Source organism: Aythya ferina (assembly GCF_964211825.1).
Source record: "Aythya ferina genome assembly, chromosome: Z".
NCBI lineage: Eukaryota > Metazoa > Chordata > Aves > Anseriformes > Anatidae > Aythya > Aythya ferina.
Genome location: NC_140299.1, coordinates 71883087 through 72027265, shown reverse-complemented (window position 1 = coordinate 72027265; position 144179 = coordinate 71883087). Strand labels below are relative to the sequence as shown.

Sequence of the window (144179 nt, the reverse complement as noted above, 5' to 3'; positions counted from 1 at the left end):
CAAGAGCAGCAACCAAAGTGCAAGACCAGGCTGAAAGGCTAGCACATCTTTAGCCCAGCCCAGCCATCTAAGGGGAAGATTAAAGTGCCCACCCAGCCACTCATTCTCTCTGGGGGACAAAACAGGATGAGAAATGTCATTAGTCAAAATTAGAGACAGTAGGATTGCTTACCAATTACCACCAAAGCAGGCATGACTTTTGGAAAAATAATTTAACTTACTGTCAGTTAAATTAGGTTTGTGTAGTAATAACCAAATATTGAAACACCTTTCCACCTTCCTCTCCCAGGTTCAATTTCTCTCCTTCAATTCTGACTCCTCTGCCCACCCTGAGCATGGGGTGGAGGCAGAGAGCTGTGGTCAGTACCTAGCAGCCTCTCTCTGCATCTCTTTTCCTCTTACATTTTTGATCTGCTTCAGCACTAGCTTTCCACAGGCTGCAGTGAATACCTGCTCTGGCACCTGGAGCATATCCTCATGTCTTCTTCTTCCTCGTCCTCCTCCATTTTCACCTCCTCCTTCACCCTCTCCTACTTTCTCTTCCCCTTCTCTTTCCCCTTCATCTTCTTCCCCTTCCCCCTACCTTCTCTGACCTAGGGGTTCCCTGTGCTGTTTCTCACTATTTTAGTTCCCTCCTGCTCTGCCTCTGTGGCATTTTTTGCCATTTCTTAAATTCGTTTTCATAGAGGCACCACCAGCCTTGCTGACAGGCTCACTTCTGGCCTGAGCTGGAAATGAAGATGGCATCAGACAGCCATGGGTCTCCGCCCACAGGGCAGCCCTGTAGTCACCCTATTGCCAAAACCCTGCCAGTAACATCCAATACAAACTTTCCCCTCAGACCTCACAAGACCTAATTTTTACCCTGAAGATTCCCTTTTAAAATAGGGTAAATATCTCTGAAGGGTTTGGAGGGTTTTGTTTGTTTGCCTGCTTGTTTTAAAAGGGAGGAAGGAAATAGACAAGGTAAATGCAGAGGAAATCTCTCTTTTGTGGGTTACACTAGGGGCAGATATGGCTTGCCAAGGAGTTCACCAATTACTGATGACAATCATCATCTTGTTATCACAACCTTCACAGTGGTTGGTGTCACCTCTTAGACTTCTTTGTTCCTCACAAGTACAGTTTTAGTTTTGCTCTCTCATCTCAACTGTATGGAGGTAAAGATTTACAGGCCTTAGTTGCAATAGGTGTGGACAAACTTAACTCCTTTGTTGCAAACCAGTATTTGGTACAATCAACCACAACAAAATGTTGTCCCTGAGGAATGCTGAGCTGGTTTTAACACCTTCCCAAGGCTTTTGTGGCAGGATAGAAATGAGGACCGAGTTGCAAGAACAGTCAGTATAGCAAATCACTTAGAGGTGTGCCATGCTTCTAACTTATCGTGAAAACCCTTATACCTTGGCAGGTTTCAGCTAAGCCCCCTGCTATAGGTGACAAGCCAAGCCATTGCTCCTCAGCCCTCTGTTTCTGAAAAAAAACATCCACAATTGAAAGCATAACAGGGAAACAGGCCAAAAGCTGTGGTAAGGGTGTAACCAACACTTTTTTTTTAGAGAGGGGGGTGCAAGACTAACTGGTCCTCACTCTGCAGGGCCTACAATCAAGCTAATCTTTTGGATTAGCACTACAAAGTTGGAACTCTTGATCCTTGTTTATTTTTCTAAAATAAAATTGGAACTAGGGTTTATCTTGTCCTTAACAGTACTTGCAGGTCTTTTCCAGTTCTAATGCTCATGAATTTAGAAGGGTAGTTAATCTTTAATTAAAAGAAATAATACTTGTTAAACTGTCAATTTGTGCTCTGCACTAGTGCAAGCTCAGCAGTCTCACAATAAATTAAAGTATACTAAAGCTCACAGCTGTTAACTGACATCCACACCCCGCAAAAAAAAAAAAATGAAATAAAAAAAAATCATCAGTTTCAAGTTCTCTATTAGTAAAATATTACAAGTATATAACTAGTCACTTCCTCTCCAGAATAGTAGCTATGGGAACATAGCTACTTTTTCTATCACTCTTTTAGCTAGGATCTCTGGCATTTCAGGGGGGTGATACTTTGCTGATGAGAGCAATGCAGAGTACATCGAGGCCATCAGTTGTCAATGGCCTGCACAGTGCAGCATCAATTCCTGCAAAGTGCATTGTCAGGAATCTACTTCATTACATGATCTCTTTGCAGGAAGGATTATGCTTCCCTAAATGAGTCAAGGCAGACTCTGTGATAAAAGGCTGATAGCTAATTAATCATAGAAGTATTCCAGCTGGAGTCTGGAGATTACTGGCATGCAGGACAATTTCATGGGGAGTTTATGTTGTGTATTTCTAACCAAAGTTTTTGTTTCTTGGTGGGGAGTTTCCCCTCTGGAAGGAAATGCTTTTCTCCACGGCAGCCAGAAGTGTGACTGCCATGTAGAAATAGACGTGGCAGCAAAAGGCAAGGTGAGGTACACAATACCAACGGCACAGACCTTGACACAAGGCAGTCTCTTGAGTACTCGTCCACATTCCCATCAGTTTTGTGATCATCCTGTGCTTCAAAGCTGTTCTGTAAGACTGATAAGTACAGGAAACAGATGAGCTGACAAGAAATTGCATCCCTCAGGCCATGTGATCCTGCATGCTCCTGTTTCCTCAACCCCATGAAAAGGCAGGGCCCACAGACATGGTAAGCATGGCCAAACACCATAGGGAAAAGACACTCTCTGAAGTAGGGAGGACCCAGGCTCTTTGTAAAGCACAGCTTTATGGTGTCCATGGAAGAAATCCTGTTCGTTAATTAGCTAGCCAACAAATTCTGCACAAGATGAAGCTTTTGAACAGATGCAGCTCCATAGAGTGTTCAGTGCTGTTGGCAGATCTCAGGGTGACACTGCCAGATCCTGACAGTGAAATACCTCCTGCAGTATCCGCATCAAATTTTCAGCTTCTTAATTATGCCACTTACTATGTTGAACCCTTCTTTAGTCAACTTTTTCCAGTCCCCAGAAATATTCACACACTTGCTGAGGCTGCTGGAGAATGTTGCAATTTCAAGTCAGGCGAAAAAAAAAAGTATATATTTTTATAAACTCTCTTCAGAGAAAAGTCTTTTACAACCTAGGTTGTGCACCTCAGAGCTTTCTTCACAGTCTCTTCAACCTAAAGCCATCTTCCCTCTGACAAGACATCCTAAGCTTCATATGGCACACTAGATTAGTTGTTCTGGTGGTACAGGGACAGAATACTAAAAAGCCTGAAATGTGTGCAATCCAGAGGCATTAAAAGGTATCTGCCACAAAAACAGCAATGATACAAAACTCATGGGGTTTTGGGTTTTGTCACAGGCACTGAGTTCCTACAGAAGCTTTGATCCTTCAAAAAGCTTGCTAAGGTGAAAATATCTTCTGGGCTACCTCTCACTTTATCTCAATAGAAAAATTCCCAGCTGTCTTTTGAAACTGGCAGAAATTCATTTACACAGGGGAAATAGTACGTTTCTCACTGCTTTGATGTTTGAAGTAAAAAAGCTGCCATTTTAGGGATAATTCAGGTAGCTTAAACTACAGAGAACACTAACACTGTCTACAATGCTTAACCTAGCATCATTCCAGTGGAAAGTTCCCAGAGTCATACAGCCACTGGAGCAGGACAAAATGCATTTGAGTCTTTTACTGGCACGGAAATCGATTCTATTGTGAACCAGAAGTCTGTTCTAGAAAAGTTCAATTTAAGAAAAGCCTTTTAGGGTTTACTTCCTTTTAAACTGCAATAACAAGAAAGTTCAAAATGTTCAAAAATGTTTCATGTTCAAAAAGAACTAGCACTCACTGGGTCATCAATAGCAGGTGATGGGAAAGTCAAATTAAAAAAAAAAAAAAAAAAGGAAAAAACTATCAAGAAAAAATTGGAAGAAAGAAGAAAAAAATACAAAAATATTTGATGAGCTCAGTTTCATAACATTTCTCAGAAATTAGAAAGCCTTAATGAGGCTTTATCAATTTCAGCTGGTAATTTCAGGGACAATGTCTACGTTCTAGTCATGTAAGCTTTATTCACTAATAAAATTATTGAGAGTGATCTATCTTCTCACTTGAATAATCACTCAGATAATCACTTCTGCTAGCGCAAAACAAATGTAAAAATGCACCCAAACCAAGATAGCAGCAGAGAAATGTGAAGTTGCACTAGTGAATATTGCTATAATTCGCAGTCTAAGAAAGGGAAAAATCAAGTTCTGCCTAGAGTCCTTACTGACACAAGTGGACCCTCAAAGCATCTTTATTTTCTCACATATAGAAGAGGTGTAATACATAGCTGGTTACAAATATATTATAACTCTCAGGAAATTCTTCTACTTTTGTTATTTATGCAAATGGCATTCAAATTTCTCTGTAAGCTCTTTTTTCTTTATTTCTTACAGTGGAATTTCAAAAAGTCTTTTCCCAGTCACCTATACATATCTGAACTAGACTACAGACATTTGCTAAAATTTTGTAAATCAGATCTGCTTCATGGAGCTAACCCATATTCCAGCAACATCCATCATACACAGAACTGCAACAAACTTCTTTGTTGTCACATACAAATTATTTTTATGTGTTCTCCCTGAATAGGAAAATAGTACAAAAGTGCAAAATAGCTCAATATCACAAAGAAGAAAAGTGGAACACCACCACCCAAATTGGGTCAAGTCATTTATCCTCCCATTTTACTTCAGCAAATGTTTTCACATAAAGGAAAGAGGGTCAGATAAAATGTTATTCTGATTTCCCACCATCAGTACTGTCCACAAACTCCCCTTGCCCCTATTTATAGCCTTGCAGTAAAACCCCAGATGGAACGATTTTATTGTAATCAATCATCTTCCACAATTACATCCTTAAACACTCTCCTTTAGTTGTTATTTTTGGTCTCCTCTGAATTATTGGCTAACAAGTCTGCAAGAATTATGCTTTGTGAAGTTTAGATAAGGAAATCATTTACACATGAATATAACAAATATGTTATCAATTCTGTTGTCCCTTGAATTCTCAGTCACGTAGCCAAATGGAAACTTCACAAAAGTCTATCTGCTACCCTTTTACTATAGGGAAGAGGTCCTCAGGATATTAGCATTTATTGGTTAGAACTTCATTTCAAGCACCTTCTTTCAAGTACCTTTGTAGAGCAGTCTGCTGCTTCTTGCCATCCACCCAAACACAGGAAAATTTTAGGTATACAGGTATATATATATATATATATATATAAGATTCCAGTTGTAGGGCTAGATTAAATTTCACCCTCACACCTCACAAGGCTAGCAGACAAGTGGACAGACTTGCTTAGGAGTACAGTGTCTTTCCACCTATTCCCTCCAAAGAGAATCCATTCTCTCATCTCAAGTACATGAAGGTAGAGACTCCTTCTGCCTAGCCCAGCATTTATCCAAATCTTGGCCAGCTGATGCCTTCACAGCCTGCTGAGCACAATGTGGTTTGCTGATGGAGAAGTACCCAATGCAAGTAACATCTCAAATTCTCCAGTTGCATGTGTGGGCATGGCTCATGGTCATGGGCTATGAAGTTTTGAGCTCAATGGACTCAAGAGCAGCTTGAAAGTGTTTTATTCCAGCAGATAGTATAGTTCAGTGCCTAGCAGGTACTTAACCTTGAACATGTGCATGGGAATTCAGAGGCCCCTGGTGCCAGCTTGCTAGGAAGTGCCCAGGCAGAGAAAAGGGCCCTGCAGATCCTGCATGTACTTTGTCCACCCAGAACCAAAAGAAGATGGATACTGGTTTTCCTCTTGTTCCTTTTGTGTGTAGTCATTCACTGAACAAATTTAATGTTGTCTTTCTGTCTCTCTCTGGTACTTCATTTAAATCTGTCTTTTAGCCTATCCAGCAAGAAAGAAGAGCAAAGATGGATTAGAGTTAGAACCACATTCACAGTACTAATAATGAAAACACAAATATCTTTTTTTCCCCAGAGTAAAATTCATATAATTCAGAAAGTGTCCCCACTCACCACACCATGTTCACCATGTTGCAAAGCCTGTTTTTAAAAATTTAACAAAAATAAGGAAGTAATTAAGCAAGCTAGCCAAAATTTTACTGATCTAAATTTATTACCTGATAATAAATCTAAGAATGTGCTTCTAGAAAACACCAAAACATGCGTCTAATTAAACCTGAACTAATTTATTTGAAACTTACTGCTGAACAAAGAATCTTGAAATATGACAATTTTACCCCTTTACCCCTTCAAACAAGAAAGGAATGCTGCATTCCCACAACAACGTGGCTCATCCAGAAGATGGCCACATACATGCAAAAATAATCCAGTGAGTAATTCTGAAACTAAATCCTGCCCAGTTGAATCTGATGTCAGAACTAGTATTTGTTTCAGCTTTTGTTTTGTTTTGTTTTGTTTTGTTGAATATAATAAATTCTGCTAATAAGGTCAGTTATCATTCAAGCAAGATAAAAAATTTCTGGCAAATTATTTCTCTAGTGGGAAAAAAAAATCAACTACTAATCAATGTGGAAAATAGGTTTCTTGGAAAAAGTCTGGAATAAGGTTTTTGCTTATGTATGAGCTGTAAAATCTCAGTTTTCTGAAGCTACTTTTTGTATTTATTTCAGAATACAAGATCTGATATAAAATTGAAGAATGTTTTTGTTCCATAGAAAAGGAAACTTTTGACTGACTGAAATAAATAACAACAATAACACCAAACAAATGTTCAACATCTTCAATGGTGTGAAATTTTGATGTGTGATTACTCTGTTCTGAACCAGCATACTGTTCTTAAAAGTTTGGGGTTTGCACAGAGGAAATACAGCATAACTTTATCCTATACCACATAATTTTAGATCAGTAATTTCCCCATGAGTTTGGCAAGCAGCTGAAGACAAAGTATGGAAGTTATATCAGGGCATACACAATACTGGTGCCTCACTGGTGTACTCTCCCAGCAGCATTTATATGTGACCAAAGAGAACTCTGTAGGATAAATATTTCATGAATACATTCATTTTCAACAACTTGATATAGGAAGAGATATTTTCATAACAAGGTTTAGATATACAGATACGCCTCACATGCTTTGATTCACAGAGATGCATTTCACATCCAGAGCAATGCAAAACAGTCGAAAGCTATTAGTCCTGCTTATTTGAGTTACGGTCCCTGATGGTTGTGTAATATTTTTCACAGATAACCTGCTGCAAAACCATCAAAATGTTTTGGAACAACAACCATTTTCACCTATAGAAACAAACACTTTCTACTTTTTTTAAAACACTGCCAAGTAGCAACCCAGAATTGAGAGGGTAACCTGTCATATCTGTGCCAGTCCAACAGAGATTTTAGAGAAGCAACCTAAAGATCTAAAAATAATGTGAAGTTTCATTTACCACCGCAAATGAACAGAGCCTCTAAATGCAGCATAGGAAATGGAGATGGACTTCAGTCCTAACAGATTGTAGTGGTATGGAAACTATAGATCTGGGAGGCACCTTTTGTCCAGTGACCAAATTCCTGGCTCACACTGGAGTGATGCCTGATGCTTGTGATGGATTGATGGCTTAATTTAGCTGCACCTAGTTAGGAGCATGCCCCTTCTCACAAACTAGGCTTTTCTTTTTTTTCTGCACCAAATTATGCCTGGGGGGTTTCCCTCATTGTTTGCAAATTTGAGGGATACACTGCAGGGCATAGTGACCACTCAAATCACTAAATCACTCGTATCCACTTCAGGATTTCTGGTCCAGGTTATCCAGACTCCATCTGATCCTTAGTTATAGTAAACCCTGGATTTTCACATAGTCTAATGTAATTGGACCAAATTTAAAACACAGTAATTACAGTAGAGGTCTGGCACAGACCTTGAGAAGATTGTTTAAAGATAGCTTTACATCTCCCTTGTCTCTTTTTAATCAAAGCTCCGCTGGAGCAGAAAATCTGTATTCCTAGCTGTAAGACAGGCTGTGAAGGACCACACTCTTATCTTGCAAATGTCATTACTTGGGTGGCAAAGAAAGATGCCTGTTAAATCTCACAGGCTTCAAGGGAACCAGAGAAGAAGTGTTTGGAATGACAAGCACATCCACCATTTCCTAGAGGCACAGCACTGTCATCAGAGACTGATTAGCTCCTATTCATAATATATTCCATCAGGACTTGAGGGAAAGTGTGCTTTCCAAGAGAGTATAGCACAGGAATACCACTATTTTATTCTGCCACTATAGACAGCTCAACATGCACTGAGATACTCCACCACTTCAGAAAACAAGCTGAACAAAAGGCTGAAGAAGGAAACACACCAGTAATTCTCTCTGGATGAATACATTGCCATTTTGCCTAGAAGAGGTACATGTATTCACAACACAGACTCTTCCTCTGCTGGGGTCACCCAGACCAAAGGGGCCGCAGGCCATACCAAGTGCTCTGTAGCTGGAGCTACAGGTCATCTGGCACGGTCACAGGAGGTGAGAACAGGCCGAGACACCGTGCAGTTCTCTTTCCCCAAAGCATGACGCATATGATTTGTTAATCCAGAGGCTGGGTAGCAGTTTGTGACTTACAGGTTTACTATTCTTTAATAAGAAGAAGGAAATACCAAAGATTTAAAAACTTCTTGGTCTTCACACTTACATTCCTATGCTGAAGCTGCCAAACACGGTGATGACTTCTGCAATTTAGGAATTGGGTTTGCTGGGGGAGCAGAGTGGGATTATTTGCTTCAGTCCATGAATCATAGCAAACACAGCACTGTCCTCAGGAACTGCGACCGAGCAGGGACAGAAGCGTACCTGTGAGTCAGAAGATTCAATCCCAGTCTCACTGAAGTCAGCAGAGTGTTGGCAGCGACTTCAGCATTGCCAGGATTTCACCCAGGAGGAGCAAGAGTTTGTATCACAACTGCCTCCTGCCAAACCAGCCACACTCCCTGTGCACGCCAACAGCCACCAGTTTCTTGTACTGATCCAAGACAAAGCTGTTGTTCTCCTGAGCACAATCAGCACCATGTGGTAAAACGGCCCTGTGCCACAAAGCCAATGCTGAACAGATACACGTCCCACTTGGTGGGGAGTGACACGACCTCATATTTCAATCGTAAGAGCAGAGCCTTGTCAGCACAACAACAGCAACGCACAAGGTACGGAGGAGAGGAGAATAAGGAAGAAAGCTCAGAGATTAATAGAATGGAGATGAGAACAGCCTCACAGTTAAACAGTTTACTTTTCAAAGGCAACACAAGGACAAAACGCTTTGTGCGAGGAGAAAATTAGTTTCCAAGGTGTGTGCTCTCCACAAAGAGTCAAGTTAATTATTCAAAGCAGAAGCCCATGAATTCTCACAATTTAGTCATTCTGTTCTGACACATTCAGGCCCAGTGAGCCGCTTCTTATCACTAAGACTTTGATAATTAGCTTAGACATATCAAATAAACTTTCTGGAGAATTCAGTAGTAAGCAGGTATGACATCCTAATAGGGGTTTTATTAGGCATTTCTCTGCATGGTAATGTATTAGCAATCACTGTGACATTTTCTGCTCTGAGGGGTTTTGGCCTTGCTCATTTTTTACACTTGCTGGGAAATAAATTTATTCACGGCAGAGATCTAATCCACTACACGACTCTGTTTACCCTGGTTTCTAAAGTAGCAGGTCTCTCAGAATTAATGAGAAGTGACATATACATCATAGAAGAAAACAGAGTGTCTTCAGCCTGGCATGACTGAATAGCAATGATCTCTGCTAGGTCTACAGACAGAGGAAAAGCATTCCTTACTGTCTTGGTCCTCACATCACAGCTGACATCAGCAAATGAGAACAGAAGAGATTTCTGCTTCCTCTTTCCCAAGACAAAACTCCAAAAAGACAGAAGAACTATCTACTAACCTTTACAGATATTGCTCCCTAAATTCAGAATAACACTCAATACACCTCCCACCAAAAATAAATAAATAAATAGATAGATAGATAGATAAATAAAAATTACCTATATGATGTGACTTTCAGGGCTTTACTTACTCTTCTGTCTGTGAATTACAACAAAGTTAATTTTGTACTGGTTACAGAGCAAATTATGATGAAGAACCCAGAGTCTTTTTTCAAATGACCCACAACCTGGAAGTGCACTGATGCAGAGTTTTGGCTTAGCATTTTGCAAAGTGTCTCTAACAACTGGACATAGTAGAGGGTGAATGTGCCCCACAGTTTTTGCAAAGACAGCTTTCTCTTTGGAATGGGAATTTCTCTTTGGAATTTGGAATGTCCAAAACAATACCTCTTTATTTTCTCATTTCATGAAGGAGAGATTTTCAGCAAAAGATATAGTTGACATGGCAGAATAACAATGCCCAAATATTATTGTCTACCACTTGTACATTGCCAGTGGACAATCAGGAAGGTCTCGAGCATTTTTGTCCCTTGTTATTCCTTCAGTGTAGTTATTATGAAATGAAGCATACTCATAGATCTAATACCATTTTGCCATGCAAATAATACTGCTCTCACGGAAGATTATCAGATGTACTTTTCTGAAGTTTTGACTGAAATTTCATTCATAAATTTTTATCTTGCAGAAAGGTAATCCTATGAAAGTCATTATAATGTTTTTGTCATTACAATGACAAATAGTAATCAAAGTCATTATAATGGTTTTGGTATTCATTGCAATGACACCTTTTCCTAAATTTACAACACTAATGGTATCTCTCAAGGCACTTCCATGTTAACTTTACAGAAGCTGTCCAAACTGGATGCCATATGTGTTTAACTGTGTTTTCATTAATGATTGAGTTAGTCATATTGTACTCACCTCACTCTTCGTGATAACCTTAATTGCTTTTGTGAACAGACCTATTACAGGAAACTTTACATCACATTATTGTCAGCCCCTACCATCTCATGTGTGCATTAATTTATTTCATATTCTGCTTTTTTGTTGTTTTTTTTTTTTTTTTTTTTGTCTTTCCCAGCTTCTCTCCTGTTTGCTCCATTTGTTTAGAAACTGTCCCTTCCAGATGAAGGGCAAGAAATGCGTGCTGTCCAGAGATTATAACAAGAAGTGAGACAGAATTAACAACTGCGAAGTATTTGGAAATCTCACTGTGGATAGAGACTGTCACAGAAAATATTCTTTCTCCTGTACCTTGCAAAATGGAGGATACAGGTATAGCTTCTAGTTTTGGAGTCTTTGCATTGGATAATGCCCTCAAAAATTTTGACTTTTTTCCTCCAGTATTCTGGTCCCATACCATATATAAAAAATATTTAGAATGCAATTAATTTTATTCATTAGCTACTTTTGTTAAGGTGTTGTTGCACCTCCACTCAAAAAAGAAAAAAAAAAAAAAAGGCAGCTGTTAGTTCACATAAATACTTTGGAAGTTAAGCCATGGTTGTTCTTAGAACAACCCAGAACTCCTCAAAATTGCAAGACCCTTACTCATTTCTTTCTTATACAAGCCAGATCCATAAACAAATTACTAGCAATGAATCTGCAGAAAAATATACTCTGGAAGTTGTAGTATAACAGGAAATCATGTTGATGTCTTAAGTAAGAGAAGATAAGTAATAAAATGAGTAAGGTAAGTACAGACTTGGAAATCAAAAAAAAAAAAAAGCTAAATTGCAATATATGAGAGAGAACACTGCATTTGCTTTACTAGTACTATACAAAGGCCATATTTTCCAACTTTTATGACAGGGAACAGTAGATTTCTCATGTTTTCTTCAAGGACTGGGGATGAAACCTCATTTTAATAACGGTCTTGATAGAACAATAGCTGACAACAATTAGCCTACAAAGGCCCTGAAAGTGGCAAATCTCTGCTATGCTAACTGATACAGCATTGTTTCCTTGGAAACTAGCAGTCAGGGAATACATCTGTCTTGGTCCTGCCTTTCTGTCTTGTCTGAAAGTTCCCGAGGAAAAGGGCCATCCTTTTAGTGTTAGTATATTTAGCAACTCAGGAATAATGGGCACATGATTACAATTGTGATAGCAAAATAAATAACAGCAGCGCTGTTAATCAGGTGCACAGTGCACTATTTGCATTTGTTAATGTCCGAAAATATTTAGTTCTAGAGGCATTCTTGCATCACCAAATACAAGGCGTCTCATCTTTTCTTTTTATGATTGCCTTTGTAAGATCACCTGCTCAGGACTCCTAGGTTACAAAGTGTCAATTATTCTAAAATTCCAGTACAAATAAATATGGATCACTTTGGGTCAGACTGTGTTAATCTGTTAACCAGAATCATGCTGTGATCAATCTGTTCTTCCTTTAAAACAGGACTACCTATGATTGACTACCTGAGGTCACCTTGATGCATAGAGTTATCTTAAGTGAGCAGTCCCATATTGTACAGGTTCAACAGGGCAAAGTTAAAGCAATAGTCCTGTATTTGAAAAGTGAGTGACAGAAAGTATAAAATGCTAATTAACTTGTCTATCCCTGCTGCTGACATGCCTTTGTTTAGCACTGAGTCTTAAGAAAAATATCAGACATCAGTGGGTACCCGTCCAGGTGCCCTGCACTTAAAGAAAAAAGATAATATTTTTGTAAATAATGATACTTTCAAGACAAAAAAAACAGCTTTCAAGTAGGCTGTACAGCATGGGAACAGTCATATTTATACATAAAACTAATTTTTCTAGTGGTTAGCACCAAATAATATTTATTAGATAACCTCATGCCCTATGTTAAAACTGGCAGTGGCAGTGCATTTTGGCACAGTGTGAGGCTAATGTCTGTAATTAGGGCTTAACAAGGCTACATAAAGTACTTAGTTTGTCAATTGTCATGAAAGTAGATGTACTGGCTTGATTATTTGTTCCTGTTTGTTTATGTACTTACTTATTGCCATATATTAAAGGTAATGGCGTGCCTTTCCCTCCCTTCTCCTTGTATGGTGATTAAGAATAGGATGCAAAGCCATTTTTAACACAAAGCACTGCTTCACTTTGTGGAAGGTTTGGCAGGTGTTTGCTATGAAGGTTCTGACATTGATACAATTTAGTACATTTATTTTTACATAAATACCATTAAAAGTTTATAAAGAGGCAAAAGGAGCAAGCTCTGTCTCATTAGGAGTGCAGCAAAGTACATTGGCGACATTGAACTATGGTATGTCCAGAAACTAAGTCCCCAGTCTTTCTCTGTCCTCCCTAAAATACAAAGTCTGGCTCCTCATTTCAGGTGCTTTGAGTCTCACCTCATTAAATATGTTATAGACTATGCTTTTGTATGGCATGCAGTACAGGACACCTTCTAGCAGTCTGATCCTGCAATGCACCTAGAAGTGCCCTTGGAAAGAAGGAAGTCCATAGCTAGGCCATTTACCCCAGTAGGGCAATAAAAATAATTGTCATTTCAACCTGCCTGGCCTCATACCTTTGCTAAACGAGATATTCAGTTCCTTTGCTCCTTGCTGCTATGTCCAACAAAAACATGTGTTAAGGCATGATGCCAGGGAATATCTGCCAGTCTAAAGAAAAAAGGGTTATCTGGGATAATGAACAATACTTGTAGACACACAACATATGGAGGTTGAGAAGAAAAGTGAAGGATCAGATCCATGGAGGTAGTGAAATAATAAATATCTTCAGAAATCTCACTGTACGTGATTTTCCCAAGGTAACAAAGGAAGTTCGTAGCACAGCGAGAACTGAATTTTGATTTCCCAAGTCCTGAATTATCACCCAGCCACTGAATTTTAATGATTTTTAAATGATCCTTACATAGACTAGATCCGAACCACTGACCCAAAAGTGAAAATTTCTTCATCACATTACTCCAGGGTTACCTCATGAGTGGTCTCCTGAGTCATCCTGTATCTACAAAGCTATTTAGGAAAAGCAAATTACCTGTGGATATTGCTGTACAATAAAAGCCTTCTCATCTGCACCTACAAAATTACATAGTAAAATCTATGTACTGTAACCTGGCAGGGAGAGGTTTCACTTGACCAATATATTTTCTGCTGCAGATGATACAAGGAAGCTTTCTCAACAGAGTAATTCTAACTCTGGCACTGCAGTACTTATCTATGGAAATGAGAGAATCTGTAAAAACACTCTGATCTTGGAGAGTCCAAAGAAAAGCAGAAGCTTCTCTGAAACAAAAAACAAAATTAAAAAAATAATAAAATAAAATAAAATAAATTAAAAAAGGGGGGGGGAGAGAGAGAGCAGAGAGAGCAGAAGAGTATGAAAGAACAAATAAAAAAAAATAAAAAATGTTTAAAAAAAGTTCTTATTTGAGCATTACTGTTCAAAGTAAATTACCCTGACTTATTCATAGCACAGCAAGACTGTAATATTATAAAACACTTGACTGTAATCAAAGGGCAACAGGATTAGCAGTTGTTTGTAATAATTTTATTTTACACTATAATAGTCATGACAAGTCTAGGATGTTTTTTATTCTGAGCATAAAATGAAATCTTATTACATTCTGCTACATGCTGCAAACACAGAAGAATATATTATGGATCTTGAAAAGTGCTAATAAAAATGTTCTTTATACTACAGAACTGATAAAAACAAAATAGGGAATCTAATCCTGTGTAATGAGTACACACAAAATCTCTGTTAACATTGATTGGGGTTTTGCCTGAGTAAAGACAGAAGGTTAGAGTCACAATTTGCACTTTTCAAGCAGCTGAGAGATCTGTGGTTATAGAAAATATTCACTTTTCACCTAGAAAAGACTAAGATGTAGTTTCTTCTGATGTGGTGACCAAACATCTGCTTAAAGCTCTATGTGCATCCTTTCTGTCTGTCAGCAGGTGAACTGATGAAATAAGACCTGGAATTTTCAGATATCTTGATGAGTGCTTACTTGTCATTATGTTTTCAGGAAATAATTAATCTCTTCCTGGGTTCAGGTACTGCTTCAAACAGTTCAAGGAAGTTCAAAAGCACTATCACCTTGGGAAAATAGTAGAAAACAGATATTCTGCACTATCCTTGCACAGGTTCAGCAGAAGACCTCTGCCTCCATCTTGGGGACTCCTATCTTCAGCTAGGTCACTTCCTTCAACCTGCTGGCCACCCCTCTGTTGATGCAGCCCAGGACACAGTTGGCCTTCTGGGCTGCAGGCACCCATTGCTGGCTCATGTTAAGCCTTTTGTCCACCAGAACCCACAAGTCTTTCTCTGCAGGGCTGCTCTCAATGAGTTCTTCTCCCACTCTGTGCTCATGTCTAGGATTGCCCTGACCCAGGTGCAGCACCTTGCACTTGGACCTGTTGAACCTCATGCAGTTCACATGGGCCCATTTCTCCAGCCTGTCCAGGTCCTTTTGGATGGCGTCTTTGCCTTCTTTGGTATCAACTGCACCACTCAGCTTGGTGTTGTCTGCATACTTGCTGAGGGTGCACTCAATCCCATCGTCTATGTCACTGATGTATTGTAAAGCACCAGTCCCAAGACAGACCCCTGAGGGACACCGCTCGTCACCAGTCTCCTCCTGGACATTGACCACAACTCTCTGGGCGCAGCCATCAAGCTGGTTCCTTATCTACCAGAAGGTCCACCCTTCAAATCTAAATCTTTCCAATTTAGAGATTAGGATGTCATGTGGAACTGTGTCAAAGGCTTTACAGAAGTCAAAGTAGATGACATCAGTCAGTCTTCACTTCTCAACTAATGTAGTCACACCATCACAGGCCACCAGATTGGTCAAGCATGCTTTGCCCTTGGGGAAGCCACGCTGGCCGTCTCGGATCACCTGCTTGTCTTGCCTTAACATTAACTCCTGGAGGATCTGTTCCATGATCTTGCCAGGCACAGAGGTGAGGCTCACCGGTCTGTAGTTCCCTGGGTCCTCCTTTCTACCCCTTTTAAAAATGGGAGTGATGTTTCCCTTTTTCTAGTCACTAGGGACTTCACCTGACTGCCATGATTTTTCAAAAATGATGGAGAGTGGCTTGGCGACTACATCAGCCAACTCCCTCAGGACCCTTTGATGCATGTCATCAGGGCCCTTGTTGTTGTTAGGTTGCATCAGGAGGTCCCAAATTTGCTCTTTGCTTACAGCAGGAGGGACTCTGCTCCCCAAGCCCCCACCTAGGAGTTTGGGGACTTGAGAGATGTGAGAAGCCTGACCACTAGTGAAGACCAAGGCAACGAAGTTGTTCAGTACCTCTGCCTTCTCCACATCTGTCATAACCAGTTCTCCATCTTCAGTTGTCAGAGACACTACAGTTTCCCTAGATTTTCTTTTGCAGCCAATGTACCTGTTGAACACCTTCTTGTTATTCTTTGCATCCCTCCTCAACTTTAGTTCAGTCAGTGTCTTGGCTTTCCTGATTCCATCCCTGCATATCTAGAGAGCATTTCTGTACTATTCCCAGAGCACATGTCCCCGTTTCCACTGTCTGTGCATTTCCTTCTTTTGTCTAAGTTTGACCAGCAGGTCCTTGTTCAGCCATGGAGTTTTCCTACCTTTCCTGCTTGATTTATTACATATAGAGCTCTTTTTTATTTATTTATTACATAGAGAGCTCTTGCGCTCTCAGAAAAAATCTCCAACAAAAACAAATCTCCAACCAAATGACTTTGACTACTGTGTTCATGCATTCACACACAAAGACACTATCCAGACTTCGTAAAAGACAGGAAAAAAAGATAGAATGGATTGCATCCCAATTGAGAAGGCGTTCAATCCTCAGTCAAACTGCATGCATCATGGATGAGGCAGACAAGAACAACCAAATTCAGGTAAACATCTCAGAGAAAAAATGGGAAGTGATGAAGCAGAATAATTATGTAAAATAAGTGTTTATTTACTTGAAAATGGATAAAAGCACACTGGCCAGTGAGGTGCCAGAAGTGGGTGGTATCAGCACTGAAAGGAAAGCTACAACCCATGGACAGTAAAATTGATGAAACTGAGGCTCCATGGTAGATCTATCATGTTTACTAAAGGACTTAATTTATCTATCTTCAGATCACATAATTATAGCATCGAGGTAGAAAGCACCAATCCTTCCTTCTACAATAAACATTAAAAAACTAGCAATAGGGACTTTTTGGCCTTAAGAGGAGCAGAATCTTATTAGCATGTGACAAAAACAAATGATGATGCATTTGCCCAGAGTCTCAAAGGAGTACTGAAATGCACAAAAATAGACCTGGTCCGTTAAAATTAACAACACATAACACCATTCCCTTACTGTAAGGAAACTTTACATTAACTAACGAACATTTAATTAATTAATTTTATATTAATTGTATTTATAATATTAGTTAATTGATTAATTAATAAAAAGCAAATTTGGTTTGTTACACCTAGCAAGAAAAAGAGGCAACTAACTCAGTGGGGGAGAAAAGTGAACTCTTTCCTCTGAACAGACACAACAGGAGCAAAATTAAGAGCACAATGAAGTTTTCCAGTATCTACAGCAAACAAGCCTGGGACAAGGTATCCAGCACAGGATGAGATACTCCAAGATCAGCACACAATAATGCAAGAATGAGTGTAGTTACAGATACCTGACAGCAAAAATGCTGATGCCTCACAAGAGATCAGTGGTTTATATTTTAAGGATCTGGACTTCTGTTTTAGGTTCATTGCATCCCCTATAGAGGATTTAAAGAAAAACAGATGCCAATTCCTTACAACTAGAATGCTTCCCTATTTGAATATTAGGGCTAAAACTGTGAACTGGGTAAAATGAGCCCATTGTTCCACTAAGCAGAGCGTATCTGTGTTGTGAATCAGAGTCATAGGTCCACGTACTTGTACAGCATGCAAGAAAAATAAAATCTAGAGGCAATACTTTCTTGTAGTGTAGTGTCAATAATCTAAATACAGAGAACGTGTGCTGTGCTACTTATGTGCATAACCCATGCCTAACCATCACAATCTCTGGAGGAAACACTCCATGGAAGAAATAAGTTGTGCAGTCTGCATGAAGGTTTTCTTTCTTACAGGAATACATGCATAGTGGTATACTTGTTGCTCTGTCTATGACACTCTTCACATGTAATTTCTCACCCAGAAGAGTATACTATATTTATGGAAAAGTAATAAGAAATGTGTAATACATTTGTGGATTATGTTATGATGTCCATAAATACTTTTTTTCTTCTAGCATTCTTTATACTAATTTCTTTAATTTTAGAAGATTTTTGAAATTTGAAAAAGACTGACTACAGTGCAGGAAAATATCAAGAACAGGTGCATTACCAAAACTAATTCCAATAGCACACAAGTAGTATTTTTGCACTTTTTCCACCTGCTGTAGTTAAAGTAGTGACAGCAGTCACAAAGGTACAAATTAGCAGGTGAAGTCCATAAAAGAACACTTCAGTTTGTCTAGAGGTTGTCATAGTGCACAAAACCTCTAAGGATTAAAATCCAGTCTGATGGATTAAAATTTTGTCAATACCACAGGTTATCTGGCAAGGAGAACTGGTTAGGTAAGAAACTTTTTTTTTTTTCACTAAAATAAACAGGTTTTTTTAGTTAGCAACAACCAAAATTACATTATGCAGCAAATATATATTGTTGATCACTACCACCAACACTTTTCAGTGTTCAGGTATGGAATAAAGGTTAAATTCCTTATATTTTGAGTTGTAGTTTTGTTGCCAAATGTAAATTATTTAACTATTAAACCTGTCATTATTCTTCCACTGTTCTGGTCTGATTAGTTCTTATAATATTAAACAGCAATTCATTTTATCCCTCCACATCACAAATCCAGCTGAAGGAGATAAGTGGCTGATAAAAGATCTCTGAGAACAGTTATAAATGATTCACTTTACAAGAATAATAAAGCAGCTATGCAGAGCTAAGTAAACCCTCCATACATTGCATATAACTAATTTAGTTAGAAACCTTCAGCAAATTACATTCAATAATCTTCACTGTCAACCTGCTGTCCCCCAAACTTTTAAGCAGAAACTTAACTCTGAAATGCAAATGTCTAATTAGTTTTTAATAGTGAGGTTTATTTTTACTAAACTTGGTCATCTGTCTCTATTATTTTCTCAAATTTGTATAGTTAACAAGTAATTGCCATTTCAGGAGATCTCTTTCTCTTTCTTTCTGCTTTGCATTTATGCAAACTTCAGTAGAATTGATGTTCCTCTATTGTAAGCTGAGCCCTATGCCATGCTGATGTCCTCCCAGAGCCAGCACTCTCCTTCTCTAGACGGACCCACTACAGGGACACTTTTTAGGGACTCACTGTAGGGATCCACCAACAGTCTTCTTCTCTTGGGACAGATGTGGAAAGCTTGAGGGCTGACGTGTGAGGAAAGAAGCAGGTACTAAGCCGAATCTACAGGACATCATTTACATACATATGTAAGTGAAAGTCAATGTATCATGCTTTGTTTTGATGTAAATAACTGATTGCAAGGAATAGGAACCATTGACGTAAGAATTTAGACATTTTACGGCTCTTAGATCTCAGTTGTGATGCACATTCTGTCCTGGAGGGGAAAAAAAAACAGCAACACACAACTTTGGTAATTGAACAGCAACAGTCTCTGTGTTAGGTTCTTATGCTGTGCTGAAAATAGGGCTCACATTTAATAATAATATTAGAAACACTTCTCCATACTATATGTATTATGCCTCCTTTGTGTATATAAGGAATGTGATACATCTGAAAAATTTAGAAAAAAAAAAAAAAAAAAAAGTTTCTTTTTCCCTAGGCCAGAAAATAAATGAAAACATTTTAAGTAATTTATTTCTTCCATTAAATTTGGTCTAAATAGTAAAAATATCACATCATTAATTACTGAATTGTTTTCTAACATATCAGGCAGGTGATATCTTGGCCTGTGTCCGAGTAATTACATTTAGAAGATTTGATTTTTAATGATGCAAACATTATGCATGGTACATGGCACTTCACCTCCTAAACCTAGAGTCTGAGATCAGAGAGCCACAAAGTTTTCTCTCATCTCTCCATTGCCTTCTTGTTCTGCGACTGTCAGAGTGGATTTGTCTAAAACCTGATGTCATGCTAAACAATATATAGGGGTGGCTAGCCTGGGGAGAGGGGCGGGGAACGACTGCTCAGGGTTAGGCTGGGCATCAGTCAGTGGGTGGTGAGCAATTGTACTGTGCATCACTTGTTTGTACACATTATTAGTAGTAGTACTATTATCATCATTATTGTTATTATTATTTTCCTGTCTTAATAAACTGTCTTTATCTCAACTCACAGGCTTCACTTTCCCATTTCTCTCCCCCATCCCAGAGAGGGAGTGGGGAGGGTGAGCGAACGGCTGTGTGGTGTTTAGCTGCCAGCCAGGTAAACCCACAACAGTCTTTTTGGTTTACTAAACCCAGGCTTTAGTAGCCTGGGCAGGCTACTAGAAGAGCTCTCCATGCCATGTGATTACTCAGATGCTCCTGGGGCAATCTGGAGGACCGTGATTCAGTTATTTTGGATGAATGCAAGCAAAATCCTCCAGCAGCCCTTTCCACCTGCTTCTGACAACTAGAAGAAAGGCCTTACAGTCTTTAAAACACTTAAATCCTCCTCATCAAATGCTCAGACACCACAGCAACCAGGATAGACAGGTAGACTCAGACAGTTGCATATTGTTACAGGGGAAATGTAGGAGATAGACAGGCTATGTCCCACCAAAGCTCTTGTTCTGCCCACAATAGTCTTGTTCTGCCATCAGATGTAGCTATTGCTGTGGTCACAGGAGCTGACCCAATTAAGACAGCAAAGGATTTGCAGAGAGTGCATGGAATACAAAGCACTGGACTCCGCTGTCTCTGTCCTTAAGGGAATGTTATTACAGTGTCACAAGCAGCACCTGTTTTGGCTTAGTCCCTCAATACACAATTGGAATCTGTTGAAAGGAAAAGAAAAGTAACTATTAATAGGGAAATGCATCATAATTAGTAATTGCTTGCCATGTGAGTAATTTAAATACCAAGTTGGAGCCATGAAAAATCTGTAGTAGAGTGATGATCTGACAGAGTTTAGCATAGGAATAGGTCACATGCTTGTTTTTTTCCATTAGGAAGGAAGAATTACTACCCCATTTGTTCTGAACATGCACCAAATATAAGATCACCTTCCTTTCAAACCAAGCTCGGTTAAGAGACGAACAAGATTTATCTTCCACTATGTAAAAGTGATCCTCAGCACAGTAGCCAGTTGCCACAGGGATGGCACAGAAAAGAAACTGTATGCAAAAATGAGTTGCAGGCCTGCGTCCAGTTGCATTAGCAAGATGTCCTTCTCAGAACCAGGTGTGTTTGGCACTTGCTGTCAATCTCACTGGACAAGTTGACAAGGCCAGCGAGGGTGAGTAACTGCACCACTCCCAGCAGCAATCTCTTCAGGTCTAAACAGAGCTTGTCCCACACTGACCGCTGACCTTGTGTTGTGGTTCAATCAGCAACTTCAGCTTCAAATCGTGTCAATTCAGCAGTGTCCCCAGTAACAGCACATGCTGGCCAGGGGAGATTTATCATGCTTGATTTCAAGAAGTCAAACCCCTCTCATGTCTTAAAGGCAGCCAAGTCCATAGGCAAGTCCCCAAACAGGGGCTAAGGAAGGGACAGAACCTTCCCATCTCCTTGGGTGACAGAGCAACCATGTCTGTTCCCCAGCATCTCTTCCATAGGACCTGCAGAGGCAGAACTGAAAGGTAGTTTTGAGATGCCTCATTCTTAAACATAACAAATTAAATCACCTCTCAAGTGGTCATTTCTGGAGCCCTACACTGTGTTGAGTGACAGGCCCTCCTTGCCCTATAGTCATAATTATTAACCTTTAGGATCACGTACTCAAAAAGGAATTTTTGACTGATAATATTGTTTGTAAAGAATGGGTGGGTGATGAAGCTGGATTTGCTGCTCTGAATACTGGTTGCTCAGGAAGAAAATTGGAAGTTCACTCTTAGTACTGCTTATGAGAAACTGACTTAAAGGATATTTTTACAAAGAAGTTCTGTAATTTCTAGATTCCAGAACTGGTAGCACATTTAAGCAGCCCTACTACCAGAGGGTTGTTTCCCAGCTCCAACACTTTCAGCTTTCTCAAACTGCACTCCAAAAACAAAGATAGGAGGCAAATTCAATCCAAATTCAAGGCCACTATAATAGCAAAAGAAGCTGGCTTTTAAACACTTATCTTATACAAGGATGTCTGAGAAGACATTTGTTGTCCTTATAGTCATATAGTGGTGAATGGATTGAAGAATAAACTTTCGCTCTTTGCCCTTTCAATCACTTCTCTTTTAATGCAACAATCATCATAAACACAGAGAACATTTTATGGGGGTTCCTGATATATGACATTTAATATCCCACAAACATGTTATCACAAAGGAGTTTATGGAGCAATGCATTATGTTCCTGAACTGCACTGACTTGCAAGTACACATACCAGCCCTGTTGTGAAAAGAGCAAGGCTATCATGAATTTTTGTACTACTGGCATTTAATCTGCAGTGATTTACTGAGTGAAGGCATATTTGTCAGGACACTGAGCCCACGCTCTGTTCCTTTGTTGAGTTGTCTCATGGGACCTTTCAAATCCTTTGCTCGCACATATCAATAAGAAAGGAGCAAGAAGATTAAACATCTGTCTTTACGCTTTCTCCTCTCTGGTATTCAGTTGTTTCGAAAAAGGACAAGAAAAAAAGTCTCATACAGTAGATATCTTGCAAATGAAAGGTAAGATAATGGAATTCATATGTCAGAAGAGAACAACAACGACAAAAAAAAAAAAAAAAAAACTGCTAAATATCCCTAGATGGCATTGAATTAATTTGGTAGCAAAGATCCTCAGTGCTTTGCAGAAATTGGATCTTCATTAGTGTCACACTAAAGCAGCACCACATAGAAACAAGATTATTTTTGCTTTATTGTTATTATTATTTTATTTTTTCCCACTGAAAAGGATGAACCAGACAAAGTATGACCCTTTATGGAACATTATGCCTCAATTTCTACCATGATCTTTGGTGATGTAATTCAACTTTAGGCTATGATTTTGCAGCTAGCCTTTATCTTTGCATACACACATAGACGCAAAAGAGAAAAAGATTCGTAACAACCTCCCAGAGATAAAGAACATTAAGGAACATTAACTATATGAATTTTGCACTACAGAACAGGCACTGTAAGAATAGCCCCACCCACCTGCCTACATTTCCTGCAAATACTCTTTACCAGACTAGTACTCATTCCCCGAAGTTAACTTGCATGATATTGACCGCTTGTAGAGGGATACTGAAAGAAGGGTGGATAGGAGTCATGTAAAGAAGTTCAGATACACTGACAAGACTTCCTACATTGATTTGAGGTCTCAAGGATTAGGCTTGGGTTGCTAGGCTAACTTTATAGATCTAACAGTAAAATTATTAGCTAAACTCACTGAAGTTCAACAGCAACTGGCAATGTAAGTTGATAGAGGAAAGTTAACTTTAATTTCATATTTAGACACAAATCTAACAACAGAGCTGCAACCAGATCCCTTGGTTGCAAGGAACAAATTCCAAGTACCAGATGGAAATAAAGCTCAGTGTCCCAGGGGGATTTCTATATCCCCAGTTAATGCCCATATTTTTTGACCTGGGCCTGCCTCTGTTGATGAATAGCCAATATGGTGAAGATGTGAAGTGGAGAAGTGCTAAATTTGACCTTTTATGATAATGACTTCTGGTGATAAGAACCCTGCTTCTCTTCTCTGATTATTTCCAAAGGAAATGAACAGGTTCAAAGCCTTACATTATTGAACTTTAATTAGGAGACTAGTTTGCATACATTTTAAATGTTAATCACTGTTCGGTGAGCTGGTGAACTTTGATGGGTCACAACAAGCTCACCACTGGAATAGTTTGTAGTTCTCACTGCCTATTGGCACTGATGCCAGAAGACAAATAGAATAGGACATGTGTGGACAGCATAGAATCCTCTTCAGAAATATGGGATCTTTACAGAGGTAGAGGTATGAAGCAGATTTGAATTGAACTGATTTGAAAATGACTTCTTTCTGAACTGTGCTCTGGTGTCTAGGTTTCTTCATAGGCATTATCTGCTGGCTATAATTTCAGACACTGGTTTTAAAATGGTAAGTTGCAGCAGATAAACAGCACAGAAAATATATTTGCTATGTTATGCATATAATGAGTAGCAGTACAGGTTATGCAACTCAAATTATGGAGTAAAAACTGAAGAAAATATGTATGAGAACAATAATTTATAGACAGCTTCCATTGTTCTCACCTGTTTTTATTTTTAAAAAGCAAAATAGCATTTCAAGGGATATGTTTCTACATTCTAATTCAGCCAGGCTGATGAGGAAGGACAAACACTTGAAAAGTGCTGTTACACAAAGTGCTTGAAGATAGAAATTATTTCCTTAAAGTGTTTAATCATGCTTTCCAAAACCACTTCCTCTGGTGACCTAATCACATAAATCATAGTAAAAGGTTAAAGACGAAGTTCAATTGCACCAAATTATGTGTGATGGTTTCTCTGAAATGGATTACTTTCTATTAAAGAGTGAACTCACTCCAAATAACCATGTTCTTTCTATGGCCTCTGGACTGAAAGTTCATACTTTGTCACACACCTGTATGGGTTGACTTTTTACCTCCTCAAAACTATGCTATCTGGGAAAATAACAACCACTCACACACCAACTTTGTTCTAGAAAGGAATTGCTTTAGTCCATTGCATTGCCTTAGTCCATGCAATGAAAATGTTAAGTGAGACTGATTTCTCCAGAATTTTCTTTAAACTCCACAAGTTTGACAGCAAGGGAAAACAAAGCATAGAGAGAAAACAAGAGAACACGGAGATGAGAAATGTTCCACCCCTAGACCAGAGTATTATTTTCCTCCACTCATCCCCCAGAGACGTTTTCTTTGTAAACTTATTACTCTGATGTATTATTTGGGTGGCATCATAGTTTTTACTGGGTTCAAGTTTGAAAAGCCAAGGCCACCATGTTTCCAAGAACTGGTGAAAGCCACCAAATTGTGCTGGCTGTATGGGGTACTGAAGAAATGCCAGTCCAACTGCCCTCTCTGAAAACTAATGAATTGCTCTGTCTTGGGATTAAACATGGAAAAGAAAGATGTCAATCACTTTGATGGTGCCAACACAGTAAAAAACAAATGGCACAGTAAGGCAGAGCTGTCAAAGGAGTTACACTGCCCCTACGTTTAATGGCAACAGCAACACAAGCTTGAAGAGTCTTTCACTGAAAATATCTTAAAAGATACTGGGTATGAGCCAAAGGTTTTGGCCACTGCAGACGAGGTGGCAGGCACTCAAAACTGTGGCAGAACTTGTGTAACGCAGTGGCAGAAATATATCATATAGATGCACCTTCTATAAGAACATCCCTAAGAATGACTTTATAATCTTACTATTCAAAATATAATCTCTTGATTACAGGTCCATTCAGTCCAAGAACACTTGATAGGATTCATATCCCTGAAAAAATCTCTAAGTTCAGATTCTCCTCTCATCAGCTAATCAGCAGTTTATCAGTTCAGATAAAGGTGTACGCTTTAAAGAAGGGTAGCCTTTATATGTACTCATTAAAGAAGTCCATATACCTTAATGTACACTTTGAACAACCAAGGCCAGTTTAAAACATTAAGTAATACTTTTTGACAGCAAATTTCCCTGAATTTCTACACCATGCATTACTTCACCAAATGACCCTACTCCAATCTTTCTGAAAAATCAGAATCAGATAGTTGCAAAATACAGGAAAAGAAATACTCAAAGATTAACAAAATTGTCAGGCCCAATCTTAGCTGAAATTTTCACCATCCAAACAACACAGAGGAGCTCCAGTACATGTGAAAATCAAGCCAACACACTGGCAGGCAACCAGATCTCTGCTGGTAGCCTCCTAATTACAAAGTAGTTTCAGTAGAACACTGTAATTATTAACAGTTAATTAGGACTTTATAATGTAGCTTTGATAGCACTACTTGAACTTAATTATGAAAGAGGTAATAGGCTTGTTCCCACAATAAAGAAAGTAAATACATCATTACAGGGGAAATCATATTAAGAAATAAAATAAATCTAATTGTCATTCAGATGGTAAAATTAATACCAAAGGTAACAAAGGTCATACCAGATTAATAATACTTTTAAAAGTTATCACATCTAATACAATACTTGAACTGAAAAGGTGGTCACAAAATATGACTCTCTTCCAGTTCTGCAGCTCTGACCATGGTTTTGCTAATTCCTCAGAGGAAGCTATGGAGGTTGAGTTGAATTGTTCAAGACAACCATGGCTACTCAACATTTCATAGAAGCCTAAGCACTTTATGGTGACATACTTATTTGGACCTGTTTTTTCCCATGCAGAGGAAGAAATGCTGGCAGTATGACAGGCAGGTGCATAATTCTACATTCCTGCATTACTTCTACTTTTGTTTGGAGATGTATGGGAAGAAAACAACAACAACAATAACTATTACTACTACTCAGCTCCAAAGCAGGCAGAGCAATGATTTGAATCAGGTCTTCAACACAGTTCTTAGCCTTGAGCTGGCAGGTTCAGGTGCTGGAAAACAGACATTTTGATAAAATTCTGTGCATTCAAAAGCTTTTAAGTCCTCTGTTTTGATTAATGCAGAAAGAAAACAAATATAAAAATGCCTGGGATAAACTTTTGCTGATGACCACTGTCATCATTTTGAATATCTCTTATCTGCCCTAAGAGCTAATTAATTTAACAGCCTTTTTAATCTAGCAAAAAGTAAAAGTCAATATTTAATTCATCTTTGATGCACATCAACCATGTCAAAGAAATGCTGGTGTAAGCATGCCTGTGAGTGGCATGGCAAATATGCCTTTGCCTTTTGTTGTCAATGGCTTCCAGTGTAACTTCAACAGGCAGAGTTAATGAATTACCAGTCCCATTTTCCTTTGATTATTAACAGTTAATTAACAGTTAATCTCTCTTTTCTTTGAGATCTCTTGGTATTTTTGGTGTCATTTTCATGTTGTGTTACTTAAACACATGCACGTCTTTCACAAGACGAAGAAGTCAACATTCATTGTAAGATCTGCTGTTGTGGCTGGCAGGGCAGCTATTGTTGCATATTATGCTAGCTGTCTATAAACAGACCAACCTTCTAACATGCACTTTTATACCTTCAGTGATCCACACCATTTTCCAAGATGGTTCCTGACTATAACAAGCACTTCCGACATAAGTTCTACATGGATCTGTTTTATTTATTAAAGTATTACACTGAGTGTCAAGAGACATACTCAAGCATAAGAATGCACATGGAAACTGGTGGCAGCATTGCTACAAAGCTTATTTCTGGAGATGAGGTTCCCAGAGCACTAGAAAAACTGAACACCTAAGCCATGTTTCCTTGTTGGTTATGCCTTATGACATGAATTTGACCTACCTGGAAGAAGCCAACATGTCATTCAAACAAGTATCTGCAAAAGTGGGTAGCCAAGAGCTCATGACCAAGTAAAGTAGATGCTCCATAAGAAGTTACAAGTAAAATTTATGTCCATCAATACCCCAGCATTGGTCCCTAATTAAAAGATGTCCTCACAAATACTTCAGCTAGATTGCATACACTTAAAAAACAAAGAACTTTTTCTATGCCCATTTGAGGAAATGTATAACAAACTTCAGTGAGGAAGGGTAACTTGAATACAGGCTTCATATGTATTCATATTTCTTCCAACATGTGTGTACATAGTAACCAAATCAAACCACTGTACCCTCTTTTCAGTTTGGCTGAGAAGGTAGCAGAATACCAAATTCAATTTTGGCTTAACACATGGAAAAAAAGTGGGCAACATTTGTTCAGAGAGCACTCTTGTCTCATTGTTGGCATTAAAATTAAACATAGTGACAACATTAATCAAGGTATGACAGTGAATGTTTCTAGTCCTTCTTGCCAAGAGGACCTCAACTATTGAGTTTCAGGCCTCTGCAACGGAATAAGGAAGGTATGTCGTTGACAGATGCACCAAATCCTAGACATACATGTACTAAAACAGTATGACACTGTGATCACCCAGTGAGCACTGGATTTCTCAACTAAACTTAGAAATTCTAAAGTTAAGTTCAAATCTGGAATTTCACATTTTCACAGCCATTCAGGTGCAGCTGAGCAGATTGGAGATCACTTTCCAGAGAGAGACCTTTTCCTTCCTGGATGATAACACAGCTTTATTTAGTGGCAGTATGACAGTGAAGAACCTTGAATAATAGGTCACTGATCCGATTGACAACTAATTCTGTAAAACAAGAAATAATACAGAAAGCTTTAAATATTGCATTTGATTCAACACTAGCTACCTTCACATAAGGGTTATGGTCCTGAATTTGCCCTGCATTTCAAGTAGAAAAAATGAAAATATCAGTGCATACTGAGCAGCTAGGCTTTCCTATTGATGTTGTACATCTGATATGTTCACACAGACTATGCAGAGAAATCTGCATTCACGTTTCTTTTTGCAAACAAATTATGTGCTCGTTATGTTCCAGTATTGTTAGGCCCTGAAAACACTCTTCTTAAGGTAATGCAGAAAGCCTTGCCAAGAACACCATGTCAGCCTAATGAAGTGACATTGCTTTCAAACAGGTGTTTGTTCCTGTTAGTTGGCTGTGAATGTAATCACAGAGACTTCAAGAGACTGCAGCTTCTAGTCAGGGTGGTTGCCAACAGCTTGCAGTCAGCATGACAAACAGGCACACTCTCGGTTTTGAAACAGGTCTTGAACAAGCTGATGGGACCAGCACTGGCCTTCCACACAGTGTAAGCTCCCGTGATTACCACCAAGAATCAACTCATTGCATTCACAGCCTCCCTTCACAACCAAAAGCTTCTGAGTTTCCAGAACATTAAAGGAGACAACCTGAAAATGTGGCTAAACATTCTTTCCGAACAGCCTCAGGTCGCTCTGCAGTTAATCCAAAGTGAGGCAAGCAGACAACAACAAGCATAATATGCAGTCTGCACACTTCTCTTAAGGCAATTATAATGCCAAGAAGGCACAAAACAAATGAAAGAATCTCATGAAAGAGGACTCGGAGATTAATGGACAGTGAATAGCTACCTACACTCTGTGCTACGTTATACTGGCCTTTTTGTGTTTTCAGTATAGGTTTCCTGCAGGTGTGGCTCAGGCAATAGTTTAAAGACAAGGGAAGTTAAACTTTCTGTTCCTGCTGCTGGAAACCTTTTCACTGCAATTTCTTTTACTCCAGTAACACATAAGCAAGCCTCTCTTAGTATTTGGAAACTACTTCACAGCCTCACAAGATCCACAGGAACAGCTCAAGGGTGCAGAATTCACAAGAGTTCAGGCTGAAGGACATACACATATCCTAGTCATGCAAAAGGAGAATGTGATTGCTCCATGTGTACACATCTATTCCTATATCATCAGGTCCTTCATTCTCACCTCCTAGTACAAATACAGCTTTAAGACATTCCAATGACTTCCTATCCATGAGGAGCAGGACAGTTGGCTCAAAGTGGTTCACGTTCCCTTCGAACTGAAAGGAAAAAGAGGTTTGTCCTTTGCTCATCTCTTTGTTAATTTCCTGTTTATCACTTTGGTCTGGAGGGGTATTTCTTTACCAGCACTGGCAGCAGGACGTCTTTTTGGGTTATTTGGTGATTGCTTTGTTGCCATTTTGGTGGAGGGATGGACAGTACAAGTGTTTTGCATGTCTGGTGGAGTGCCCAGAAATGGCCACAGCATGCATAAAGATTTTCTCTAAAAAAAAAATTTCTCTACATGCAATATTATGCCTTAGCCTACTGCTGCTCCCTGCACATAACTGTATTTCCACAGAAGGGACAAGGTGCTCTGGGTGATTTGACCAAAAAATGTGAATCTTAAAGGGACTGACATGCACTGAAACTGATCTATAAGTCATATATATGCATATTTATGAAGTGCAGTGTTAGGAATATATTAAGCTTATTGATTTCAAATTGGCTATCTGGAACTAACCTTTACACTTTCTGTACAAAATTGTGATACACTAAAAATCTAAAAAAAACAAAGTCTACAGAAGTAGTATACAAAATATGGTGCAACAGAGAAGGGATTTCTTGGGAGAACTGTTTGTGGTAAGAACTCCTTAAGGAGGCTTATAATATAACACTCCCAATGTTCTGTCAGTCCCACTTTTCTAACCCACTGAAGATTTTTGTACTCCATCCTTTCTGCTGTTGCCTTATCTTATGCTTATCTGGCAAACCCTTCACCACAGAATTTCTTTGTTTTTTAGTTCTGAGTCAGTACAACACCTAACACAATGAACACTGTAGTTGACTATGCTGGCAAGACAGTAGTAGTTGTAACACAAACAGTGATGATTTGTTATTAGTTCTAATACATGCTCAGCCTCAAAACAAAGTCCATACCTTAGTGATACTCTGGTTCTCTGCAAGTAGCAAAAATCTAGACTGAACTTAAAAACACTGGACCCTTTTGTATCACCTCAGGATCTAGCTCAGGAGATCATAGAATCACTTAGGTCAGACAATACCTTAAAGATCATCAAGTCCAACCAACAACCTGACCTACCCTGTCCCATCACTAAATCCTTAGTGTTGCGTCCATATGTCCCTTGAATACCTCCAGGAACAAGGACTACACCGCCCTGGGTAGTCTGTTGGCTACTCTATCCATAAAGAAATTCTTCCTAATGTCCAACCTAAACCTCTTCTGGTGCTTCTAGAGGCCATTTCCTCATGTCGTATCATTTGCCACCTGAGAAAAGAGACTGACACCTTCCTCACTGCAACCTCCTTTCAGATAGCTGTGCAGAGCGATGATGTCTCTCCTCTACTCCAGACTAAAGAACCCCAGTTCCCTCAGCCATTCTTCATACGTCTTGTTTTCTAGTCCCTTCACGACCTTCATTGCTCTTCTCTGCACATGCTTGAGCAACTCCACAACTTTCTTGTAGTGAGGGGCCCAAAAGTGAATACTGTACTTGAGGTGTGATCTCAGCAGTGCCACATACAAGGAAGTTATCACCTCTTCAGTCCTGCAGGCCACACCATTTCTGATACAGGCCAGGATGCCATTGGCCTTCTTGGCCACCTGGGCACACTGCTGGCTCATGAGGTACAAGACAGTGTTTCATACCTCTCCCAGTGATAGCTGGCTTGGCTGATCACCATATTTTGTGAGCTTTTTATTCCCATGCTTTTGCAGTGGTTACATCTGAATTATTTTTTCTTCCTTACAGCTGTCTGTGAGCTATGCCTCTCATGCTACAATACAACTGAGAGGATGTTCACTTCCATGCAGGGGAGCAGAAAAATGGTTTTACATCTTTTAAACACTACAATAGGTCTTAATTATGTCAATATTACATTGAGCAAACACTCATCTTTAACTCTGATTGACTTTAATGGAGGCTAAGGCCACTTAGCAGTACTTTGAAGCACTCGATAGAAGGACTGGACCCTACAGATTTCATCCTGCTACACAGGAGTCAAGGAGAGTTTATGTCATTAAATAAAGGGGGAGCTGAAGCGAACTCCAAACAACCACCCTGGGCTGATCGGGAACTGGAAATTAATTCCTCATATGTTCACCACCTCAAACTGTAACCAACCAACCAACCAACCAAAAAAAAAAAAAAAAAAAAAAAAAAAGTTTACATAACTGAATTCAAATCAAAGATCTGTAACCACTGAAATCAATGGGGTCATTTCATAATTGTGGGTCAAAATATAACCCAGATAACACATCTTTCTTCCAGACTATCCAGAGTATTTTTACAAAATGCTTGTCTTTTAGACATACATAATTGTTAATACCTGAGGGGGTGTAACATAAGTACCAACATCACTTTTAAAATCACTATGTGCTGCTTCAGAAACAAGTACTTTCTACTCAGTTGAGGGTAAAAAATTTATTACAAAAGAGGTGTGTGCTTTTCTGATTCCAAAATGTTACATTTTACTACATTTTTAAAAGAAGAAAAGTAAGAGATTACCCTATAGGTATACTCCAGTCTTGGAAGAAAAATGTCATGTCAACTCAATCTTCCTGGTGTTATTAGGTTAGTAGATAGCTTCCAGGTGAAAGACATCCACTTGTAATGATCACATTAAGGCAGAGCTCATTAATTAAAAATGGGCTATGTTTTTATTCATTTGTGGTGTCAGATGAATAACCCATGGCATTTCTTTAACATAGAAACACAAACGAATAAACAAAAAGATAATTCTGACCTATTCTAATGAAAGAAAAAATGTATGTGGTACATTCTTATGTAAGTGTAAGTCAGAATAGCTCCACTGATATTCTGTGGAGGGTAACTATTCCTACCTAAGAACAATCTGTTCCAAGACGTAGAATAGCCTTGTTTGATCAGAGAGTTTCTACTTTCTGCATGGAAAACTTACGTAGTTTTTTTCCAGATAAAACATAACTAATTTTCAACACATGACATTGGAAACGATTTTCCCTAAACTATTTGTTTTTAAATGGAGGGACCAAATTGCAGATTTTCACAGGAACTGAGACTTTCAATTCTAGCAGAGGGTTTTTCAGTGTTGATAGATAGATAATATTAACAGTCAAAATCAAAGCCAATTTTGTGTTTAATTTACTGCACTAAAGAGAAGAAGGACTTTTAATAAGAAATAATTTTAATAGACTTTTCAGGTGAGATTCCACTCCTATTGATGTAAATTCATCATAAAGCAATGAAAGCAATGGCATTTTTTGAATTTATAGCAGCATCCAAGGAATCTATATGTGACCCAAAGAGTTTTACTGCTGCTCTTTGAAAAAGACTAACTACGAATTTAAAACTAGATCAAAAATCCCATTGACTATGTCTTCTAACCCAATTAAGTAAGTCCACCTCCACAATCTAAATTCTGTACCTTGAATTCTAGAGAAGTTTTATAATTTTGGTTTGATATCTGTGGCTTAACCTCATCTCTCATTTTAAATACAGACTGCGTAACAATCTCTCGTTTTGCCAGACAGTGGGCTCATTACTAAATCTGCTCACCATCTACTCACTTATTTACAACAGCACACTGCTCCCTAGCTGCCTTCTCCAGTAACAGTCAACTCAGGTACAGACAGATATAACCAATATTGCAGTGAGATGCATAAATTGAGAATTACCTTTTGCTGGCTTTGGTAAAATACGTTTCAGAATCAAATGGAAGGGACTTTTCTGACTGCCTTTCCTGTCCTGCAATGGGATTACCCCAGTGAGGGTTTTCATTTCCTAATACTTAGTCATTGTGTCACTAACACATCATCAGTGGAAATAAAATAAAATAAAATCCTTCAAATACTTGAAAAAAAAATTCCATATAAAATTCCAATGACTTCATTCCACCATTTGGTATACCAATAACAGCCATGTTAAGTGGATTTTTTCATATCTATAGGTGAGTAGGAAGGTAGGCATATGGATAGGTTGATAGACAGGTAAATATATATATATATTCATTCAGCATTTTTATTTTGTATCAAATCAGCTGGGCATTGTTTGCATTTAACAGTTTAATGCAGCTTGTCGTCATTCATGTAGGCAAATTAATGTAAATGAAAATAAATCACATATTACACCCAGTAGAAAGAGCACCCCAGATGTAATTCATTAGTCCAAGGAAAGCGCAATGTTAGTAGTGTTCAAATCTCATAAAAACTTTGGAGAGGAGAAATGAGTTTTCCCCTCTGTTGCCTCCCAACCAGTGTCCATTGAATATATTTGGAGTAGGACACCATTACCTTAGAGAGTTCCAGAAGAAAATATTTTAAGAAACTACATGCTACTTTGTAATATTCAAGGCATCATTTTCCATTAGCTTTTAGTCAGGCCCTGCACATCTTTCCTTTCTCTGCTGCTTTAGTGTGCTGAAAAGCTGATGGTAGTACAGGGGGAGGGTAACTGCCATTGTTCACTAGAGGAGAATATGAAGTTTTCTAACCTTGAAATTGGGATGCAACTAAAATGGACCTTACTTTTACTTTCTCTCTTTTTTTAAAACACATTGTGCTCTCCCATCTAAAAGGACAAGTTCAATTTCACTTCAATTCAGCACTGCTAGTATGGCCCTGAGCAGAATTAATAAATCCACCTCTAATTTATTAACGTCTTTCACAGTTCTCCATTCAACCAGCTTGCATGGCACACGTTTAAAAAATGATTCTGTCATCTGGAATGAGAGGATACAAATAATGGACAAAACAGGATCAGAGTGACTGCATTTAATGACTGAACTCCCAAGAAGCTTTATGGCAGGCATCACAAATACCCTCATGTTTCACCACAGCTGAAATAAACCACTGACTCGCATGTGACAGCTGATCCTCACCTTAATTAGCAACACCTTTAAATCAGAAAAGCTTCATCAAACGAGGGGTCTGCACCTCATTGGATTAAAATGTATAGCTCTTGAGAGAAATCCACGGATCACTATGAACTCAAATCTTTTACAGGGGTCAGAAGAGGGTCAGAAGTGCAAACTATATCCTTTTACTATCTAATTTTGTATGACAGTCTATTATTGAAACTTCCCAAGTCACACCTTTTTGTCACTTTGCACCAGCCGTGGTCTTCTCCTTCAAATTAGTCACTTGTGCATGTAAGAGTTTGGTCTCCAGTTTATTCAGCTATTACACTGCCAAGAAGAAAGAGAGCTCAGGATGGAGTGAATGAAAAGTTAAAATAAATATTAGTAAAATACCATGACATATGATATTCATCCAGGATCAGATGTTTTTCCCATACAGTTTCATTCCCATTAAGGACATGAAAGCCAGGACAAACAGAAGGAAGAAGATTTTTTTGGAGAGCAATTCAAGTCATAAATGAGCAGAATTACCTTGCATTCTAGCTTATTCACAGCAATGGTAAGGTTAATATATTGCTGGTTCAGCGGCTGCATTTTCTGTTCTTCATAACGGACCTGGCTCCCTTTGTTCTGAATGCCCTAAAAACAAAAACACAGAGAGAAAGGTATTACACTAAGAGTTTGAAAAGGCATAATACCGCTGTGGATAGAGCGTGGAGTGGGCACTGTGTCTGCCAGAAGCATTTACTGAGAGATTCAGTAGTGAGAACGTAAAATCCAAAGTCACTTTTTACATACAGATTGTCCACTCAATCATTCTACTTAAAAAAAAAAATAAAAATAAATTAAATCAATACATAAGAAAATTGTAGCGGTGCCCACTGTGGCTCTGCAACCAAAGTGTATTGAAAACAGATCTCAGTGTTCAATTGGCTTTCAAAAGAATAATACAGATCCATCAGTCCTGCAATAAAAGCAGGGCATAAGTGTTAAATAGTGAACTTTTAAGTTTTCTTCTTAAATAACAAAATGAAATTACAAAATGAAATGACAGCTACATCATGCCATTTGCTTATGCTATCTAGAGTGAAAGTTAAAATCATCTTTAACTTTGGGCTGTCTCTGAAAATTCTAGTTAAAGTAAATAAAAGCCTCTTGCATTTTGTTAAAAACAGATGCTGTTTGAACCTGTTCATTAAAGTGATTTACGTGTATATATGCTTGATCTTTATTTATCCTGGAAATTTCAGGATTAAACATATATATCACTTTTTATCACCTTTTTTTTTTTTTTTTTCTGTTAAAAGATTACTCATCAGTTCTGAAAGAACTCCTGTTAGGATTTTTATAGTTCTTTACACTATTATGATTTGGGAAGTTTTGCTGTAGATGATTTCTTTTAATTAAGAAAAAAAAAAAAAAATCAAGATCCAATCATGCTTTTCTTTTCCTATGCAAGTAATGGATGGTACTATCCAAAATCACAGAATCACAGAATCACAGCAGGACTGAGGTTGGAGACAACTCTGGAGATCATTTAGTCCAAATCCTCCATCTCAGAGCAGTGTCAGCTAGAGCACATCACCCAAGACCATGTGCAGTTGGGGTTTGAATACTTCCAGGGGTGGAGAATCCACAGGAGAGGTTTCTCCTCTCTGAGAAACCCACTCCAATATTTGAACATTCTCATAGTGAGAAAGTTTTGAGTTTAAATTGATTTTCCTGTATTTCAGTCTTGACATCACAATATACATCTTGCTTAAAGAGTATTCAGGAGAAAAAAAAATATATATTGAGGAACCTCTACATTTCAAACATCTCCTGAGGTTCAGATCAAGAAGAGAATTAAAGAAACTTAGGTCCTGCAACAGAGTGCTTGGATTTAGTTCAGCATTCTTTATAGAGAAAAACTAGGGAATTATTTTGGAAGTTGATGCCATTGTCCTCTAGGTTTTAGAAGACAGAGAGCAGAAAATTAAGATACAGTGCTTTGACTTCAACCCTTGTCTTCTCTCTTTCTGCATCATGCTCTCTGCTGCATCATCCCAAACAAGGTTTACAGGTTTATAAACCCAAGTACTAATTTATACTATTCTATGCTGCATGCTCAGCTGTGCATATCAGACTATTAAGAAATTAATAGGGTCTCTGTATCTGTCATTACTAATTTTAAACAGGAACAAGGACATGCCAAGCCATAATATTGATGCATTTGAAAATATGTTAATTGTCCTTCTCATCATTCAGCCTACTTAGCTGCTTTCCAATACTACTTTCCTAAATACAAATCATGAGATTTCAACGAACATTTTAAAAACCATATCTGAGTTCCTTTGAAATGCCAGTTTTCCCACTAATTGAAAAATAGGTCTTGTAAGGATATTTACAGAGAAATCAACAATCAGAGATAGAAGTTAAGGTACATTTGGTACACATTATCAGCTGCTTTTCAGCTTCAATTACTAATGAAAATTAGCTATCTGAGATCAGCAGAAGTGCTAACTAGCTTTCAGTACCAGTAGTTCTAATCCTGGGTCCAGAAGAGCTGCAAACAGTCACACTTCTGCTGTGAAATGTCTGGGGTAGATGTGAAATGGGAGGTAAGCAAGGGACTGTTTTTCTCCCCAGTAAACCTGAGTAATTTCCGCTCATGCTAATATAGTCATGCCTGTGCAATAATGACTGTGTATTCCCCTCAGACTGCAAACAGACAGACAGTCTTACTGCATATCAGTGTGTATAAGGAAGCACAATGAATATTCACAGTGATTTAATGCATCATTTTCTCTATGGAAACCTGCAATACCAAATGGTCCAACTCCATTTCAGCTTTAGGAGGGGCACTGAGTGGAATTTTGTAGAGGTGTGTGGAATAGTGACTCTTTTGACATTTAGATGTCAAGTTCCCTGTGCTGATATTTGATTTGTAGGCTGAAATATCTTTTGGGCTGCCTGAGATCTTACCTACAGAAAATATTTTTCTTGAAGAGAGATGGCAGCCCTTTAAGTAATAAATCAGGAAATGTCCCCCAGTAGTGAATGAAAGCAAAGGAGGAGCACAGGTGGGGGCTGGGGCGGGGGAAATCTCTTTAAAATGAGTGATAATCATCACGGAGGCTATTACTCCTTTGTCTCTTCTCAAAACTTCTGTACCATTCCGTTTTCTGACACTGGAGGAGGTGATTCATCCAAGCTGCGTAGACAAACCTCATTTCCTAGCATACAAAACCACACTAATTTTTTGCATATTCATATACATAATACTCCAGAAAATCTAGAAATTATCCATGACCTAAGTTTTTGGGCTGTTATTTTCAAAGAAACTTAAGGGGATCTGACACTCAGGCCCCAGCAAATTTCATGGAAGTTCAACCTCAGGGCAAGATAGCCAGAGTTAATGAACTGATACCTGCAGAACAGCAGCATTTTCAGAGGCACTTCCAAACCCAGCTGGCCAGTGCTCGTTGCTTGTATCTGAAAAACTGCAGTATGATTATGTTGATTACTAGTTGCTGTGCTTTGGATTCCAAAAGATAATAGTCCAGAGATTCTCCCTTGATTCACCTTCCATCCTTTAGGCAAAATATCGAATCTAAGTCAGAACTCCTCAACTGTTAGAGAGCAAAATATTTCCCTCCTCTCCCGCATCTGAATGTAGGCATGAAGGTAACCCTTGACAGGGTTGCTGAGACAGTCCCTGGACCACCTTTCTAAAGACATGGCATGCTGACAGATATGTTCTCCATAAAGCCTTGTCTCCAGTGAAAAAGTGAAAGATTTGCCATTTGTCAGGACTTCATGGACTTAATTTTGACAGCTTCTTGCAAACACATTTATTGTTCTGGCTGCTATGTTCTTTAGTCAATTTTTGTGCAGCAATAGCACATACTCATGGCAAAGAACAGCACTGGTGTTATACTGGCTCCACCAAATCTGATTCAGCTACCATCCAGGCCAGCTGCAATGCCATAATGAGGGCTGATGTGTGGAAGACAAAGTCATTGCAGCAGAACACTGCAGACTGAAGGAGCTGAATAGAGCCATGAAATGGGAATCACAAGCACTGAGAGGTGGAAGACAAAAGAATAGGTCGTATCTCATCTCTCTCTGTGCCACACATCTTGCTAATATGAAGAACTCATGACAAATCATCCCTCATTTATTTTCTTTGTACACAGTGAATGCCAAATGTGTTTGGTTGCTGACCTCCAGCAGTAATGAAGCCATAAAAGAACATGCACTAAGAAAGAAAACAATGGCAGGAGCACTTTCAGTCTCCTTTTTCTAGATTTAAGAACTCTTTCTTATTTTAAAAAGAGGAAAAAAATATATATAGATCCCTGTGTGTATGTTTCATAAAGTTTAAAAGTGTGACAAGAAGCAAGACTTGCATTTTAACATTTTTTACTTGTTCTGCTCCTGGTTTGCTGTAACAATTTAGTCATGCCTTCCATGCCTTTATTTGCTTTCTTCCTTGGATGCTGTATGCATTTAGCTATAGTAAAAAGCTTTCTGGTGCTACAGTAAGCTGAAGGTATTGTGATGTAAAAATAAATAAATAAGAAGACAAAAAGACTTGGGTAACAACTAGTTTAAGAGTAAGCAGGCAGCTCCAAATATACTGTGGAGACACACAGTGTTTCAATTTGCAACACACAAAGTCTAAATGCAAGCTCAGTAATTAAGAGCTAATGAGCTCCCCACACCCAAGATATTAGGTAAGGGGTATGTTTTCCAGGAACAACATCACTTGGGACACCATATCAAAAGGAAGTAATTATAGCAGCTCCTCGACACCGATGCTTGCATTCACCAAGTTGTGCAAGGAAGAGCTTGCAACAATATGCCTCACAATCAGCAGCCCTATCAGGAACAGAAGAGTTTGTCCAAATGAGAGGAGAATATGCCATAAAGAGGTCAGGGAAATGGCTAGAGAGAGAGAAGGAGAGAGGAACACTCTCCTAACATAATTTCTGGGTAATAATCCAGCACCTGCATTAACAACCAAGCCTTGCTATTGATATGGATTTAGAAGTAACTAGAGAATGGGTGATGTCCCACCTACACAAAGCAGCAGTTCTACAGGGCCAGTTCACCCCAGAGGAGGTAAGACCCCTGTTGCATTCAGAAGGTAAGACCCCTGTTGCGTTCGGAAGCATGCATGCATGAAGTCTTCCATGTCCCAGTGACCCAGGGGCTGCCAGACACATACACAAAGAATTTCGTATTTCCCCAATTTTCAAGTAACCAGGAGAGACACTGAAGCCCCAGCAGCAACTGCAGAGCAGAGGATGCAGGCTGCTGCACAACTGCACACCCTGCAGAAGAAGAGCTGCTCGATGCAGTTCACTGCAACGTCTGCGGGGAGTGGGGCTCGCTCCTCTGTGACGCAGCTCGTCATTGCTTGCTCACTGCGGGAGGAAGGGGGATAAAAGCTAGTGCTTTTTCACTTAAACAGGCACAGTAACATAAGAGTTAAAGTAAGAAAGCCTGAATGTTTAATCTGCCAGAAACATATGAGAAGAGCAATCAAATCTGGGATAAGTAGCTCCGAATGAGGTATGCTTGATTGCTTTAGGCCATGCTGTTTGTCAGTCTTTTAAAATTCAAGTCATTACCAGATGCTGATCTGCTATAATATTGTGATATTTTATCTGATTACACTTATCTGATTGTGCTGTATCTGCTATTTGCCTTCCTATTTTTCCATGTATATTAAATGCAGGTGGTTTTATTATTCAGAGAGCTAGAAAGTGTTGACTGCTCTGAATATAAATGGGGATATTATATCATTACCTTGCTCTGAAAGCAGAGCCATTCAGTGTGTAAATCATATGCAAGGTACCTAGTGGAGACACAATAAACCATAATGTCTTGAGAGAGAAAGCAATGAGGAAGGGATAAGGAGATAAAAATTTAAGGCATTGTTAAAGAAGGATAATCTTCATAATCCTATTTAGTTCTTGCAAACCACCATTTGTTGACAGTATAACCTTTATATTCAAAACTTTTTTTTAAGTTCATTAAGTATCTCTTGGTGAAGTTATTGCCACATGGAACATTATCAATAATGAAACTGAATAAAATACAAGATCACCAGCCAACCAAGCGTTTTAGCAGCTTTCTAAAGGATGCAGAAGGGGCATGCACATTTCCCAAAAGCTCTGCATACCCCTCCTCTCCCCACCACAGTGCTTTCTCTGGGTACAGGGCTTCAGGACTACCTGGAGAAAAATGCAGAATTCACTTATAGCAGGTCAGGGTGGCAGGGTAAAGGGACTGCACAGGCAATCTGGCTCCACCGGAGGCAGAAGTAGCAAAGTACTCTTCTCTTTTTAAAATTCACCTTCAGAAAGCAGGAACAAAGAAGGCTGTGAGATGGAGAAAGAAGCTAGACATAGCTCTCAGTGCCAGGATAAGGGCCAGAGGGATAAACTACCACCTTAAATGACACTATCCCAAATACTGATTTATCTGCCCATATTATTTTCAGCATAGTGATATTAATAAACAAGTCTGAGCATCAAAGGAATGAACAGTCTATTTGCTGGAATAAATGTGATTTCCTTATGAACAGCACCAAATATGTTGTTCTTGCAATTTCTGTGCCTGGAGCCACCTGACACAGGGAAATTCTTGTTTTGTGTTCATAATCCAAAAGCAAGCCTTCCTATCTATGGAGAAAAGTTTGAAGATGTTAGCCCAAAGTTAAAAGAACAGAAAGCAGATGAAAAGAACCCCATGTGTAAAACATTATTTCATTATTTTTTAAAAAACTTAGAGTGTCTTTTTTTTTTTTTTTTTTTTAATACCTGTAATGGTTTTACATAGCAAGGGTTTTGTAGCTGGGTGCTGCAGGGGTAGTCTCTGTGAGCAGAGCCCAGCAGCTGCCCCATGTCAGAGCAGAGCCAGCTCCAGCTGCTCCGAAAGGGACCTGCAGCTGGCCAGAGCTGAACCATGAGCAATGCTAGTTTGGCCTCTTATTAAAAAAAAAAAAAAAAAATCTCTCAAGATATCCAGGGCAGTGGGCAAGTCCATGGGGATGGGGAAGGACAGGGCCAGGATGGGCAGTCAGCCTGTGGGTGGGGGTCAGGAGCAGGTGATGGGACCCAGAGTCAGACACAGACCCAGTACCAGAGTTTGAAATTACTGGATTTGAAGAAACATCATTAGAAGCAAAACTGCTTGTGCTGCTTTTGTCTTTCTCTCGTATTTGTTTATATGCTAATTACTGTAATATGTCTGCTAAAGATACAGCTTTGTTTTGACTGTTGGAGTTTCCAGAACATCACTCTGAAGAGCGCCTGCAAAGCCACTCCATGTGCAAAAACAGCCACAGAACGCAAAGCCCTTACCAAGCAGGCAGGCTCCCAGACAAGCTGCTCATGAGTTTGTCAGCTACAAGCTGAGAACTGCCTAAGCCTGGTGTCCTGTTGCCGGTGCCAGGTCCATGCCACTCCAAGCATCCGTATCTCACCAGAACTGCTCTGTACTGGGGGTGCCATGGCCTCCAGGCCCCTGAGCCCTGGTGATGGCAAATGCCTGCTCATCTCTGTGTTTTCCTCTTCTCTTGGCCTGTAAATGCTATGGCCAGGACTATCATTTTCCAAAAACCTGAGAGGTTTCACCAAAAGTGACTTTGTGGCTTTATTGCTCAGGTCACCTTAGTAAGGAATAATTTCAAGAGCATTAGCCATAACTTAGCAACTTGGTCTGCTAAAGAAAGTATACAACAATAAATAAATAAATAAATAAATGGAAATCTGGCTAACAGTTCCTCTGTTAAAAGCTTTCATCTGGTAACTGGGATTATATGGTAAATATTTGTTAGCATGGGGGCTGCAGGGATGATCTCTGTGAACAGAGCCCAGCAGCTGCCCCATATCAGAGCAGAGCCAGCTCCAGCTGCTCGAAAAGGGACCCACCGCTGGCCAGTGCCGAGCCATGAGCCTGGGTGGGCCTCTGGGAGAGCAGAGTTAAGGGGGGGGGAAAAAAGTGCTGGGCAACAGCAGCTGGGAGAGAGGGATGAGAGCCAGCCCTGCAGCCCCCACGGGCAGTGCAGCAGGAGGGCAGGAGGTGCTGCAGGCAGGCAGCAGCAGTTCCCCTGGGGCCTGTGCAGGGAGAGGCCCCTGGTGGAGCAGGCTGTCCCCCTACAGCCCATGGGTCCCACATGGAGCAGATCTCCACGCTGCAGCCCCCCCATGGGTGGAGGAGCCCCCGGTGGAGCAGGTGGATGTGGCCTGGAGGAGGCTGCGGCCCATGGAGAGCCCCCGCAGGAGCAGGCCCCAGGCTGGAGCTGCAGCCTGTTAAAATAATTGTTGAGTGATCTCCCCATCCTTATCTCAACCCTTGAGCCCTTTCCCATTGTATTTGCCTTCCCCCACACACTCCCACCCCATTCAGCTGAGGAGGGGGAGTAAGAACACAGTGTGTGGCGTTCAGCTTTCCATCAGCGTGAAAACACCAGACAAGCTTCAAGTGCATGTTCCACGTTAATAGTGCTTACGGACATCAGGACACAGTGTTACAGGCTTTTTCTGAGGAAAAAGCTGAAGGAGTTCCTGACTGAAATGTCTGTTCTTATTCTTCGCCCTGTGCTGCCCCTCAGATATGCTGACACAACTGTTCGGTCAGACTGTACAGCAAGCAGCACTAGATTAACGGAAACCCTGCCAAAGGGAAAATCTGGTATACTCTCAAAGCCCCCTTACCTCACCAACCAGTTTAACACATGGGGACACTTTAGGACAACAGCAGAATCTCAGCCACTGCAGCACCAAGGCTTTGTGGAGCTACCCAGGCTACGTGGAGCGCTACTGCAGGAACATAGTGACCTAGGGCCTATTCCCAAGGAGAAATTCATCTTCTCAGAAGGGCTTTGGCACTGTTCTAATCTTTCATCAACTCTTAAAGAGTTAGGCGTGAATTTGTGTGGTATAAAACTATCGCTAAAGAAATACATCATGCTTTGACCATCTCCTCCTATCAAACATACACGAGCAAACTTTGTTCCTATCCTTACACTGAATTTTTCCACTCACAACGTGAGAAACTCACGTGTCCACCAAGGTGTTTGTAATACCCTTTTCTTCTCTCTCACCTCGCTATTACAGTTATATAGAGACTCACTTTTAAGCAGACAAGGGAAAATTATCATCATGAAGTTCCAGCAGTAGTTTTGTCCCCAGCCCCATTATGCAACATCCACCCACGCTTTGATCAAAAGACAATGATTCAGAAATACTTCAGAGAACCCTTTTTTCTGAAGAGCCTTTAGCTCAGGCACTTCATTCTTTTGTCTTTTCTCAGTCTGTTTAGTCTTTGCATACACAGTATTTTATCATGGAATAATTTTGTTGAAGAAAATGTTGACAATCACTGGCTTTATCAATACTTGCCACAATTTATCTGTCACTCCTCTTTCAAAAATTCCCATCCTGAGACCTCATCAATCCAGACTCCTCTATTGTTTTCTAGTTATTCCTTTCCCAAGGAGGCCTTTGTTATCTCCATCTGCTGGCAAAAGTAAGAAACAGAGGCTTATTATTTATGCACATGAGAACATGCTTGTACATATAAGCACACACAGGAAACAGTCATAGGGTGCTTTCAATTCTCTGTATTCACCTGTAAACACCCTATTACACTTGGCAAAACTTTCACAGCAAGTGAACAGTTTGCCACATTTTTTAGTTACAGAAACTTACAACCCTGCAATAACAGCAGGCCTAAAATTTGACAGAAGAAACCACCCCTCAGTCAAATTCTGCAGAGTGACTAGCATACAAATGTAGATAGTCTAGTAAATTATTTAGAGAGCTGCTCCTCATTCTTTGCAGATGGATCCTGCAAATTGTATCCAGACATGACAGCAGTGCATTCATTAGCAGTGTTAGCAAAATAAATATTTTCAATAACAAAAATACATCAAATGAAAAAGAAATATTGAGGCAGAACGTCATATGGTATAAACAGGCACAACATTGTTCAGGCAAATTTTCTAGTTTTATTTTATAATATATAAATACAAGGTAACTTGCAAATCTACTTCTTAAACATACTGAATGGAGAGTGATATGCTAGTCGTTTAGAAATATTTCATCGCCTGTGGAATAACAGAGTATGCTACAGGGGGGGTGACAAAACACAAGAACTCTGCTGTGGAGCATTGCAGTTCTTCAAAAAGAAGGGTGCTGAGCTGCTGTAAACACACTCCTTCACTTTTCTAATCTTTAGTAATAGTAACAAAGAATAGTGAAAAGATTTTTAATGTCATTCATTGCTTACACACTTCATGATCAGCTATTCTCTTAGCTTGGAACAGTGCACCCTTTGGTTACTGAGGCACTTGTTTTCAACCTTGTCAAGTCAAATATCTATCGCAGGCTACCTTTCTGAACTGGAGTTTAAGAAAAGCTCTATTGCCCTAAAAAGTTATGAAGGTATATTTTTCCAAATGTAGTTGCATATTGGATTTTCTTAGTTTTGTTTTAAGGACAATATTATGTCAAAACTCCAAGAAAATGCATTATGATCCCCATTGGATTTAATAACCCAGGTCAACAAATTCTCTGTATAAAATAATATAAAATAATATAACCTTCCTCTTTCTTTTTGTAATATATATAAAGCACCTGTTCAATACTTTTTTCCCCACAGACCAAAAAGCATGTTAACAACCTCTAGTTGCTGCCAGTAAAATACACGTTGGCTGTGAACAACACAAATCCTTTCTGTTCTCATTAACTGAGGAAAAAATTGGACTCATTAAAACTAGGCTGTGCTTCACAACCCAAGAAAGAAGAGAGAAAGGGTCTGAAAGGGACAGGGTCAGGAAAAGTGGCAGGTAAGGAGGTTATTTGTAGTTGTTTTCCTCCACATGAGCCTCAGAATTACCCCAAGAACTGTCAGTACTGCCAAAGACAAAAGAGAAACTTCTAGTTATTTGGAAAGGTACATTGGGCAGACCAAAAGAAGAAAACACTGCTAGCAGAAGCCTACATAGAGAGACGAAGACGTAACCTAAAACCAAAGAGATGGGTGCAAGGAGATAAAGAAGTGCAGGAAAAGTAAAAAAGAAAAACTAATTTGAACTTGAGGGTGGAGACATCCACCCTGTGAAGATACATGAACTCTGTCCTTAAGAAAACCCCATTAGTATTTCCTGTAGCTGATGCAGCCCTGGAGGCAAGTCTGTAGGACCAAAATCAATGCGCTGGCCTGAGAAGCTTTATAGATTGTCAGTTTGCCCAAAAAAGAGAACCATTTTTCTCCCATAGATGCAAAAGAGATACGTCTATCACTACCAAACACTAGTCTGAGAGATCACAGAAAGGATATCTGATGCCCATTTTGTTGGGAAAATAAAAAATAAGATTGGGACTGTAGGCATAACCCAGAGTAGCAGCTGAAAAAATTAGTCTCACTGATACTCAGCATCACATGTCCAACCAGCCTGGTGGATCAGTCTCCAAATCTGTGTGCCTCAGTTAACCTGCTCCAAAAGGCAGTTCTTTAAGATCCTTGTTCATTCTAAATGAAGAGGCTGAAATGAGAAAGAAGGAAGCTTTTCATCATAAATCGAGTTGATACACGGGCAAAGCGGAAGTAAAAACCTTTGTATCTCAGTGCGCCCAAAAGTAAATTCAAAGCACTAATTAAAAGTGCTGGGAATCCCACATCCAAAATAACTGTAATTCAGAATGTGGGATACAGCTGCAGCACATGCCTGAGTAGTAAAACCTACAAATTATAAAGGAATGGAGAAAGATGTCCTGATGTCCCAGACAGAAGGACCATGTCTGACAGGAGGAAGGGGTCAAAGAGACCCCCATGCAGTTCAGGCAGGGGGCAATGCGCAGCCCTGCCCAAGACGGGCAGGGCCCAGCAGCGATGCCAGTGGGGAGAAGGCCTGGGGAGAAGGCCGCGGGTCTTGTGCAGTGAGTGAGCAGGGCCAGAGAGGCTGGAGAGAAGGGAAAGCTTTTTCTCCATGTGGGGAGTAGGGCACCGGGAGGCGGTGTCATCTCCCTGCTTGGAGGGTTTCCAGCCCCCAAGGGATAAAGGCCTGACCCCATGGATGAGACTGCTCTGGGCAGGGATCAAACTGGAGATCTCCTGAGGTCCTTCCTGGCCTGAGGTACAACGATCCAGTGTTCGTAAGTCAAGGAGGCAAGTGGATGCATTGGTCACAGTCCTTAAGTACAGAATCACAGAATCGCAGAATCATCTAGGTTGGAAGAGACCTCCAAGATCACCTAGTCCAACCTCTGACCTAACACTAACCAGGCCTCCACTAAACTATAGTACCACTGCGGAAGCACAAACCTGGTAACAGAGGACTCTTAGTCTAGTGAGAGAAGTTATGAGAGGATCCAGTGGCAGAGAAAAAGAAAGTCTCAGACAGAAAGAAAAAAAAAAAAAAAGAAAGAAAAAAAAAAGAAAAAAGAAAATTAAAAAAAAAGTCATTTTGCAGATTGAACAGATTGAACATAAGTATTTAATTTGTTGAAATCCTGTAAGCAGGTTCGATCTAGCTGGCATTTGTTTTTTTTTATCTGGGAACATCAAGCACTAAATAACTTTTTTTGTTTGTTTTTTTTTTGTTTGTTTGTTTTTTTTCAAAAGGAATGAAAATAGAATAACATTTCTTCTGACCAAAAAAATGAAAGATGGATATTAGTCTTTGAATAAGATGTAAAAATAGAGAGTAGGAAGAAAGCCTATGGAGCAAAAGAAACCTAAGTCAAAAGGAAACAAAAGTATGGAGGTTGCAAATAAAAGTTGACATGATACTAAAGATGTAAAGACAGCGAGATTGCATTAATGCAGTTCTTTCTGGTTTCCTTCCAATAGCTCTGCAGAGTTAACAAAAACACAGATCATCAGCAAATCAGGCCTTGGGTCTATAGATTTGCAGCACAAAACAATAAATAAATTGATGCTGTTCAGAAACCATCTTCTGTGTTGGGAAGGCACGCTGCCATTTCAACTGCAACTGGCCAGTGCCATTACAGGAGTGCAATTTGTGTTTGTTGCCAACGCATTGCTGCTTCATATCTGACTGGGTAAACACACAGCGCAGCCCCTTATCGTGTCCATGGCTTAAACCAACACTTTGCAGGGCAGAACTGCACTTCACAGCTCTGTGACAATTTGATAGAAACGTGAATCGGAAGGTTAGATAAATTACAGATAAATTACAGAGTTAGATAACAGCGTTTGCATATTTAATGTTTAAGCATTTCTAAGTACTACAAACACAACAGAAGAGAGCAATAATTAGCTGAAAATATGGTAACAATACCTTGAGGTATGAAGTACAGTCATTTCAGAAAAACAACATGATATACGAGGAATTTCAATTCATGATGTTCTGGTGCTGCACTAGAATCACAGCATCATAGAATATCTGGAAGGGACCCAGAAGGATCATCAAATCCAACTCCTGGCACCACACAGGTCTACCAAAAATTCAGACCATTTGACTAAGTGCACAGTCCAAATGCTTCTTGAACTTCTGACAGGCTTGGTGCCATGACTATGTCCCTGGGGAGCCTGTTACAGTGTGTGACCACCTTCTCAGTGAAGAACCTCTTCCTGATACCCAGCTTGAACTTCCCCTGTCACAGCTTGACACCATTCCCTTGGGTCCTATCACTGGCCACTAAAGAGGATAGATTGGCACCTGCCCCACCACTCCCCCTCGTGAGGAAGCTGTAGGCCATGATGAGGTCTCCCCTCAGCGTCCTCTTCTCCAGGCTGAACAGGCCCAGTGCCCTCAGCCGCTTCTCATATGCCTTCCCCTCTAGGCTCTTTACTGTCTTTGTAGCCCTTCTGCAGAGAATCTCCAGCAGTTTCACATCCTTTTTGTACTCTGGTGCCCAGAACTGCACACAGTACTCGAGGCCTCAACAGCACAGAGAAAAGCAGGAAAATCACTTTTCTCAGCCAACTAGCAATGCCATGCTTGATGCACCCCAGGATGCAGTTGGCCCTCCTGGCTGCCAGGGCACACTGCTGGCTCATATTCAGCTTGCTGTCAACCACAGTCCCCAGATCCCTCTCTGTGTGGCAGCTCTCCAGCATCTCGTCGCCCAGTCTGTACATACAGCCAGGGTTGCCCCATCCCAGGTGCAGGACCCAGCACTTGCTCTTGTTAAACTTCACGTGGTTGGTGATCGCCGAGCTCTGCAATCTGTCCAGATCTCTCTGCTAGGCTTTTCCACCCTCAGAGTCAACAGCTCCTCCCAGTTTAGTATCATCAGCAAATTTGCTCAAAACACCTTCTAGTCCTATATCCAACTTGTTTATAAAAACATTGAAGAGAACTGGGCCTAAAACGGAGCCTTGGGGGACTCCACTGGTGACCACACCAGCCAGATGTGGCCCCATTTACCACAACCCTTTGAGCCCTACCCATCAGCCAATTGCTCACCCATCGTGTGATGTTTTTGTTTAGCTGTATGCTAGACATTTTGTCCAGTCAGATCCTATGGGAAACTGTGTCAAAAGCTTTACTGAAATCCAAAAAGATCATCACATCATCTGGTTTCCCTTGATCGACTAGGTGGGCAATCTTATCATAAAAGGAAATCAAGTTAGCCAAACAGGACCTACCCCTCATGAACCCATGTTGGCTGGGACCAATGACTGCATTGTTCCCCAGATGCCCTTCAGTGACTTCAGGGATTATCTTCTCCCTATTTTTACCAGGCACTGATGTGAGACTGACAGGCCTATCGTTGCCAGGGTCTTCTTTCTTGCCCTTCTTGAAAATCAGTGCAACATTTGCCAGCTTCCAGTCAACTACGGCCTCTCCAGATGTCCAAGACCATTGAAAAATAATTGAGAGAGGTCCTGCAATGACAATGATCGGCCAGCAATCTAAGCACCCTGGGATAAGTCCCATCCAGATCCATGGACTTGTATGGATCCAGGTGGAGCAGCAAATGAGGGTAGCATTCCCCACACGTTCCAGGTCAGTTGAGAGTTTATCATTACCACCGTCATAGTTCTCTGGCTCAGGGCACCTGGAGTCCTGAAGCCCATCATTAGTGTTGAAGATGAAAGCAAAGAAGGCATTAAACATTTCTGCTTTGCCGAAGTCCTTGTCTGTGAGGTGACCTTCCCCATCAAGTAGTGGACCTATGTTTTCTCTGGTCCTCCTTTTTCTTTTCACATATTTAAAAAATCTCTTTTTATTATCTCCTACAGACGTGGCCAGCTTCAACTCTAATTGGACTTTGGCCACACGAATTTTCTCCCCTCTCCTTTTTTTTTTTTTTTTTTTTTTTTTTTTTTCAGCAGATTTAATGTTCACTTTAGTAAACTGAACACTTCATTCATCCTGAACACTTCAGGAAGTCAGAGGTGGGAAAGGTTAATTGCTGTGTTTTCAGGAGAAAAGTAATCATGACTGCCTTTTGCAAGGAGTTTGACCTCTCCCTGCAGGAGATGCAGAAACCATTCTGCCACTGTTGTAGATCCCAGAGCACCCAGCAGAGCGTGCTGGTCAGTTTTTTGGGGTTTAGGCACCTCGTGCATCCTCTTTCTGGAGCTGGCCTGGTACACACTATGCTGACTCAGAACCATACTGTTCAAATAATGAAGCTGACGTTCTGATTCCCCCACCCATTGTCTCAGGCAGTCAGAAGCTTTTCTCATAGAAAAGGATATTTTCCTGTCACCACAGATACATTCATTAGCAAGAGCATGAGCAACCAGTGTCTTTTCAGTTCCTGGCGGACCATAGAATAAGCAGCCTCTTGGGGGCTGAATATTGAATCTCTCAAAGACTTCTGAATAAAGCAGTGGAAAAATGACCATCTCTTTTAAAGCTGCAATGTGTTCACAGAGACTACTCACTGACAACTGCAGACACTCCACTCCCTCTCTGAGCCCCACAACTGCCTCCATTATGCGCCTTATCCAAGTAGCTGCCGATCTCCAGTGCTGCATATCATCTCCGCCACCACAGTGCCGCCACTTTGTGTCTACCCAAGTCATGTGCTCCCAGCAGGGCAGGTGGTGAGCCACCAACTCCCAGTGCTGCCAGGGCCCTCGCCTCACTACCCACAGTGCCCACTCGCATCCTCCTGGCACCTTGCAGCCCCCTGGGACAGTAGAGTGGGGAGGGCTGGGCAGCAGCGGCCACGGTGCCTTAGCTTCCCCTCGCAGAAGTTGATGCTACAGGCAGCATCTGTCCTAACACCAAAGTGGCATTAAGATTCAATCTTTTAAAATTCATGGAAAATAAGTAGCAAACATCTTTCTTCATAGCATAGCCTATGCTGGATGTTGCTGTATTTATATTGGAGGTGTTAGCATGGTGGAGAGAAGATCTCTGGCAGAGGAAACTGTAGAGTTATTCTGATGGCAAAGAACCACAGAATATCCCAAGTTGGAAGGGACCCACAAGGATCATTAAGTTCAACTCCTGGCTTCACAAAGGACCACCCAAAAATAAAGCTATATGTCTGAGAGCACTGTCCAAATGCTTCTTGAGCTCTGGGCAGGCCTGGTGCCATGACCACTGCCCTGGGGAGCCTGTCCCAGTGCCCGACCACCCTCTGGGTGCAGAATCTTTCCCTAACCCCCAGCCTGACCCTCCCCTGTCCCAGCTCCATGCCGTTCCCTCGGGTCCTGTCGCTGTCCCCAGAGAGCAGAGCTCAGCGCCTGCCCCTCCACTCCCTTTGTGAGGGAGCTACAGGCTGCCATGAGGTCTCCCCTTGGCCTGCTCTGCTCTGAGCAAACAAAGGGACCTCAACTGCTCCTAATAGATCTTTCTTTCTAGATTCTTCACCATCTTTGTAGCCCTAAAAAATGAATTTCTCATAAGCATGGTGTCAGGTGCAAAAAACTCCGAGGATGCCTTCTGGGCATTTAAAATGTCTTTCATAACATTTATTCATCCAACTGGCAAGATTGGTTGTATCTTAAAAGGCTAGTACATTTAAGTTCCCTCCTTTTCGTTAATGGTTCTTGTTTCCTAAGAGCCACTTGGATTTCTAATGGGTATGAGGCTGAGCCGCAGGGGCAGCCATGGGAGAGGTCAGTTCCTAGCTTTGGAAATGGTCGGGGTAAGCAAAACCTTATGCAACAAGGCTCTGGACAAGGGCAACTTGTGAGACACCGCCATTTCCTCTGCAAATGTACTACCACAGCTGCTCCAATTATCTTTGATGAAAAAGTCTTTTGACCAGATAGGCTCTTCAGACCCAAAATCCTGAAATGAATCCACTTAAAGAAATGGGCAGAATATCAGCACAGTGACTGCAATAAATTCTTCAGTCTGAATAACGTGCAAGTTATAGAAGCCCTATATGAGTTTCACTCTGGCTCTATCCATTAAAAGCTGGTCTATTATTCTGCTATTGGACTGTGTGATGGAAAGTTCAGAAAAGCTGAGTTTTAGTTTTCCTGTTCAGTTTCTTGCTTGCCAGTCTCTGTGGCAATGACCCCCATTTAAAGTTAGTAAAGGACAAGATATATTAAGCTATTACGAAAACATTCTAAATGGTGCACTCAAAGAACTGACCAATTTATTTCATAAGTGGTTATAAGCTTGACAGAAAAGAATTTTAGTGAGAACTTGGTCTGTATTCATCCTGTTCTTGAATGATGAGTGCTAAGTAGAAGCCTACTAAAATCATGATTCAGTGTTAACAATCTTTTTTTCTGAAAAAGTAAAAGAACCAAAGAACCTTGCCTATCAGCAGTGTTTCCTTCCTATAAAGCACACTGAATCATGGTGAGATGCATTTTTGATAACTGATTCTGCAGGGATTTTTTTTTTTTTTTTTTGGTAAGCTCAAGAGGAAGCTCAAGTTTTAATTGCTACATTTTTATTTATATTAATTCCATGCGTTTAAAAGGTTGCTCTGGCTGGAGTAGAAAGAAGGTTATTACACTATCAAGCATTTCTCCTGTAGGCTGACAAAAAGAAGCTGTCTCTTAACCTGATGGCAATGAAAGACAGCGAATGAATCATTGCTTGAGGAAACCAATTTATTTAGTCACTCTGTGTCACTGTTATTTATTACTTGTCAGCACATGCTGTTAGTTCAATTAAATATAAAAACCTGAAGTTCTCTTCCAGTCCTTCCCCCACCCCAATTTTTAAAAACACACAACAAACAAGAAAAATGACATGAATCTTTAGTGCTAAAGCAGAACCCTTTGGGTTTATTGTGCTTCTCTTGTTTTAATTAAGCTTTGTTTATTAAACTTCTGCAGCTAAAGTATGGGGATTATTAATCTTCTTCAGTAGCTAAAGATAAAAGTTAGCAGAGAGAGGACATTGTAAAAATACAGTTTAGAGTTCCCTACTGAGATATACATAAAAAAATGAAATGAAGTAGTGAGACAAAGTGTTGATTACAACATTTTGTCAATAAAAATAAAGGTAGCTGCAAACAGTAATCATTTTCTATCTTTTGCATATAAAGGAATAAGGAATGAAAACTCCTAATTTGTATATGTGGGCATATACATGTATAATATATAGTAGTTAGTAAGTTGAATATATATACATATATATGTATGTATGTATATATATTCAGCCCAGAATGCCAACTGTTTCAGACTTACCTAAAAGCCAACAGTATCCTGGGCTGCATCAGAAGCAGTATGGCCAGCAGGTCGAGGGAGGTGATTCCCCCTGACTGCTCTGCTCTCATGAGACCCCACCTGGAGTGCTGCATTCAGCTCTGGGACCCCCAGCACAAGAAAGACATGTATGTTTTAGAACGAGTCCAGGGAAGGGCCACAAGAATGGATCAAGGGGCTGAGCACCTCTCCTGTGAAGACAGGCTGAGGGAGTTGGGGTTGTTTAGACTAAAGAAGAGAAGAGCAGATTCTGAGGAGACCTCAGTGTGGCCTTCCAGTCCCTAAAAGGGGTCCTGCAAGAAAGATGGGAAGGGACTCTTTGTCAGGGAATGTAGTGATAGGACAAGGAGTAATGGTTTTAAATTACAAAAGGGCAGTTTTGGATTAGACATTAGGAATAAATTCTTTACTCTGAGGGCCGTGAAGCCCTGAAACAGGTTGCTCAGAGAAGCTGTGGATGCCCCATCCCTGGAATTTTTTAATGGACAGGTCTTTGAGCAACCTGGTCTATTGGGAGGTGTCCCTGCCCATGGCAGAGGGTTAGAATTAGATGATCTTTAAAAGTCCCCTCCAACCCAAACCATTCTGTGATTCTATAACTAGTGGCCCAATAGCTGTTCTCCTCCTCTGTTTTTATAGCTTGCCTTCCTGATAAGACTTTCAATATTAGTTTAGGCATATGGCAATGAAGTCACATATTTTCACATAGGTCCACTAAAAAGCATTTCAACCATTATCATTTTTGACATGCTATACTGTCATGAAATAACAAAAATCTTAGCAAATTTCATTTCTTAGTATATGTGCAGCCAGTGTTTTTATTAAGCATCCCAACACGGCAAGGATTAAAAGAACAGGTTTCACCACACGAGAATGATCTGAGCCTGTGGACAGAAATGGATGCATGCACAGCTTCACTATTTTTGCTACAGGACCAAGGTTCACCAACTGGAGATTAAGTCCATTATCTACCAACTTCTGTAACAGTTTATTTTGCAAAATGAACATCATGCCAATACATATATAAAGGCATACCCTTAAACATTGAAAACACAGAATTGCTGCAATGCTTACTAAACTTCTGCAAAGCAGATACAACCACCGCATTCCTGAAAGGCATGTGCAGATTAGATTAGTTAATGAAACAACTGATTAAGCTCTTGTATTGTGTTACCAGACACCAATATTTAGCAAGACTAATTTGAATGGCCTAAATACCTTTCTCTAAATGGCCTAAATATCTCATTTTAAATGGGCTATAGGTGAGAAAGATATTACCTGCCTTTACAATGCCAAGTGGCCCATTCTGTTCATTTTCCAATACTGCATCCTCTCTAGTCTCAGTATCTGTGTACACCAACATCCTGATGAGGTCTGGCAAATAAATTGGAGAAGATATTTAATCAAACAACCAGTCTTAATTGTGGTTGGGCAATTAAGCAGGCAGCTTCCTAAAAATATAGTTTAAGGAGTGCCTGTATTTGTAAGAGAGTAATCTCACTACACTGCAGTGATGCAGAAACTGGTGCAGGCCAACCAAAGAAGTAGGACACTACACCAGAAACAGTGGGACATGCAGTATGTAGAAATTCCCCTTTACGGAAGAGAAAATGCTAATGTCACTAAATGTTGACAAAGAGCAACCTACCTGTTCCCACTTCCACCGAACTGAGTTGTTTGTCCTTACTCTCAAGTGCCACTTTAGGTCTGAAGTAACCAGGATTCACTCGTCTCAAGTCAGGACAAGTACACCTCTTCATCCTTAAATTTCAACATCTCATCTAAATATACACGTTACAAAATGTCCTTGCTCCTACCTTATATTTGTCTAAATTGCAAGTCATTCCCCTTTACTATTCTGTTCCCATCCCTTTTTATGCAGGGAAAAAATGTGCTTAGAAGTTGTTTATACAGCTCTGGTTGTGCTCTTGGTATATCGCTCTCTGAAACTGACATTGTTAAAGCAATACAGCCCCCTAGCGTGGACACGATTAAACAGTTTTACTTCCATACCATTATGAGATGCTAGCTTTGTGCAGACTACATATGGTACCAATTACAATGCCTCTACTTAAAAAACATATCAATTATCAGTAGCACATAGATGGGAAATTTAATAACTAAAGTAGTTTTATTTTGGAGCAGTTTAATTACCATTTTTTGGGTGAAGATCTGTATCACCTCCACAAGACAGAATTTAATTGCAGATTTTAATTCTGATGCCTCAGATTTCAAGTGGAAGATGCTGGGCTGGCTATCACATTTCTGTCATTCAATCAGCACTGTTTTCAGCAGTTGTATTTTCACCCAAGTACAGCACTGTTAACCCCCAAATCCCAAATCCGTATTTAATAAAAGTTTTCCAGCAGCAGGGCCCATTATGCAGCCCCTACTCTCCTTCCACTTTCAAGCCACTCGTTCCCAAGTGTGAACATAGCAAATTGTATTAGCATGCTGATCCAGGCGGGGAGGAGCAAAAACCACAGGATATCCTGGTTCGAGCAGCTTTCCGTGTACCCATGCCAACGCTAGTGCCATGTAGTGGTGTGGCAGTGAGTAGACACAAGGAGACAGCCACAGAGAAGCAACTAAAATGCCTTCCTAGCCACCTCATAAGCATTCATTCTTCACCAATATTCAGTGTCTTTCCCAATATTCTATTTTGGCCTGTCTTATAGGAAGAAAATATATTCTCTCAAAGCTTTAACATTTTTTGACTAACCTAACTTTTCTGTTAATGTCTCTCATCCTCTGTTCCTTTGATGACCTTTGAAGCCTGCAGTTGTTCCACTTCCAGTAGGTGTTTCCAAAGCAGACATGCAGAACTGCACACAGTATTCCAGGGAAATAAAGGTGGAATTTTGTAAATAAAATTAGGTTGAGTGGAGTGAGAAAATGGAAGGTGGGAAGATCACAGATTCAACACTTCACTGTTACAATTCAAGAGCAACTTTCAGAACCATGAGAGACAAAAGACAAAAATTCATCTTTGAACCTGACAATGAAGACAGATCTCATGAAAAATGACATTTTTTCCACATGATTAAGAAAGCAATGGTGTACTGTATGAGCACGAATTTTTTAACAGAGATGATTACTTGTGCTCCACAATTTAACAATAGCGCAGTATTTACAGCTATGGTTTTGAGTCTTTCCCTCTCTAACTAGAGTCAGAGTGATTAACTGGTATATGGCTAAAACATTTTACAAGCTTCAGATTTTTCTTAATCTTTTATCTATCCTGTTTGCATATTTTAATATTAATGACAAGAAAGGACCATAAAACATGAGACAACAACAAAAAAAAAACTGCAGCATTTTAACTTTTAAATTTTGTTGTACAGAAGGTATGCTTTTTTTCTCTCCACAGATTGCAGATTGACTTAGCAATAAACATAAAGCTTTGTATTACTGAAAATAAATTGCAGGACTTCATAATCAGCTTTTAATCTGGTGCTTTTGTTCCCAAAGTTGCATTGTTCTTTGTGTCACTGCATGAATTAACCACCTCATCTCCCTTCCTTATTAAAGAATCTATTTCACAATTCCTCTTTAACTACCTTCTGTGAAAAGGGCATGTCTACCTACTTCAACGATCCCATAAAGCTAAATCACTGCTTATAAATTTAAGATGGGCACGTAAAATGCCATATAACTTATTCACAGGCACAAAGCCTTTCTTCATTTAGTGTTTTACAGAAAACCCTTGATTTGCTGTATCCATAGATGAAAACGAAGTAATTTAGTTAAGACTACCAGTTTTGTTGACTAACATTAAAAACTAATAGCAATAACCAAGCAAAGACATATGGATCTTTGTAGATCGGAATGTGCAAAGATTCAGCTGGCAGAGATGTGTTGTCACGTTAGAGGGTTCTTAAGTGGTGACTGCTTTTTCTAAAACATCCTCCCACAAACACGGACAGTGATGCAGAGGGGTGTTTTCCAGCTACCCAGCTCGGTGAGATTCATAGTGCAGTTATGTACTATTCATGTTTAATATGACATTTCAACAGCACCAAGTTAGAACAGAAATATCTTAAATCATCCACACGGATGATTTGATATCTGATGTGCTACCCTTTTATCTGCTTAGAAGCAACTTGAACTCAGCGATCAAAGCTTTCATTCACCATCATTAATAATTATAACCATTTTAAACAGCAAAGAAAATATTTTATGGCATATAATTTTAAAAATATATGTAATGCATGGCTCCAAGTAACAGGCAAAATATTTTTCTGAGGGAGCAACTACTGTAATAAAAAGAGTTAAAAACAGTGCTATTTTTTTTTCCCTCAGGAAATGCCTATGATTTGTCTCTCAAAAGTGGCATCTTCAAGTCTAATTATTATTCTCAGTGACATAACCACAAAAGTAACATCAAAGCCTGTTAACAGGAATAATAGATACTTTCGGTTTTCTCGAGAGTCATGTGTTTTTATTTACCTCATACAATCAGCCCTCCTCCTCCAAAACACACAGTGCTTCATCTATTAGGACAGCCAAAAATAATTAGAATATATTTATATTTGAGGCCAGAATATAATATTATATAATATAAAGGATTTTTCTGCTTATGCTGACCAATATCCAGTATATATTTGGCCAATTGATTGATCAAAATCCAGCAAAATTAATATTTCATTAATAATTAATGACTACATTTTACATACAAATTGTCTCTTCCTCCAAGTGAAGTAGATTTACTTTTAAAGGAAAAAGAATCAGGTATTTAGAAGCAAACAAAACAGCTGTGTAAGATGTAGTTTAAATATACCGTTGTTTGTTTTTTTAACTGTGCACTGATGTTTGCTGTGTACATAATTAGTGCAGAAACCCATATAATTTAGTTGATCTGTTTTTAATCTAAGCAACAATAGTACAATATCCTAAAAATTAATTAGCACTTGTGCAATCAATCACATGAAGTCTGTCTGAATATACACACACACACACACATAATTTGTAAACAGCTTAATTTAATTTTCTTGGAATCCTTCTCTTTTAATTTCAAATTTAACTGAGCTGTAATTACACACCTCCATCATGTGCATGGCAAACCTGTTTCATCTTTGTCACACTACATATTAAAAAATTTAGCATATGCAATTTCTTGATACAGATCACATGTTGAAATAACAACCTTTGACAGTTCAACACACTACAAAGGGATCTTTTAAAGATACCCTGGAAAAAAAAGGCATGAAAATGAAGCTCAATTCAGAAACAGTCACCTCCAACAACTAGCCAGGAAACCTGTGTTCTAATTTATCATTACTTTAAAATTACAGCAGTACTTCCTCGCTTCCAAACAACCGCAAACGGATCATTCTGCAGCATCACTGTATGAAAGCCATACATTTGACTGCCTCAGCCCTTCTGGTGATGTGTGAAACCGAGTTCGGCTTAAAGTTGATCTACATTTCGCCTTCAAAAGAATTCTGCATGAAGTAAGCTTTAGCTGTTCAGTGATTGCCAGAAGTACATTGGAGCCACAGGAGTTTGCAGTCAGCAAGGAATCAACTCTGCAGGTGAAAGGGTAAATTAGTGATGAAACCATAGGTGTTAAAGAGATCCAGTAGAAAAGGAAGGAAAGATACAAGTCTAGAAGCATTTGTTCTGTCAATCAACTGTATTGTCCATTTTTCTTCAATATTAAAAACTGATTTTTGTTTATTCATATAGCTTGGAATTTTATAAGCCTCATCAATACAATGGCAGGTTGCAGAACTGGCAAATGAACCTTGAAATGAAAGAAGAGAGGCTAAAAATAAGTATCAAGTTTTGCTACTGATTGACATGTATAGGGTTGTATAGGGCAACTAGGATGCGAATGTCCTTGCAGGTGAGATTTCTCAGTTTCCACAGGAGGCAAAGGGAGGAATTCAGTGCCTTAAGGACAGGGGTTATCTATATACAGCAGCAGTAAAACTTCTTGCCACAGTCCATGTGGCAGTTCCATAAGTCTGTGTCTTTACAGTCAAAGTTGGGAAGACTGTGTTCTGTCTTCTATCTTTCTCCCATTATCTGCTTTTGTTTCTCTCCTCAAATAAATCACAGGTTTCCCAAACAGCTAGATGACATCTACTGAAGACAACACATATTCCAAGGCAGTTATCTGTTGAACTGGATGCATACATATTTATTTATTTACTTTTTCTAATTTGTGTCTTCTGATTTCTAAAAAATAATAGAAAAATGTTGCTGTGGGTAAGTGATTACAGTCAGGTATAATTTACTCAGGTTACTGCCATCGTTTACTGAATGCAACCATACTTCTCTCAGCTGTATTTAATGAGAGGTGTAGTTCATAACCAAATTTATGCTGCATTATGTTACTACCATTTTACTCTCTATACTGTTGATGCTAGAGAAAATCAATTGTACTTTAAGAGATCTGTAAGAAACTTGCTACTAAAGACAGTGTACTTGACCATCAACAAAACTGAGAAAAAAGTGGAAAAGGGGGAAAGGAAAGGGGAAAAGGCAGAAGTGAAAGGGGGGAGGGAGAAAAGGAAAAGAATTATAAACCTTGCAGGATAGTTAAGAATGTACTCATTATGACAACCTCTGCTGTAATAATAATCTCCACAAATTACTCTTAAATATCTATGGCACTATTACAAATTATCTAATTTGCTTTCCAAGTTACAATCAAAGGAAAATCACATGTTACAACATCATTTTACTTACCAAGAACCACAATCACAAACCTCATACTGTAATAAAAATTGATTTATGTTTATATGTAAACACACACATTTAAAAAAGAATTTTATGAGCAGCCAAGTAGGAAAACAGCACTACTCAACAGAACCAGAATTTTTGTAATTATTTCAGGGAATGATAGGAGGAAAAGTTTTCATTCTATAATACAAATTACTTAAAAATAAATACCTTCAAAATGAAAAAATGTAGAATTATGATTTTGAAACTGTATATAAAATTATACATAAGTGCCTTTTCTAACAAGCATTTACTCTGAAATTATGTAGATAATACTATTTACAGAGGACATGAAATGACAAACAGTTAAATACTAAACATTTAGGGACTTCTAAGTAATCCAATCTACCACGTTGTACTAAATATTATACCAAATATTCAACAACAACAAAAAAAAGCTTCATAACCAAGAAAAAACTCCATTTTCTTTATTTCAGTTGTGACACAGAAGACAAACAGTGGAGGAGAGTAACAATTAGACGACCAGCAGTATAAAAACACTGGTATTTGTCACTTTCAGGCACTTTCTCAGAAAATAAGTTTAACTGTTTATTTAAAAAAAAAAAAATAACAAATTAGCTTTTTCAAAATTAACCATGCTTTTAACTTTCTCAAAATGAATCATCGTTCAACTTAACTAGAACATTTACATTACTGTGAGCTGGGCCTCAAGGAGAAATAAGCATCTGAGAGCACCTTGCAGAATGCTGAAGGCTGTCACACCACAAAAGACTCTTCAAAATGGCATTTTAAAAGAAGCGTATATAAATCAAGTTTCTCAAGTAGTTCAGAAGTTGCTAATAAATAAAATAACTGGTTAATTTCTAACCATGGGGTTATAACGAGCTTGATTTTTCTAACCTGTCCTGAAGGCACCAGGTTCACAGCATAGCTTTGTACATTGTACCTCCTCGAGGAGGTAACACAGCAAAGACACTGCTCAGTGCAGCATCAAACCAGCCCATCTGTGCCAGCGATGGAAGCAGCACACCAAAGGCAATGAAAACTACGATCAATGGCTTAAGCCACAGGTCGGGATACACAGTAAGAGTCTGAATGAGGAATGTCATACCCAACCCAAATATACTTTAGCGCTGAAGAGAAAAGATACAATGTTCTTCAAAACATACTGAAGCTTTAATCTGAACAACCTCAGGGTTGTTTTTTTACATCTCCAGCTTTCATCAGAGCCTTAATAGCTCTGGCCCTCATCTCGAGCTCCAGGAGCTCCAGCTGCTGTGCTGATGGCTGAACATCTTCCGAGGGAGGAACAGCTACGCCTTCCGTTTTGGACTCCTTTGGGCTAGATTCTGCCAGCCCCAGTATCTCATTCACGCTTTTCTCAATGTCCTTCTGAAGGTCATCTATCTGACCGGCTCCACTTCTGCTGGTGTTTTCTTGCACATCTGAGCTGTCGTCTTCATTGCACGGACCTTCTATATCACTATCATATGCATCTGCATTTATGCTGAGGACATCGCTATCTTCTCCTTTGCCTGTAACACAAATGTAACAATCATATAATGACCTAACTGAACAATTTTTCTCTCAACTTACAAAATCACTTCTGCTTAAAGCACTTCTCTGTAGATTAAGGGTGGCAAAAAGATCTGTGAATTTGAGACAACTAATTCCTCCTCTTTTTCTTCTCCATCTTTTAAGGCTGATCTAATTTAGACAAGTGTTAATGCATTTTTATGCCAATTTAGAAGAACATACAGTATTGCAAAGCTGTAGTACCGGGAAAATTTATTCCATCATATGGAGTTACATGATCTATTTTCCCCAATTAAAAAGCCATAAGGTTTTATATCACAAGGAAGTTTCTGCAGTGCAGAATTGGTTATTGTTATCTTTAAAGTAAGCTTAGTTTTCAAAATGCAATTATAAAAACACTTTAAAACTATTTTACTTATTTTAAAAGAAATGGGACACTATGTCAAGCAGAATACTGAAGACTAATAGAAAATCCTATTACAGTGTAACTATTCAGAATCTATCATACAACTATTTCAGACATATTTAACTCACGTCAGTAAAAATGGAAAGTTACAGTATTGGCTTTTAACACTGGCAAAAAGTTGGGAGTTTACTAAGAAGAGCAATTAGATGAGGCAGTGCTGTAAGATAAAAGCCAAACTCCGTCAGAGCTCAAGTAACTGATCTTACAATTTGGCTATAGAGAGACTACTGCTTGTGACACCTTGGCCTCAAAAATTATTAGTGCATGGCCAACCTCTGTATCTTTTGAAACTTACCATTCATTGCTTCAAATAAAGAATTTATAACCAAATGATGATAAAGTTACTGCCTTTAAAGGCTTTATAATTGCACCACTGTCCAGAAGTACAGCTGTATTCCTTGTTAATTAATATTGAAGGTTTACAGTTAAAGACCTGTATTTTTGAAATAAGTATAATTTCGTATCATAAATATTTGAAGAAAGTTTGCATTCCTGTGTAAGCTACTGTAAGCCATAATGATCCTTTATATAGAAAAAATATTTAATAAACATCAAGACAGTACTGCAAACATGTTTTTTTGTTTTTTTTTTTCTTTTAAACACACCGTGAAGGTTGTCAAACACTGGCACAGATTGTCCAGAAAGGCAGTGGAGTCTCCATCCTTGGAGACACTCAAGATGCAGCTGCGTAGGATCCTTAGCAGCCTGCTCTTGCTGACCTTGCTTAAGTATGGGGATTAACTATGACTTAGGATAACATTTAAGTCCCTATTCTGGAATATTGCACATTACCCTGCCAGAGAATTCACTCCTGATTCAGGGTGTTGCACCATCATCAGCGATGACCCTCCAGCACTTCATAACACTGTTTACAGTACACAACTGCAAAAACTGCCCACCGTGCTTCAGAATACATCAGATGTGGGAAATACACAGCTAATGTGTGCAGCATCTCCAACATCCTAATCAAAACTGTTAAGAAAGTATCCAGCTCTGGGAAATGCAGTATTAGCCACATAAATAAAGTTTACATAGAATTTTTGGTCTTCAATTTCTGTAAAATAAATTACAATTCACAAGCCTAAAGCACAAATGATTCTGAAGCTATATAAAATCCTCACAGCAGTGTGTAAAAAATACTCATATGAGATGTGCATACCAGAGCCTTCTTCAATCTTAAGTGTTTTTGCCATGTTTCTACTGTAACAGTAGCTTCAAGGTTAGTATTTCAATTTCAGATGCAGTCTGACCCATTTCTTATACTAAAAAATCAACTTTGTACACTATCTTCTCAACTCTGCCCTGCAAGATACAAAATACGTGAAAGATGAGAAGTAATGAGAATCAACAGGATAAGGAAATGGAAATACATGTACTTCTGTCTTGCATCAGTCAGTATTTACCTAACACGCTGCTCAACAGGACAGCATTTCCATGGATCAAAAACCAGGCACGTCAATGGCTCTCAACTCAATACATGAAAGTTACCTCCTGAATATGTTCATATTACCTAATTCACTGCCAAAGGTAAACTGACTTTGTACCAGGCCTGGCTGGACAGGTGTCCATTTTCTTCACAGATGCCCCTACGGTGCTATGTTTTGAATTTGATATCAAAAGTGTGTTGATAACACACCGTTGTCTTGACTACTGCTGAAAGTGCTTGCCAAGCCTTGAGGCTTTCTCTGCTTCTCACTCTGACCCCATAGCAAGTAGGTTAAAGATAGGCAAGAGGTTGGGAGATAAATAGAGCCAAGGCAGCTGACCCGAACTGACCAAAGGGATATCCCATATTATAAGACATCATGCTCAGCAATAAAAGTTAGAGAAAAGAAAGAGGAAGGGGTAATCTGCATGGTTATAGCATTTGTGTTCCGTAGCTGTTATGCATGCTGAGGCTCTGCTTTCTAGGACATGGCTAAAAATTTGTCTGTCAATGGGAAGTAGTGAATAAATTCCTCATTTTGCATTCCTTGTGCATGCAGCTTTCCTTTACATATTACAATGTCTTTATCTTGATCCAAGAGTTCTTCTTGCTTTTGCTCTTCCAATTTTCTCCCCTGTGCCACTGGGGGAGGAGTAATTGAGCTGCTCTGCGGTGTTTAGCTGATAGCTGGGGTCAACCCATCATAAAACTCTGTGTGGTACTGGTAAGATATTAAACAAACAAGTCATTTAAAGCAGCCTTGGGTTCCATTCAGAATTCAGGCCTGCCAAAACTGCATAATATACAGTATTCATACATGTCTATTTGCCTACAAATGTTGTTTAATTAGCTGGTGGGCTTCATTTCCCTTCTTTTTCACTTTTAATTTTACCCAGTAATAAAGCTCTTGCTTGGCATTTCTCATTACCTTTTTCATTTTGATAACTTACTTTTTCTTTCAGCTACATTTGTGAAATTCATTCTAACATGCTTTATTCTTTTTTTTTTTTTTTAACCCCTTTTGTTTAACCCCTCAATCTGTTTTTTCCCACAGCATCATGAGCTGCAGAAGAAGGATTAGACTTACATTTTATCATTTATATTGATATTCTCATAAACTCTTTAAAGGTAGCACCTTCAGTGAAGTCACTATTATAGCCCTAAGCCATCATGATACTCTGGTTGATAAAGTCATAAAAAACAACAGTGAAAGAATCACCGGGAACAGTCATTAATTCCCTTTGATAATACAAAAGTGGAAGAGATCTGCAGAAATCTGTCAGGTCTAAGGCTACTCTATATACACCAGGCAACACTTACATCTGCTCCTGAAAGTTATTATGTTGTTACAATTCCCTTCTCCGTTTAATTCCCCTCACTAAATACCTCTTAAAAAAACACCCTTCATACAGTTCTTACAGGGGAGATATCTTTAAAGAGAGCATTCTGAATTGTAAAATGGGAGTTGCAGGAACCACGTAATGCTATGTGGTTTCTTGCTTCACAGAAGAAAAATATAGCTTATAAGAATTTGCAACATTCTCTGATAGGAAAAGCTATTTCTGATGTTACTAAATAGATATAGTCCAAATGAAAATAGACTGAGACAGAAACGCCTACAATTCGGTGCTTCGTCTACAAAATAATACTGGCAGTTGTTATATGGTGTTGTTTTAATGATTGGAATAAAACAAATACTGCTGCTGGTTAAAGAAACAGTTTCCTTACACAACAGTTACTCAAATGAGTACCACTAACTTGCCTACTTTTGTATTTTCTATTCTTCCAATATTGTAGTACCTGAGTGTCTCACCCACTGCACTTTGCATTTAAAAAGAAAAAACACACAAGACAAAACTTTCCCTCTTATAGATCCGAAGAGTTGAGTACTTCTACTCTGCTTTTACACTACAAAATGCACCAGTCATCAGGAGTAGTGGGTGTTAAGCACCATTCCCAGAGACCTCAGCTCGGCACAATCAAAACAACCTATCACATATCAAGACTGAATACAATGATTAAATTACAAGCAGTTCTTTGGCAAACAGTTATTACAGCGGATTTCCATGAATGTCAAAACAGAGTACTCTTAAGATCATTTCAACACAAAGTAAAACTGAATCTCAAAGAATTCAGCAAACAGCAATGGCAGTACTAGCAATCACCTACAGATCAAGATACTGAAAGAACTGAAGTTCTTCAGCTGATAAACTAGAAGAGAAAAGTCAAATGAACCTTGCAAGATCATTCAGTCATGTTCTGGAAGCTAAATTACCAAACTCTGAAGAGCTATTGTTTGCTTCTATCCACAAAAACCTCCAGACTTAAAGTGCTGAGAAGCCAAATTTTCTACAATGTCTTCTTCAGTGTTCCTTTCTACTTTCATGGAATTGGGCCCAAGGGAGAGGTTGAAACCGTTCATCAAGTGATTTCTCTGAGGATGCATCTCTGTGATTGCAGGTACAGCTCATGAGTTAGTAGTTATCTTGAACTAGTCACTGTCCAACATCATTCTAGTGGGAAGTGTCCTTGCTCATGGCAAGGGGGTCAAAATTGGATGATCTTTAAGGTCCTTTCCAACCCAAACCATTCCATGTTTCTATGATTAAGAGAGCAAAGTTTCATCTTTCTCCACTACATACCTTGTTTTGATTCCTGACCTTCCAGTTTGTTGTCGTCTCTTAAGGAAGAAGTAGAGTCTATACTGTTGTCCTGCCTGGAAACAAATGACACCACATCTTAATCTACATCTTTTACAACTTAAGAGGATTTTTCAAAGAAACATTAACTAAAAAGAAAATATGTGGTGGTAGGGCAATAGGAATGTGCTGTCTCTAAGCATTTGAGAATGAGCTTTTCTTTGCTTTCCCTAGTAACCTGCAAGAATGAAGTAATTATTTCAATACACCCCTTAGAATACCAATCTTCACTGATAGGCTCTCCCTAGAAGCTTGTCTCTAAAGCTCAGAATAAATGGTCACGGAGTTAAATATTTTGAAAAACTACTGTTTCAGTTGCACTCAAATACTCTTTCCTTTTGAAATTAAGAAGCTATTTTCATGAAGTTATTGTCACCCTACCACTACCCACCTTTTCTACATCACAATCTCATGTTTTCACTAAGGGCTGCTTTTTAAAAGGAAATGCAACTTAACCTTTAAGTTATATTCAACATCCATGTTTATTTCTTCAATTTAAGGATTTCTACCCTTGACCTGTAAGGTTTCACCTGCTTTACACCTGGGATAAGGAAAGGGTACTTCTGTGAAATGTTCACGTCCTTCATATATTTTGTACACACTATTTGGACAAATTGTGAAAATACTGTGAAATATACAGGGCAAATAAAGGACAGCCCTCAGAGAAGCACCTAGACTCAGAGAAAAACTTCAATTACCATGTTTAGCAAGCATTTTGACAGTAGTATTGCCAATTTCCTACCCAGAACGTCATTGTGGCATTGATTTCTTACAAGTTAACATGCAACCACCCTGCCCGTTGGAGCTAAACAGCACTATAAAAACGATAGCAAGATTCTGGTATCACAGATTTAAATGTAATGATTTTAACAACTTGTCAGTAATGGCCTGAAGGCCTCTTCTGTAATTGAATACAGATCTGTTTTCTCCAGGCTCTCAAGGATGTTTGGTGTGTGCTTTTTTTTTTTTTCCAGGTGTCCAACGACCATGTCGGGAGGGAGAACACCATTATACTTCTTGACGACTTGGTCTGAGAGACGGAGTTATTTTGATGGCTATTTCCTTTCCTATGGTAGTAGAGGTTACAAATCAATTGACCTTGTTTCTCCCATGTTTGCACCCAGTGCAATATAAATGTGTATAGAATAGTGCAATAATTAAGGAGAACATGCCCACAGAAAAGAGGTACACAACACATGAAGAAATATTTTAAGTGTTCCTCACTTTAAATAAGGAACCCCCAAAACAAATTTACTGCTCAATATTATTTTAATAAAATTTGAATAGATTATTTACTGCAATGCATTTTTCTCAAAACATCTCAGTAGTACGTATCCTTAAAATTTGCTTTCCTGCTTAGTCAACTCAGGAAGTATTTTCCCAATTCTTTCATTTCTGATAGACTTTCCATTCCCAGGCTGGACTGAATGCAAACTACATGTTCAAATAGGTATGCTGAACATGAAGTTGTATATACTTGCTAACCCCTTCACAAAATCATTTAAACTTTGCCTCTTCACAAATAGTTGCTCATTTATTTTCTATTTGAGTCATCAATCTTGTACCACAAAGGCCACAGGAGTTGCAAGATTGATTACAGCCCTCACATGCTAGATGTAAAATAAGCCGAGGAATTCTACAAATAAATTAGTTTTGCTCTATGTGACAGTTTAGACATGTTAACCAGAGTCTCAAACTTCTCAGTGTAACAACATGACATTGCCATTTATTAAGTGGAGCAGCAAAGGATAGGCAGCAAGGAAAAGTTTTGCACACATAAAGTTAGAGATAACTGAGACCCATCACAATTACCAGTCCCGTGAGCCTGTGGAGTTTAGAGTGGGGGAAATCACAGAATGGTTTGGGTTGTAAGGGACCTGGAAGATCATCTAGCCCCAACCATTCCTGTCAGCACCCAGTGTCAGCTCCAGGCTGCAGCTGGGAACCAAAGCTTGAATGGTGCAACACTTCGAAGCAGTGTCACAGCTCCTGGGGAGTAACATTTCCCCTCCTACCTTCACTCCATTACTGGGAGGGATTAGGCCAGATGTCAGCACAGACTACCAGTTAAACCTGCCCATGATGCTGTCACAGAACACCTTCCCAGAAATTTCAGGTTTTGTTCTCCTGTCACCTACTGAGCCAAAGCTGAGGCTCATCGTACTCCGTTGTGTTCTCCTGTCTGTGCTTTTAAAGATCTGGGGAGGAGAAGGATGTTATTAACCTGACCAGCACAGGGGGATCACCCTGCCCAAGTTGCTCTGAGGGCTGTCAAAGGAAAGCAGCAGCCTGTTTGCCGGGAGAGAAAACGACTAAGGGCAGTCAGGTAGAGAAGTCACCTTAGAGACTAAAGGGAGTTACTGCCCACAGCAGCATGGGGCTCGTTACAGTATGCTGGGGAAGAACATTTCAGGATTGTGTAAAACTTACTTGGCGATATGTTTAAGGGTGTGGTAATATGCAGGGCATTATCAGATGTTTAGAGGAAGGACCAAGGATGGTAAAAGGGACAGACTTAGGTAGACTGTTGAAGAACAAGCATAGGGAAAACAGAGAAAAAATAAGACAAAATCAGTCAGATGAATATAAACAGGTTGCTGGTCAGCACACTTGTCTTGCAATGCCCTGCACCTGGTCACCAGTCTGCCCTGCCTTCTTGTGGAACTCCACAGCTAACCATTCCTCCAAACGAGAGGTCTGTGTGTGCCTAAGAGCCAGCAGCTGCAGAGAGGACCACAGGTGACAGGGGCCTGCAATACTGTGCTGCCAGAGAATAGACAGCATGGAAAATGTGCACGCCTCCTCAGGGAAGTTCGGTGTCGTGCATCAGTGTGCAGCAAACCTCAGGCAAGTTTAGCTATTAAGTAGGATGAGATATCTGAGAGTCAGGTGCCAAAGAGACTGCAAGATTAGAGGCCAAATTCCAGAGAGACCAGGGTCTGCAAGTACTTGAATCAAAGGACCGTAGATCTGCCAGTTCCCCAGCAGATAAAGAGTCAAGGAGTCACCTACTTGGGACAACACAGGTCTGGACCAGCTACTGGAAAGGTCTGTGTGTACACAAGGAGGTCAGAGCAAGCAGCTGGAGTGGGGCTGCAAACCTTGCAGACTTGAACACCTTAGTGTCAGCAACTAAAGAGACATGTTGGCCACAGACCAGCTACTGGCCAACACAATCAGGTTGTGATGCCCCCGTAACACCTGCTTATCACCAACAGCAAAAGCTGCTTAGGCTCCTCACGCCCCATCCTCTCCCCCAACAAATACACATTCTTCATCCTTTTGAACTGAGCAGTCACCTCTGCACTGGACAGCAACACGTCTTTTAGCAATGCGTTACTGTCTGACCTTGCACAAGAATTTTCAGGAGGAAAGAAGACAAGTTTCACATCCTTGATACCACAAGGAGCTCTGAAGCCAAATTTCATCAGGTATTAAAATCACTCATTTGACAGAAAACTCATTGACTTCTTTGGTTCAAAGAAATGGCTGTGAAGTTACATATACCCACTTCAAAAGCTACATAAAAAACTAATTCTGAATTGGAATTCACACATCAAAAATTGTTGTAAAGTTTCTTCATGCTATCTTGACAGTATCACTGATTATAGTAGAGATATTCTTATAAAGATTACCTACTGTCAGAAAGAAATTATTGGATCCCCAAAGTACTTTTACAGCACATTTTATATTTTGCTGTTGCTTTTCCAGAATTGGCTGGATTGGACCGTATTACTTGTGACCTGTCACCGTTTCATAAGTAGGCTTTCTGCACCATCTTGTGGCCAAGTAGATGCAGTTCAACTCATAGTTCAATTTCATTCTCAGTTTGTTAATCTTACTTTGTTTATTTACAGGAAATATTTTTACAAATTATCTATACTGAGGCACAGATTTAAGAAAGGGCAGCACAAAATCATGTCACCAAATGATGGGAGCAGAAGATATGTTAATCTAAAAGTAAGGCATAGTATATAAATTTAAAATCCATTTCATGCATATTAATTTTTCAAAGCAAAAAGTCATTTGTTCACATTATACATGTGAACATACCACTGTAAATTGTAATAGTATGTCTCTTCTTTTAATACATGTTTTTCTTACTACTGCCAATAATTTACTTTCAGTCCTTCAGGTTATTTAAATAGCCACCTAAGGGAACTTGAAAGACACAGTTTAAGCACCTACTTATAGCTTATGAATAAGATGCCTACCTGTTTTTTTCAGGACATTAATTAGCTAAATCCTTTCAATTAAATGTCTACCATTCAGCTGGAAAACTTGACATAAATCAATTCTCTTGTTTTAATGGTACTCCACTGCAGACTAACACAGATATATGAAAATTACTGTTAAACAATCTATACAGAGCTCACAAATGACCTAGCTCATCTATTATAGCAGCCTTTTCCAGTTTTGGCAAACATAGACCCTGATACTGCTGTTTTTCTGCCTGCTTATTTCAGAATTCATAGCATTTAACTCTGAAGAAGCTGGTGACAAAATAACAGAGCATTTTACGTGATGATGCAAACAGCTGAAGCTTTTTCAGAGATGAACTTTAAGAAAAAAAAACTCAAGACTTTTGTTTTTAGTTAAAGAACATGTCCAAACTGTAGCTCTGAAACACTCTGAACTCACAAAATTGCCTTACAGAAATCTAGCAGCATTGAACCTCCCATACCTCTTTAAGATGTGAAATATTATACGCATTTTGCAAGAGTAAACATCTTTTGAATTAGATCTTTAAAAAAAAAAACCATAAAATTCCTCCAAAGTCCTGGGACATTTTTGATGGTTTCCTTAGTAAACAAGGCTTTCTTCTAATTTAATTCACAAGTTCACTTGCAAAGCACCAATCATCATCAAAGGGACTCATTTATATAAAGAGTATTTTATATTGTTATTTTATACTTTAAATAGCCAGCAGAGGGTAAAAATCAAAAGGCAAAATTAGTTTACATAAAAGTGCGTACTGACATCATTCACAGACCGTGCAAGACTGCAAAGGAGGGAATACGGTCACAAATGAGTTCCAAACGGAACCCAAGAAGAAAAAGTGTCACAGGGTATTAAACCTGTATCACATGAGAAAAACTGAAGCATCACTCATCTTAGTATCTATCACTCCACTTTCTACAATATTTGTGTTTTCACAAACCTGGTATATGATGAGATGTGATCAAAGAAAATTACTTCATTCGATAATTTCATAATTTGTTCTGAGCCAAAGAAATGAGGTCTCTGTTGAATCAAATATACTGACCAGCACACAAAATTTGGATTACTATCATTGTCTTTCTCACCTCTTCCCTTCTGTTTCATATATCTAGATGAACTCGCCAAATTAGCAGCTAACTGATACCTTAATCAGCCCTACACTCCTGTAAGGCCACTGTGTTTCAAAAGGCTTGTTAAGTTGATGCACGGAATCTGTGGGCCAGCTGCAGACAGGTCAGCAACCAAACCAGAACAAGCTTTTGGCTTTCCTACATGCTTTTTGTTTGCTACAGTCACATTTAGACCCAAAATTTGACACATTTTGGGTGATAACTATTAGCATTCTTTTCCCCCTCAACTACTTCTGTAAAGACCGTCTTTATTAAAGGAGTGACTTAATACACTACACAAAAGTTGTCTTTTTTTAAAAAACAAACAAACAAACAAGAAAGTATTTTAAGAAAAGGTTAAAAATGTTGGCCTTTGCAAAACTGACAGATGTCAGCTTAAGAATGAGCAGCTAGAAACCTCTGTACTTCAAACTCTAAACATTAATATAACATTCCCAGCAGGAAAGATGGGAACAGGCAAGCGTCAGCACTGCTTCAGCTGGGACAGGAATGGTGGACCAGAAACAAGGATGCAAGGAACATGATACATCTCAGCTGAACTCAAAACACTCTTTACAAAGTTCATGGATTTCACTGGGAGGGGTTTTGTTCAACCTGCTCTAGTGAATCCTCTAGTGAAGAGGATTAACCTAAATCACATTACCTCACTTTTGGCTGCGGGCAAGGATTGTGCATATGTTCAATTATCACAAATTAACTGATGGGCAATAATGCCAGTGTAAATTTCAGTGATGTGCTTATGAAACATCTGATGTTATCAAATAACTAGGCCATGTAACTGCAATGCTTCCTAGCAGTAACAGCTCATTGTCATTCTACCAAAAAAAAAAACCATATGATTAAGGATATAGCAGAGGTCTTTCAGTGCTACAGTTGATCAGTTCTCATGAAAAATTCCAGTATCATTCAATATTTTACAATTAAGCTTTGAACTGTTTTCTTTTACTCACTGACTGACAGATTCACCTCCAGTCTTGTCTCCTCCATCTCCATCCTCGTCAGTATCAGAATCAGCTCCACTCTTGCCTAGATGTACACAATTTCAAACATGCAAATTTAGGCATCTAGTACAATTAGTGCTACATAGTTAGCCTTATTTTTTAATGATTAACTCTGCTGAGATCAGAAAAGGGTTTTCTCGCCAGTTCAAACAGATGTTCTAAGAATCAGACTTACACAGAATCAAAAAGATTATTCTTGAGATGCCTGCTAGCCACACAGTTGCCATTTTTCAGTTACGTTATATTATGGAAAAACAGAGGATAAATACTACTACTGCAATATTATAGGCACTAAAAATAAAGCACAGGAGACAAGTAATAGAAGGTACTCTTTACCACTCAAGATTCAAATGGCTCCACTTAATTGAGGAGACAGCAATTTGTTTACAAATGAATTCTATGGCCCTTAAATACCAAGTGGAAATTCAGTAAGATACTGATATGCTGAAATATCATATCCTTAATCAAAATATATGCATTGTGTGTCTCAGCAGAGCAAAGGCATGCACTAAGAATCCTTTAGCTACACTGATTGTTCCAGTGCAATTGTTAATACAGTTGAACTGGTATTGCAGTACATCTGATTTCCCCTCCGGAGAACCAGGGGACAACTTAATGCCAATTTAACTAAAGCAGTGGATTTCAAACAATGCTTCTAAATTCCTGCCTTTGTTTTTACCATACATCAAGTCAAAAGCTTTGTTCTTAGTCTAAGTACTAGGGAAAGGAAGCTAATACTACTATGATCTGAATGTATCCCTAATACCTTCAGAATTACTGGATGATTTCACCCACGATTAAAAGATCAAGACCAGCATATACATACATATACGTGTCAGTACCTGGAAACACAGGCGCAGTTTAATGCAGACTACTTTTGTTTTCCTTATTCCCTCTGTGTACAGTGGTGCCTAAAAGTTGCATTCATACCTTCAAGTATCTTCAAAAGTTTTTTTTCAGATAACAGCTCCAACTGCTCCAAGCAAAGCCTTTTGATTTCATCCATGGAACAGTTCTAAGAAGACAGATAAGACAGACCACAAGCCACTAAGATTTCTGAGGACAGAAAAATTATGAAAGCTGAGTAGTTCTTCAGCCCTACTGAGAAACTCAGATTGCAAGTCCTTTCTCTATTCTGACATGCACTGATGCAACTACCAAAGAACATTAGGTAGGTGGGCCAACCACCAAAAATATTTGTTTGTTTGTTTTGGTATTGTTTTCAAAATTAAGCAATATACAGTATCAGTCACTTGAGCTTTGCCTGAGAGTTTTCACTGCTGTTGTGACACTGAGCTGTAGAAATAACAGACTGCAGGTGTAAAGCATGAAACAGCAGCCCAGATCACTCCTAATTCTCCATCACTCAGGAGCAGGTGAATTACATAATTAAATCTGCAAAGATCAAAGCCAATTGTCGAACCCAAGTTCATGAAACAAAGTAAACAAAAGTGTCAACAAAGCACAAACAGGAATCATACATCATATTGCACGTCATAAGAAAGAAACTGTAAGAAAGTTGTAATCTGTGATCCACTTCTCATTTTTGATACATACCACACACCGAGTCCAGCTAGTTTCACATCTCTTGTACTTCTGAGTATGCCCTTGGTGAAACAGTGATAATTTCACACTCATAAATAAGCTGTGCACACTTACATGTACCAACATTATTAAGTGTTGAGCATACTGTAATATACACCATCCTACTGCAGGCTTGGTTCTACACCACTAGACAACTGCCTTTCCAATTCAGTTATGCCTTTGCCTCTGGCCATTCTAGACCTCTTTTCTTCTTCCAGATATGAGAAACAGGAGAGACTGTAAGCAATTCAATAAGAGTTTAAAATGAGTAAGTCTCACCTTAGTTGTAACCGGTCTCACAGATTTAGATAAAATTTAAGACAGAAATTGAAAAACTACTAGTTAACAAACACTGCACAAATGGCATTTAACCAGAAGCTTCTTCCCCCATATAGACCGTTCACGTATTTTCACCAAGTCCCACTGTTCTCAATACTCAAAAAGCATATGTTCTAAGTCAGTAAAACTCTAGAGGCACTACTATTAAATTCCAGAGAAATAACAGCTTCCAGAAGCTGTTTATCACGAAGGGGCATTATGGCCTCATCTCAGACATTAATAACTTATAAAGAAATTTAGATAACACATAAATAGAAGTCAGACTTTTATTAACAAATCAGCAAACTTGTTACTGCACAATACTACTGAATTCACTCCATGCAATTAGAAACTCCTTTTACATTAAGAATAACCAGTATAGATAGACAGTACAAAAATAATCAGCCTGCATTCAGCTGCAGCTGAGCTGTGGAAAATGGAGTAGGATGAAATAAGTGTATCAAATCTTAAGTGTCTCACTTTCAGAGACTTCACATAATCTTCGTTTAAGAAAAACACAGGTAGTTTTTAAGATGGGAAGTCCACTAGACTTGAGAGATGTGATTTGTTATGCAAGCATTCAAGCTTGTGAAAAGCATATAAGTAGCTGTATTTCGTTACCTTTAAAATATCAGGCAGCATCTTCTGTAGTTTCTTCTCCCCTACGACACAGAAACACTGTTGAAGCATTTCTTTTTTGTCCGCGATGTAGAAACTAACTGGCTTGAGTGACACACTGAGATCTAATCCTCCTTCCTCTACATCACTGGGTTGTTCAGCTTCTTCCACATTTTCTCCAGATGGCACATTGCATTTTTCTTCCTAAACATCAAGAAGGCAAGTAGAATTTTCATCTTCTAGTGAACTGCAAAAGAAGGAAACTTAACACCTCATCTGTGATAGCAGTAGTTTTTCCTTCATAATTGCAAGGGACATCTTAAAGTAGATTTCTGAACTTCCAAATATTATTTTAGCTTACACGGTAAGGGTAACTACATCACAATAGTTATGTTTTTGGTTACTGAAATCATTTTTACACTAGGAAAAATTTTTAAACTTTCAAGAGACAAAAAGTATTCTTCAATACTAGCTGGAAATTATTATCTTAAGATATCTTGCTGCTGCTTCTAAATCAAAGCATGCTTTAAGGCAGAATAAATCCGTTTATCTGATTTCCTCTGCAATTGAACGACGAAGTCGATAATCTGCAACTACCTTGCTAAGAAAGAAATTTGCACATGTTTCCATGTGGCACAGTTTTCCGAGGAGAAAAAAAAAAAAAAAAAAAAAAAAGAGTTTTGCATGAGAAAATATATCTTCCATGTCAGAAAAAAAAGATTGAACCTTTAAAAATCAGATATATTTTGAAGACACAGACAGTCACTCACGAGCGTGTGTCACGCAGTCATCTTTGTATTTGAGCACAACTGGCTAGGACACAGTGATTGTGATTTGGGTCACCTCTGAGCGTGTGCCTCACATCGCTTTGCACTGGGTCTGGCCAGGATGGAGTACATTTTCCTCACGGCAGCTCACATGGTGCCACGCTTCAGATCTGTGACTAACACCCCAGCTGCGGACGAGGAGCATTTGTGCAGCACCACGGCCCCCTGCCTGCCCCGCTGCAACGAGCTGGGGGGCACAGCACCGGGCAGAGCCGCAAGGTAGCCGTGCAGCATTACCTCCAACACCACGCTCAGCAGCACAGAGGGCAGACAGGTGCCATGAGGGGCGAGCCACCCGTTTCGCTCAGGAGCTGGCTGGGGACCTGGACGCCCCTCGGAGGGGAGCGCCCCGCTGTCACCGCACTGCCTGCTTCGCTTCCCTTCTCTCCTCCTCCGCTCCCTCCTCACCCCTTAAGCCGTTTTTACCTCAGCCCAGGCCTCCTCCCCCGCTTTTTTTTTTTTTTTTTTCCTCTTCCTTCCCTCTCCCCTGTCCCACCGGGGCAGGGTGCCGCAGCGATCCTTCCCAACCCCTCCCAGCACAACGCCACCGCCGCCACCACCGCACCTCAGGGGCGCCGCGGGCGGACTCGGCGCTCCGGCGCTTCCTCTCGCCGCCCCCCGGCCCCGCGGCCCCCTCGGGGCAGCACGAACGGGAGCGGCGCCGCTTCTTCTCCTTCGACGACTTTCGGCCCGCCATCGCCACCGCCACCGCCACCGGGCCGGGCCGGGGAGGGCCGTGAGGGGCCGCGGCCCCGCCTGCTTCCCGCCGGGGGCAGCCGCCTCTTCCGGGCCGCACAGAGCCCGCCCCGGCACCGGCAAAATGGCGGCGCCGGCCCCGTTTGCCCCCCCCCCCTTCACCCCCTCACAGAGGCGCTCTGCCCCACTACCCCCCACTACCCTCACAGGGGGGTAGTGGGAAGCCCTCAACAAAAGAGGGCAAAATCTCTCTGCAAGAGCTCTCAAAAAATCCCAACCGTGTTTGTTTGTTTTTTTGGTTTTTTTTTGTACCCTGGTGAATTTAGAGAAAACAAGCTCAAATCAGGAGCACTGCTTCGAGTGCATTAAGTTATCTGAGGGTTGCTGATGTAGACAGAAGGCCAGCTCTGAGTGTTGTGCCAGCATCCTCTGGTCTCAAGAGGTCGCACGGTGTGGTCCTGTCTTGCTCTTTTCCTGGGCACGGATTTAACATCCTTTCACTGAAGTGAAACCTTAAAGCAAGCAGCGCTAGGGGGTGTTGTAACTTTTCACTTTTACCTCCACTGCCAGCTACTATTGCACGTCTCTGTGGAGACACCCTCCAAAGAAGGTTCCTGTGGAGATGGAATCAAATGTTCCGAATTTCTCTGTTCTCTCACACAGTGCAAAATTACCAAACTGCCAGATATCACAAAACTCCGTAGCAGAATCTGGCCTTCTATCCAAACGTTTTCATGCAGCTTGATTTATCTTGATACATACTGCTGCAGCCCCCAATGAAGGATTTTCTGCTATGCCAAATCATTTCCCTGCAAATTAAATCTAAGTGCATTTTGTATCATCTCTTAATATACCAGTTGTTGGAGTTGCCAGAGTATGTTTATTAACATAAACATTATTTTTGGTCTGGGAAATTCATGACAATTTTCACGTAGAGGTAATCAGTAACAGAGTAATCCCACAATAACAGAAGCAAAAAGGTTAATGAGTATAGGTTTCTTAGAATAGCACAAGTACAAACACAGTTAAAGAGCACACAATATGTCAGAACTAATTTCAAGAACAATTGTATACCAGGCAACCGAAATTCAACAGACAGGCACATCATTTCACAGAAATATTTCCTGAAGATAGTTTCTTAGGATAGCTTCAGAGTTTCCTAGGAAGGTATCTTTTTTTTTTTTTTTTTTCGTTTTTTTTTTTTTTTTTTCCCCCTATTGGTAAGCACTGTAAATCCTGAATGATGTCATGGAGTGTCGAGTGTCTCACGCTTGAGCCCACAATGGATCAAACATGAAAAATGGTGGCTAAGGCCATGATCAAGGCTGTTGACAAGGATATGTATCTGAAAATCCATCAGAACTGTAACGACACAAGAGTGCAACTACAGAGCTGAGTATGTGTATATATAGATCCGGCAAACAAGGTTTGCTGGAAGTAACAGTAATTCATATACTTTAGTGGAGATTGAGGGGAAAAAAAAGCTCTTGGTCACAACACCTTTCATAGCTGGTACAGCTGATGCAGACAAGTATTGTGATGAAGAGCTCATATGCCAGATAAAATTATCCATTTCTCCATGTTTCCCATCCATGAGTCTATATAAAATGCAACTTATTTTAAATCTTTTATTTTTCTTAAGAGACATGCGGAACATTGACCATCCTAGCTTTATCTTAACCCTAAACAAAAGTGTAATATATGCAGTTTTTCAATCCTTCAGGCACAAAAATATGCATAGGAAAACAGAAATTGTCACTAGTAATCTTACTAAATTTTAAGCAGATAGAGTTGGAATGACTAGTAAAAAATAATATCCCCTTTTCGAAGTGAACATCTTAGATCTGCTGGAAGACCCGTAAAATATCTCCCCTTTTCAAATTCACCACAGGTATCGTTAAAGCTACTTCATAAAACTGCACATTTCTAGTTTCCACAGTTGTCTGTACTATACACCTAAGTTTCCCTCCCACTCTCAACATAACCCATTTTTTATTGTCTAAATATATTCTGCCATACTTTAAAATAAGACTGTTGCTATACTAGTAAGATGTTCTTGTGCATTAAAAGCTGAAGTCATGTAAAAGACTTGTAGAGGTTTAGGAAATTTTGCAAACAAGATATTCACTTATCACTGAAGCACTATGTCTATACATCAGTTCAATGTTCTACCCCTCAAAAAGCCACCTATTTCTAGGTTTAGAAAAAAAAAAAAAAAAAAAAAGATACAGGAAGAGCCCTATTAGGTTTTATAAGGAAGTAGAAAAAAGATGATGGAAAATTACACGAATGCCACTTCCTTACTAGCATATTTGACCAGAGTTAATACAGCCAGTGTTAACTAATAAAGTGATGAAGAGCACCATTGAACTTAACAGCTCTCAGGGCTCCTTCTCTGCTGCCAAACACCGTGGTCAAGAAACAGTCCTTACACTGAATTGGGGAAACTTGGCTTGGGTGCAGATGAGATGGTATCACTGGATCACATCTAGATGACCTTTAAGCACTTGCAGATCTATTTCAATCTGAGCTACAAGAGAAGGGCTTCCTGCAAAGATCCTGTGCACTGCAGACTTCAGAAAAGCAGTCAAATGAAAAACAGTGTAAAAAGTTTTATTTGCTCTGTAACTCACAACAAATCAAGTCATCCACAGTATTTTCTCAGTTATATTCTGCATACACTGTATTTCCCAAGTGCTAATTAACACGATTACAGCAGATTAAGAACAAACCTACAGCATTCCTTTACTTTAGCCGGTTCTGATACAGAGGCATATTTTTTTATTTGGGAGTCAACTCCAAGAGACTTAGCTAATTGCACAGCATTTGTATCATCACTGATTAGCGTCCCCAGAGCCACAAGCAGTCTAAAAACAGCTTCAAGATCTTGAACAACTTCCATAACTGTGTTGATTACTGATAAACATTGAACTTTGCCCTCAGTGTTGTTGACTTTATGTAAACATACAGCATAGTTCAACGTCAGTGTGGCAAATGCAATGTGGATATTCTTATTATTGCCTGATGCAACTTCTATTGCTTGTGTCATTATTTCATCCCTCTGTTCCATCAAAAGCTTCTGGCCTGCCTGGTTGACAAAGCAATTGCAAAGAGCTCTAAGTGTCAACAGCTGGTTTGCTTGCTTTCCTCCAGGGTTCAGAAATTTGAGGAGAAGGCGGATAAATTGCACATGATCCTTTTCACCACAGAAGTTCGCATTCACAGTGGGATGCCTGACAGACAATCTAAGAATGTCTAGAGCTGGAAAGACAATATCTAAGAAACAAAAAAAATGTTTTAGTATTAGAATTGCATTATGTGCAAACATGCTGGTGAGTTTATTTCTGTTGGAGATACTCTTAAATCCCTAGCTTTCAGAACAGACAGTAACAGTTTCATGCAGAAAGTCAGATAAACCACAAATTATCAAAAAGTCATAAAAAGGTTGCACTGACAAACCATACTACTAATACTTCCAATAATGACAGAAAAAAATACGCTCCTTCAGATTGACACAGATCTTTTCAAGCAAGTCTTAGAAATCTTTCCGAAAAGCTGATCACTAACGCTGAAGGCAAATGCTGAACACAAAATACGCATAGTGACTAATCCAAAAACGTTTCTCAAAACTTAACTTAGTTACTGAATACTCCTGTACAGGCAGCGTATCAATTTGTCCTCACTCCATATCTTACAGTTTAGTGTAACTACCGAACTGTCTGCAGGAGAATGATGCTTTTAGGCTATCTTCAGCTGTTGGATATAACTTAGAAGAAAAATAAAAGATATTCTCAACTGATCAGCTGGGTATCATTAAGGAACCTAAATTTATAGTTTGTTCAGCAGTTCCTCTCAACTTCTCTGAATTTCAAATATATTTGGCTCTTCATGGCTACCACCACTATCCCACGCTTACAAACATAGCTAGGAAGCTGAACCTGCTGAGCTACCCACTGAGCAGTTTTTCCTGCAGATATGCAGCACGTTGCGAATTAAGACTTTGTACAATATAAAGTCTGATATGAAGACATTAGCCACCACCAGTTCCCAGCGCTACAGAATATAGCTTAAGTAATGTTATCCAATGAACAGCAATTTTTAATAAAAACAGTATTCTTCCTGTTAATAAACTTTTAACCTCAATTTTAAGAAAGCAGTTCATTTTAAACTGCATATTTAGCTATCCGTACATGCAACGCATCCTGTTTTTCCAGAATATTTACAAACAAAATAGTCTTTCCAACTGGTCCATCAGTACTGAAAATGTTATGTTATTAAATCAAATCATCTCCACTTGCATTTGTCAAAGAATGTTATTTCAGTAATCCAGACCACATAAACTAACTTCAGTAACTTCCAACTTCCACCATACTAAACAAGATATACATTTGAGATATTTCTTTTTCCTATAACTTACCTCTGTAATTTAATCTCTCATTTGATAGCAAGTTAGGACTCCAACTTTACACTTCTTTGCTCTATTTCCTAATAAGTTTCACAGCTCTGTCTTGAGGAAGCTCCTACTAACGAAATAACTGCAATCGATGTTTATATCAGGTGTCTCTTTTATCTTTACTGTTGTGCCAACAAAAGCAAACTGACTGCTAACTACCAATTCTCTGTTCTGTAAATAACTGTATGTCCTCTTCTGGGTTCTGTTTGGGTTATAGACTCTAGGAGACAGACTGTAACAGCCAGCAATAGTGTTCTGGTTCATGGTGGAAGTACCGATGAAACAACAATATAAACAAATAATTTCAAGTGTCTACCTTCTGGCCAGTTAACTGCTCTCCATAACGTTTGAAGCTGTTGAGGTGTAGGCGTTTCTGCAGAGCTGTTACATGTTGCAGACAATAACTTTTCTAGCATTATCAAGTCATCTTCTGTAAGCTTTTGTTCTTCAGTTGCAGTACCATTAAGTTCCTTTAGTTTGCCTGTAAGACCAATAAAAAGGTACAGTTTTCTGACATTACAGCTTAACAAATCCAGATCTTCAATAAAATACTACACTACAAAACACTTCAAAAAGAAGTTACAACTATTAAGATTGTTTAAAAATCTTTAATGAAACATTACTTCTCATCATTTCATCATATTTCTAAGTTTAATCATCACAGCAGGTGATGCTATAAAGCTTCTTCAATATTGAATCATTATGCTTCAATATTCGCATCTAAGCCTATGTGTAGGCACAGATGCAGAAAAGCATCCTAAGACCAATAGCTGTCAAAACTGAAATGTGATTCCTCTTTACTATTAGGGAGTAGAAACGAACTATTGAAACAAATGTATCAGGATAGTATGATCAGTATTTGTAGTTTCATTTGCTTAAGTGCCACACGCAAAATATGATTGCGCCTTGTTATGTATTCAAGCTTCAATCTAAATTAAAATCCAAGTCTTGGAAGTGGTATTATAATGTACAGCATTGAGCACCTGGCAATTGTGGTTCTTCCAGAATTGATGAGGGCCATATCAATAAACATGCCAGCAGGCAATATTACATTAGTACATCTTTATGTAATGAGTCTTAGAGCATGCACAAAAGTGAACTGTTTGCCCATTATGAAAAAAACATACAGCTATTAAATCTAGCCCTGTCCAGCTATATTTACAAATGTATTTAACCATGCACTGTTATAGGACTGCAGGAAACTCAGTAAATGTAGTTATCAGATTTCAAGCCTAAAAAAAACAAACCACCACATTAGGTCTATACTTAATTATCTCTGAAGAACACCGAACAGAAAGAAACAATTGCAGTATGTTTTGGGGATTAAATAAAAGTCGCTGCTTTGCTGCAACAGAATATGAAAGTCAACCATTCTTGAAGTTCTCCTTCTTAGTAAGTTCTGGACAAAGTTTTACTGCAAAATGTAAGCAAAACTAGGAGGAGGCTAGATCTTTTTATTAGTGACAACCTCATTTAAAAAAAAAAAAAAAAAAAAAAGTTTGCGAATCTCTTATCACCCTGAATAAGCATATACCTGCCCACCATAAAGAATACAGAGAAAGAGGGTATGACCAACTGAAGACTGACAAATACTTTTAAATAGAAAACGAAACCTGAACAATATGTAGGACAATAGAAAAAACAGTCAGCAGTCTGTCCTCTGCAAGAAGTTGGATAAAGGTGAAGGTATATGTTTTTTAAAAAGCAGTTCTTAAGTTTACTCATCAGACTACCTATAACATTTTCAAGTCCTGCATATAAAGCAGAGAGAAGGAAGGAAGAAATGGAAAAAAAGATTAGTAAAAGAATTTTAATGTGGAGATTCAAGGCAGGTACTGTATTTTCCTGCACTGTGGATGCAAACTAGTATACATAATCATACTAAAGCACTCCACAGAAACACAGTGAAACAAACTGAAGACAAATGGTACAGATTCTGTAGAATAGCTATGGGAAGTACAGAAGAGACTGTAGAATAGCAATAAAGATGGGGAAAGATGGAGAAATAGAAGGCAACAGCAACATTTATCAGAAGTGTGTAGTATTACTATACACTATTTTCTTTTTCTGTAATGCTGAATGTTCTGCTTAAATACAGAAGAGACCCTCTGAACCTGTGAAACTGCAGAATGCCTCACTTTAACACAGCTTAGATCACACTGTATGGCAACCTAGTGAACTGAAACTTTCATGTGCAAAACCAGAAAGAGACTGCATATGATGCACATATCCAGAAGCTGAAAAAAAATGCTCAGTGTTCAAATGTACCAGCTTGGTAAACAAGACATGGAACAGCAGACATAAGCTAACGGGGGAAAAGAAATTATATTCTGCATTAGATAGGAGTTCTTCTGAAAATTAATTGTATTCCTAAGCCTTCAAATCCTTAAAGTAATTAATGTAATTTTAAAAGGTCAAAACTGAGAATGAGTAGTAAAGCTATAGGAAATAATTGAGCTTTTTGAAAAGATCAAAAATTAAGTCACTTCAAACAAAACAAAAAAGCCATCCTTGAAATTAAAATACTGACCCAATATCTGTGTAGGATTGGCCTGGTCAAAGGTGACAGCATCTTTCTTCGGGAAATAAATATTTTCAGCTTTTGCTGCAGCAGATTGGTAAGCGCCCGTTCCTACATAAAGGAAATAAAAGAAGTTCAACAGCATATCAAAGTGTTTGACATAGAACAATACCCTACCAGTATGTCTAGATGGTGTCCAAAGGAGAGTAACAATGATGGTGAAGGGTACTGGAGGGGAAGATGCATGAGGACCTCTGGCGTCACTTGCTTTCAGCTTAGAGACAAGGAGACTGAGTCTGCAGCTTCCACAGAAGGGGAGCGGAGGGGCAGGTGCTGAGCTCTGTTCCCTGGGGACAGCGAGAGGACCTGAGGGAACAGCACGGAGCTGGGACAGGGGAGGGACAGGCTGGGGGTTAGGGAAAGGGTCTGCACCCAGAGGTGGTCGGGCACTGGGATGGGCTCCCCAGGGCAGCGGTCACGGTACCAAGCTTCTGGAGCTCAAGAAGCATTTGGACAGTGTGCTCAGATTTTATTTTTGGATGAGATGGGAGGTGGATACAATGGGTCCTTCTGACTCAGGGTATTCTGATTCTCTGATTCCTACATGTAAAAGGCTTTGTTCCCCTTATTTTCTCAGTAATTTCTAAAATAATTGGTTTCAATCTGCTCATTATGCTTAATTAAACATAAATTTGCAACAGCATAGAATTCATGTCAAAAGAAAAAAAAAAAAAAAGATCAGTGATGCTTTTTATAAACAGGCCTCATTTCTTACCTGTATATGGATCAACCCCACCCATTGGGGCTACTGCATTTGACGCGGAACCAGGAACATAGCGACCAGCACCTGAATGGGGAGGTTAGACTTTTTAAACACCACCAGTGGTAAAGAGGTAACATACCCACTTTCAGCCACTAGTTTTGAAATATCACTACTAAGGGTGTTATTTTGCTCTATGATAATTAAAAAGAAGTCCTTCAACTCTTCCTGAAATTTAAGGATTTTATCTGAATGCATGTGTAAGCATGGTGCTGGCAGTGGCAGCACGCACAAGCTAAGTGACCCACTGCTGAGAGACGTTCTGTCGTGCTCCCTGGCACCACTGCTGCCAAAACCCTTGGTGCAGGCAGAGGGTGCTGATGCCCAGGCCTGGCCTCTCCCTCTGCCTGGGGTACTGTTAGCGTCTCCTCAAGGAGCTGGGTTTTGGATGTGGTGCTGAGTCCTCAGGTGAAGGAGCTGCAGGGACAGGTGACAAGGCTGTGAACTATCAGTTCAGAAGAGACTGGCAAGGTGTTTGTATCTGCAGACAGAGCCCGAGTCACAAAATGCAAGGGAGAAGACAGCTGGAGATCATAGTGGGAGAGGTATGGAAAAAGACTGCCAAGATGGGGAATACTGTGGCTTTTGGCAACAGCAGGAAGGCTTCTGCTCCATATGTAGATCTGCACCTGCAGAGCAGACACTGTGCCCTGGCAGTGTTGAGGACAAACACCCAAAAGGGTGTTTGAGAACAGAGCCAGCTGAGACTGCACCTAATATCTGCAGAAATGGGAAAGGCAAGCAGTGGTGGGCAGCCTCCTTCTGCAGGGTATGGAGGCACCCATCTACTGATGTGACCTGTTACCTTGAGAGGTTGGTTGTTTGCTAGGAACCAGGATCCAGAAAGTCACAGAGACTGCCACAGCTTGCCAGGCCTTCAAATTTTTACCCCTGCTACTTTTCCACCCAGGCATCAATTATAATGCCATGAAAGACCTGGAGAGTATCAAGCAGCAAAAGAGCCCCAAGGACAAGTCTATGATTACAGGACCCTCTCCAAGGAGCAAAAACTATTAAGAAAGATAGTGTGTCTTTGTAAACAGGCTCATCACTATGAGAAGGGCTTTTAACTAGCAAAGACAGGAAGGGTTGGAATCTGAAATTTAGCACGGAAGGTACCAGTAACAGCCACATAAGATAAAAAGAGTAATAGGATAAAAACAAAAAACAAAACAAAAAAAAAAAAAAGAAAAAAAAGAAAAAAAACTAACTCTACGAAAATAGCCAATCCCAAGCTGGTCATGCATATAAGAGATGACAAAACGTAAGGTTTGAGAACTTAGTCCTCTACTGTAAAGGACAGAGTGGCACAAGGCAGACCAGACAAGCAGAGAGCTCTCTCCTCTACTAAACAGGTCTGGACAGGCTTTGACGTTTTTCACACCAGTGGAGACCACCTAACCAGTCTATCCCACACAGCTGCCCCAAAGGGAGCACTGCAACAAAGAGGGCTCTGGAGCCGAACACACGACAACTGAATGTGGTAACATACCTTAAATGCTGGCAAGACAAATTTCAGTAAGAGGTATGAATTTTACGTTACCTGTAAATGGATCTGCCCCAGGTACCGTACTTGATCCAGATGAAGAGCCTGGAACATAACGTCCAGCACCTGGTGAAACATACACCGCTTGATGTTACTAAAGTACTAATATTTTCAAATAGATGCAACTCAGAAATGAAGCCAAAAAAATCAAGTATGTCTCATGTCTTACTGTGGTGTTATGACAAATTTAATCCCCTCCACATACAGTTCTGCTAACATTGAACAAATTCTTCCTAATAATTTCAGGGCCCAAACTTTGTTTTCTAGGATATAAACACTGTGCATTTGGACACAGACAAATCAAAGGTATATGCATAAGTTTATACAACTGCAGTTCCATGAGATACATTTGAACCTGACTAACGGCCTGTATTCTTATTTGTAGTTCAATGCAGGAGTAAGATCTAGAATTATTTTCACTTTTTGTTCCTGCCTTCAACTTGGTAAAACTGGTTGAAATCTAGTTTATTTTGTAATACAATAGACAGGGTATAATCAATTAGCACATTTCAACTGATAATTAACTTTTTATAGTTCTCATTCACTGTCTGAAAAAGGGTCATTTATGTATTTCACTCAGTTTCATCCTTTGTCTAGTTGATTTTTTGTATTTCTTTCATTGCCTTAACAGCATCTGGCTACCTGTTACCCTCATATAAAAGGTTGGATTTTCTTACATTAGGAAACTGAGCCTAGGCTGAAAAATACAACCAGCCTGATTAGCATTTTGTTGAAAGATTTGATCTGACAAATATCTCACAGAGTTGACAAGTTTTTGCATTTTTGTTACGTCTGTCTGTGCCATGCCCTCCATGATTTGAGGACATGAAAGTCCTATACAGGAAGTTGAAGTTGAGGAACTGGGACACTGAAATCTGGATGATCAGACTGAGTTGGACTAAAAACTGGCTGAATAGATGTGCCCAGAAGCTGGTATTCAGTGGCAGGACATCTAGCTGGTAACCAGTAACTAGCACTGTACCCCAAACGCCAGTAGTGGATTCGATCTTGTTTCACATCTTCATTAATGATCTGGATGATGTGGTGGAGTGTATCCTCAGCAAGTTTGCACAAAAATGAGCGGATTGGCTGATTCTCCAGAGGGCTATTTTACCATCCAGAGAGATCTGGACAGTCTGGATATAAGGGCTGACAGAAACCTCTTTTAAGTTTGACAAGAAGTCCTGTACCCGGGGAGGAACAACCACCAAGAACCAGTATGTGCTAGGGACTACTGAAAGCAGGTTGGCAGAAAATGGACACCAAGTTGAACATGAGCCCGTGATCTGGCCACACTGCAAAGGAGGCTAATGGTATCCCAGGCTGCGTTAGGCAAAGTACTACCAGCAGGAGGAGGCAGATAATTCTTCCCCCTTCTACTCAGCACTGAGAAGGCCATGTTTGAAGTGTTGTGTCCAGTTCTAGGCTCCCTGGTATAAGAGAAACATGGACATAACAGAGAGTATAACAAAGGGCCACAAATATGATGAAGAGAATCATGGCTGAACCATCTCTCTTATGAGGGAAGATTTGAAAGATGGAACTATTCAGCCTGGAGGAGGCTCAGGTGGAGTCTTAGCAATGTATATAAATAGCTAGAGAAAGGGTGCAGAGAAGACAAAGTCAGTCTCTTTTCAGTGGTGCCCAGTGACAGAACAAGGGGCAATGGAAGTGAAATGAAACACAGGAGGTTCTGTCAGAACATCAGGAAATCCCTCCTCATTGTTCAGGTAACTTAGCACTGAAAGAGGTTCCTCAGAGAAGCTGTGGAGTCTCCCAGGCTGGAGGTACTGAGTAGGCACCAGGAAAACTGACTCCAGGTGGTCCTGCCTGAGCTTGGGGGTTAGACCAGGCAGCCTCCAGAAGGCAGCTTTCCAACCTCAGCCATTCTGTGACTTGGAAGTCTGCTTGTGAAATGACCCAAGCTGCTAGTCAAATATTCAATAATAGGTTTCAAGTTGCACTACAGCATACAAAATACTCTAACCCATTCTGCCACATTCATGCCCTACCCTTGTGAAGAAATATACTTACAGGGAAACTCAGTGCATAATATAACATGTTACAGTACACATCTTTACCTCTTTGTTACTTAACTTTTTAGTTGTGCACCATGAAGTTTAAATTTTTACCTGTAAAGGGATCTGAAAATTGTGTATTTGTATTTAACAGTGTTTGTCCCTTAGTGTTGTCCATAATAAACTTGGCCACCTGATCCAGAAACATTGGATTTAGATCATTCTTTTGCAGGAAGTTGTATGCAGTCAGCCAAGGATCATCAGTTATGTTGTATGGCAGTTTGTAGGAAGGTCCATTTTCATTTACATCAATAGTGAAAACATAATCATACTCCTTTAAGTAGAATAAAAAGAAGAACATATAAGAACTTTGTCAACACATTTGGCATAGAGATGTACCACACGCAGACTAATAATGACCCAGGGCTAAGCCTGAAAACATTAATAACGCTACTTGCAGATTGTATCAACAGCAGCCTCCAACAGAGGCTGGAAATAAAAGCCACTGAAGCTGCACCTTACACTTCCCAGAATTCTGTATCTCAGGAAAAGCAGGCTAGAACAATAGATCATGACAATGTATGTATAGATATATTACGAAGTAACAAAATGCATCACGTAACACTCATGGTCAGCTGTGGCTGCCTGAAGAGGTACAGGGTCATCAGATGCCTCAAAAAAACTTCAGGCCAGAACAAACACTTCTACTACTAAAAAAGAACCAAATCCTAAGACTTCTTTAAAGCATACAAGAGAAAATTAGTCTCTGAAACGCATTTTTCAAGTGGTGGCACAAGACAGATCTGTGTACACGTCACTACAGGAAATGTTCACTTTTTATCTGTCTTTACTCTCAAAAGACAAAGAAAAGGGTCACATGAAGCCTGGTACCTAATATTTCAGGTGACCCTTGCACCTCTCATTCTACATTGTAGGGTTCTCTCCTTTTGGAAGGGCAGTTAAAACTAACTTTACAATGTATTAACAATAAATACTAGAGATCTTGACCCTTTCTTTAATAGCTGGCAGTTGACCTTTCTGCAACATAATTTGTTTCTGCTAGCTTGCTGGTTTTACAAAATGCATTTCAAAGGTAAAACAGAAAATATTCATAATTCTACCTCTCAGTTTTAATAGATCAAAGACGTACAAAGAAGTATCAACAAATTCCTGTTTCCTAATTTACATTTTAGCTAAGTAAAGACCAGGATTATTATTTTTTTTTCAAACGTGAAATTACACATCTAACGTTGAAAGGAGTAAAGCTTATTAAAGGTTGTATATACCTTTCCTTCAAATAAAACCTTTCCAGACGTTTGTTGCGTGGCTCCAGAAGAACCAACGACATCACCAATCTTTATCCATCTTCCTTCACTAACACTCCACTGATATGCTTCAACTTTCCCGTTGTCTTTAATGAGCCGTGTCTGTCCATCTCTTGTTCCTGCAGACAGGAATATTTAACAGTTTTAAGAAATCTAAGAGTATGATTTACTTTAGAGGAGAAAAATAATGTCTTAAATAGCACTCCAGTTTAAGAATGAAAAGATGGTTCACCAGGATTTGAGGCCACAGCGTATCAAACTAGATACATGTAGTATCAAACTAGATACTACATATTACAACAAGAAGAGTGGAAATTCTGTGAATAGCATTTTATGGTTACAGTAATGGTATATGCCACCAGACTAAGTCATGAAAGCAGTCCTTAAGTATTTCAAAAGTTCACCATTTTCCCAGGGAGGTGACAATCAAGAAAGATGATACTCTCTCCCATGGTCTAACAAGATGGGAAGCTTCAATTTTAAGATTTATACCACTTGCCGATCAGAGCCAAGGGGTGAGGTTATTTCACCTGATATTTGTCTATTTAAGAGTAATCTTAACTACCAATGCTTCCAACTGTATCCCCTGTAACTTCCTGAGTACCTAGAAACTCTAAAGTGAGTTGATCAAGACAAACTGTTCAAGATGAAAGCTAAAGCATAGTATTTGTCTACTTTTCCTTAGGAAAAAAATTCTAGTCCTTTTGCAAAGTACATGACTGTCTTTTATTATTGACACAGGTGGCATAATAGATCTAAAACATCTTGAATACACTGCAGTGTCCTGTAACTGAGTTTTTTCTAAGTTATTTTGTAAGAGAAGTATTTTAGCCACTTTAGTCTAGAAAACACACATGTATATGTTAAGATGTACACATACAGACACATACACCTAAATATTTAAACTAGTCTTGACTCCAAAAGAGGAGATGAAAGGAAAGCAGAGCAAAATTGAGCTGTTTTCTTTTGTAACTCTACTGAACATGGTCAAAGCTTCCCCCCCACCACAGAATTTATGGAAAGTTTCAGTATCTCAGAACTAAGATCCAGAGGCAACTCTGACATAACAGAGGTAACATAACTTACCAGGTTCCTTAAGATGTTCTTTTCCAGGAAGGTCTTCAGCATTAATATCCCCTAAATCGCCAGTTTTAGGGTCAATGGATGCTTGGGAAAGCTCATTTTCAAAAGCTTGAATCTCCTCAGCACTCGCTGTTCTTTCCGAAGACTCTGTAAACACCCGTACAAATCCATCACTGAAGAGAGACAAAAACATTCAAAAAGAAATATTATTTTAAATGGCAAAATGATTACATACATTCTAATAGTGACTTCCATGTCATGAGAAACCATCCTTACTTCTAATAACCCTCTGCATTTTTTTTTTATAAAAAGAATTTGCCCTCATGCTAAAAAAAGCCCATAGGAAGACTTACATGGGTAACGTGAAACCCAATCTGTAGTACAGCTTTAAAGTCAAATTAGGATACGCCTATCAAATGTGTTCTTTATACAGTATCTGCAAGTCTATTCTCAGTCTACTCATAGTTTACCACATTACCAAGGAACTTACTCTTTAACTGTGTAATTCAATACCATAAGAATGACTTTTTGGCTGAATTATAGCACATACTTAAATTTAATCCCCACACACACTTTCATGACTGTATTTTCAAATATAATCAGAAATAAAAATCAAAGTGATGCACAAAATTTCACCCAGAGTTTTGCAAATTTAGATTTGAAAATGTACTGAAAGTAAAACCTGGATACCTTGCACCAACTACAATGTCACCATTGTCCAACACACAGCAGCACCACACAGACTGAGCTGGGAGTCTGATTGTTTGAGCACATTCCCCTTGTTTCCATATTCTAAGAGATCTGTCCTCTCCAGTAGTTACAAAATCTGCAAAGGAAAAAATAAAAAAGCTTTTAAAACGTATTTTCGTGTATTATGATAGTAGATGCCTTTTTACAACTTAGTATCTAAAAATTAAAATAGCAAAAGAACTTTTCTACAATTCAATACTTCTCTCAATCACAAGAAGAGAGCTAAAAGAAAGCCACTGCAGAGCTATCTTCTCAAAAAAAAAAAAAAAAGAAGTGCATAAATTGCAGACTGAGCAGCCAGACAGGGAACGAAATTGTCTGTGGCAAAAGATCACCTCCTCCTCCAAATTGTTTAAACAAAGAACTTGGGAACTATCATTATTTTGTCTTACACTGCACTTCCAGAGTACCACAGTTCAGGAAACATGCATAAGGCATTCTCAAAAGCAGAGATCGAACTTCAGGCATCTCCTCTACGAGGGGTTTCAAGACGGAAGAGATTTATGATGTACACATGTCATACCTACACATTCACTTTACCCTCCGAACAAATGTGCAAGTCCATTTGTACGCATACACTACACAAAGGTCACTGACTTAGAATTTCTTCTGCAACCATCTGCGACAGCCAGTTCTGAACCTCCAAACCTCTAGCTCTAAAAACAAACGCATAAGGCATATAGAGAAAATCCCTGAACTAAACTATTTATAAACTACTTTGAAAACTTCCTGTGCAAATATTGAAATTTGTATTACGTCAAACTGCTAAGCCACACAAACCATTTTAACACCCTGAAACAGTGCTGAAATACAAGTGGCAACCCAGATGGTATTTTGTCCATTTGTTTGCCAAAGTTTCACTTGAGCTTTATAATTAGGTTTAATCTAGGACCTTTCATCTCACCTCAAAGAGCAAGTCTGCCAGAGACATGATTTTCTGTCAATCACAGAAATTTCTTATTACTTACACAAAAAGAAAAAAAATTAAAAAGTGAATGAAACACTACCCGAGTTCTTTGGTTATGGCAGCTCCATTGAACTACTGAATGCCTCATCTGCCATTTTATTTTGGAACGATATGGGCTAAATCTCAAAAAATAAACTTACCTTTACAATGAGGGAAAACAGATATGCTGTATATATAATTTGTATGTCCATAATACACCTGCAGACACTTGCCAGAGATCTGCCACCTTCGAACACTAGCATCATTAGCACAGGAAAGGAATTCCATTTCACTGAGAATGGCTAACCCTCTCACACAATCTTCATGTCCTTTGTAAAAGAAAGGAAAACTTTTAATGGTGCTTTTCTTTCCATTACCAGCAGCATACCATTTCACACACCTATATATACTGATAACCAATTTTCATTATGGAAGCACTCAAAAAAAAAAAAAAAAGCAATTCATTGCTTAATATCTTGTGGAAATAAGTACAATGCTTATAGAAGGGATGTGATTTCCAGGCAACCTGAGATACTTTAAAAATTCTGCCTAAAAATGGTTCAATTTACATAAGGCTTTGAGTTTTTTGTTTGTTTTTGTTTTGTTGGTTTTTTTTTGTTTTGTTTTGTTCTGTTTTGTTTTTTTTTTTGTTAATCTTGATGAAACTACTAACTGCAACAATATTTACCAGTGAATGTTCTTTCACATCTGCCTGCCTTCCACAGCTTTATGGTTTTGTCAGCTGAACCGGTCAACATTAATCCCTGTTCAGGCAGTATTTTCACTGCCCATATTGCAGCTGTGTGACCCTGAAAAAAAAATAAAACAAGGACAACAATATTGTTAGACTTGTAAAAGTCAGTATGTATTTTATATTCATGCAGAAGAACTTCATACCTGTAATGTCATCATACATCTGTCATGCAACCAGACTTTTGCTGTTGTATCCCATGATCCACTTAATAATGTGCCAAATTTTCCAGATGAAAGGCTGCAAACTGGAATAAACATTCAGATCAACAATGACATGTCTCTTGCACTGTAGCAAATCTTATGCTAGCAATTTTAAATTAATTATTTAAGGACTTCTGCTTGGTATTAAAAGCATACCTAACATCGAGGAGTTCAGGGAAAGATTAAGTGTAGAGGTACAGCAACCTCGAAAGGAACCACTTAAAAATCTCCTCACTTCAGATGAGGAAACTGCAAATCTTTTTACCATTCATATTCCATAATTTCTTTCAGTACCTGATCTCTTCTCAAGAGAAAATATGTTGACAAACAGCACAGATAATCAAGAAAAATTATTAATACAAGGATTTAGATTTAAGATTACCAACAAAGTCAAGATTTCATCAACATTATCGGGTTATGTCCTCACAGAACAAGACTTCATGCCAAAAATACTTCACTCTTCTTCTTGGATGGCAAAATCATACCACCGAGAAACTGTACTAACATTTGAAGATTTATTTAACATGGATATGATTTGCAAATGCTCCACTAATGCAGAGCTATAAAACTGAAAAAGAATAGTGCTAATAAAGCACAATAAAAACTATACAAAGTAACAACAATAAAAACTATACAAAGTATACAAAACTATATAAGCCATAAACAGAATTCACTGTCCATCTGAAAATTCGAAAAAGAAAGCACAGCCTTTTGTTTCTTGACTCTGAAATCTGATTTTCCTTTTTTTAATGTTTTGCATTACTGTAAGAATTGCCTCAAATACTTTCTTGTAATGGAATCCATAACATACCTCATATAATGCCTCATCCCGTTTTGCACCTCTGAAGGGAACATGCCAACTATTCTTTTATCTACTCAATCATCCTAGGTTTCCTTTTATAGAGTGTAAATTATTCCATACCTTCTGACACACTGACATTATTCTGGTATCATTTTACCTGTTTCTCAGAGCAGCCCAAGAGGCTTATAATGCAGAGACAGAAATTTTTGGTGCTGTGTTACTTTCCATGTTACTTTCAAGCTGGTCTCAAGAGCCCTTATTTAATATAGTAAAAGAGACCCAAAACCTTCCAGTCTTGAAGTGATTACTTCTGACACCCCATAATTACAAGATGATGCTGTTCAAAGGTCTTTAAAATACTAGATCAGCTCATGAAAAAATAAACATAGCATGCTACTGTAAAAATTGCCCAACCTTTTATTTGATGGCTCAAGAAAAGTTATCGGTTTAATATGTCACACGCTGCACTGACCTGACTAAAGAGATGAACTTTCTGCAGCGACCTTTTAGGCTTCACCACATATTTAAAGCACCAATTAATATGAGATCCCCATTTAGATAATGAAATGGGCAGTGAACATTTGTTTATTTAGGAAGCTCGCTTCTTCTATTTCTGTGTATTTTTATATATGTGTATATATCTTACTTCAGAGAAGATGAAATTAACTGCTTCAACCCTTGACAACAGGGCCACCATTCTGTGAATTGCCATGTGATCACTTATGCATCAAATGCTCAAACACCGATCAGTGTTAACTCAGAAGTCATTGTGACAAGCTGTCACTGTGTGAAATGAAATTATAAAAAAAGCTATTTTACACAAGCCATAATCAGAAAGTTAGGTACATTAAGTATCAAAGAAATTACAATTCAGTTTTATAACTTCGTTTCCTGTCTAATGAACCTCATTAACGTTTATATAATAAACTCAAAAAAAATATTACTACATACCTGCATTCTTATGACCCTTAAGGACGTAAAGGGGAGCTGTGCTGTCAACTGTGAAAATGCAAATATTATGATCATTGCCACCAGTTGCAATCAGCCCACGAGGATAGAGGTCACTTGGAGGTATGATGCACACACAAGATACAAAATTTGAGTGGCCACGCATACAGTGCATTTCAGTAAAACCCCTGTTAAGACTAAACATATGCGATAATCAGTTGAGAGTCATGACAGAAACAGTACTTTTTTTGAGGCACTGAACTACACCGGGCATTTTATATTCCAGCTCTTGAATTAGTAACTATCCTTGCAGCGTGCCTACTCTGGATGACCTAGAAAGAATGAAAACTTGGAGAAAAACTGCACTCCAGCATTCCAGACCAAAAAGCAGTATTTAAAGCTCTCCACGTACTTTTCTTTTTTTTTTTTTCCAGTCACAGAATCCTGGTATAACTTCATTTTGTTGTTTACTGCTCAGTTGCAAACACTGTGCCCCCAGTTTCACAGGATCACAGCGCAGTTTGGGTTGGAAGGGACCTCAAAGGCCACCCAGTTTCAACCCCTTGCCATGGGGGGGGGGACACCTCCCACCAGACCAGGCAGCCGACAGCCCAGCCCAGCCTGGTGTTGGGCACCTCCAGGGACGGGGCACCCTCAGCTTCCCTGCACGTTCTGGCGCCTCACCCCCCCCCACGGCGGGGAATTGCTTCATCACACCCGCCCTAAACACCAAACTTTCGGCTTAAAGCTGCTCCCCCTTGCCTCGTCGCTCCCTGATAAACAGCCCTTTCCCATCTCCAGGTACAGCTCGGCATTTAACCAAAATTTCACCACACGCAGCTGCATTTGTGAGACCTCCCCCCCCCCTCCCTCCACCACCACCACCACACGAGTAACGGCCGGCGTCCGCCGGGGGGGGGGGGACGGCAGCGCTCACCCGTCGGGAGCCCAGAGCCGCGCCGTGCGGTCGCGGGAGACGGAGACGAAGCCGCCGTCGGGGAAGATGCCTCGGGCGAGGCCGCGCACGTCCTGCTGGTGGCCGGGCAGCGAGCAGCGCAGCCGGTAGGCGCCGCCGGCGTCGCCCGCCATGGCCGTGAGAGCGGCGGAGGCCCTGACGCAGCAGCTCCCCGCCCGCCGCCACTGCCGGAACGCGCCGCGCTCCGCGCCGGAAGAGGAGCCGCCCGCCGTGCCGGCGGCGGGGAGGAGGCGGAACTATAAGTCCCAGCAGGCAAAGCGGCGCGCGGAGGGTGGAAGAGGCCGCGCCGCCGCCGCGAGGCAGCATGGGAGTTGTAGTCTGGTTGGGAGTGGGGGGGGGGTGTTGGCGGCGTTGCTGGGAGACCCGTGGCGGTGCGCGGCATGGCGGCGGCCCGCTGAGGGGACGGGGACAGCGGGGGCCAGGGGCCCGGCCGTGCCTTGCCGTGCCGTGCCCCAGGCGTCCCGCAGGGTGTTTATTCAGCTATTGAGAAGGGGGAGAATTAAATTTTTAACGAGTCGGCCTCTGGTCGCCCCAAGCCAGCTTTCCACGTGCAAGGGCTGTTCCCCGTCCCTCCTGGTTTCCTGCTCTCCAGGGAGGGGTCCCAAAGGCCACAAAATATGGCCAGTGGGCACAGGCCGCCCGCAGCTCGGCCCTCTTCGAGAGCAGGAGTGGGGCTGGCAGCACGGCCGGCCTCTTCGTCACGGACTCCATCAGCAACCAGGATAGGAACAGGGGTATGTTTAAAAAAAAAAAAAAAAAGAAAGAAAAAAAAAGAGAAATAAAAAATTGAACGTCAACTTTGGTATCTTTACACTATCTCTTTTGGTATCTTTTTGGTATCTTTGGTATCTAATCTCCATGACTGGAGAGAAATTTTCTCAGGAAGAGTTGAAAGATTTCCAGTCAGAGAGAGTTTTGTGATTTGGGCTGAGAGAGGTAAGGGCACTCTTCCATCGAGACTTCCATCTGGGAGATCTTGGTGTTGATGTCACATAGGGTGAACAAGGAACACAGCAATCGCAGTCATCTCTTACTTCAAGAGGTGATCTTGTACCTTTCTACAGCAGACGTTTGTCTGAAGCTTTGTTTACGTGAACAGCTGTAAATCTAAAAGTTTCCTGCTTGGAGTGTTTAAGAGAGTGACTCAAGCTTTGGCAATTACAGAAGGGTAATAAAATCACAATTCAGCATTGGGTTTTGTTTGTTTGTCTGTTTGTTTTCTTCTAGATGCCTCCTAGTACCTCAAGACCTGGTTCTCGTGGTGGTCCTTCAACTGCTAGCGGAATTTTATCATCTCAGATTAAAGTTGCAGACCGCCCAGTGACACAACAAGGATTAAGTGGAATGAAAACTGGAATGAAAGGTATTTTCTGTTGAAAATAGCTATCAAAGTGTCTAAAAAAGTTCTGGAGAAATATTTATGGTTTAAAGGAAAACTTTTCATAGTTGTATAAATTGCAGGGTGAATAGCTGTGACTACAAAATGTAACAGAAAGGAAAGGAAGATGAATGCATCCTCCCTCCTTTGTTTTTGGCCATTAGAGATGACAAAGGCTTTTCTGTGCCCACGCTTCCTATATGATTTTTATATCTATTTAAAAATCATTAGAATAGATTAGAATACAACAGGATACATTTTATCTTCTTCCAGCACTACAGAATAATTAAAATACTTTGTTGCATTGTAAATATTCAAATAGCTAAAAAAATACTGTTTGTTTTCATAAAAGTCCAAAGTGAATTTCTGCCTTCATTTGTTTTAACAAAGTAAAATCTACTGTCTCTGCCTGTAAAATCTGCATGTTGTTTTCCTAATTTGCAGTTAATCAGAATGTGTTGCTTTCTAATGAACTGTCATCGTACTCTCCTTTGTCAGGTCCTCAGAGACAGATAATGGATAAAACGTATTATCTTGGACTGCTGAGGTATGTCTTAAAAATACATTCAAATTGTGGAAGGCTTCATGCTCTGTTCCCTTTCTGGCATAAAGGTAGAGCTATTCTTAATAATAGCATGGGATGAGTGGTGTTCACTGTTAATGAAATCTGTTCTGTTATAACACATAAGAAGGTCATTTTGCAGGTAGTTTGTAGAAGAGGAATGTTATGCTTATGTCCAAGTACAAGATTTCTTTGACATTTTGTTATTAGTCTTGTTAAGTTAAATGCACTCCTGCAGCGTTAGTTCCAGAAGCATCAGTGATTTTGAACTTGCACCTGTCGCATAGCTCCAACTGTAAGACATAGTATCTTGAACTAAGTACTTTTTCAGTGCATGCTTCAGGTGGTTTGCTTGAATTATGCATTCAGTTGGCAATGACAAAAACATGTGCTCCATTGTCAGTTGGCCACATTGCAGTATTGAATAATCAATCCTAAAAGATGTTGTTCTATACAGGGATGATACAGCATCCTTCCACAGATTGTGGATGATTTTTTTTTTCTGGTCCATCTGAGAAGGATTCATGTCTCTTTCACCAGAAGCAACAAAAAGCTAATTAAAACATTTTATTTCATGTCGAGGTTTTCTAATGATTTCACAAAATCACAGAATCGTCTAGGTTGGAAGAGACCTCCAAGATCACCTAGTCCAACCTCTGACCTAACACTAACAAGTCCTCCACTAAGCCATATCCCTAAGTTCAACATCTAAACGTCTTTTAAAGACCTCCAGGAATGGTGACTCAACCATTTCCCTGGGCAGCCCATTCCGATGCTCTCAGTAAAGAAGTTCTTCCTAACATCTAACCTAAAACTCCCCTGGCGCAACTTAAGCCCATTCCCCCTCATCCTGTCACCAGGCACGTGGGAGAACAGACCAACCCCCACCTCGCTACAGCCTCCTTTAAGGTGTCTGTAGAGAGCGATAAGGTCACCCCTGAACCTCCTCTTCTCCAGGCTGAACAAGCCCAGCTCCCTCAGCCGCTCCTCATAGGACTTGTTCTCCAGGCCCCTCACCAGCTTCGTCGCCCTTCTCTGGACTCGCTCGAGAACCTCCATGTCCTTCTTGTAGCGAGGAGCCCAAAACTGAACACAGTACTCGAGGTGCGGCCTCACCAGAGCCGAGTACAGGGGGACAATCACTTCCCTAGCCCTGCTGGCCACACTGCTTCTTATACAAGCCAGGATGCCGTTGGCCTTCTTGGCCACCAGAGCACACTGCTGGCTCATATTCAGCCGACTATTAGCCAATACTCCCAGGTCCTTCTCTGCCAGGCAGCTATTCTTACAATTTTATGTGATAGAACCACTTTATTTTTTCCCCTCATTTCTCTAGCTTTTCTCAGAAATAGTTGTCAGAAATTTGGTACTCTTTGATAAAGAGATACTTACTGCACATCACTTAGAGTAAAATGCTGTTTCTTTTTTAGCTGTGTTTTAGCTGTATATTTAAGTTTCAGTAAATCTTTTGTTTATTTTTTGCAGGAGCAAAACAAATGAACTCACAACAGAAATTAGCAAGCTGCAGGAAGAAGTAGAAATGTACAAGCAAGAGAAATCAGTCTATTTGTCATATGAAAAAAGGTGAGCTGTGTCGCAGCTAATACAAAGTTACCTTTCTCAGCCACAAGACTTTGTTCTAGGCTGTTTTCACCTTTCACAGACTTCAGGGAATCATTACATATTTTTTTGTTGTTGTTATTTCATTTTTATTATATGATGCTTCCTGTCTGAATTTTGGCTTCTTGTTTTGTGTTTAGGGCAGAGGCTCTAGCTGGTGAAATCAAAGAATTTCAAGGTCAGCTAGCAGACTACAACATGGTACGCTGCTATCAGCTTCTGATACTGAACAGTCCCTTGTCTCCTTCACTTCATCCTGTTTTTGCTTAAATTCAACATCTTTTTTTATCGATGTTCCTGTTTAAAAGTTTACTGGTTAGTACTGTGTTTATTCAGATACTGGGAAAGAAAAAATGGGAACTAAAGAAAACAAGAAAGATAGGAGAAGCAGTTGCATTTAAGAAATGACTGCTGCATATTGTTTGTGCGTTTGTACAGCTACATATAATGAGAATTACTTCTGAAAACTATGTGTAATCTATGCAGATTCACAAATCATTTTTTTTCCTTTTGCAATAATAGATATCTGTTGTGTTTTCATGAGTGTTTTGCAAGTTGCTCCTTTTCTCTGTGTGTATAATTACAAAAAAAAAAAAAAGAAGAGTGCCAACAGGTTGGAATTCTATCTCATTTCAGGTTGTGGATATACTTAACACCAATACAGATGTGGCGGAAGTGATTCATGATTACAATATGGTAAGAATTAGGGTGCTTGCTACATTTTAACAATGCAATGGCATATATTACATTTTTGGTACTTTGAACATGACATGTATAAAAAAGCAAATCACTCATTTAAAACTTACACAATTTTTTCCAGTTAAATTGCCCATAGTACTTGACAGTGTTCTTTGTAGTGAGACAGCTGTCTAAAGCATTGTCTTCAAAACCACATGACAATGCTTCTGTGTATTAGGTTTAAGAAGGCTGTGTTCCCACCTCAAATTTCAAGTGTTCAAATACATTATTTATGTGACTAAGCATAGAATGGTAGTCTTATGAAAGGCAAGTTCACTGGACTGCACTGCCTTTAAAGCTGCCTGATCCTCTGGAAATTTATTTACTTCTCTTTTCCTTCTGCCTTCTAAATGCCTCCAGCATAATAAACATGAACTAGGTCTGCAACATGGACAACCACAAAATCAATCAGCTTTGTTCTTCTTTAATTTTCTTTATTTTCCAAGATAGTGAGAGATTTCATGCAAGTATTAAGGCTATAGACATTAAGCACTTTCCATTTCTTGTGATCACTTTGTCCTTTAGCAAAAGCAGCTAGTCTTAGAACAGGTTAGTTTGGTAGCTTGAAAAACCACCTGAGTATTTCTTGGCCATTTATTTTTCTCCACATTTTATTGAAAAATAAAGTCTCATAATCCGCATCATAAAGAATGCTCTTTAAAGTATTATATTTGCATTCTGTCTGTAGGCTTAAGCAGTTAATTGCTAATAGGTAGTAATACTGACTGAACTGATTTGTTACAAACTTGATAGCATTTATTTTTCAAACAGAGAGAGAGATGTCTTCTTACTTCCTTAGGTTTCCAGTGGAAGACTGCAATTTTAGAAGCTGTTTCTTCAGTACAGCCTGGGAACATCTCTGGAACAGGAGACATCTGCTGCTCCTTTCTGTATTGCATCCTTAGCAGCTTCTTGATACTTTAAAGGAAACTTTGCCCTTGTGTATAACTATTTTTTTATTATGTATTATATCAAAATACTTTTTTTTTTTTTTTTTAAAGTTAAAGGTTCAGAATGACCGAGACGCTCAGAGTGTGGATAAAATTTTCACCGAAAGACAAGCGTAAGTACATAAAGTATATGCTTCTCAAAAGCTGTTAAAATCATACAGGAACTTGGTAAAATTGAGAGGTTATCTAATTAAGAAATTGTTAACAGTACAATCCATACAACAAGAGACATCCCCAAACAATGTCAAGATCCTGTACCAGTATCAGGATGAAGCTGGGGTTCCTGGCTTTAAACTATTCTGAGTAACTTTAAACTATTCTGAGTAAACTATTCTGAGTATCTGTGGAGATACTTACTATTTCATCCAGGAGGAGCTAGGTGGCAGTGAAGTCTTCTGGCTTGTGAGGACTTACTTTTAAGGTCCCGGATTTTGGAGCTTATGTTTCAGTAGCAGAGTGGAGAAAATAAGCAGAAGTGGGGGCTAGAACTAAGATTCCTGTCTGGTAAAGTAAGGATGTGTGGAAAGGAAGATGAAATCAGCGAGATGCTTGTAGTGAGAGTTTGAAAGCCATGAAAACGGATTGTGTACTGATAAGCTGAGAGGGTGAGTTTGAGATGTTTAATTTAGGGACAGCAGATGTAAGAAGTAGGTCTGGTCCTACCGGGCGCCAGAAAGAACAATAACATTTTATGCGTAAATAAATACTTCTGAAATACCAATTTTCCATTTAATATGCACTTTTCACTAATCCTGTAGTTTTCAATAGGTTGTAAATATGTCTGTTCTACCCCTAAATGCATTTTTAATTGTTAACAAAATGTGCAGAGAACAGACTTGGTTCAGTATCAAACTAAGGCATAAAGGCATGGTTTGGTGGATAATACTGGTGCTAGCAGCATGGTTGGACCAGATGATCTTTTCCAACCTTAGTGATTCTATGATTCTGTATGCAGTAATGATATTTATCATTTTACTGTGTGTAGACACATTTAAGGGAGTGGAGAAATCAGTCTTTGTTACTCTGCTAATTCAGGTTTAAAAAAAAAGAAAAAAAAAAAAAAAACAAAACTCTATTCTCTGGTAGATACTCATTTTGACTAATAAACTACTGAGCTTTGACATTGTTGATTCGGATTCAGTCCCCAGTCTGACTGTGGTCTGCTTCTTCAGTGCTTTAAATAAATATTTTTTCATCTCTGGCTTCTTTGCCTCTTGAACATCAGTAATTACGGCAGCTTCACAAGCTGCTTTTTAAAGATTTGGTCATGTTAAGCAGTGTACAGTATGCTTTTTATCCCCAGTAAATAGTAACATGATCAGTGATCTTTCATGTTTTGAAATACTTATTTCATGATTCATGAAGCAATAGCTTGTTTCAGACTTGATGAGATGAAAGGAGATGGACTGCTTAGGTTCCATTTGTGTTGTACCTAAGTAGCATAACATGGAAGGCTAAGTAAATGGAGCAAGTATACTACAGTTTTGAAAAGTCAGTCATCATCCACCATGTAGGATATCAGCTCTCCTCAGTTATATATGAATCTATGTATTTATCCTCAATAAATCCATCTTCGCCGTGCTCAAATTCAGTAGTTTTCTCAAATATTACTATGGGATCTTCATTGCTTGTATCTGATACTGCAGGAAAAGAATTCATGTCAGCTGAGAACTCCTGTTCAGTTATCTCTGGGTCGTTTTCTTCCAGACGACGGTGACTGTAGCTGATCAAATACTGATACCATGTTGGGCATTTTATGGCCATAAAAATCAGGAATGTAGTGCTTAGGACAAACCCTAGGACTCCCACGAGGAAGGTCCAACTTTTGCCAAGGAGTGGAAGCTCTTGAAAACAGATAGGAGAAAAAAAAAATCAAAAAAGCACATACATCTCACATTTGATAGCAATGTAAACCCACCATGCATATTTACTAAAATTAAACAATTGTTTAAAAGTCATCTGATGTTCTGGAGGTGTAGATAAAATAAAATTCTTTTTTTTTTTTTTTTTTTTTTTCAAAAATAATTCCAGGACTGGCTTTGAGAATGGAAAAAATAAAAATCAGTAATTGACATTAAATTCTATTTCCCAGGCTTAAATTTCTACATGGTGGTGATGTCTGCATCCTGAAATACCACATTGTTTGTTTGTAATCCTTTCAGTTACATTTCCTTTATGTATTATGTATTTATTATGTATTTATTTATGTATTATTTATTTCTTGTAAATTTCAATAGACTGTAGGTACCAGTAGTCTTTATATACAAGTTGGCTTTGTGTGCTGTCACACAATACACTGTAGATGCTGGCTACAGTAAAAGAAGTCAGTGGCAGTGGTGGCTTACGATTTGTGTGTGAACCAGAAGATGGATATTCCTGCTTTAGCCAACAGCAGGAATTGGAGTATTTCGTTATGGGAAAGTGGAGAACATTAATTCGGATGGAAGAAAAAGAGAAATTTGATTTTTACCAGAAGGAAACATAGAATCTTACCAAATAATGTTGGAATTGGCATCAAAAAATAATGTAAGGAGGCTATTACTGAATTTTTAAAAGAATATGGGATATGCACAGCTGTGTCCCTTACACTGAACACAGTTGAGAGCTGGACAAAAATTAATACACTCAATCTTTTACTTTTTAAGAAGACTACATCTTGTGAGCAGTTAGTTTGGAATAATTATTTATTTATTTATTTTTATGCAGACATCTGGAGAATTATCTGAATTTCAAGCCCTAGAAATTTTCACACCTTTGTTTTTAGTGTCGTTTAAGGTGTGGTTTATCTGTTTTGCAGCGTTACTTAGTAGAGCATAACATTCACTGCAGCATGTTACATGGTCTAACAAAATCTAAAAGTACACTTGTTCCATAGCTGTGACTTTTACAGAAGAATTACAGTGTACTAGGAATGCAATAGCATATGAAATCATGGATCTGCAAATAAAACATTGCAAGCAGTAAAGGGAAGCGTCATTATATTACCTGCATGTGTTCCGTTGTTTTCAGTGGTGATGTTTGGAGTTGGAGCTGCTAGGAAGGCTGTGCTTCTGCGCTTAATGGCAGAATTGGAAGTTATACTGGTTTCTAAAGAAGCTTTTTCAGTTTCACAGTCAGCTAGTTGTATAGTTGCAGCCCTGATGGACAATTTTTCCTTTGTTTTGGGGAATGTGCATGTAGTGTTGTTTTCATTTTCTGTGAATGAGCAATGGAGAGTCTATTAGATACCGTTAATTGACAGTTTTATCTAAAAAAAAAATCACTGATAACTAATTTATTACTGAAAAATACATAATATGTGGTGGATATTATTCACATCAGGAAAAGCTAAGATAAGATGCAAACAGATATGAAATGCTGCTCTTAGCAGAACTTACCCATTGTCACATTGGAAGCAGTTAGACGTATCTGTAAATCAAGGAGGTCACAGGAGCAGTTCCATGGGTTTCCAGCTAAGGTAATTGTAGCCAATTTAAAAGATGATTTTATATGAAAAGATTTCAAAAAGTTATTTTGTAGATTCAAAACTTTGAGACTTTTTAGAGAAGAAAATACATCTGAATCTAATTGAGTAATCCTGTTATAGGACAGATTCAAAACTGACAGTCGATTTAGTCCTGCAAATGCTGCTGGATGAACTATGCTAATAAGATTGTTGCTGATATCCAGAATTACAAGTTTTGTCAAACTGTAGAAGCTGTTATTACACAGTACGGTAATCATGTTTTCATTCAGATAAAGTTCAGTGAGGTTAGTAAGCCTCTGAAGAATATCTTTGCCATTGTCTTTTAAAGTGATTTTATTATTTTTGAGGCTTAATATAATAACATTTGGCAAAAGATCAGTGGGGATATGAGAGAGGTTCTTTCCAGACTCCTCACAAATGACCTGTTGAAAAAAAGAGAATGTCAACAATTAAAATAGTGTAAGGACATCTTGTGATGGAGTCCCAGTGATGATTTTTAAGGGAATAAAAAAATCTATTTAACGTGAGCCCTTTACAAGAAAAATTCTGCTGGCCTTCCTGCCTTTTTGTTTATGATGTTCTTAATATGTTTGTCGATTAGTGACACAGGGTAACGAATCATCCTAGTGTGTAGAGACCTGAAGTGCCAAGAAACTTAGTGTTTAAACTCTGTTATAGTTGCAATGCTTATGTGAATAATATCCAGAATATTATGTATGTCCGACATGCTGTTTTGGAGATAATAGCGTTGTCTGTTTTGGTATTCTAAGGTGAAGTCTAACAGGGTAGGAAAAGGATTCCCTTGCCACAAAATAGAGAAGCCACCAAGTGAAGTTGTCATAGAGAAAATGGACTCAAGCCTGACTATTAATTTATGTGTGTTTTTTCAAACGGATTGATTTGCTTTAAAGTAGCTGTGTTTGCTATTGAAAACATCTTTGGAGCAGACCTTCAACCAGATTGACTACATATTTAATTATAAATGTGGCATTTAAATTCATTTCGGTTTTCTGAGTTGAAGTTTAGCATAGCTGTAGACTTTTCAGGTTTGAGAGTGTTTATATTCTTAATAACTGGAAACATTTTTCTTTTCTGAAAAGATTAGATTTCCATATAGGTTTATGTATGCATCACTGCAGCTTACAGTTTGTTGTCAAGGTAATTAAACTTGCTTTAAAGGAGATTCTAAGCACTGAAAACAGGTTGGTTTATTGTTCCGCTTGCTAGAGGAGTAGCCTATGCTCAAGTCGTTACTGCTGTTATCAGGCTGAGTCTAGGTAGCTTATTTTAAAACAAATTAGGTGTAGTGTCTGCATATACTTTTTTTCTTCATGTTTGTCCCAGCGATGAACAAACAGTAAATACAGTACTGGACCAGTAGACAGTAAGAGCAAACAGTTCAATAACATTTTTTTGCCAGACTCTTAATCCCCCTATATATAAATACAAAATCCATTAAACTATTCTCTAAAAGAATATTTCAAAATATCTTGTACACGTTTGGACCTGACTTGGGCAAGTGCTAACTCAAAAACATCTCTCAAAACAATCTCTCAGCAAGTGGTTGGCCTTGTCCAAATAGCTGTTGTGATTTAGGCCTATTGCAAAATGGTGCAGATATAAAGGAGGCACTCCTGTTGTCTGCGGGGATTTGACTGAAATACAAAACCATCTCAAATATGTTTCAGTGTTACTCCCCTGCTTAGAATGATTGGTAGCAGCAAATTCCCTTTTCACAGGAAAATGTGTCATTTTATTTATCTCTGTCTGCTTCTATACTCAGGAATGTCATGTTTGCAGGCTTTTAAAAGTCTTTAATTTCTACTGTATCTCAAAAATAAGGGTAATTTACATGCACATGGAACTTACAGTTTGAGATGTAACATTGCAGTCAGCAGTGACTGGATTCAAAAACAGTGTTCCAGCCCAGATCATGAGACAAGAGAACTTCATGTTCATAGCCTAGCAATAAGCAAATAACACTTTAAAATATTGAGTACCAGTGTCTTCTGTATCAGCAGTTTAGCAAATTAATAAATAAAATTATTTCCATGATAAGGTTTAAAAAAAAATTGTTCTACATAGATATCATGAAATGTAAAGTTAAGAGAAAAATCATGTTATCAGCCGTAATGCATTGAGCTTTCACTGAATCAAGACAAACCTAAAATCCCGTGGACAGTATCAGAAGATAGCAAATGGATTGAGTAGACAAGTTAGTAGATGAATTTCAATTTCACAAATATCCATATGGAAAATAGCCATAGGCAGAGGTATACACATTAATACCCTGTTAAAGCAGTTATGGGTACTGGAAGTCTATGATATGAATCATCTGAGAAAAGTGTCTGGGCTTGGTTACTGTCCCTATTTTCTTGCCACTGTTAGAGGCAGAATGCTGTACTAGATTGTTGGTTTATTTGGCCAGGTATCTCATATATTCTTAAGTGAAGTCACAGGTTTTGTGAACATTTAATGAGTAGGATGGTCTTCTAATCTCTTTGTTATCCATACTATAATATATTAAATAAGCAATGTACCTCTGTGCTACGAAGGTGTAGTGTTTGCTCTGATCTTTGGAACTAAGTAAGAACAGTTCAGTCTCCTGTGCTGGTGTTCTTGTATGCGTTTGTACCTTGTTTTCTGAGAGTCAGGGAAGATTTTTTGACAAATGGTATTGACTACAATATTAACTTCTCTGAAAGAAAACAGGCATTATTTGCAAGATCTACATCTTGTCTTTCAGATGTTAAACTGATCCATGTTTATGCCAGATATGAATTAAATGTTATGCAAAAGGTAGATTATTCCTTTTGTAACATTTTTCCCCTTTGCTTAAGCCTCTGAAGTCTCACAGAGAAAAGGCAGTATACTAAATGAACCTCAATATCTCATTCCTAGATTGCGATCTTCCAGATTAAAAAAGGCAAAAAAGATAAAGTGTTCAAAGTGATTATTGTAGTTTGAGCAGCATTCAGTGAATTTAACAGAAAAGGGAGTGGGTACAGTATTACATAAGGAAGCTCAATTGTACCAACAAGGAACAATGCTAAATATAGATAGCCAGTTAGATAAAAGAAAAAAAATATGTTTGCTTCTATGCATTTGTATCTCTACAGACTGACCTTATTCACCTCAGTGAATCAGAAACTTTATAACTTCCTGGAAAGAGGTTGTTTGTATCCTGATCTACTACTCTGATCCATTGTGTAGGTTTAGTGCTATTGGAAATTTACATTAAACGAAAAAGGACATTATCAGGGGCAAGGGGTGCTAGCCTCAGTGGTATTAAGTTCCTGTATTAGGTACTGTTCTTGTCGGTAATAGTATTGGTGGCTGCGTGATTTTTTGAGACAATTTGCATATTGCTAGTGGCAGTTTGTGAACTCCCAATATCAAATATGGTAAGAGTTGGAACTTGTGACACACTTGGACTTCTGAGATACCTCTTCCAAGATGTTCAGGAACAGAGCAGACCTTAACCACGCTATCTAGAAATACAGATTAATAGCAGTATTTTAGTTTGCAGGTTTCAGAAAAAACATGCTGTCATTAGGAGAGTGGGAAAATACACTAAGATTTTTTTTAAAGTTGCTCAGTCTGTAAGTTAATAACAGTCAAATTAAAAATGAAAGATATATTTTTTTTTTCCAGAAGTTCAAAGGAAGAATTAGCATAGTCGAGTAACAGGGATGCCGTTAACTGGAAAAATCTGTTTTCTGTCTAAAAAATGCACAAATGTCTAAGTCAAAAACAGAGTTTCTTCTTTTTTACTTTACTACTGTTGAAAAATTAGGGTTGTTCTTACAATGTTGATTTATTGCATTGTATATGGGGGAACCCAAGTAGTCAATAGAAAAACAGGAAAGCATCTGTAATTTTAATTGCACTATATCTTTTTAGTAAAACCAGATTTTAAGAATTGCTGCTTAAATTTTTGGAAAGAAACTGAACCTGGCAATGCATTGATAATACTTTGACATTTGTCATTTCAACTCAGAAGGGTTTCTTTAAAAGGTTTTTCTCAGAGAGTTTTTGAAACTTTTACCATTTAATAATAATGTAACTTCTGTTGCTTTTATTGCATTTGTAAAAAAAAAAAAAAAAAAAAAAAAAAATGGCGTATCTGGAGAGGTAATGGGGTTTGTATAATCAAGTACTCTGGTTTCCAGAAAACAATCAGACTGTTCCCTGGCTTTTAACTGAAGCAAAATTTACTTGCTTTGCATGTTGAAGGTTCACAGTAATTCCTGAACTTTTAACATATCTCGAGATATATTTGTTTCCAGTCTAGCAGAAAAGTTATACTAATAAATCTTTGCCTACATTTTGAAAAAGGTGTGCCAAGTGTCTTACCTTTCTGTTGCTTCTTAGAGGCAGCATGAACACGTTTCAGTGCACTGACAAGAAATAATATCATGTAACAGCACTTCGTTTTTGTCCAACCTTTGTACCTAATGAATAAGCAGGCAGTGTAAAAAAAATAAGGAAGCTAGAACATCTTTAGCAAACGATTGACTAGGTTGAGCAATTCCATATAATCATCTCAGATTTAATTGGTTCCGCAGCCAATGGGGAAGAGTAATGGAAGTATGCCCAAGTGTCAAGTTCCAGATCACATAGGAAGCACTGAGTTAAAATGCCACAGAGTATTTAGAAGCAAGCTGTGTTATATTGTCAGTTAAAGAAATGTTGGAGACAGATAAAGACTTGATTTTTTTTTTTTTTTATAAGACCTATCTTCAAATGAAGAAAATTTCGTGAGATTTGCATGCTGAAGTAAAGATCTCTAGTAGAGATCTCTCGTAGATCTTTAGTAGATCTCTAGTAAAGATCTGTAGTAGAGATCTTAGAAAAGAAAATAAAGTAGAGACCTTAGCATAAGAAAAGCTATGGGGTACATTAAAAATAAAGCTCATTATTTACAAAGGATTGCAAGCATTTAAAGACATCTGTTGTATGTGCTATATTTCAGGAGCAAATCCTAAAAAACGAAAAAAAAAAAAAAAAAGTATTTGCTTTTGAGTAAAAAAAAGTATTTTGCTTTTGAGACATGCATCTGAGTGCATGTCTTTATGCAGTTTGACAAAGGGATTATATTGATACACTAACACTATGTCCACTATTTTTTTTCTTCTGATGATGCTCATTCTCTCAACTTCACTCTACCCAATGCACAGCATGAATCTACAGAAGGATTCACCTTCCTCTTATTCTCCGTTCCTCTCAGATATGGGTCTGAGTAGAAACCTTTCTACTTCAGTATCTGTCTTTAATGTTACTGCCACTTTGATTTTTGCTTAATATCTCAGAAAGTTCTGTGACTTCCAAGGCTCAACCTTGGTTCAGCTTCCCCAGTAATCTTCAAGTGTTGCACTGGCTATGGTAATGAACTATCCTCCTGTTACAGCCATTGCTGATAGCTTTAGTCCTCCTAGAAAAGCACCGAGCTTGAATTTTTTGTCAAAACACTGCTTATCAGAGGTGGTGCATCACAGCTAAATCTGTCATTTCTAGTCTCATGAAGATACTGATCTAGCTATCTAGCCAGAAGTCCACATCACATTAAAAATAGAGACTTGCTGCAGGTAAAGACACTACTCTGTTATGTGTCTGCACCTACTTTTACATCAATGAGGCTAGAAAAGTAGACTCTTTCCATATTCTATCAGGCATACTTGCAGTCTCAGACATAGATGAGAAAAACTCAGTAGAGCATGGAGATGCCACTGCCCTCAACAGTGACAGCTGCTTCCAGATGCTGTTTTGGAACACTGGGGGAATATATCAAGCTGTATTCTTCTCTTCCTCTATGAATGCCCCAGTGATCTCCAGGAAAATCCACCTTGTTTGTACGTAGAGACAAGTTCCCTATGATCAGTACTAATTATGATCAGTCTCTCCAGAGGAGTTGCATCTGGTGTGGGCATTTGTTCTGGAAATTAGCAACCTTCAGTTTTTCTTGAATTCTTCCTTGAAATTTTTCTTTTTTCATTCAGCCATGCCTTCAGTTGGGCTTGATTTGTGAGAAATTGTCACTGCGGGGACCTTGCAACAGTTTTCACAGGCCCAGGGTAAGGCATGAGGAGCCTCCAATAACAAAGACACATGAAAGCTCCCTGCCAATTCTAGTTCCATGCCTTCCAGAGAATCTTGGATCAAACTACTTGCATAGTTTAAAAGCATGCTTCACTTAGCAAATTACACCTTTCCCAAGCATAACATAATAATCCATTCATATACTGGTGTACTTACAGAAAGGGCCTCATTCTTTGGACTAGGTTTGAACAAACTATAGTTACTTTCAAGAGGCTGTTCCATTTACCTTCATGTTAAAACCATCCAATACATCAAGTCCCACTGCACTGCAAATTTGCCATGGGTTGCGGGAGATCATCACTTCCACTTGCTTCGTCATCATCAGGTTCCAAAACTCCTTGCAACACAGGTGGTTATCCTGACAATTTATACTTAACCTCATCAGATCCCTGGAGATTATAGGTCTTTCCTGAAGTCAGTTGCAAGATTGGTTACACTTCTGAATCTTTCCTCAGCAATCCTCAGAAATGGTGGAAACTCTGAGAAATGGCTGAGAGAGGTGGAATTGTTTGATGGAAGGGTTAGGGGGTATCTTATCAGATATGCAGCAATAAAGAAGATGGAGCCGGTCTCTTCTCAGTGATGCCCAAGGGCAGGATAAGAGTCAGTAAGCATAAATTGAAGTACAGGATATTTCATTTAAGCAGAAAAAAACTCTTCTATGGTAAAGGTGGCCATACTTTGAAACGTTTCCCAGACAAGTTGTGGAGTCTACGTTATTCAATGTAACCAAAAGCTGCCTGAACAAGACACTGACAATCTGTTCTATGTGATTGTGCTTTGCGTAATGGCGCTGCACAAGCCAACCATCAGAGGTCCACTCCAACATCAACTGTACATGCTTCAATGAAATGTTCATTATTCTTTTATCCCAAGGTTGTCTTTGATCAGTTCCATTATTTCGCATTGTCTTTGAAGCCTGAGGGCATTCTTGCCTGCTGTCATGGATCTAGTAGCATCAGTCACACAATTTTAAATTTTTGGTGTCTTGCAACTCAGGAAGCGTTAATGAAAATTGGAGAAAAATGGAGCTAATTTTGCAGGAGGCATTCTGAAAGCTAGCAGTGTAAACGGTATTTTATGAACCGTAAAGGAAAGCCTTTTGAGGAAAAAGACTTATTGTTCAGTGTCTCAGGACTTTTAGTTCATTTCCTTTATCTTCAGCTATGCTCTCAAATTACTTGACTTGCTAGCTTTCAGGAGTTTCACAGAAACCAGTAGACTCTATGTTAAGCAGTGAGAACAACACTTTATGCCTTCCTTGACTGCTAAAACACCTAGCTGCAGCTTATTGCAGTTGTGGTGGTAGAGATTTTTTTCTGCTTGCAGTCACTTGATTTTCTAACAGGTTTACAGTCATTGATCAAGAACATCAGGAATGGCTAATTGCTTAGCCATAGCATGAATAAAAAGCTCCACGCTCCTTAAGGCTACAAAGCCACATCCTGTTCTTAAGGAATCCAGCAATTCATTGGTAAAGCAAAGCTTTCTCATCATCATTATCCAGCACCATCAAGTCCTGGTAACTGTATAGTATGTTCTCTTCACATGCATTCACAAATTATACTCCAGGTTCTTTATTTCAGACTGCCTGTTCTCATTCTAAGAATTCACTGATACAGAGCAAAAAGGGAAAAAAATATACTTCTGCCAGTTTTGAGGACTATCCAGGTAGACAGTGTTGTCACGTTGGGAAGTACTATATGGGTACAGTAAGGGCAAAGAATTCTTTATCTTCTGCATTCCACAATATGAATGTTTATATAGCTAATGCAACTCCAAGGAGATACAAGTAGGTAACTTGTTTTCTTGAAGTCTGTGAAGTTTTTGTGTTAGAGGATCATTTTAGGGAGGCTGAAGGAATAGCAGAGTTTTAAATGTGTCCTTAAAGTAATCATGGACTAGTAAAAATAGTACAATTTTGTACCTTTTACAGCACAGAAAAGTTAATTCAAGCTGTGGAAGAAGATATTGAACGTGAAAAAGTCGTAGCAGATGACATCATAAAAGACATGTCTCCGGAAAATCAAGCTAAGTATATGGAGATGAAGACTGCAAATGAAAAACTCTCCCAGGTTGGTTTGTTTCATAGCACTTAACATAAAATGTTTCTAAACCTGGTCGTATTAGTTCCAGATACAATTTAAATATTAAAGTGAAAACTGAGCAATATAATAAAAAAACTTGCTGGTATCTTAAGCAATTTTAAGTGTCTGAAAAATAAACACAACAATGGACTGAAAACAAATACTTTGTGATTTTGTATTCCTTAAAAGCAAATTATTTTCATCATTTTCTTTTCTTGTTTGGGGATTGACATGCATATTTTAAAACCCTCTGTAGTGCTTAGGTGTTTGATCACATGTAAAAAGCAAGCAAAAGGGAAAAGAGAATCGCAGTGTTTTTTCATTCACTTTAGTAGAAATTTTTCTTACCATGCCTAAAAATGAATCTGGCTGGGATTTTTTGTGCTTCTTGTATGTTTGCATATATGAGAAAATTAAGCTGGGCCTTTTAAAATGTTTGTGGCTTTGCTACTTATAATATTAACAAAAGCAATAAAATCTTTAGGGTTAGAATAACCTCATCTAGGTTCAGGCATGTGGTCTTGGAATACTTCCCTGTAAAGTCTACACAGAGAGAAAGGTATCTTTTAAATCTAGTGCTTCCTAGCTGTCACAGGATGAACTGAATCACTAGTCAGGGCCTATTTGTGCCTTTATTGACTGAAACTGTGCTGACTAGTTCAGATTTTAAAATCTGACTTTAAATTTCTAAAGCAGAAATGATAAATTCCACCTTCAGTACTGATGTTAAGAAAAAGAAGAAAAAAGTGTAAAAAGCAATTCTTGGTTATTGCCCAACAGCAAGTAAGAGGAATAAGAGTTTATTGGAAAATTTGTTTTCTGAAAATAAGTGGATATTATGTCTGAGCTATTTGGAGAAGTCTTGATTTTTAAATTTTTAAGAAGACCAAGAAGAGACTTTCTATTTTTAGGAGATATCTCTTTTTAAGAAGATACCTTCTTTTTAAGAAGAGATATTTTACAGCATCTTCTGGATGCTAGAATGAAGAATTTAAAAAGCAATCTAATCATGCAGTAATTTTTTATCTAAATTTTGCATTTTTTTCCTCTTTAGGAATTGATTGTTCAACAGCAGGAATTGGACACACTGAACATGAAGGAGGAGTCTCTAAGAGCTGTATGTATGATAAAAGCTGTTTCTGTACCAATTTTTGCTGAACTCTACTGTAATAAATAATACTTTTCTCATTAAATTTTCATATGCTGTAGGTTTGTGCTCTAGAATGAGAAGGCAAAGCCACCTCTCTGTTTTCCACCAATAATTTATAATTAGCTGTGTTTTAAAATGTTTTTGTTAGATGCCAAGTACAAAACTTACTAGCTTTAGTTAGCCATATGGTTATCAAATGTTTTGTGTGATGTGTGACTGATTTAGAATTACTCTCCGAAGATAAATGTGAAATTACCACTCAAATTTTTCTAAAGAATTTGTGATACCTAATTTTTCAACATAATGTGGGAGCATGATTTTCTTGTTTCAAATGCCAATGTCATTTGAAGCACAAAGTGGTACCAGCTGAGATATTTTTTCTCCCACAAACATGTAAACACACACTTCTAATATGCTGTTTTACATTACTAGAATTAGAAGCTTCTCACATTGGGTCTCTCATGGATCTTCAAGGATTCATAAGCTGAAACGTACAGTCATATATGTCTTCAGAAAATACCACTTTTGAATACTTGTAGACATTTTTCTATTCCTTTGGAATACTGTATATTGTTTGTGTTTCCCTAGAAATGATAAAATAGCAGTAAATCTACTCAGAAGGTTGGCCTGAGCATGAACTCATTGAGCAAGAAATGCTGACTGGGATATTCTGTTCCAGAAAATGCATTTTTGAGATTACAGATTATATTCATTCTTTATACTGCCTCCGTACCATTTGTAACAAGTGAGCTTCACTTTCAATGTATGGTTAAGTGTCATTCAATTAAAACAATTTCTGCAATGTTCTCTTGCAGTCTGGAAGTCGGTAGTAGGTGTTTTGTTTCTCCCAACAGGAAATAGCTCACTCCCTGGTGAAACAGGAGGCTGTGCAGCTGTATGAAAAGCTCCATGAGCTTGAGGAACGTCGAAATCAAATGATTGCTGAGGACAAGAACATGGAATCTCCACAGGAGGAAAGAGAGAGATTACTAAAGCAGGCAAGAACATAAAATGGTATCATTTAAAGGATCCTCTAAGTCAGTCAGTATATTAAGGGATGATGGAGAAAGAAAAATACTTAGTTTTGAACCTTGCCATTATTTAGTCTTTAACCAGCACAAACCATCTGGAATTAAGTACAGGTAATGGATGGGCTGGAAGGGATGCTTCAGGTTCAGCCATAACAAAATTGGCACAGTCAGTTTCTCAGCTGGTTGACTTGTTCAAATTCATCAGTCCTGTTGGGATGGGAAAAATGATCCTATTGAACAATATTATAGCATAACTCTAAACTGCATCATTTTGGGATAGTGTGCAGATGTACTAATCAAGAAACAATCTTATTACTTTGTAAGGGAGCGTGCCGTGTTATATAGCCATTCTTGCATACATACTATGTGGATTATTGTACTGAACAGCACTCATGAGTATATCCAATTTTTAAATATGTATGGAGAAAGCAGGGGAGCATTTGGAAGAGATCAAATTTAAATAATAACACTTCTCTCAGTGAAGAGATGTTGTTGGACAACATGACAACAAGTTTGTGAAATCATATGCTGAGTTTCTATTCCTCGTGTACTGAATTAAGAATTATTTTTTAGATTTCTCCTTCTTCATTTGTAGATTTTATTTCATATGTTACAGTTGGTATTCCTTTCTATAGGTTAAAGAAGATAGTCAAGAAATAGCAAGCATGGAAAGACAGTGAGTAATCCCATTTTATTGTTGTTCATATTACATTTAGCCCCTGCAGAGAGAGATTAATCCTGTCACATTTTCACCATATGTTGCATCCTCTACTGGTTTTAACCTTCCACAATAACAGGACATATCCTTCTGCTGCAGCTAAATAATTTTTGTATTACTAGACCATTTAGGTCGGCATAAGATATTTCCTATCTTCATGAATATGCCTTAATAATAGCACTGACATAAATTTATTTAGGGCTGCAGAACACATTCCAAGAGCTGTTCATTGCAAGCCCATTTTTAAGATTTTGTTGTTGTTGTTTCAGTTTCTTAAGCCTGTAGAGTTACAAAGTTGCTTACAGAAATTTGAATTCTGAAGAGTAACAGGGCACTGCTTCTTACTTCTCAGTTACTACACCTTTCTGTAGATTTTCCAGAAGCTCTTTTAATATTACAATACATAGTAATATGTTATGGGGGACAGATAGAGTAGTATCTTTCTGTAATCTTGAGTTTTTTGATTTTTCTTTCTTTAAAGAAGATTTTAAATAATTCTTGAATTCTCCTAGAAACAATTTTAAATTCTTCTTACAAGTACTTTCAGTTTTAATCATTGGTTAATTTTTAATGCATTATCACCTTTTGATTGGCTAATAAGTTACTTAACAGAATTCTTGGTAAGAAGCAGTAACAGAGAAATTTATTTGAGAATTTACAGAAAAATGTTTCTAAGGTAGTTTTCTTCCTCATTTCAATTGATTATCTATAGATACAGTGTTTTATCTGGCAATTTCTTAACAGATTTTAGTGAGCACATAGGTAATTTTTACATGATACAGTCACTTGATGGAGTTTGCCAATTACGTTGTACGTTGCAGAGCTGTATAGCAACCAGAAGAGGGGCCAGTTGAGTAAGGTAAAAGCTACTGATGATGCAAAATTGCTTTTAATGGAAAAGAGCAGCAGTACTTATACTTACTAAGATGGACTATGTATATTAAATATAGATTGGGACTAAAGTGAAAGGTACATTGCATGTATGTTTTATAATAACGGTAATCCTAATGTTATCTTGTTTTTGAAAAACTTAGGTTTGTTATTTTGATTCTGATTCTTCTCTCCATTTTTCTTTAAAAAAAGTAAGTATTTTACAAAGCAGTTTTAACCATGGATTTCATAATCTTTTTATTAGGCTGGCAGAAGTAAAAGAAAAAACAAACCACTTTAAAAAGGTTATTCAACGACTTGATATGGATTTGGAGAATCATCAAGGTAGTATCACTTCAGTTGTGGTATACCATGCAGGGATTTACTTGGAAAAGATGCCATGCCCGTGTTACAATGTGGACGTTAAGTGCTTGAAAACGTTTGAATTTATACAAATACCCAGTTGTTCACTATCAGGAGAAAGTTTTATGTCGTTTGAGTTTATGCAAATACCCATTCATCACTATCAGAAGAAAGTTTTGTGAAAGTTTTGTGCAGACTTCTCAGAGAAGCTGAAAAATGACCAGTACACACTTAATACTGGAGCATTCATCAACGTTGTTGTGCTTGGTAAACTACTGTATAAAAAGATAGTACAGCTCTCTGGCTTTCTGTCCTAATACCTGTCTGAAAGTGTGAGAATGTTTAAACTAATATCCATGTGTAAAGCAGCTGGAACTCAGTTTGATTTTTTATCTGTCTTGGACACTCCTTATGTTGATCTCTGCAACAGTTTGAGAATTGCCTAAATATGGTGTTAGTTCTGCAAACACCCAATGTCGTTATATTAGGCTAATCCCAACATAGGTTGGGATTTGTTTTAGCACTGGAAGTTACGGTTCAGGAGAAGTAGCTTAGTTTGAGCATAGGCCTTCAACAGCTCTGGAAGATTCTCCTTAAAATGGAAATTCATACCATGGGAAACCTATTGTTTAATTATAGTGGATTCTGGTTAGGTAGGAGTTAGATAAATATGCGTATATATTTTGGAAAACCTTAGAACAAGCTATTTAACTTCTGTGGAACTGATAAATTGATGTTTTTGATTACTTCAATTTATACATTTTCATGGGTAAACAGTATTAAAGTTAGCTGTGAATTTCTTCAAAGTGAACAGATACTCCTAAAAATGACCCTAAATGATCCCTCTCATCTTTTGCATTATGAAGTATTTAATATTTTTCCATATGTTTCATTATTTTAATGCAAATAATTTATTAAAATTGTTCTATTAGCTATTTCCAGACAAAATAATTTTCAGTTTTACTATCCTGCTTTTATTTTGTTGTTGTTGTTGTTGTATCTTTGGAGAAATGCAGAAGGTAAGAAGTGAGTTGCTTTTCACCTTTTATAGTTGGATTTGCACTTACAGTAATTCATTGCTGGTCTGTACTTCTTTTGGCATTCTAGATGTTGTATTGACAAAGAGGATTTAACACACAGGCAGCAGAAGGCACATGCTCTCCTTCAACATACAAGTAACAGTCAGGATATGCAGAATAAAGCTACCTGGTGATCTTATCTAAAAGTGTATTGAGCCAGAGTTTGATTTGCAACAGTGTTGTAGAAGAAAATAGGTTTAAGGCTTATCTATTGCAACCTGCAAATAGCTACAGTTTAAAAGTGGGTTCTGCCTGGTCTTTTTCGATATAGGAGTTGTGGCATGGTCAAATGCTTTATATTAAGTCTACAAAGGGTGCAGTATGCAGAGTGGGAAAGTGTCTGCTTTAAAAGTTTGGTTTTCCTAGCGTTTGAGGCTGCAGTTGATACAGTTATATCTGACAGTGCCAGCACTGTACTACCCTGCATTAGTTGTATTCATCTGCATTGTTTTACCCCATTTATGCAAAAAGAATGTGTGCCTATAACATATTTGTGGAAATGGTTAACACGCATAACTTGATTATGACATGAACGCTGTGTGTAGCAACAAAAAGAATAACTAACTCATAAAGACCTTTCTTAAATTGTTAGTAGAATCAATAATTCTTTTATGTACTAAAGCACTTGATTCTCTCTTGTCTACTTCTTTGTCCTTGAGATTCCTGTCCTCCCTCCTTCCCCAGTCAACTTACTTCAGGCTCAGTATTTAAATTGCATATTTCAAAGCATTCACAAAACTTCAGGTCTTACAAGTTTTTTGAATAAAATTTAAGGAAAATTAACCAGTCAAAAAAAAAAAAAAGTTACAACTAGGAAGTGTTTGAATATTTCAGGATGCATATTTCAGTGCTTGGAACATTTTGAAAGAATGGGAAAAACAAAATAAGTAAACTATAAGTAGGGTTTTTGTTCAGTTTTCACTTAACTGGGTAAGATTTTTACTTGTTTATCTTGTTTTATTGTATTTTTAATTATATGCTGCATATATTAGCATCTTGTTTTATTGATTACTCAAAGTCAGCATTAACTGATAATGGAATAGACATAGCATTTCATAAATTGAATGAAAGGCTAAACTATTGATGGAATAATGCCAGCTTTTAAAGAAAAATTATCTGTAAAGGTATTTTAAAGATAAAGGTCTTTAATTCAAATATCTTTTTATTTAAAAGTTTGGATGATTGCATAGCTCTATTTCATGGCTCATTGTAACTAGACTTTTTGAAGACTAGAACAGACTTTAAGTTATCAAGTATTGGATACTTGCCTTGCAAAATGAGAGAGTCTAGCAAGGAACAAAGCGACAGCTACAAGGAAGCTGAAGAAAAATTACTGTCCCTTAGGGGTTTGCGGGTGTTTGTATATACTAGATAAAAAGGAAAGCAGGGGAGTATATAAGTAAAAAGACCTTGGTAAATTTGCTTGCTCTGTTATATCTGTATCTATTGTTATTCTTTTTCTTTATATTTTTTTAAAGTCACAACCTCAAGCTGAAAATTAATCTATGAACAAAACTCAAACAATTAAAAATTTAGATGTTTGCAACTTAAGGTTGTTGTTAGCAGCTGAATTTTCTTGGCTTCATGAAACCTGTGGCAAATACAGCAACTCTACCATTTTACTAGTACATTTTAATTAAGAGCTGTTTATAGTCAATTGTTAGATACAAAGATGGACTGATTATTTCATAGTCATTATTCCTAATAGCAAAGTAAAGAACATGTTGGAAAGGGTCTTTTAAAACTTTTTGTGCATTCCATTTTCCTCTACCAGTTTTCTTGTTTATTTCCTGAGATTGTCATGCTGGCTTACAAGCTGCTTATCTTTATGAACGTCCATTTTAATACCTGAAAGTGCCATTGAATTGTCTCGTGTTAAATGAAGACACACAAAGCTTAACTAACCATGCTGCCCAAAAACATTAAAGCATTCTTTCTCTATTGTTGAAATTCAACTGACTTAAGAAAAATCGTGCCAACTTCCTTTGTTCAAACCAAATACTTATCCTACTCTTATTTATGAAAAATCCTGACCTCTAAAAGGTTCTAAAAATTGCACCGAGACTGGTTTATTAAGATAATTATCTTATTTTTTAATATAAAGCTGTGTATGACATATTGAATTGAATGGTGAGAACAAATGATATGGAATGAGTCCTCTACTTTTAACACATGCTTAATTTTTATTTTTTTAAATTGGACATTTTGCCTGCCTAAAGGAATCCACGACTGAGGTAATAGAGAGTTGAATCAATGTTACATTTCTTGCAGGAGAGGAAAATTGGAAATACAAGGAGCTGAAGAAGAGAGAAGAAAGCATGGACAGTAAGATGTCTAATATACTTTAATTCCACTAAAATACAGGTTTTCTTGTACTGTTTTCACTTAGTTAATTTAGCACTGAAAAGAACTGATCTCCTGATCTTTGCATAAAAGTTTCTGTGTTCTGTCTCAGGACAAAATAATTGATAACTTAAGATTTACAGGACACTCACAAATATTTGAAGTGTCTTTCAAGGCTTTTCATCAAACGTCTTAGGAACAGCTTTATTTTGTGAAATAGTGCTGAAATTAATTTTAAAGTGAACTTAAATGAGAGACACAAAACCAGCTGGTCAGGTCTGATTAATAGAAGCAAAACTTTAGAATTGGGATGCATAAATATCACATAAACCTTTAAAATTAAGGCTTTTCATATCTGTTTATTCAAGATGAATGCTTCTAAAGTTCTGCTCCATATTAAAAAGTTCTCATGTTAGGAAGATCTCAGCAGCGTCTAGCAAAAGAATGAAGAGAGAACTATTTTTAAAGTATATTCCACAGCTACTATATTATAGTAGGAAATTTACAAAAACTGTTGGTCTGCTACTCAGCAAACGGGGAAAATGATCAACAAATATGCCACGAAGTGTCTAATAGTAAGTGCTCTCTAATACTGTTCAGTGTAACTTAAGGCTAGCGTGATTGAAAACAAGGTCTCAGATGACAACGAGGAAATATGGGTGGGAGCATATGTACAGAGTCACTGGATTTTCAAATTACCTGAACTTCATCAGAGGATACTGATGCAGCTCTAGAGCTGTTTGAGATTAATTGAGAGATTTGGGGTTAACATATACAAATCTGGGAATAGGGCAAGTATTTTAACAGTCTTGAAGAAGAGTAGCCAGAGAAATATAGATCAGGCACCTTAGCATCAATTTCCAGAAAGACTGTGGAAAAAATAATCAAGCAAACAACATTAATGTTACAAAGCATGATTATGAGTAACAATTACATTGATTGGTCAAGAACAAACAACTAATTTCCTTTTTTGACTAAAAAATACAGCAGACTAAGGGGGGAGAAGCAGGTGTTCTGTCTCATGTAATTTTCTTAGAAGCAAGGAATGGAAATATGGTCCAATTTTTAGCCTGTATTGTGCATTTCATTAACAAATTATTGATTATTAAGGATTCATTGTCAAGAAGAATGGAAGGATGTGTTGAGTGGAATTTTGCTGTGTGTTGGATGTTTAGGTTGGTCAATATTTTTTTAGTCAGTTGGATGACAAGATATAGAGTAAATAAATATTTTCACAAAAAAAGCTACATTGGAAAAACTGAAGTCATGATGGAGAACAAGGTTAGAATTTAAAATCTGACAGACTTTAAAAGATGTAGGAAAAAAATTGACAAGGGTAAGTGTAAGATCATACCTGGGCAGGGGTAATCAGCCGCAAAGAGCAAGGAGCAGTTCCTCAGGCACAACTCACATGATCTTGTTGAATGAAGTGATCTTGTTCTTTGTGCATTAAGGAAGGCTTCAGACGGAGCATTGTTTTTAGTACTGCTCAATGCACGTGAAGATAGAGGTTGTCCATCTGAGGTGTGACTGATCAAGGATACAGAAAACATGACCCATGAGGAAATTTTAAAGAATAGAGAATTTAGGAAAGTCATCAAATACATGAAAAGGCTGTTTCAGAGAATAAGTGAATAATATATCTGTACATATAGATGAGGGATAGAAAAGGAGAAAAGGAGTAATAAACATATAGTCACAGAAGGACTTCAGATTGAATGTTAGGAAACCCTTTATAAAGTTAAAACTCACCAAGCATTGCAATAGGTTGATGAGGAGGATTAGAGAATGTCTTTCATGAACCCTCTCTTAAGACAAGTGCATACAAACATCTGAGACATGCTTTTGTGAATCTGTAAAACATTAGATTAGACTTAGATGAAGCAAGATCAATCAGACAGGTATGATAAAAAGGAAAGAGGCTTTCTTGCAGGAAGACAATGAAATTAGAGATAAATATGGACCCTATAGAAAGTCTTTGAATAAATGCAAAGAAGGTTTAAAAACAACCTAAAAAGGTCCAGAATGGCAAAGGAAAAAAATGCTGATGAAATCGTATAGGTGCGGTGCCTAGGTCCTAATTCCACAGTTTCAGACTCTGTTTTATAAAATGGTTTATTTGTGGATATAAAGTGCATTAGTTCAGTCTCTAGAGAATTACTAGCTAATAAAGTCTGCTGTGTCTATCTTTATTTCACGTTTTTGAATGTCTGAGAAAACTTTTTTTTTATGGAGGTGCTTTAATTTCAGGTTATTGGCCTGAAATTAAATTAGGTTTGGCTTTAACTATGTCTCCAGTTACAAGTTCACAGCAGTACTGGCAAAAGGTAAACCTTCTTATATTCTTGTCAAGTACTGTTTGTTACAGGTGTTTTTCAGTCTCTCAGCAGGACCAAAGCTTTATCTCAACTTTTTGAGCTAACTAAATTTGCATCAGAACTTGTAATTATTTTTAGCAATTAGCTGTGCACATTACAGTTGTGCTGTCTAATTGGCCTCTAAGAATTCCAAGTATCTTTCATCCTGAAATCACTGCCTCGGGGATAGCCTTTGTAGTATGTAAGTATTGTCCCCTTGCTCCAATAATATAAATTATTGAAGCACACTCTCTGAAAGTTTTACAAGCTGTAATCTGTGAAGCTTTTGTATTAATTCTTTGATGGAAAGCAATGCAGATCATGTTCAGATATTGCAACAGCTCTCTTACTTATAAATCTTAAATTAGTTGATAATTTAAGAGAGATTATTGAAAAATACTGGTTGGTCCGTGATCCACATTGCTCTAGTCAGTCCTCATCCCATCAGGATTTGTTACTATTTCCATTTAGTAGTCCCTCCTGTTATATATCTCTCTTCCCAAATGATCCATCTTGCATTTACTATCATCTAATCCCCCTTGTTCAATGAAGCACTTCTCCCATTTTTTGTCTAACTAGAAATTTAGCAAGCTCTTACATTTCCTGTATGCTCCTGTATATTTAAATATATTTCAGGTGGAGAGCCACCAGGTGACAGGTGGTCATTAAGGTACAGACCTGGGTGTCATCTTGCTGTCCATGTGATGTGTCCAGCACCTTTTATCATTATGTCTGTCACCAGGAATACGATTTCATATGCCTGGGACACAAATACAGACTGCACAGCAACATTATAGCTGTCTTGTCAGATTCAGCTGGACACTTACAGGAATGATGATAAAAGGTAGATGTTAGCAAAGGGACATAGCATGGCAAGTAGGAGATAATACCAGGTGGATAATAGTCTCAGGTGCTTAGCCGTGCTTGTTATTTAGTCCAAGCCTTTAGAGATAGTGAAGTTACCTGTTTCCATTAGTTGGTAGCCCATTTCACTAGCAGTCACAAAAATGAAGACTGACAGCTGCTGGGACAAGCATTCAGAAAGATGTCAGAAATGATGGTGATGAAACTCCTTTCCCATTGACTGGCAACCCTCACCTAAACAATATCAAAGAAGATATCAAATATCAAAGAATATCAAATATTAAGCGTGTCAAGATTGGGGGAAGTACTGAGCATAGGGATTGGGGCTGGGTGGAGTACTGCATCACAACCAGTGCCACAAAAAAAGAAGGGAGAATCTTAGGGATCGGAGACTCCTTGCTGAGGGGCATGGAGGCCCTCATTTGTCGCTGAGATAACCTATCCAGAGAGGTGTGCTGTCTTCCTGGAGCACGTGTCAGAGACATTAGGAAGGCTCATTAAACTGGAGGATTACTATCCTCTTGTTGTCATTCAGGTTGGATCCCAGGAAGCTGCAACTAGAAAAATGAGAAATATTAAAAAGGACTTTGCATCTGTGGGAAGGTTGTTGAAGGGATCAGAGGTGCAGGTAGTGTTCTCCTTTGTCCTCCCTCTGGGTGACGGGGATCCAGAAAGAAGGTGGAGAATGGGACAGGTGAATGACTGGCTGAGGGGGTGATGTCTGGACCAAGGATTTGGCTGCCCAAGATCAAAATACCCATTTGAGAAGCCTCTCTTTAATATCTTGATCAATGATCTGGGTGAGGGGATCAAGTGCACCCTCAGTAAGTTCACAGATGACAGCAAGTTAGGTGCGTGTGTCGATCTGCTCGAGGGTAGGAAGGCTCTGCAGGAGGATCTGGATAGGCTGCACCGATGGGCTGAGGTCAACTGCATGAAGTTTAACAAGGCAAAGTTCCGGGTCCTGCACCTGGGGCGCAATAACCCCAAGCAGAGCTACAGGCTGGGAGATGAGTGGTTGGAAAGCTGCCAGGCGGAGAAGAACCTGGGAGTGATGGTGGATAGTCGGCTGAATATGAGCCAGCAGTGTGCTCAGGTGGCCAAGAAGGCCAACAGCATCCTGGCTTGTATAGGAAGCAGTGTGGCCAGCAGGGCTATGGAAGTGATTGTTCCCCTGTACTCGGCTCTGGTGAGGCCGCACCTCGAGTACTGTGTTCAGTTTTGGGCCCCTCGCTACAAGAAGGACATCGAGGTGCTCGAGCGAGTCCAGAGAAGGGCGACCAAGCTGGTGAGGGGCCTGGAGAACAAGTCCTACGAGGAGTGGCTGAGGGAGCTGGGCTTGTTCAGCCTGGAGAAAAGGAGGCTCAGGGGCGACCTTACCGCTCTCTACAGGTACCTTAAAGGAGGCTGTAGCGAGGTGGGGGTTGGCCTGTTCTCCCACGTGCCTGGTGACAAGACGAGGGGGAATGGGCTAAAGTTGCGCCAGGGGAGTTTCAGGTTGGATATTAGGAAGAACTTCTTTACTGAGAGGGTTGTGAGGCATTGGAATGGGCTGCCCAGGGAAGTGGTGGAGTCACCATCCCTGGAGGTCTTTAAAAGACGTTTAGATGTTGAACTTAGGGATATGGTTTAGTGGAGGACTTGTTAGTGTTAGGTCAGAGGTTGGACTAGGTGATCTTGGAGGTCTCTTCCAACCTAGACAATTCTGTGATTCTGTGAAGTGTAGAGTCCTGCACCTGGGAAGGAACAAGTGCATGTATTAGTACAGGCTGGGGGATGACCTGCTGGAGAGGAGCTCTGCGGAGAAGGACCTGGGGGTCCTGGTGGACAACAGGTTGACTGTGAGCCATGAGTGTGCCCTGGTGGCCAAGAGGGCCAATGGGATCCTGGCGTGCATTAAGAGGAGCGTGGCCAGCAGGTCAAGGGAGGTGATCCTCCCCCTCTACTCTGCCCTGGTCAAGCCTCACCTGGAGTGCTGTGTCCAGTTCTGGGCTCCCCAGTACAAAGAAGACGGATCTCCTGGAAAGAGTCCAGCAGAGGGCCACACAGATGATACAGGGCCTGGAACATCTTCCCTATGAGGAAAGGCTGAGAGACCTGGGTCTGTTCAGCCTGGAGAAAAGAAGGCTGAGAGGGGATCTCATCAATGTGTATAACTACCTAAGGTGTGGGAGACAGAGGGATTTGGCCAATCTCTTTTCAGTGGTTTTTGGGGACAGGGGCAATGGCCACAAAATGGAGCCCAGGCAGTTCCACACCAACATGCGAAAGAACTTCTTCACGGTGAGGGTGACAGAGCACTGGGACAGTCTGCCCAGGGAAGCTGTGGAGTCTCCTTCTCTGGAGATATTCAAGGCCTATCTGGACGCCTACCTGGGCAGTGTGCTCTAAGGAACCTGCTTTGGCAGGGGTGTTGGACCCAATGATCTTTCTAGGTCCCTTCCAACCCCTTCAATTCTGTGATTCTGTGAAGATGGTGACCTCATATCATTAATGAGTCAAATATGTGTATATGTGAAAAAAAAAACAAAACTGGTTTTCATTCCAGCCTCTTAAGTTGACAAGTTTCAAGGACTGTATCACTTGCCTTTTAAGTAAATTATTAATCTCAAAGTCTAAATATGTACAGCTTATCAATTTAATACAAAGATTTAACTAAAAATTACAAGGGTTTGTGCTATACCTCTGTTAGCAGCAGTCTTCTTTATCATGTTTGTTGATCTCTAGATTTTCTTGAGACTTTTGAAGATGTGAAGAATCAAGAGCTAGAACGAAAGGCCCAAATAGAAGCCAATATTATTGCACTCCTGGAGCATTCAAGCAGGGTAAGCGCATTTCCATCCTCCCATGGCAACCTAGGCATTTAGAACCACAGAACAGGAGAATGAATGGTTAAAACAAGGTTATTGTTTTTTGTTTTGTTTTGTTTTGTTTTGTTTTCCAGAAAATATATGCATAATAATCTCTAAGGATCAAACAAGTACCATATATTGTTGTAGTAAAAAGATGTAATTAATTTCTCTTTATCCCTGGGGAAAGTCTTTTGAATGTTAGATTATGCATGTGACTGGAGTAAAAGAAATGCATATATCATTCCTGTAACTTATCATTGATATAATCAATATCATTCTATTTATGATAAACATTTCAGAATGTTGCAAATAAAACTACTGCAACATTTTTTTTATCTAAAGTCTGCAAATCTCAGTTCATGGGTATTTTATCATCACTAAGAGGTAAATATTTCAACTGTCTCCTCAATATTTGAATTATGCCTAAAATACCCTGCCATGTATATTTAATGTAAACACTTCAGAAATTGTTCCCACTTGCAGTCTGACATTTTTTGAACTTTCAGAACATTTTTCCTATTAACATTTTTGTTCCTGCAGATTTTTTTGTTATTGTGGTTGTTGTTAGAGAAATCTTTTAGCTGAGTAATATTTTGATTATATCATCGCTTCAATTGTGTCTTATTCAATGTAGTATACTGTTAAGGTATGTGTAAAGCAATTAATACTTAGTTTAGAAGAGATTTATGTGGCACAACAGTTTATCCTTACTGCATTTCTCTTTCATATTCATTGGTCTATCAGTACATTTTTTTTATCAAAAGCTGACAGAATGAAAAGTCATTAAATTTAAATTATTTCAGACTGTTTCCAGTATTTTCAATCCTTGTGATAGAAAAGCCAAATAACAGACTAGGAACTTGGAGAGAAGAGGGTTTGGTAATTGTCCAGTTACCATTTGTGGATTCAAAGATACAGTATGTTCTTGTTATTTATACTACACAGAATGTGAATTGTATGAAACAAATTTCATCTGTTACCAATCAAGAGTTGAAGATTATGCAGGAAGACCTCACTTTCAAATCAAATGAAATGCAGAAGTCACAGAGCACTGCTAAGAATCTGATTACAGGTGAGACCAACACTGAATTTTCAAATTCATTCCTTTAAAAAGCTAAAATGACCTAAGCACAAGAAAAATTACACTAAGTACAAGATCAGAGTTCTGTACTGAACTTGAAATGCTGTTGTAAGTTGACAAACTTGAATTTGTATGAGTAACAAGTGGTTTATATTCCTCAAAAGTATTTTACTTACTATTAGCAATAAAAGATGAGCTTGCTTGCAGAAATACATTTTCAACAGATGTATTTTAGTATATATGCAAAATGTCTCTTGAGACAGAAACTTGATTTTATTAATATTCACCTTGAAGTAAACATTCTTTGCAATGTTAAAACAGTTTTTAAGAAATACAACTAGGGACTTGCACCTAACCACGTATTATTTGTAAATGTTATTCTTAGTATCACTTACTCACAGTTTGTGCTTTTCTAAAGGGAAACTTCCCATGGGAGAATTAACTGGCAACAATGGTGAATAGCTCTCAAATTCATATTCTTAGGTTTTGATTCTTTGACTCTGAATTTTCATTTTGACTTAATTTTGGAAATACTCAAGCAATTAATTTTCAGTGTAGGAATTTGTAGGACCTGTAGTTTCAGAAAGCAGACAATACTTTTCTTTCATTTCCGCAACAGGTATCTATTTAGTTCTTTATTTGTACTGTTTATAGTGGAATTGTTCTCCTAATTGTAAACCTTTGCCAATATCATTATTGGTTCAGCAAGCCTTTCCTTGTTTGTTTGGCTGAAAGGAAGGGGCAGGAATGAAGAACCATAAATCTTTTTGTTAGAAGGCTATTACGTGCTGTACTTGGTAGTGATTTTCAAAATAGGGGCTTGTATTGTAACTTCAAGCAGATACGTGCAAATGAAAAGTTGTTATTCACAAAATACTGTAGAAATTGATTTTGTTGTGCATTTGAACATTTAGTGTTCATTTGTCTGCAAATAAGCATTTTGCAGTTATAGTTTAAAGAACTGGACCAGACCTTACAGGTTCAAATATGACTTTTTGTTCTTTCATGTTAACAGCAATTCTTGGATTTTACAATATAGGGATGTTCCAGAAACACATAGCACTGTAGATGACATTATTGAAATACGTAGTTCTCTCTTTGCAAGGGGATAGAAGTTGCTGTATATAATTTTCAGCAGATAATTTAAATTATTTAGAAGTACATTTCTGAAAGCAAGGAGTCACAGATACTGTAATAAACATTAGATTCTTTCGAAAACAGAGTGAATGTTCCATTTGCGCAGTTGAAGTTCTTTGTAGCCCCTGAATTATAGCATGGTCATCTTCAGGATTTTTTTGTTGTTACTAAAATCTTAATTTCCATATATTTGTGCCATAACAAAGATATAAAAAGTCCATCGGCAAGCCCTTTTTTTTAAAAAAAAATAAAAAATAAAAAGGAAGAAAGGAAACCATGAAGAGTAAACAAAAGTGCTGATGGCATAGTTTCCCAAAAACATTTCCCTGGGTCACAGTGGTTTGGTCTCAGAGTTTGCTACTGTGTACACACTGCCTGCGAGACGCTGCAACTTCATGGCGTATCAGAAGGAACTGGGCTGCATCCTCTTCCTGTCTCTTCCCCTAGAGGAGTTTGGAGTTTTTTTTGTTTTGTTTTGTTTTGTTTTTCATTTAGGTTGTCGCTAGATAAGGATAACATTCATCCCTTCCAGTTTATTCCCTTTTCTCCAAAAAGTGCGAATGGGAAGGAATAGCCCACTGCTGTCTCACCACAGAATATCAGTTTATAGACAGAGCAGTCTTTTAGTCCTTTCGGGTATTTTGGCTTGTATGTTGTTATTATTCATTACATGTAAAATAAATCCTATTTAGTCAACTACATGTTACTTTGAAGTAATAGAATATTAATATTAGACTAATTATATTAAAAGCAAAAATGTTTTCATTAGGTCTAAGTAAGTCTTTAAAATGTAAAGTTGTTTTTCAGCTGTTTCCCTCTGATTTGAATTCTTTATGTATTTTTTTTATTGTTTCGAATGTTAAAGCTCTGATTTCTTGAGGCTGCTAAGCATTTGTTTGTCTTTAAACCACAGTGCCATAGGAACAGAATTAGTTCGGTAGTCTGTTCAGTTTTGCTTTAGGATCTGACATTGCCCAATAACAGCCACTGCAAAGTGAAGCTATGGTCAGTTATTCTAGATGCAAGCAACTTCTTTTCTTAAACCCTTTACAGTGGAAGAAGGCATAAACATTGATTCACAGACAAGCATTTTAGTTCCAATACTTTTACTTTTAAATCCTTCTTTTTGCCAGTATGGAAATGTTTAGAGTCTATATATATGCTCTTTTCACATATAGGAACCTTTCAGTCTTACCTTATTGAACCATGCTACTCAGGATGTGCAACACAAAAATCTTGGCTTCCCTTTTTGTTTGCTTATTTTGAGGTTTCTGAAGACATCACAAACATACTTTATTATAAGAAAAAAAAAAAAAAAGAAAAAAAAAAGTTGACTAAAGCTAATATTTCACACTAAGAAATGTATATATGGCATAAATACAGAGGAAGAGAAATGAGTACCAAAATCTTGCTATATTAGGATTTTGATCAGGTGAGATTTTTCCAAATAGTTCCAACAATGAAGTTGTTCACAGTTTCTAAAAAACACAGTTTTTAGAAAGGTGAGCCCCTGTCACATATGCACATCCATTTCCTTCTGCTGTAAAGATCTCTATTGCTTTGGTGAAGATGGGAGAAACAAATTTCTGCTGTTTTTCCAGGGGAACTGCACATACCTGAGTGTGTAAGCATAACGTTCAGTGTATGCCAAGTGCTGTTTCTTTGTGTTGTCTCATCCCTTCCAATAACTCACTTCACCTGGTACTTTAGAATTTAGAAAAAAAAAAATATTTGTATCACTATTCAGAGTTAAACACAGCTCTGAATCATAGGATTATGTAGCTATGTCTTTAAAAAATCAGGAAAATATAAGAATGGGAAGGCAAACACCCATCCAAAACAGTTCTACCCCTATCTAGTCCTTCCACACTTCTAATTCCTTTCATTACCTATCTCTCTTATTTCTTTTTAGAGGATTGTCAGAAGTAAATGCTGAATATTGACACACATGCTCAGTTTGTAAAAATAAGACAATTCTTATTACTGTGGAGATATAGAAGAATTTTCCTCAAGGAAAAGCTGGCAATTTAATCTCATAAAACTAGGGCTTAGAACAACAGAAATAAAGGCAATATGATACTAAAAAGCTAACAAAAATAAATTTCAAAATCTGTCTGCATTGTAAGTCAACTTTTGGTAAGGTATTACCACTGCCTTAAAACTTGAAATTGACTGAAGTTATGTGCAACTTTAACAATATAAATACAACAGTGTGATGTAGAAAATCACCACATTTCCATTATTGTTCACTTATGTAGTATATATTACCGTAACTGTAATTTAACAATTTGAAATATAGGATGATTGTGAAGATTGGATTTTGTGCTTTCATTCATGTTAACATTCCTATGTATATCAAGATAGCAAGAGCTGTTTGTATTGCTCAAGTATAGCATAAATCTTTATATCTGGATAATGTATTATGGGAAAAAAAAAAAAAAAAAGTCCTATTATTTAGTGATTGTGCATTTGTTGGCCTAGAGAGTCAAAAATTGCAGATGGACCTGCAGAAGATGGAACTCCTGGAGGGCAAGATGACTGATGAACTGGCTTCTCTTAAAGAGAAAATTGAACAAACAACAGCAGAGTTGGAAGTCTATAATAATTTGCCAGCTCTGAAAGCATCAGGAGAAGAGAAGAAAAAGGTAATAATAGGAGTGAAGCATAGAAATACATGAAACACATGGGGATTTGTGTGTTTTTGAGCACCTGCAAGAGGGGCAGCCAGGCCTATGGTTGGGGATCCTGAATGAAACAGGGTTTGCACAGCAGTACAAATGAATCCAAATGCTTCTTAGCTTATATATGTGACTTATTAACTGGGTACATGTGGCAGGCTATCAGCTGGATACCTTTTGATAACTTCCTTCCCACAAAATTTCCCATTTATTTTACCGATTTATCTGATCTTTCTGCTGTAACTTATGACTACCCATAAGATTGAGAATGTAGCGATCTAACCACAGAACCCCCCCCCCCAAAAAAAAAATCCTGTCCTTTCTTTGCTCTAATATAAACTCCATCTAGAACAGTTCCCATTTCACTTGTGATAAATTTTCTATAAATTCTTAACACCATCATTCACACTTGTGCTGTTATAGTACAGTCTAAGCTTACAACTTGTTCATCATAACTGCTGAATGTTATCATTATGATAGGGCATGCATTGTTAGAGAAAAGCTGTGACTTATTTATGCATATGAGGTTGGAACCAGATGATCTTTCAGGTCAAACCAAGCCATTCTGATATGATCTTGTTCTGAAAGGAATTAAAACTAGCATCTTGAAAGTTGAACAAAAATAATCGGTCTTTAGCCCACAGCAAATAAACTCATCAATTAATCTGTTTGTGTTTCTTTTTCAAATAGAGACTACAGGATGACAAAGAAAAATTAACAAAACGTAGTAATGCTTTCAAGAAAATAATGGAACACTTGAATGCAGAGTATGAGACCCTGAAGAGAGAGCTTCAAGAGAATGAGACACATTCTCAGGTATAGCTCAGGAAATGTATCATCACTTCAGTTGTTTCTGTCCTATCCTTGTTTCCTCATATGCGCTGTATGGGATGAATCAGCTTACTCCTTCTAAGGGAGATTTGGAAGCATGTGTTGTTCTGTTTTTAAACAGAAATTAGTATCATGCCAATAAATTTATTACAAGCTTTGGTTTCAAAGTTACTAAGAGCAGATCTTTCTGAGCTTAAGAATTGTGTGAATCTTTTAAGTGTTTACATTGATTTTGCTCAGAATTCTCTCTCTTCCATTACTTAAGAAGTTTTGAGAACTAACTTAGAAAGCAACTAAAGAAGAAAAAAAAAAAAAGTCCCTAATAATTAGATCAGATCACCTTCCTTTTTAAAGGTATGCTGCTAACTTTTTTCTTTGCAACCTGTGCTATTATTTTTCCTTCTTTTTCCCAATCCTTCTGCTCCTGGTCCTGGTAGACCACTAAAACTTCAGGGTTTGTTTGGGTTTCTTTAAACCCAAATAACTTTTGTATATATTTACATTTAAATTTCAAATGTGAATCAGAAAGGAATATGTTTACAAACTTGCGATCAGTTTTGAATCTTCTATTATAAACACTAATTAATTCTTATCATTTTGGCAACAGAACTTCACTAGGTGCGGATGCACAGAAGGAAAATGCATAACCTCAAAATAAGTGGAGAATGGGAATTATTTTCTGTGTTTCACTCATTTTTATTGCTTTCAGTTATTGAGAGCTTTGCCATTGACAGAAGGGCAAATAAAGTATATTCTTAAAACAGTTGATTGCTCTATATAAATCAAACATTTTGAAGTACAAATAGAGTTTACATATCTTGAGGGTTTGGGTGATTTTGCAAGCAGTCAACTGTATAAGTTTTGACCTTCAAAGGATTACTATAAAAGTGCACTGATTATTTCCTTTGATGTGTATCACATGTTTTAAACCTAGGCCCCATTACTGGATGTATTGCAAGTAGCTACACCTACAAATGTTACAAGAAAAATTTTTAGTCAGAAACGTCTCACAAATGTCTCATGCTGTGAACCAGTGCACTTAGATAACTGATTCTTTGCTGTAAAATTTATTTGAAGTGAGATAGCAATTATTTCATGTTTTCTAGTTTAAGAATAAGCTTTTAAATAAAGTGTAGAAATAGCTTCCTAAATTGCTGCAGTAGTTCTCACAGAAAGTTTAGTCTCAGAATGATTTTCAGATTTTCTATTTAAAAATAACATCTACATATCTTGAAATGCAGAATCCTGAACAGTAGCATCAGAAAAACAAATATTATAAAATTGTATTGTAAGGAAGCAGCCATCGATATAATGTCCACATTAGTTTCCTGTTGATGCTGAAATTATTGAAGAAGTGCCAGCAGTTAACCCACACTCTTACAATCTTCTCACTGCAGCACCGTTCTTATCACAGCTTCTGGCATCAGACAGGAAACTTAACTATGGAAGAAAGGAAATTTCTTCTGTATAGCTCAAAGTCCAAGACATTGTCAGGAAATACTGTATCTTCAGTGATTTTAGATCTTACTGATTTTAAGAAGAGATCACTTTAATGATATGAAGTCTAATGAGAATTAATATCTCTCTACCATGTCCATCTTTTTCCCTCAGAGTTGCATACACATTTCTCTGTATGTACCATTGTAGTTATATGCAGTGCTTTTATATAAATAGAGAAAAAGTAAATGTATGAAGTGTAAATTATATACAGACCAGTGTGTCATTGGCACCTTAAAAATCATTTAGCCATTGGTTATCTTTGTTTGTGAAGTAACCTTGATCTTATCAGGTGACAGAATGTAGGGTATTGAAGCATTTGGGGGGAGATTATTTGTAGAAAGAACATGTGTAGTTATTTTCTTTTTTGGCTCTTTTTTGTTTTCAGCTTACAAATTTGGAGAGGAAGTGGCAGCATCATGAGCAAAATAACTTTATGATGAAGGAATGTATCCTTTTATTTAAGAAATACAGTAAAATTCACACACTGTAGTAATTGAGGAAGAAGGCTGTTTCCTCCATCAGAATAAAGCAGGACAGAATGGGGAGCAGAAGACAGAGGAGGGCGGGAAAGGCTGTGCTTTGCAAGTATCTGTTTAAACACTAGACATTATATATAGCAAAACCTGCATCTGTTGTCTGAAACAATTTTAAGCTGTCCCAAAGCAGAAGAATTGTCTTGCTGTCTGCATTTTTCCTGTTGTGTCAGTTTTGTAATTAGGTTTCATATAAAGATCAACTTTGTATCTGTACAGTCTTATCTGAATTTATCCAGCGTTTTGAATTATTTGAAAATTTATATGGAATGGTGAATGATGAAAAAGTAAACAATTTGTTTTATGCATTTAGGTATTTCTTACAACATAAAAGAGGAAGTTCATATCAGAGGGGAAAAAAAAACAGCTAAACACACTAAGATCTGACAAGGAGATGCTTTAGCTAGGAAAAAAAGTGGGCTGGGATGGTAAACTGTGTTGTTGCTCTCTCATTACATGCTGCTAATTAGAGGTACATTACACTGTCTCCCTGACTAATCCTTCACTGTGAAAGACCTTCCAAAACACCAGCAAAAACTTGCTGCAAGTGATTTTCATAAGATAGGTTTTTAACTATCAAAAGAAGTGAAGTTTTTTAGATTTGATAGTTCTTATCTTGTACTATTTTCCATAGCTGTTTTATAGATCTGCGTGTGGCATGGTTGCACATCTGTTTTATTTATTTAAATTCAAAGTTAGGGGCTTTGAATTCAGTGTTGTAAATTCCCTTTTTTAAAATTATTTAGAAAACAAAAATTTTGAAATCTCAATGATGAATAGAATCATTATATGTTTATAGTACAAATACTGTAGTAAAAGTGAAAGCAGAACTAGACTGTATCATCCAGCTCTGTGTGTTTGACAATGGATATTGCTATGCACCTGAAAAAACATCAAAAAAAATATTTCAGGCAATTCTATAATAGTCTAGCCATCAGGATGAGAAAAAAATGCAATGTAGGATCTGCATATAACTTTATTTTTTCATATAACAAATATCCCATTTCTTATATCTGATAAGTGCTCTAATTCTTAGAAAAAGAAAAAAAAAGCAACATAATACATCTTGGACAAAGATGTATTTTATTATCAATCTCTTTGCTAGTAGTGAATTTCTTTTGATATATGTTTATATATTTTGTTTTTTAATTATTTCAGAATATTATGTGGAAAATATATACTTTTAATAATTGCTACTGCATTTAAAGGCTAGTAGAATGATTTATTATAAGTGAAGTAATTTTTTTACTTTTTTCACATGAAAAACAGTAATAGGCAGTTTATTGCAGGTTGGATTGTTCTTTGCACAAAGCAATAAGGAACAAATGTTAATGAGTTTTTGCTTTTTTAGGTTCATAGGAGAAAATACAGCTATCTTAGGATATTATGTACCTTTGACCTGTGGGCATCCTTCTGTTCTTTGAGATAGGATTAGGTGAGTGTATGCAGACAGACCTTTTCTACGCTCATAGAAGAATGGTCTTCCTTTGTCAGTGATGTGAAGCCTTCTGGTGAGCTGTGGCTCACCACCTCATGGCCCCAGTCATTCCTTGACAGATAACAGGGCTCACCAGCAAGTACCAGAAGAGACTGCTGACATTAACAGAAAAGAACTGCAGCTGTCTTCCTCTGTGGAGAAGGCTATGCAGGAATATTTTATTAAGGCGAGAATTTTGAACCCTATGATAGTCTAAAAAGAAGAAAGTCTTAAGAAGAACCCAAGAGAAAAAATGTTCAGAATATTAAAAGTTCTGCCTAACATGGTACAATATATCACCTACCTATGCAAGTGCAGATGCTTACTTAAACAGGTTTTTACATCTGCTTTGGCTACTGGAAAGAAGGATCCTGTTTTTTTGGACTCAGATTTTTCTGGCTAGAGACCTGAAGTGTCAAAACATATAGTTTTAAATAGCTGAGTGCCTTGGAATGGTTTTGTTTGCAGTGTAACAATGGGCAGTCTTCCACAAGGGACCTATTGCCTATACATATGAAAACAGAATTTACTCAAGTATGTAAGCTCTTTTTTATCATGTTTGGCATGGGATGGTAGCTAGTAAATTGCTGTAAATTTTTTACAGACATTCAGAGTTTTTTCCATTATTTGCAACTCTTGATAGTTTTTGCAGAAGGAAACTTACTGTATTATGTTTCTCTTATGATCTCTAATTATGCTAATATTTATACTGGCACTTTGTTTCCTTAATTCTTTTAATCAGTCATAGCAACAAAGAGTAAGGAGAGTGACTACCAGCCAGTAATGAAGAACGTGAGAAAGCTGGTCACTGAATACAACAAAGCTCTCATAGAAGCTTTACAGAACACGAAGAGCTGAACCCAGGCACTTCCTTCCTGCCCCCATGGACCAACAATGAGGGATGCGCAGAGGCAGCATGGAAAGCTGAGCCACTGAGCTCATGTGCTCACCACAGCTGTGACAGATGTTCTTAAAACTATTTTTCCAAGTTTATAAAAATCACAGATTTTAGTAGTACTCCTATTTTTTTGCAATGTTTGAAAATATTTAGAAAAAAAAAAAAAACAAATTGTAGAAACATGTAGAACTAGAAATACTGCATCGTAAGTGTAAAATCATCAGAATGTTTTACTGAAACTCATTGCTGGATTGTGAAGATGAAGCTTGCTGTAGACAATGCTTGACACAATGCTTTACACATGCTTTACACAATGAATGTCTAATTGTCTTTTAGTCCTACCCCTGATGATCAGTGGGATTTTTCCCTGAATAAGGACTGCCCAATGGACTCTCAGATGCATTATCTTAAATGAAAGCATGTAAATTAAGTAGTAATATGCCTTCGCTATTTAAATAGCAATTCATAACAAGTAAAGGAAGCATGTAAGGACAATAAGCAGCCTCTTATGACAGAATTATTTCATACTGTAAAGTCTTAAAGTAAATTTACTTTAGGGATCTGTCAGCAAATTTTCATTTCCCAAGGGAAAACTGACTAACTTGTAGAGCATGTCCTTATTTCATCTTTTGAATATAAGAGCAGAACTATAATAAAATGTAGTGAAATATAGCTAATACTGACCTTGTGCAGAGCATTTTAGTTTTGTGGTATTCACCAATAAAGGAAGTGAAAGGGAAAATTACTTGCATTTTCTGCAATGTTTTTTTTTCCAAGTTTTTTCTTTTTTCTCAAGCTGCAGTGTCATATGTAAACCCAACTTCAAGATAAGAGCATTGAATAGAGATTCAACATAGAAGAAAAATAGGACTGATCCATAAATAATGTGCATTACGATATATACATGCTCAGAAAGCATTAAACAAAATTACCAAGTGTGTATTTCCCTCACATTGTACGTGTAATGTAATTAATGTAATTATAAACTACCTATTGGTAACTTCCTCTACCTTCCACATTGTAAACTAGTCCTGACCAAGGGGAAAAAAAAAAAAAAAAAAAAAAAAAAAAACACTAGGTAAAATCTAGGTAAAAATCCTAGACAGACAGTAATCTTAAAAAGTAGTTAAAAAAAAAAAAAGGGGGTTGGATATAGTCTTACTACTACCTTAGAAGAGTTCTCATGTAAAAGAAGAATACTGTGTGCTTTATTTCATAAAACTGGGGTTCACAAAGAATTAGAAAATTATCTGTCTGTTAAAATATAAGTTGTGTGGTTTTGTCCTTCAGTTTCTCCAAATCTGTGACCATCATTTTGAGTATATAGCAGAAATATGTAAAACAAACATACTGAAGGATCTTGCAGAGAACACCATGTTTCCAATTTCAGCTCAGTAAATGCTGTTGTCCTCTATATTTATGTCTGTATAATATTTAGAGATAATGGAACAGGATTTCTATAAACCAAGGGATGTTATCTAGGGGAAATTCCCACTAATGTCTCTTCCTTCCTGACTAAGTTTCAGCTATTCCAGAGAGAGCCCATTATTTGCTGAGATAAAGTTGAAGTCTGATATTCTCACCAATCAAACCATCACCTAGTGAGATCGCCTCCTGAATTCCACTTCTGTTACAATAACATATTTTAATGAACAATGGAAAGAAGCTGCAGACTGAATAAACAGGCCGCTTTAAATTTGCTTTCTCTCAAGGCAGGGAATGGTTTTATTCTTTAGCAGTGATTCTGTTGGATAGCAGAATAAAATTTACAGGATTTGGTTGTGTTTTGTAATGTTCCCTTGTGATAAAAATGCTTTCTTTAGCACCCTGATTTTTCTTTTGTTCTGTTGAAGGCCTCCAGGTTGCCTGTTTCTGTCTGAGAACCTTATTGATCATTCCTTCTTTTAACAACTCATCCTTTTGGTCCTCAGTCATGCTCATAACATCTTTGGCTCACGAAGGGGCTCATCTTTGAGCCATGAAGGGGGTACTAACCTCCCGTCAGGAGATCCCGTCCTCATTAATAAATCGTTCCCAGCTATGATCTGAGCTACTGTGTGTATATCAAGACTCTTAGGACAATATCACAGGTCTCACTACCTGGCAATAGTTTACCCATTTTATGCTATGCCCCCAACCTGAGAGGACGTGGATTAAGTGGTGGTATGTATGGATTGAAGCAATTTAGAAACTGTTCTGCTCACTTGTCTCACGAGGGCTGAGTAGAGGGAAGGATCACCTCCCTCAGCCTGCTGAAGACAAATCTTCCTAATACTATCTAGGATATTACTGGCCTTTTTCACTGTGAAGGTGCACTGCTGGCTCATGGTCAGCTTCTTGTCCACCCGGACTCTTAGGTCCTTCTCAGCAAAGCTGCTTTCCAGCCAGTCACCCCCCAGCCTGTGCTGGTGCCTGAGCTGTTGCTCATCGGGTCAGGACCTTTTCCAGAAAGGCATTTACCTTTCTGGAACTTCTTGAGGTTCCTCTCTGACCATTTCTCCAGCCTGTCAAGGTCCCTTTGCCCAGTGACACAACCAGTTGGTGTACATGTATCAGCCACCCCTCCCTGCTGTGCATCATCCACAAACTTGTTGAGGGTACACTGTCCCACCATCCAGGTCATTAGTGAAAAGGTTAAACAGTGCTGGCAGCAGTACCCACCCCTGGGGGCACCACTACTGACTGGCCTTCAGCTGGACTTTGGGCCACAGATCACACAGTGAGCCCTGAGCTAGTTTTCAGTCCATCTTACAGTTACCTAACCCATGCTGTATCTGTAAGGAAGTTATGGAAAAACAGCATCAAAAAAGCCTTGTTCAGGTAAACATCTATACCACTCTCCTTGACCACTGGCTAATTACTTCATTGGAGAAGTCTGTCAGGTTGGTGAAGTACATTTTCCCCTTCATAAATTCATACCGACTCTTCCCAGTCAGCTTTGCATCCTCCATGTGTCTGGAAATGATTCCAGCATTAATTGCTCCATCACCACCTCAGAGATCAAGGTGAGACTGATGAGCCTGTAGTTCCCTGGCTCTTCCTTCTTGCTCTTCCTGAAGATAGGAGTGACGCTCTTTCAGTCTTCAGGAGCAACTCCCAGTCACTACAGATAAAAGAGAATCAAAGCTGTTTCTTTCAAATTGTGTTGTTTTCTTTCCTTGTGTTAGTGAGCTTAGAAAACAATATGCAGTGTTCCTGTGAGCAATTTCAGACACGCGGAACACTGATACATTTTTAATTATTTTTGTCTGATAATATTGGTTAATGCTTCTTACTGCTGGAGTGTACTGCTTCACAACTGGAGGAATACATTCCCAAGGTGAAGTGGTTGTAAAGTCTTTCAGTATATTTCCATTTTTCTGCTGCAAGCATGAAACAAAAATACAAGGAACAAGCCAGACCACAATGAGGCAATAGCAATAAGAAAATCTTATTTTGAGGAGACAGATATTAAAATGCTTGCTTTCATAGAATCACAGAATATCCTGAGTTGGAAGGGTCCCACAAGGCTTATGGAGTCCAACTCCTGGCACCAGATAGGACCACCCACAAAACAGCCCCTACACCTGGCAGCGTTGTCCAAGCACTTATTGAACTCTGGCAGATCGGTGCCGTGACCACTGCCCTGGGGAGCCTGTCCCCATGCCCGACCACCTCTGGGTGCAGACCCTTTCCCTAACCCCCAGCCTGACCCTCCCCTGTCCCAGCTCCATGCCGTCCCTCGGGCCCTGTCGCTGTCCCCAGAGAGCAGAGCTCAGCGCCTGCCCCTCCGCTCCCCTCCTGAGGGAGCTGCAGGCCGCCATCAGGCCTCCCCTTGGCCTGCTCTGCTCGGGGCTGAACAAACTGAGGGACCTCAGCTGCTCCTCATACATCTCTCCCTCCAGACCCTTGAGAAAGCATCTGGATGCTTGCTAATAGTTTTATGTCTTTCTTATACCATTCTTCTTAGTATCTGCTTTGAAGTGACTGCCTTAGAAATATTTTTGCCTCGCACTGATAAGGCATCTGGGTGGAGTGGACATCACAATTGTCTAGAGTGAAAAAAAATAATAATAAAAGCTTGGAAAGATTTTTTCTCCTGAAAAGAGATCATAAAACTAGAGTGTATATGCATACATTCACAACAGTGAATACTAGCTGAATGGTGTAGACAGCAGTAGGTGGCAACTCCAGCCAGAGAAATGCTGCAAAGTGCAGGTTAATCAATGGGAAGGAGAACTGAATTATTTCCAAAACAAATAGTTGTCATCTTTTTCAGTTAGGAGGAAGGAAGCCATTCAGCATTTCATAACCACATAGATGATTGGAATTCAAATTCCAGCTTTGATCAATCATTTGTTGGGATTGGCAGACATTTAGAGCAGAGGAAGAAGCATTTCTTGCCCTTACTTGCAGTCTGAACTGATTCTCATTTCAGGAAGAAGGACTAACCAGACAATATGCCAGAAAAGTGAAATGGAGGAAGCCTCCCACATTTAAAAAAAAAAAAATGAGCCAGAAATGTAAAATGACCTGCTCTGTTTCCTCTTGTAAAACTAATTCCTTGAAAGCTACATTCATTAAAAGTGACTAAGCTTGATTCACTGAACATGGGTATCTTTGGATCAGGACCAAGATTTCTGCTCTGCAGCAAAGAACAAGTAGGGTGCAAGAGGTCTGTCTTGGACACACAACATGAGTTTGCCCACCTGCAGTAGGGGTAAGGGGGACTCAATACATCTGAAAATTAGAAAGCAAAAAAAAAAAAAAAAAAAAATGCTTATAGTAGAAAGTATCAAACAGTACTATCATTCATACTATGCATGAGAGACAAAACACCAGATTAATGCCTTCAGATTTTCACTATCCTTCCTTTTCCTTGTTTTTCCTCTAAATTAAATGAGGAAATGGTGTTTAATGGGTGGACTTGTGTTCAGGTTTGCTGTATTTAAAATTATTCAGAATTATTGACCTTAGTGTACAATACTGAAGTCCTTTATTTATATGTAAATCTACATTTTAAGTTCTCAACTTAAGAAAAGAATTGTATTTCTTTCATACTTCCCTATTTCAAGAATGCCTAAAACTGTATTGTTCAAATACTCAAAAACATTACCATTTAGAAATCTTCATCTCAGAGAGGAGAGGCTGAATTTAAAGCCAGAGCTGTCCAGTGAAGGAACTGTGAAGGAACAGATCATCAACAGTGACTCTACTGTTAACCAGTACAATATTTTAGCCAGTCTGAGGGGGATGTAAATTTGAAAGCAAAGGAAGGAGACAGCAAATTTCTCACTAAGTTGCACTTGCCGAAGGCTGGTGATCTGCGCTGTATTTTTGAATGAAAAAGGGATTGTTTATATTTTGGGGGAATTGTTTGACAATATAACAAATGAGTTAAAAGTTGATTCAAATCTTGGGCGGAATCACTATAAAGTTTAGTAATGCAGCCATTCAAATCAAAGTTATCATTAGAATCAAATCAAGAGAGAGATGATTTCAGTGAAAAATAATGGATCCTGCAAACAGGATTTTAAGAATAAATATTTGTAATGTTGAAGGATAAAAACACCACCCCTGAGATCTCTTTAGTGTGACCTATTTCCTGGGACTTGGAAGCCATAGTCAGATCTGCAAACATCTTGTACATTAAGTGGCTTACACAATTAATCTTTATTTCTCCAAACTGCACAGATAAGAAATTTGCCTCATTAAGTTACAGCTACTCTCTGAAGACTTATTTTAACTGCCTGACATAATTTGTGATGATTCAGTGTTAACATCTTAACGGACATTTGGCTCTACATTTGTTACCATTAAACATAATACAGACTCATTCATCCTTCAAAATGCACTGTAGAAAAATTAAGTAGAAAAACAGTAATAAAGGACAGAGAGGAGAAAAATTACAAGCTCTGTGGTTTCTGCTCACCTCATGTGGGATGACTTCTCTTCTAGGCTGCAGAATCCCATTTGTCTCCAGACTTCTTTTCACTTTAGGGCAGCAGGAGTATTAAACTCCCTTACGCTTGTACTCCTAGAACCTGATCCAATCTTGGCAGAGAAACACGAGCACTTAAGTTAACTTAGCACATGTTCAGGATCACCCCTTTTGGCATGCATTTTAAAAAAGAGAGCAGACATGCTCTAAAATAGGGAAAGAATGGGGTCAAAAAGTACTGACATCAAGTATGCAGGTTTGTCCTTTTCACCCACACAGTGGGATAAAACTAACTTTCTTCTTATTTATGTGACTTTGTACACATTTGGAACCACCAGTGGCCAGCACCACTGCTGGTTCCTCACGTCTTACAGTTTCACTCTCCAAGAAGTTCTTAAACAGAGTTGATCCCATCCATCAGCAAAGAATTGGGAAACAGGAATTATTTTGTTTGTCTCCTGCTAACAGCTGGTAACCCTAAAATCTACACAAAGCCACTTTCAGCAAAATACAAGTGACTCACAAAGCTTCCAGAATGCAGGCATCATGCCTTATTCAATACGCTTGATATCCTTCTCAATGCCTTTACTGATACAGAGGACTTCAAGGACTCCTGTATTGTTTCATCAGCTGAACCTTCCCCTTGAGAGAAACCTGAGGTTCCCAAAGGGTCCTGTGTATGATTCCCCTGTAGAAAATGCCATTTTGTTTCATTTACATGGAAAACAAAAGAGCAAAATCTCCCTTTGGCTAAGGCTATCCTGCAGATGGCTCAGACTCAGCCACTTCCCACACTGTGGTCTCCTGAAGACCCAAGAGAAGGACCTTTTTGACAAGAAAACAAAACAAAACAAAACAAAACAAAAAAGCTGAGCAAAAAACAAAAAAAAATTATAGCTCTACCTACACACCACAACAAAACCTGTTCCCCCTCCATCTTCTGTACCACCAGTGTCTGGAGGCCATCCACAGCACACAGCACAGGGACAGCTCATGTCCCCGCCTGCTGCCCCCACTGCCAGGGCCCAAACCAGGGGGCTGTCAGGCTGTGGTCAGCCCCAGTGGCATGGGGGACACCCAGGCTGTGGGGGACAGCCAGGTCTGTGTAAGAAAGGCAGCTTAAAAGCCCATAATTTATGAGCCTCTGCTCCACTTTAGCTGATTGCAGCGAGCAGTACTCCTAAAGGTGCTTTACGGCCTCCTGCTAGCACATATTAACATCATGTCAAGGACAAAGTAATGGCTTGCTTCCAAAAAGCATAATACATCCAGACACTGCAGGAGGATATGTGTTTTCTGCTAACACATCTACCTGATTAAAGAAGTGCAGAGTGGCATTGTTTCTTTTTCCTCCTCACATATTTCCATGTGCTGCAGTGTGCATGAATGGATTGTCCTTGAGACAAGCGTGCTGCTTATCTAGAAAGGAAAGCCTGGTGTCAGGAGTTCACAGCACTTGACATATCATAAAATTAGCTTTCGGCAAACAGTTATGAAAACCCAAGTTTAACGTTAGGATTATATCTACGTGTCAAAAGACAACTTGTTTCCCTGCTTTAATTAATTTAAAGATGCGTGCACGCTGCCTTGATGGGTGTGTGGCTAGATGTGAATGCTGATACGTGTTCACGAACAAGACTGATGTTCCTGAGGGAACGCTTCAGAAAGCACATGGGGCTGGGCAGCCTTTCCGACTCCCCCAATGCCTTCGGAATAGCCAACGGATGTTGCTTATGGGGTGCAAACACTGCTGTGAACCCACTTGAGGATGTCCCACAGGCATGTCCATTGGTCAGCCCAGAAGCCAACAGCCTCTATTAGCCCCATGTGCAAGGAAAGTGAGAGTAACTCAACACCTTGTTTTACTCTTCCTGACATCCTCGCTTTCAGCCCTGTTTCTTTTACTGACAATATGGTTTTGGGAGTGGGGGAAGACACTTAAATATGTCAGACACCTACATATGGGTAAATCAAGCCAGAACAGTGAAATAGTTTAAATTCCAAAAGTTTGTCACATTATTAATTGTAACTTCAATGGGAGCAAAAATCAAACTGTGATGTTTAAATGCGTTCCAAATAGAAACAGATGTGAGCTTAAGCACTTATTACGCATTAAGTAATTGCTAAATCTTAAAATATACATATATAAATGGATGCTATTTGAAATTTCAACAATGAAATGATAGAATGAAACAAAACCAAATGCATGTACCTGATGAGGCTGGTATCCCAATCAAATTCTACCCCTTCCAGTTTCAACACGAATTTGCATTCTTCTTGTATCTGTGAAATATTATGTATCTAGGCTAGCTGTTCTTATCCCAGAGATAGCTACATTATCAGGGCACA

At 38.6% G+C, this 144179-nt stretch overlaps 4 protein-coding genes across 4 annotated transcripts; 1 reads left to right on the top strand and 3 right to left on the bottom strand.

Moving 5' to 3' along the window:
- Positions 1-60022: 60022 nt before the first annotated feature.
- CAAP1 (caspase activity and apoptosis inhibitor 1) lies at positions 60023-76162 on the bottom strand. Its single transcript, XM_084503916.1, has 6 exons — positions 75976-76162; positions 74587-74787; positions 72994-73078; positions 72013-72088; positions 65655-65728; positions 60023-61119 (listed from the first exon to the last, which is right to left on the bottom strand). Exons 1-6 carry the CDS (start codon positions 76105-76107, stop codon positions 60776-60778), a joined length of 912 nt encoding a protein of 303 aa, XP_084360042.1. The 5' UTR covers positions 76108-76162; the 3' UTR covers positions 60023-60775.
- Positions 76163-78703: 2541 nt separating this feature from the next.
- Positions 78704-95446, bottom strand: PLAA (phospholipase A2 activating protein). Its single transcript, XM_084504479.1, has 14 exons — positions 95210-95446; positions 94276-94469; positions 92466-92566; positions 92257-92377; positions 91730-91897; positions 90563-90698; positions 89876-90045; positions 88751-88908; positions 87579-87798; positions 85444-85512; positions 83856-83927; positions 83090-83191; positions 80876-81040; positions 78704-79382 (listed from the first exon to the last, which is right to left on the bottom strand). Exons 1-14 carry the CDS (start codon positions 95359-95361, stop codon positions 78817-78819), a joined length of 2394 nt encoding a protein of 797 aa, XP_084360605.1. The 5' UTR covers positions 95362-95446; the 3' UTR covers positions 78704-78816.
- Positions 95447-95606: 160 nt separating this feature from the next.
- IFT74 (intraflagellar transport 74) lies at positions 95607-136652 on the top strand. The gene is made up of 19 exons (XM_084504184.1): positions 95607-95982; positions 96476-96611; positions 97125-97173; positions 98674-98772; positions 98949-99009; positions 99445-99504; positions 100548-100609; positions 111998-112136; positions 113203-113265; positions 114153-114296; positions 114965-115005; positions 116183-116262; positions 119631-119684; positions 125651-125748; positions 126721-126847; positions 130475-130638; positions 131362-131487; positions 133388-133448; positions 135755-136652. Exons 1-19 carry the CDS (start codon positions 95866-95868, stop codon positions 135868-135870), a joined length of 1797 nt encoding a protein of 598 aa, XP_084360310.1. The 5' UTR covers positions 95607-95865; the 3' UTR covers positions 135871-136652.
- On the bottom strand, positions 99960-108414 carry LRRC19 (leucine rich repeat containing 19). Its single transcript, XM_084504185.1, has 5 exons — positions 108319-108414; positions 105832-105924; positions 103874-104384; positions 103482-103691; positions 99960-102340 (listed from the first exon to the last, which is right to left on the bottom strand). Exons 1-5 carry the CDS (start codon positions 108343-108345, stop codon positions 102015-102017), a joined length of 1167 nt encoding a protein of 388 aa, XP_084360311.1. The 5' UTR covers positions 108346-108414; the 3' UTR covers positions 99960-102014.
- Positions 136653-144179: the final 7527 nt, after the last annotated feature.

Coding starts and splice junctions, on each gene's coding strand:
- CAAP1 (XM_084503916.1), bottom strand. CDS start 76,107: ATGGCGGGCCGAAAGTCGTCGAAGGAGAAGAAGCGGCGCCGCTCCCGT. Junction 74,788..75,975: donor CCGCCCGCGGCGCCCCTGAG/GTGCGGTGGTGG, acceptor CTTGATGTTTAG/GAAGAAAAATGCAATGTGCC. Junction 61,120..65,654: donor AGGTCAGGAATCAAAACAAG/GTATGTAGTGGA, acceptor TTTGTGTTACAG/GCAAAGGAGAAGATAGCGAT.
- PLAA (XM_084504479.1), bottom strand. CDS start 95,361: ATGGCGGGCGACGCCGGCGGCGCCTACCGGCTGCGCTGCTCGCTGCCC. Junction 91,898..92,256: donor ATGTGAAAGAACATTCACTG/GTAAATATTGTT, acceptor TCTTTTACAAAG/GACATGAAGATTGTGTGAGA. Junction 81,041..83,089: donor CAATCCTACACAGATATTGG/GTCAGTATTTTA, acceptor TTGGTCTTACAG/GCAAACTAAAGGAACTTAAT.
- IFT74 (XM_084504184.1), top strand. CDS start 95,866: ATGGCCAGTGGGCACAGGCCGCCCGCAGCTCGGCCCTCTTCGAGAGCA. Junction 98,773..98,948: donor TATTTGTCATATGAAAAAAG/GTGAGCTGTGTC, acceptor TTTTGTGTTTAG/GGCAGAGGCTCTAGCTGGTG. Junction 131,488..133,387: donor AGAATGAGACACATTCTCAG/GTATAGCTCAGG, acceptor TTTTGTTTTCAG/CTTACAAATTTGGAGAGGAA.
- LRRC19 (XM_084504185.1), bottom strand. CDS start 108,345: ATGCTGCCTCTAAGAAGCAACAGAAAG. Junction 105,925..108,318: donor CTCTAAGAAGCAACAGAAAG/GTAAGACACTTG, acceptor GCTTATTGCTAG/GCTATGAACATGAAGTTCTC. Junction 104,385..105,831: donor GCAATGTTACATCTCAAACT/GTAAGTTCCATG, acceptor TTTTTTCAACAG/GTCATTTGTGAGGAGTCTGG.